The sequence below is a fragment of the Haliotis rufescens genome, unplaced genomic scaffold (assembly GCF_023055435.1).
Source record: "Haliotis rufescens isolate VD_foot unplaced genomic scaffold, xgHalRufe1.0.p SCAF_57, whole genome shotgun sequence".
Classification (NCBI taxonomy): domain Eukaryota; kingdom Metazoa; phylum Mollusca; class Gastropoda; order Lepetellida; family Haliotidae; genus Haliotis; species Haliotis rufescens.
This window is the reverse complement of record NW_025964301.1, coordinates 570,500-714,678: the sequence shown is the minus strand read 5'-3', so window position 1 is coordinate 714,678 and position 144,179 is coordinate 570,500. Positions and strand designations below refer to the sequence as shown.

At 40.8% G+C, this 144,179-nt stretch overlaps 6 protein-coding genes and 1 long non-coding RNA gene across 8 annotated transcripts in view; 5 read left to right on the top strand and 2 right to left on the bottom strand.

Annotated features, from left to right (window-relative positions):
• Nucleotides 1-25,410: 25,410 nt before the first annotated feature.
• Nucleotides 25,411-27,603, top strand: LOC124137828 (A disintegrin and metalloproteinase with thrombospondin motifs 20-like). The gene has a single exon (XM_046504296.2). It carries the CDS (start codon nt 25,469-25,471, stop codon nt 26,717-26,719), a length of 1,251 nt encoding a protein of 416 aa, XP_046360252.1. The 5' UTR covers nt 25,411-25,468; the 3' UTR covers nt 26,720-27,603.
• Nucleotides 27,604-42,345: 14,742 nt separating this feature from the next.
• Nucleotides 42,346-60,273, bottom strand: LOC124137869 (required for meiotic nuclear division protein 1 homolog). Its single transcript, XM_048385298.1, has 12 exons — nt 60,152-60,273; nt 58,453-58,832; nt 57,527-57,638; nt 56,985-57,057; nt 54,291-54,330; nt 53,399-53,499; nt 53,063-53,172; nt 50,497-50,561; nt 48,827-48,903; nt 47,995-48,115; nt 44,056-44,172; nt 42,346-42,538 (listed from the first exon to the last, which is right to left on the bottom strand). The coding sequence occupies exons 2-12, from the start codon at nt 58,813-58,815 to the stop codon at nt 42,440-42,442; spliced, it is 1,278 nt and encodes a 425-aa protein (XP_048241255.1). The 5' UTR covers nt 58,816-58,832; nt 60,152-60,273; the 3' UTR covers nt 42,346-42,439.
• Nucleotides 60,274-60,900: 627 nt separating this feature from the next.
• On the top strand, nt 60,901-69,199 carry LOC124137829 (E3 ubiquitin-protein ligase RNF185-like). Its single transcript, XM_046504297.2, has 5 exons — nt 60,901-61,155; nt 61,500-61,631; nt 62,754-62,808; nt 66,556-66,673; nt 68,060-69,199. Exons 1-5 carry the CDS (start codon nt 60,998-61,000, stop codon nt 68,155-68,157), a joined length of 561 nt encoding a protein of 186 aa, XP_046360253.1. The 5' UTR covers nt 60,901-60,997; the 3' UTR covers nt 68,158-69,199.
• A 7,424-nt stretch (nt 69,200-76,623) lies between these two features.
• On the bottom strand, nt 76,624-94,628 carry LOC124137830 (amyloid protein-binding protein 2-like). 2 transcript variants are annotated; one of them, XM_046504298.2, is made up of 13 exons: nt 94,472-94,628; nt 93,940-94,028; nt 92,259-92,410; nt 91,105-91,228; nt 90,137-90,305; nt 89,611-89,667; nt 85,582-85,682; nt 85,311-85,416; nt 83,747-83,871; nt 83,539-83,639; nt 81,880-82,070; nt 80,670-80,835; nt 76,624-79,014 (listed from the first exon to the last, which is right to left on the bottom strand). In XM_046504298.2, exons 1-13 carry the CDS (start codon nt 94,610-94,612, stop codon nt 78,794-78,796), a joined length of 1,743 nt encoding a protein of 580 aa, XP_046360254.1. In that variant the 5' UTR covers nt 94,613-94,628; the 3' UTR covers nt 76,624-78,793. The 2 variants fall into 2 exon arrangements, with proteins under 2 accessions (XP_046360254.1, XP_046360255.1); XM_046504299.2 differs by having other exon boundaries at nt 83,539-83,624.
• Nucleotides 94,629-99,481: 4,853 nt separating this feature from the next.
• On the top strand, nt 99,482-106,082 carry LOC124137831 (neuferricin-like). Its single transcript, XM_046504300.2, has 4 exons — nt 99,482-99,966; nt 102,130-102,270; nt 103,116-103,302; nt 105,685-106,082. Exons 1-4 carry the CDS (start codon nt 99,627-99,629, stop codon nt 105,896-105,898), a joined length of 882 nt encoding a protein of 293 aa, XP_046360256.1. The 5' UTR covers nt 99,482-99,626; the 3' UTR covers nt 105,899-106,082.
• Nucleotides 106,083-110,751: 4,669 nt separating this feature from the next.
• On the top strand, nt 110,752-112,039 carry LOC125374446. Its single transcript, XR_007218596.1, has 2 exons — nt 110,752-111,430; nt 111,511-112,039. It is a non-coding gene; the product is annotated as an uncharacterized LOC125374446 (long non-coding RNA).
• Nucleotides 112,040-144,038: 31,999 nt separating this feature from the next.
• LOC125374419 (extensin-3-like) overlaps nt 144,039-144,179 on the top strand; it is a 2,250-nt gene continuing 2,109 nt past the window's right edge. Inside the window, exon 1 of the mRNA XM_048385297.1 lies at nt 144,039-144,179. This exon is cut by the window's right edge and continues 2,109 nt beyond it. Coding sequence (XP_048241254.1) covers nt 144,039-144,179 — 141 coding nt within the window.

Sequence of the window (144,179 nt, the reverse complement as noted above, 5' to 3'; positions counted from 1 at the left end):
ATGAGGAAAAGGTTCTCAATGGCCACCTGGGGAAGACGGCAGCTTTCTGGATGTCATTTATCAGACACTGTCACCTAATCTTCATGCTCCTCCACTCCGTGAAGACTAACAACATCCAGCTGTTTCACAAGTGTAATGGTGAGATGGCGGCACTCTTCTTTGCATTCGATGGGCAAAACTATTCCAGGTTTGTAGAACTTTGATATGAATCTCCATAACCTTATGTTCTTATCTAATGATTGCTGATATCTTGAATACTTTTATCGACAGATATCTAACCTGGCTGGAGGTCTACCTAACAAACATTGAGAAGACGCATCCGGGGGCCAAGGACCTGCTCACGAAAGGCGCTATCGCTGTGGCCCGCTCAATGATATCACATGTCTTAGACACATCTGATCACTTCAACAATAGTTTATAATGCTCTTGGACCCTCAAAACATGGGTTTAGACACCTTAAGTATTGAGCTATCTGCACTATGGGCTGAGATATGACGAAACATACATTTTCCAGTAATGGCGACTAATTTGCATAAAAATGGTACGTGGGACATTTTGACAACTTTTTAACATAGCAAATCGTTTTCTATGACATTTTTCCAGTTTAGAAACACCAATTAGAAATTGATTTCCGGGGGGTGCACAATACCCCCTTCTTCCTACCCTATCAGTGGTCATCCTTGGTGACTGGGTAGATCACCTTCAACACATGGGTGGATCGGGTGGTCAGGCTCGGTGACTGGGTAGATTATCTTCCCCACTGGGGTGGATCGGGTGGTCAGGCTTGGTGACTGGGTAGATTATCTTCCCCATTGGGGTGGATCGGGTGGTAAGGCTTGGTGACTGGGTAGATTATCTTCCCCACTGGGGTGGATCGGATGGTAAGGCTTGGTGACTGGGTAGATTATGTTTCTCATTTGGGTGGATCGGGTGGTAAGGCTTGGTGACTGGGTAGATTATGTTCCTCAATGGGTTGGATCAGGTGGTCAGGCTCTGTGACTGGGTGGATTATCTTCCTCAATGGGGTGGATCGGGTGGTAAGGCTTGGTGACTGGGTAGATTATGTTCCTCAATGGGGTGGATCAGGTGGTCAGGCTCTGTGACTGGGTGGATTATCTTCCCCACTGGGGTGGATCGGGTGGTATAAGGCTTGGTGACTGGGTAGATTATGTTCCTCAATGGGGTGGATCGGGTGGTCAGGCTTGGTGACTGGGTGGATTATCTTCCCCAATTGGGTGGATCGGGTGGTAAGGCTTGGTGACTGGGGAGATTATCTTCCTCAATGGGGTGGATCGGGTGGTAAGGCTTGGTGACTGGGTAGATTATGTTCCTCAATGGGGTGGATCAGGTGGTCAGGCTTGGTGACTGGGTGGATTATCTTCCTCAATGGGGTGGATCGGGTGGTAAGGCTTGGTGACTGGGTAGATTATGTTCCTCAATGGGGTGGATCAGGTGGTCAGGCTCTGTGACTGGGTGGATTATCTTCCCCACTGGGGTGGATCGGGTGGTAAGGCTTGGTGTCTGGGTAGATTATCTTCCTCACTGAGGTCGCAGTGGTGAAAACATGTTGCCATTTATAACCGGCCTGCTTGTACTGTTTACAAATGTGGAAAAAGACCAAATTCTCATGAACAGGTGAGGTGAGGTGAAATTGGGTTTAACGTCGCGTCCAAGATTATTGCACTTATATAGCGACGTGCATGTACGAGTATGTGTTTGTGTGGCTGCTTGTACTAGTCCGGACTGATGCCGATTTATAGTGCTAGCTCACTGAGATACCATGCCGCAGTTTAACATGAATACCCCACTCAGACACAGTATACTGACTCCGAGCCGACCAGTCCTTGTTTTAGCCCCTTAATGCCGAGAGCCAGACAGGGTAACAACAAGTACCATCTTTTAACGTCTTTTGGTATGACGCGGCCGGGGATCGAACCCCGGACCTTCCGCTCTCCGGGCGGACGCTCTACCACAGGACCACGGAGGCGGTCTCTCATGAACAATTACAGCTGGCATGTATGTGAGTCGATACATGAAACTCTTGGTAAATATATCAAATACATATACTCATGCTTAATGACCCACATGAAGATGTCGGATTCGGGAAAGTATCCAGCAACACACGCTTGTCATAAATGGGCGACAAAAATGATCGGGTGATCTGGCCAGATGACTTTGTTAATTTCATATCATCGCTTCTCAACGGCTTGGAGTTCGGTCATAGTATGAATCAGTTGTTTGACCGTAGCAGACCTTATCATTTACCATTTGCGGTCATAAGGCTCGAACATAATGTTTATCGACCCATAAATCAACAAGGTTGTGTGAGCATCATCATAACAAATAATTAGCTCAGTTAGTTCATGTCAGTAAACTGCATATTGATTCTTAGCAATTATGCGTTTTCCCCTTATTTCAGAATAATTGATCTATGTGTACTTAGCAACAACCATTGTCCATCGATATGTGACATGCTAAAATTAAATTAGTGTTAATGTACATCTCATTAATGTTATCGGGATTTGGTTTGATTGTGCGCTGGGCGCTGCCTTATCAACACTTCGTTTTTCAAAGACGATACTGATTAACACAATAATTACTTACAATTTGAGTAATGGTAGAGCGTCCGTCCGGAGAGCGGAAGGTCCGGGGTTCGATCCCCGGCCGCGTCATACCAAACGACGTTAAAAGATGGTACTTGTTGTTACCCTGTCTGGCGCTCGGCATTAAGGGGCTAAAACAAGGACTGGTCGGCTCGGAGTCGGTATACTGTGTCTGAGTGGGGTATTCATGTTAAACTGCGGCATGGTATCTCAGTAAGCTAGCACTTTAAATCGGCATCAGTCCGGACTAGTACAAGCAGCCACACAAACACACACACGTACATGCACGTCGCTATATAAGTGCAATAATCTTGGTCGCGACGTTAAACCCAATTTCACCTCACCTCACCTATTTAAGTGATACTAACAATCGTTAACGCGACCTCGAACCGCATTTCATCTCACCTCAGCTTCTGATGTCCATCACTTCAAAAAATGGATAATATTAATTTAAGTAATTTACAGGAGTCCTTTAAATAAAATCGACAAAATTCATTGTGTAATCAATAACTACAATCTTAACTTCAATTATTAATACGATCTAACGTCAGATACCTCTATTTATTACGAATAATTTGGGAGTGAAGGGACGAAAAGGTGCCAAGTACCACATTTTTGGCAAAGTGAGTGAGTGAGTGAGTTTGGTTATACGCCGCATTTAGCAATATTCCAGCAATATCACGGCGGGGGACACCAGAAATGGGCTTCACACATTGTAGCCATGTCGTGAATCGAACCTGGGTCTTCGGCGTGATGATCGAACGCTTTAACCACTAGGCTACCCGACCCATGTTTGACAAAAGATCCAGCCGCACAGGATCGGGTGGTCCGACTTGGGACTTGGAGTATATTACCTTCCCTAATCGGGGGTTCGTTACTAATGCTTCCAATTTGCCAAGTCCAGACTCGATTGTTAACAGGTCGCCATGATATATCTGGAATACAGTTGAGTGCGATGTTGATTTCAGTCCACTCATCCTATTTGTTGTCACTATTTTTCAGGCCTGGTGACACTGCCCAATGACATGACCCACATAAAGAATTCGGATTAGAATGGGTACCCGGCAACTAATGCGTCTGAGGCGACGAAAAGGATCGGGTGGTCAGGCTAAGTGACTTTGTTAATTGTATATCATCGTTTCTCCATGGTGTGAAGCTGCTCATAACATAAATCACTGGTTTGTCTGGTCGAAACTAGCAATCTTGAGCACCTTCTGTTTGTTTGTTTGTTGTTTAACGCCGCTGTTTAAAAATAATTAATTTCTACCAATGAAAGTAATCAATCGGGGTTGTAAATTTAACAATAATTATATTGTCCCAGTCTTGTCTGTCCACACCAAGCTTGGCGTGCGTCGAGGTAGGGGGCAAGTTGGGCGTATCGCTGGATGTCAAGCCAGGCGCTGTGCTCGCTCAACCGGTTACGTACCGTACTGTCCCTTATTGGCGTCAAGCCACAAATTGTCCGTGTTGTTAATGTGGCACTTTGGTATCGATTCAATAGATGCACCAACCGGATACGGTTGTCTTGTTGACGTGAAGCCACACGGTGACGACCGGCCCGTGGCAACTCATGAGTGTTTCCTGCTGTAGATAACGTCTCCAAAGAGATGATGTTGATTTTTCAAAACTTCGTTCCTGTTTTGAGCACATCCACGGTGGGTAGATGTTGATTTTCAACAAACCGTGAGATTGCGTAAGTGTTTAATGAGCACTCGAAAGCTAAACAATAGTTGTATGCTGTTCACACTAACATATCATGCCATGAAAGTCATGCTCCCAAATAAAACACCAAAACCATAGCAACCATAATAATCAGGGACAGAAACATGAGCATGACGTTTGCATTATTGATAATATGGTAACACATGCAATGTAACTACATAGGTTGGCTGTTCTGTAGGCAAAGCGAAATGTTATTGTCTAGTATGTAACCGTGTTACAAAACAACTCCCAGTCAGGTCCTGTGTATCTGAAACCTTATGTCAAATCATGTCCTATTATTTAAAACAAATATCTTTCCATCGGTAAGTCTAAACACAAGTCACACAACACACAGTTAATGTTTTGTTCGTTTGTTGTTTAACGCCACACTCAGCAATATTCCACGGCGGTCTGTTAATAATCTAGTCTGGACCAGACAGTCCAGCGTATGACATCATGAGCATCCACGCAATTGAGATCGATGACATGCATGAACCAAGTCAGCGAGCCTTGGCCTATTCTAACCCGGATGTTCGCGGGTGTACCTTCCGCAATGATGGGATCATGGATTATGCCTTCAGTCATTGATTTTCTTCATCCAGACTTGATTATTGACAGGTTGCCATGACATATACTGACATAGAAACAGATGTATATAACAAACCAATCTCATTTAAATTACGGGCTTAACGACTGAATCCAAGTTACGGGCTTAACGACTGAATCCATACAATCTAGACCATCTATTAGCCATTCCAGAATGCTTTTATGTTCAGGTTTCATTTTTTTATGGAGCATTTGTCATGATGTGTTTCGAAGCGTAGTCGCCAATTTGAAATTAGTGCCATAAAGCACGAGAAAGCTGCCTTCTGACTGGCTAATGTGGACTTCCTGTCAGTCATTTCATTGGTCGGTCAAAGTTCGTGCAAGCTCGGTCTGAAGTGACCGCTTATGGGATGTCCTCAGATCTTTGTTTAGTGGTAGCGAGAACTAAGATCTGATTTTAAAGAGATTGATTACAAACCAACCGGTTACAAACAAAACCTCATTACAATCCCTGTCCATCCCGTCACACAGAAATCAATGTCCCTTACACATTAGCATGTAGAATCTGTGCCGAAGTATCTAATTCAGATCGAGCACAATGTAGACTCAGAGAACTGAGGGATTTACTACTAGAAAGAAACTACCCTAGAAAAATGGTAGAATGCGCAATAAACAATGCTAAATCACAAACCGTTGTGATCTTGTAGAACCTAAAGATATACCTAACGAGAGTGTTCTCCCTTTTGTTACAGGCTTTAATCCCCCAAACCCGGAAATATTTGGAAATGTTCAGGAGATACTCTAAATGAGTGTAAAGAACGTACACAAAAAATGTCAGAAAATAAACTTATTAAAAAGAAAAGACACAGCCGTAATTTTGACAGATTCATTCTAGGGCTTCTTTCTCTCAAGGAAATTGAGAATGTAAAACAGTACAAAAGTGTGACAGACCTTATTGTGGTACTTGTCCTCATGTTTTTCAATGTTGTTCTTGTACATTCAATGACGGGAAAAAAATTTCTATGTCCGTGAAAATATGATTTGTGCTTCCAAAAACTTGATTTATGTCATACAATGTGCTTGCTGGATGCAAAGCCAAACAGACTGGACAGACAGGAGATACCCTAAGAGCGAGAGTGCGAATCCACCGACAACTACGAAAAAAGAAAGGGACCCCTCTTGCCGGTATATCCTACACGGTCAACACATTGATCAATGTTTCGGAACTAAAGCACCAAATTGTGTGATATTCCCGTTTTACAAATGTGAAAATGTTCTCACTTGGTGCTAATAATGTTGATTGTTTGTTGCATACAGACAATCTATGTTGAAATGTTTTCACTGCTCATCTTTTGACAAATCATGGTCATCAAAAGTAAGGTATACTCGGATATATATACTTACATTTTCCAAAATTGTGAGAGATATTAGTTTCTGGTAATAGTGGTATGATAGAAATGAACTTATTGGGACTACATTACAACCGGTAGTGAAGAATGACAGAAGTTTGGACCACAAACGAACTTGAAGGACAGTAGGAGTAAGATTGGAAATTTCAATGTTTTTGTCTGTAGTGGTAACACCGCCACGATTTGTAAAACATTCATTCACTCGATGTGGAATACTGCATATGAGTCTCCAAATGGGGATTTGTAGGTGTCTGTTCCGCCCATGTTGTCGTTCCTTGCCAAGTTCAGCCAACGTGGTCGGCGGCCTATGACGTTGATGTACAAGTCTCCCGATCATGTACCAGACGTGTTCACTGGGGAAAATGCCTGCGCTCACTGCTAGCTATGGCATTCCATGGATGTTGAGCTGCTTGAGGTGAGCACTGGCGATCCGTGCACGGTGATCTCGGGCGTTGTCATCATGAAAGACGAATGGCAATACTGGTTGTCAGTATGTTGTCTCTTTTGGCCCTCTAAATGCCTGTTGGCCGAACCAAAGTAATGACGCACATCATGGACATTTTTAGGGGATGGGACTTGTGTGACTGTATCTAATTTCGAATGATCAACATGGATGCCATCTATGCTAAATACTACCGAAGTAGGTGACTTGTTTTGTCACGAAATTACATTTGATTGGTTTTTTAGTGAGTCCTGCTTCTTTGATCTTTTAGAATACTGCTTTGAGATAATTCAAATGTTCCAAAAACGTTATGATGTCATCCACATATATTAGTATGTAACGCAAATTCCTTTCTGTAAGTGCTTCTAAAACGGTTTGCTCAAATGAGCATTTTTGAGTTCGAAAGGGAGGAGATTCCATTCAAAAACACCATCAGATGTAATGAAGGCCGACTTGTGTTTTGTGTCTTGATGGAGAGTATTTGACAAAAGCCACAAGCACACTAAAGGACATTAACATTTGTGGGATGGCTGTCGCCTACAGCATCAACGACATCTTCAAAATGTGGTAGAGGGAAAACTTTTGGCTTGGTAACTGTATTATGGTGTCTATAATCTACGTCAAATCGGTAAGAGGTATCACCTTTTTTAACTGTGACAACTGGAGAGTGCCATTCAGAAGAACAGGGCAGAATGATATTGGCATCTTGCACCTGTCTGGAACATCTTTTCTAATGGATAGATAAAAGGGAGTCTAATGGATCTGGCGTTAATTGTTTCTATTTTGTGATGATGTTAGTGAGTGACTGAATTCTTGCCAATCTGTGGAATTGGAGAAAAGCATTTTACTGTATAATTGTACTTTCAATACTTTTAAAATGTTTATAGGGACAAAAGCTCCACGACGTTTAGGGGTATTGGTATGGTGCAAACCACTTCAAAGGGTTTCTTTAGAACTTTATTTATCACAAATACCTGGTTTAGTCAGTCCAGACTGAAACAAAAAGGTGACCACAGAAACCGGTTCGTAGAGGACTAAATTGTGAAATCAGTAAATGAACACACAAGATCAAGGTATAATCCACAAACTGCACTCAAAACCACAGTTTTAGGATAACAATCACAAAAGACAATACAATTTGTCAATTGTGTGGCAGCAGCAGTAACTAACAAGCTCTTGAATAAATGAACTTGTATGTGCACTCAAGAATGTACATACTTTGTCACTGTCAATTGTCATGAAACAGGCCTGTCAACGTTCTTGAAGCTGACAAGTATTCAATGTTTATAACCAGGTATCCACTCTGCATTTGGCATGTAGATGAAATCTTTTGTTTTGTCAGGTCTGACGATTAGCCAGTTCAAACCGGGAATCATTGGGGTCATTGAAGGTACAGCTGCTGGGTAATGCTTTCTATGGAGCATCGGTGACGTCCACGTCATGGTGTCGCCATGGCAATTGGCTCTCAAGACAATGAAAGAAGAAATATACGACGATTATTTACACACTGAAAGTGTATGCATGCAGTTTACAAGATTACATCCATTGAGCAATGCATCAATAATTAAATATGCGCACTTATGCATTTGCAAGGCTGAACTTAAATTTATTGACTGTATTGGCTGGCTTAACTATTTACCAGGCATATCCAGCCTTTCCATTCGGGTGTAGTAGGTGCTTTTAACATTTGCTCACATGTGTATAAATATCGTGTATTTGAAGGACCATTTATACTTACCTGGTCGGTTCTGAATTTTCCGGAGTAGACATGAGGAATCAAACGAGCAATTATGTCTGGGCAGTTGGCCTTGTTGTATTGCACGGGCTTAACCTCTTGGACCTTACAGTAGCTGCAGAGAAAATGTGCACTGAGAATGTACCCTCTGTGAAAAGAGGAGTTAAATTGGTCAATGCTCAAATCCTGTCCACTAACGCCAGTGGACTGATGGTCTGTGCACGCTACTGTCTTGGGAAAAAGTATTGTGAGTCATTCAACTATAATGAAGGACAAGATCAGTGTGATCTGAACTATAAGTCATCTGACAGCACAGACGCAAACATGGAAAGTATATCAAGCTTTCTCTTCTCTGACATTCAACACTGGCCACAGCGACTTGCTGCAATGTGTACCAACCATGTGTGCCCTCTCAATACCATTTGCATTCCAGCAGGAGAACCAGTTTGTGAGGTGTCTGGTTGTTTAACGTCTCATCTCGATGCCATTCCCAATGCCGTCTTGAACACCACGGTTTCTGCTCGTAAACTTCCTATAGGAACTACTGTCAAGTATGTGTGTGAATCAGATTTCTACCCGGAAGCCAGTGCATCATGTGGACTGAGTGGTAATTGGTCATTCACAGATTGCCGTTTAGCCGTACCATCCTCATGTCGTGAGGTGAAGCAGTGTGAGCCGACCAGTGGAGATGGGGAATACTGGATTAGGTTTCCTAACTTCGACTTCTACAGAACTCGCGTCTACTGCCACAATATGAGTAGCGGGAACCCAAAGGAGTATCTTACACTCACATATAAAAATTATGGTATTTTTCCTAATAAGAGTAACAAATTTTGCCAAGGAGAAACAAATCTGTATCACAACTGTAAAGGGCGTGATGGAGAAGTATGGTACTCGAAAATAAGAGTTCATCCAGTCACAATGCATGTGATTGTTGACGACACCACGTATGCAAACATTTCACAAACTCCTCTGAGGTATGGCTATGCAAAAGATTGTTATGCTGTACATGAAGATTTCAATGTGAGATCATGTGGGACTAAAGGAGAATTCACCATCAATCTGCGAGGAACAGGATGGATTGTTTCACCCGAGCAACAATGGAAACTGACAGGCTACAAATCAGCCATAGAGACTTTGTCAAGGAGTGCTGAGGGGGCTGTTATTCATATCAAATGCGGCGGGTTTGCAGGAGGTTGTGTGCCCAATGGTACATTGTCGTTGGTACCGAATGTGTTGGACAATATAACAGAAAGTTCTGCTGACAGGTACCAGTGCAACTGACGAATTCTGATACTGTAAACATTCTAATTTAAATTAATCTAAATTACCCAAAACCAGCCCTGTAAAACTGACAAAATTCATAGACTCTTTTAAGGAAATACAAATTTCGAATTATGCCCCTACCCTTCATCCATTAAGTTAATATTCAGATGTTATTTGGTGGATATTTCATTCATCTTGATCCCTGTGACATTCGGTTTTGCCAGTCACTGGATCATGGTTACAAGTACAGTGTCAATCGTAAAAGTGACCGTATTCCATTTTAGTTCAGTTAGTTTTTGAATTTATACTATTCTTTCAGTCGCCCGTGAACAAAAGTTGAAAATGGTATTTAATCAAACTTATATGGTTAATGTGCTCAATCACGTAGCACTTGTGTGTCTTGTTGTGACGTGACTCAGTGAGTGAGTTGGTTTTAATGATGTCTCCTGTGTGTTTCGGGTCAGAGCATGCCTAGAGGACATTTTAAATTTAAATTTTTGCATTGACATTTCAGATAGGAATTATGATTTTAAGAGCCCTATGATTTTAAGTGGTTAAAACATGTTAGCATTTACAAGCGACATGTTTTAGCATTTTCAGAGATACAAAGCAAAAGGTTTTTTCAATGTCAGAAGCTTAAAAGCTTCTCTGCAGCAACTTGAATTTGCATGTGAGATGACACGTGAATATCTTGGTAAATATATCAATCTTAGATTTGAAAGTGACTGATACAACAAGTGAAAATTCACACATAACTTTGGTCACAAATTCATATTTCTTTTCCTTTGGGGAAAATTTTATATCTACCAGTATCTACATACATACAGTGTATTGGACATCGAAAACGTACGCGTCTGAACTTTTCAAAGGTTAGCATCCAGAAAACAATTATACAGAATATTAAACAATCAACCTCAAAGTAAATGGAGATAAAGATGTGGATATTTCGTTGGAATATTAATTGTTTATCCTTGTTTAAAAGACTTAACAAATACCTCTGGGTATTTGATCTGTTGCTCTAACCATACATATCTATTCCACTTTTATCTAACAAATTTATAACCTTCATATCCCAGTTATTCATTCAACTGCTGTCATATTATAACATCATCTTGCAGCTTTTATTCTTTATGCAGCTTTTATTCTTTATGCAAATTGTGTGAGTGGCGGGTGCTACTGGTAGGGCAGGACATGCTTTGCCTTTCCGCGAGACCTGCTGTTTTCACTTATTTTCAGTGATCCATTCACATAATTTGCACCGCTGTTTCGCCTTTGGAATCTGTTGTTCTCTGATGTTGATGTTTTATACTGTTAACTAATAATATTTCAGTGTTAGTGTACTGAATGTTTTATGCCTCTTCATAATGTTTATAGTATGTCCTGTCCATTTGTCTCATTCAATAGTGATCACAGACAAAACCTCGTCAGGTGACCGATTTGTGTTGTCAATGAAACAATATCATAGTCTCCCCATCCACAAACGGAAACGTTGCACTGGAGCACGATTATCTTAATATTTACACACAAGGTTGTATATACATTTTCCGTGTCCAGGAAGCATTTAACAAATAGTAAACTGGGCGGCAAAAGAAAGTACAGGTCGGGTTCCATGATCGATAAAAAATAACAAGAGGCTTTGTTGTGAATTATAATATAATCTAGGGAGGGGTAACAAATGATTGATCAACCACAGTTTGAATGAAATTGTGCAATCACAGGTAATGTAAGCTCAAGGTAAACAATGGTGGGGTAAGAAATTTCACTTTCAAAAAATTGTCAGACACACTACACAGTTGCCTTCAATAGCGTGTATGACCTCCAGCTGCCTCAATTCATGTTGTGATACGCCGCCTCATCGATGACACCAGTCTTCTGATGACATGGACTGGTTGTCTGTTGCCACTCGTCTCTCAGGGCCTGTCTGTTGACGGGAGACTGATGGCGTGCTCTAATCTGTCTGTCAAGATGGTCCCACAGATGTTCAATAGGATTAATATCGGGTGAGTGGGCAGGCCAGGGCGAACCGTCAATGTTCTGCTGGTTTAGAAAGTTCCGAGTCAGTCTTGCAGTATGGGGCCTGACATTGACGTGTTGAAACAATGTCCCCTGCTGTTGGTTTTGTAAGAACGGAAGCACAACTGGCTGCAACACTTGGTCTCTGTACTGCAAAGCGTTCAGGTTTCCCTGTATAATCACCAAATCAGTCTTCTGATCTCCACAAATACCGGCCCACACCATGACACCTCCCCCGCCGAATGGATGGACCTCTCGAATACACGCCGGAGCCAAACGTTCCCCTCTGCATTGATAAACTCGTTCTCTGCTGTAATTTCGAAACAAGTTAAACCGAATTTCATCAGTAAACAGCACTTGACGCCAATTTCTTACTTGCCAGCGTCGAACCTGCCTCGCCCATCGCAGTCTCAGGCGTCGATGTTGAGCAGTCAGTACCATTCCTCGGAAAGGACGATACGCTCGGGTTCCAGCAGCACGAAGTCGTCGTAGTACTGTACGTTGGCTGATGGAATGTTCCAACGCTTTTGCTGCTGTCGCCGTCGTCATTACGAATCTGTTTCGCAGGTGAATGAGCCGCATCTGACCGTCTTCCAGTGGTGTTGTCACTCGGGGTCGTCCGGTTCTATCAGCCTGACTACTGTCAATTGTGTACAACCAAACCTTCTGGCAATTTGAACCTGTGTTGCCCCCATTTCGGCCATACCGATGGTTCTCTCTCTCTGCTCCTGTGACAGGCGTGGCATTTCTTTTGTGTGCTTTCATCACGTGTGGTTATACCCTTCAGACGAACGCATTTATACAGCTAACGTGCAGTTTATGCCATAGGCGGGAAACCTGTTTCCCCATATTTTGCCACCGCACTAGCGCCGTCAAAGGTAGCTCGTTCGGGTGAGGTGTTTTTTGGTACCTGTTCCTGGGCAGTCATATTCCCAATACCAACTTTCCACTTGTTATCGCTGTTTTTAGGAAAATTACAAATTGACAACCTATACCTTCTTTTGCCGCTTAGTTTAGTTCTCTATTTAAGTGTTTGATACAGCGCATTAAAGAAATCCACACACGTAGATCATATTAACAATAGGTATATTACGTTCATTCTATACCCACATTCGGCACTCGTGAAGAGCAACCTCCTTGTGGTGAGTGCTGGGTAGCGCTAATAGCTCTTCCCCCGTGTGGAACCGGGGTAGAATATTTCCACAGCACCCCATTGCTGGTCGTAAGAGGCGACCAAAGTGGGCAGCCCGTTTGCCGTGGGTTGCGTCCCTGTGTCGGCGGAGGACGGGAGTCTGGTAGTTGAGGGCACTGGTTCCTGGAACTGTGTTCCTTTGCCCAACACACTACTTCGACCCTTACTTCGCCTAGACGGGTGGTAAGATGGGCCCGGTCTTATCAATCGGCTGGTCATGCCAGGCCCTGTGCGTAATATTGTATATGCACTCCTGTGTTGTATTATAATGTATATTTTGGACTTGGCCAAGCATACTTTGTATGAATTACCAATTTTTGATGGAATAAATTGCCTAGAGTCTTACGCCAGAAGGCGGTGGCTCATGGGCCAATCTGGTGATGTTGACCTCTGTATTCTGTATGTCTCCAGTTTCTTGTCATGGACTGAACCTTCCTGGCACTACATCTGGTAGATAAATATAGCTATTCAAGTCATATTTGCTGGAGTATAGCATCCCTGTATCCCTGGTGTTTGCATCCTGGATATCCGGTGCAATATAACACTGTCCTTGTTGACACTCGATGGCGGGTGGGGAACAGGGGTGCTGAATCATATTCTTTCATCATGGCTCAACAACAATCTGGTTCATCTCGCAATGAAAAAAAGAGACGAATAGAAGACATTGATATTTCGTCTGGAAGTATTTCTCAAAATATTGATACCTGGGCTAGGTTCCTGGTTATTGAGGCTGCTGATAACCTGCCTATCAAATTAAATCCTTTTGCCATTTCTAAGGCTGTGTCCGGTATTTGTGGTGAGGTCAAGAACGTCACCCGTCTCCGTAGTGGTTCGCTTCTGGTGGAGTGTGCACGGAGACAGCAATCTCTCAATCTGTTGTCTATATCTACATTTGCCAATATTGAGGTTGCTGTGTCTGTGCACAGAACTTTAAACTCTTGTCGAGGCATTGTTCGTGACAGGGCTCGTTGTCTGTCCGACATGTCTGAGGATGAAATTGCTACTGAATTGGAAGACCAAGCTGTAACCGCTGTAAAACGTTTCACGATTAAGAAAGACGGTGTCATCACGAACACCAATACCTATCTCATGACGTTTGCCCAAACTTCCCTTCCACAGTCAATAAAAGCAGGTTATATGAACATCGGAGTGGATGTGTATGTCCCCAATCCGCTCCGATGCTACAAGTGCCAACATTTCGGTCATGGTTCAAAATCCTGTCATAACTCTGTGGTATGTCATCGTTGTGGTGACAGCCATGAGAGCATTGACTGTAATCATGATCTGAAGTGTGCAAATTGTTCAGGCCCACATGTTGCTTCATCAAAATCTTGCCCTGTGTGGCAAATGGAATCCAAAATAATGAAAATCAAATGTGGAAAAAACATATCCTATCTGGATGCAAAAAAACTATTCAAAATTCAGACCACTACCCCCTCAACTATGTCCTACTCCGCTGCAGTCTCCCGCTCTGTTACAACATCTACTATTTCGTGTCAGACTGACTTGACATGGGTCACGTCAGATCAACCAGTTGATACTATTCCAATCACTCAGCCTATTCCTACCATCAGTGTATCCAGTTCAGGATCTCAGACTGAGATTCAGTCTGAGAAACCTTCACACACGTCAGTCAAACAACCAGTCGTTGTTCATTTGTCGACTAAAGAAAAAAAGAAATTGAAGAAAAAACAACTGCCAATCGTCCCTTCACCTTCAGAGGTTCCTTTACAGAACTCCTTTGGGCCTCTGGACATGGAGGTTACTCTGTCCTCACAGGACAGGCGGGGGAGTAGTTCCTCCTCACATTCACGCGAGCGATCTCCAATTGAGCCACCATGACTCAATTGTCTAATATAATGCAATGGAATTGCAGAGGACTTAGGCATAATTTTCATGAACTACAGTTATTAACAAGTGATTTAAATCCATCAGCAATTTGTTTACAAGAGACGTACCTTAAAAATACAGATAAGTTTGATTTAAAGCAATATAGTTCGTATCATTCCTTCTCTCCTCCAGGAGATAAAGCTACTGGAGGTGCTTCTATTTTAGTGCGGCGGGGCGTTGTTCACAGTCCTGTTCCGCTTGACTCGACTCTGCAAGCAGTTGCAGTTAGACTAACACTGCATATTGCCTTCACACTTTGCTCCTTATACATTCCTCCTTCTTCAAATCTTCAGCGAAATGATCTACAAAAACTATACGACCAACTCCCAAAGCCCTGTGTCATCATGGGTGATCTAAATGGGCATAATCCTCTATGGGGAAGTTCAACCATTAATCAAAAGGGAAAAGTAATCGAGGATTTTGTTTCCGATAACGATCTTTGCATTTTTAATGATGACTCCGACACTTACTAGCACCCTGCTACTGGTACCTATTCATCTTTAGATCTGTCTTTGACGGATTCAGTTTTGTTGAATGAATTCTCCTGGTCTGTCCATGATGACCTATGTGGGAGTGACCATTTCCCCACGGTGCTTAAACCAATTAATCCCGCTGATGATCCACCTTCACCTCGATGGAATTTTGTGAAGGCTCATTGGCTTTTATTTCAATCTTTATGCAAAGATAAATTACTACCTACGTCTTTTCAAAATGTTACTGACCCGATTCAGTTGTTCTCAGATCTACTGAATGAAATTGCTGATGAATCAATACCTAAGTCCTCTATCAACCCACGTGTTCGTAAACCGTGGTTTGATGACACTTGCAAACAAGCTAAGAAATGTCGTAAGAAGGCGGAGAAGTACTTCCGTAAACATCCCACTGTCCATAATTTAAATATTTAAAAATTTCAAATGCCAAGGCAAGACGTCTATTTAAGCAAAATAAACGTCAATCCTGGCGGACCTATGTCTCCAAAATTAACTCTCGTACCCCTATGTCCAAGGTATGGAATATGATTAAAAAGATCAAAGGCAAGGGATCAAATTCTACAGTTAACCATCTGAAGGATGGCGATACTTTGTTAACTGATAAATCTGCCATTGCCAATAGCATTGGTGAAACTTTATCTCATCATTCTTCTTCATCTAATTACGCTCCTGAATTTCAAAAATATCAGCTTCAACAGGAAAAGAAAAAAGTAAATTTTACATCTGATAATGGTGAAGATTACAATGAGGTATTTTCACTACATGAGCTATATACTGCCTTAGGGCAAGCTCATGATACAGCAGCAGGCGCTGATAATATTCATTATCAGCTGCTGAAACACTTGCCCGAATCATGCCTTGAAACTATGTTAAATATATTCGATGATATTTGGACATCTGGGATGTTTCCAGCTTCATGGCATAAAGCCATTGTTATCCCCATTCCCAAACCTGGGCGGGATCATTCTGATCCATCAAATTACCGACCTATCTCTTTAACTAGCTGTGTTTGTAAAACGATGGAACGCATGGTAAATAGTCGATTAGTGTGGTACTTGGAAACAAATAATCTTCTTTCCAATATACAATGTGGTTTCCGGAAAAATAGAAGTACTATCGATCATTTAGTGCGTTTAGAATCGTTCATTAAAAATTCCATTGTAAATAGACAACATGCTGTATCGATCTTTTTCGATTTAGAAAAAGCTTACGATACAACATAGAAACATGGTATTTTAAAAGATCTTCATGATTTTGGATTAAGAGGCCGTCTGCCTCATTTTATATCCCAGTTTTTAACAGACAGGCAATTTCAAGTCCGAGTGGGTACAACCCTGTCTGATCATTATAATCAGGATCAGGGTGTCCCACAAGGCAGTATTTTGTCTGTCACTTTATTCAGTATAAAAATTAACAGTTTATCAAAAGTTTTAAATGATTCAGTTGATGGATCACTTTTTGTGGATGATTTTAATCTATCTTGTCGGGGTAAAAATATGCACACAATTGAAAGGAAATTACAATTATGTCTTAATAAAATTAACAAGTGGTGTCTAGAAAACGGGTTTAAATTTTCCAAATCAAAAACTAATTGCATACATTTCTGCCGAAAATATAAACCGCATAAGGACCCTGAACTATTTCTGAATGGCACTCCTATCAAAGTTGTTAAGGAAGCCAAGTTCTTGGGACTTATTTTTGATCATCACTTAACTTTTCTCCCACATATTAAATACCTCAAAGCTAAATGCCTGAAGGCACTCGATCTATTAAAAGTTGTTTCTAATTCAAAGTGGGGAGGGGATCAAACAACCCTCTTACACTTGTACAGGTCACTAATTCGTTCCAAACTTGATTATGGCTCCATCATCTATGGTGGAGCCTGCAAAAGTAATTTACAAAAATTAGATACGATACATCATCAGGGTCTGAGGCTTTGTCTTGGAGCCTTCAGAACGTCTCCCATTCACAGTCTCTATATAGAAGCAGATGAGCCTTCTCTTAAACAACGCCGACTAAAATTATCTCTACAATACATCACTAAATTATATTCTAATCCGTCAAATCCAGCTTTTGAATGTATATTCCATCCTCTCTACGAAGATCTTTACAATAAGAAATCGGCACTCCATCCACCACTCGGAATTAGAATAAAATCTGCAATATCAGCTTCAAATATTAAACTCCAAGATATAGCTCCTACTCAACTTTTCTCCTCTCCTCCTTGGCAAATGGTAAAGCCAGAGGTAGACCTGACATTAACCAAACTTAAGAAATCAGATACTAACCAATTAATATACCAACAAGAATACCACCAACTTAGAAACAATTATGACACTTATAAATCTATATTTACCGATGGATCCAAGGATGGTGGCACAGTTGCTAGTGCCACTGTCATTGGATCCAGAACAATCTCTTCCCGTTTACCTGATAACAGTTCAATATTCACTGCAGAAGCAAACGCCATTTTTACAGCACTTAAATATATCAGTAATCAATCTAAACATAAACAATTCATACTGTTTTCAGATTCTCTTTCATGTCTTCAGGCAATTAAAAATATGTCTTCAAAACATCCACTTTTAATCCAAATTCTTGAGTTATTTAATGATCTTGCTACTGGCCAATATGACATCGTCTTTTGTTGGTTACCAAGCCATGTTGGTATCAAAGGTAACACAATGGCCGATGCTGCTGCAAAAGCAGCCCTCAACAAATCTGTGACACCACTTCTGATCCCATACACTGATTTTAAACCCATGATTCGATCTTACATCCGAGATCTTATGCAACAGAAGTGGGACGCCCAAGTAGGTATCAATAAATTACATGAAATTAAACCAAATATCGGTTACACCTACTTCGGCTGTCAGTCCAGATTTGAAGAGGTCATTATGCGACGATGTCGTATTGGCCACAGCAGATATACGCATGAATATTTATTACAAGGTGAGGATCCTCCGTTTTGTATCCCTTGTGATGAAAGAATCACGGTCAAGCATGTCCTGCTTGACTGTGTTGATTTTTCCATCACAAGGGATAAATATTTCAATGTAAAAACAATTAAGGACCTTTTTAATGATGTTAATTCTCGTTTAATATTATGTTTTTTAAAGGAAATAGAGCTTTTTCATAAATTTTGATGTGTTCAATGTATTGTTTTACAAATTGGTAGTGCGAAATTCATAACTTAGATTGTTAGTGGCTGTACCCTTGAGGGGGGTTGAAGTAGCGTAAAATTATTGTCCCCCTAAGAGGGTATGTAAGTCCCAAATCATTCGAAGTATTTTTCTGCACACTAGGCTTTTAAACGTAGTATCTTCGTTATTTTAATCTAAGGCTTAACTGGTACACTGTCGCCAGTGACTGAAGGGATGATATAAATCCTGCCGGGGTCCATGCAGGAAGCAAAAGTACTGTAAGTCCCCATGGTCCCCAGTATGGTGATCTCCCTTCAGTTGCTGACGATTTCTAGCCCATTTTTAAATTGTGATGTTCATTAATGCTTACTGCCTTTTAATATTCTCAACTAGTTTTAAATCAAGTCTGTGATATTCTAGTTATTCTACTGTCCTTCGTTGACAGCTTTTTATTCAGTTTAAATATATGTATCATAAATGTATCATAAATGTAACTTCTCGTCACGATATGGCTGAAATATTGCCCATGTGACGTTAAATAATAACTCACTCACTCACTATACCCACATTCAGCTTGACAAATAAAATTAGTTGATGAGATTGAAAGGAACTGACAACATTTAGTGGCATGGCCTGTATAAAATTGAAGCCATTTGTGAATATCAAGCCTTGAGCATTCTTGAATGCTTCTGCTGATTGGTCGTTAGAGCTCGTAAGGAGGAATTTCACATCTGACTGTACCGCTGCATTTATCAGATAACATACATCGTTATGACATATGATGAAGATGGAAATGACCTTCAGCAACCCATACATGTCGTAAGAGGTGACTAACGTAATAGGGTGGTGAAGCGCACTGACTTGGTTAATACATGTGATTGTGTCTCCATTGTGTAGATCGATGTTCATGAAGTCAACTAGGTTGTCAGGTCTGTAATCGATTACTGAGGTGCTTAGTGGAGCGTTAACAGCAAACCAAGAAAGAAACGTTTTGATGTATGAGTATTTTGTTCTATAGACGTTAAAGTTTTGGAGGAGTATTTGTGTAACCATTGTCTTTTGAATTTTGGATCTTGATTATATGTATTGCTGTTTGTATTTGGGCACATACGTTTGAATAATATTTGAGTGTTTTGAGTTCATATGAATAGTCTTTGATGATAAGACAAGAGGTGTGTTTGCGTCGAGAGACAAACTTTACCTGGTTTACAACATTCAAACGAAAGTTCTTGTTATGAAGAGCATAGAGAAGTAGTTGATTAACCACCAGTGATAGCTTTCGGACATGATATCGATCGATGTATACAGAGCGAGAATTGGACTGTTTTTTCAACCTAAAGATACGAAGCAAATATCACTTTACAAACATGGCGTGAACTTGCCTGCAGTGTCGGGATCAGATACACACGTTAGACTCATGGTCTGCTGTGTGTTGCTTAGCCTACATGTTTATATGGCTTATACTCTTGTGGATATATTATAAGATGCATATTTCCAAGTGCGATTCATTTGTGCAGACCCGGTGCCCACTGGGGTGATCACCCACAGAATAATATGGTGGAAATGAACCCTGGACCGACTACCCAAGATGATTTTAAAGACTTAATTATAAATGATAAAGAAACCGTCATGAAGGAATTACATTGTGTTAAAACTGACCTCAGAGTCCAGATAAACACTGGTGATGATCGCAGCTTAAGTGAAAAAAATTCAGCCACCTCGAAATTAAATTCACAACTCTTCAGAATGATATGGATCTGTTTGCCACATCCAAGATGTTGTGCATGCAGATGTTGGTTTGTTATCTACGAAGATGGAGAAAGTACAGGGGAAAATGGAACAATTTAACAGCGAGATAGACAGACGTGAAGCATTCAGTAGACATGACGTGATACAGAAGTTATTCGCGCACACAGGTTTGGGGTTCACAAGGATGGTGCTACTAAACCAAGACCAAAAATAGCAAAGTTGAGGTTCTCAGATGACAAGATGGACATTCTTCTCTCGGGGATGGTGGCTACGGCGTTTCCAGTCATCATTCTACAACAACAACTGGACGTTAAAAACTGAGTACTAGTGGTCTACTTCAAGAACGGCAAACTGATGACGAAACCAAGACACGACCGGCCTTCACGTGCAAGAGTGAGTGAGGAGACAACTCACGGGTTACACACAACGAAATGGAAACACCTGTTTGTAGCAATCTGGCCAAGGCCCAGAACTTCTCACACAGGAGACAAATGACATTTTCACCAGTGACTGTCAGAACTACACCATATTGTCATAAAATATCAGTGGTTTGAAAAAGAGGTTTGGCGATTGTGACTTTATTGAATATTTACAGTGTTATGAAATTATATATCATACGTCAAGATTCAAACACCTCTGCAATACATTTATATGCTTTAGGTTGGTCTGAATGAGTTTAAAAGTGAATAGAGGAAGATATTTAAATATTCTTAGTGACTTGTCTCATTTAACATCAAGCCCAGACAGAACCTTGTCAGGGGACCTATTTATACAGACAATGGAGCAATATCATAGTTTGCCATACAGCAAACTGACAAGTGAGGTGAGGTGAGGTGAGGTGAAATGGGGTTTAACGTCGCGTCCAAGATTATGGCACTTATATAGCGACGTGCATGTATGTGTGTGTTTGTGTGGCTGCTTGTACTAGTCCGGACTGATGTAGATTTATAGTGCTAGCTCACTGAAATACCATGCTGCAGTTTAACATGAATACCCCACTCAGATACAGTATACTGACTCCGAGCCGACCAGTGCTTGTTTTAGCCCCTTTATGCCGAGCGCCTGACAGGGTAACAACAAGTACCATCTTTTATCGTCTTTTGGTATGACGCGGCCGGGTATCGAACCCTGGACCTTCCGCTCTCCGGGAGGACGCTCTACCACTAGACCACGGAGGCGGTAGGCAAACTGACAAGTAACAATGGAGCACGATGTTCTTAATATTTGCACACAAGGCTGTATTTACACTTGCCTTACCCAATAGGAGTGTTTTGTTCCATGGTTGAAGCACTAATTGTTTAATCTTTGTTCTTTGGATTTTGAATCTCGGTGTTGCTGTTTGTATCAGGGCACAAACATTTGTATGATATACTGAACCGCAAAAGAAACGTCACCCCAAGTAACATTGCATGAAAAGTTGTTATTTAAATATCTGGGTAATGTTTGTCAAAGTTTCTAAAATTTAGAATTACCTTGTCCGGAAAAATGAAATTTGATGATAAAAAAACAAAGCAGATGACAATAAAACCGATCGCCCAAAGGTATTACGCCAACCCAATGCACGTGAGTTCCGTGCAATTTGAAATGCACATGCGTTCCCCCATTTCTTGCCCTATAAAAATCCACCCAGATCGGATAACATTCATTGTTATTGAATTGCTATCACATGCCAAGATTGACAAGACATCAGCGACACCAACCCTTTGGACGATTGCAAGCTAGACAAACCGCCCGGTAAGTAGCCAATGCATTTCAAGTCCACGTATGGACCATATACAGGCTCAAGCAACGGTACCAGACCACTTGACGAGCAGACACCTCCGCTGTCACAGGCCACACCGAGGACCCATTCTGACACCACGTCATTGCCGGGACCGCCTTCAGTGGGCAACACAGCACCAGCATTGGCACCACCAGACGAGAGCCGTTATTGCAGAGAGAGAGAGAGAGAGAGAGAGAGAGAGAGAGAGAGAGAGAGAGAGAGAGAGGAATTGGTCTTGCACAGAGGGTCGGCCCTGTGGTCTTCCAGAACATCGGTCCAGGGAGAGGCGATGGTGTCACAACAGCTCGGTACATTGATCAAGTCTTCAGACCACACGCCATACCTCATTTGGCACGTCGCGTTGCGAGAGCAACAAGAGACTTCCTCCAGCAGAATGGCACCAGAACCATGCAGAGGCCTGCCCTCAGTCCCGATTTAAATCCCATTGGGTACCTGTGGGACGAGATTCAAAGACGGCCGAATGACGTCCGACATAGCCGGCAACTGCAGCTGAACTGAGTCAGGCGTTCCTTAGAGTTTGGGCTCAAGTGCCTATGGCCTTCATCAACCGACTCATCCATTCCATGTATCGATGTTGCACGGCAGTCATCAATTCACATGGCGGACACACGAGATACTGACTTGTGATGCAATTTTCCCAGAGACTAGTGTTGTGTTTCACTTTAAGAACATTTGACACTTTAACTTCAACCTTGATGATCAGTTTTGCCAAGTTTCATCTTTTTAATATGTCTCAAAGTATGTTTACAGTGTTTGGACAAATAGGGTCTCTCATATATCTGTCCATGGTGACGTCTCTTTTGCGTTTCAGTACATATGCATATTTTGAGTGTATATGATATCATTGCAGTTTTGAATTATTTATGCAGAACTGTTTTGAGCCTGTATCGTATTCGTTGCCACTTATATTTGATATTGAATGTATTTGACATTTGACTTCTATAGACGTTTCATTTTGCCATCACAAGGGATAACTATTTCAAAGTTTCATTCTTCAAGCATCTTTTTGATCTTAGTTCTCATTTAATCATCGGTTTTTTAAAGGAAATTGAATTGTTACATACATTTTGAATAATATCTTCTGTATATATAATTCGTGTTTTTTAAAAATTGGTTGAATAAAATTAATTACTGAGACTGTTGGTGGCTGTATCCTCAAAGAGGGTTGAAGTAGTGTAAAATTATTGTCCCCTTGAGAGGGTATGTAAGACCACGTCTTTCAAAGTATATTTATTTGTACCACACTTTTAATCGTAGCATATTTGTTATTTTAATGTTAGCCAACTTTATCAATAATCGCCAACAGCTGAAGGGATGATGTAAATCCGGCTTGGGTCCATGCAGGTAGCAAAAGTACTGTAAGTCCCCATGGACCCTAGCATGGTGATCTCTCTTCAGTGGCTGGCGGTCAATATCTCATTTATATCTTGTATTGTTTCGTATGATGTTATATTTTTATTGTTATCTACTAGTTATAAATAAATTCTGTGATAAATCTAGTTATTTTACTGTCCATCGTGGACAGGTTTTTATTCAATCTAAACAGAAGTATTATAAATGTACTTCTCGTCACGATATGGCTGAAATACTGCCGATGTGACGTTAAATATTAACTCACTCACTAACTCACTATAGACGTTTCCGTGTTTGCAGTACCGTTTTTATCTTTTATCCTTGAATTGTTGAACTTAATAAACTCGTTGCTATGTTAGACATACCGCTCTAACTGTTTTACTGTGTCCTTAGAATAGCACAAGGTTGTATGGCTATGATACAAAATAAAATTCTAAACACATCTTTAGGATTGAATTTTATTTTATTTTCAGTTTTATCAGGGCTTGTCAGACACGTATAAGCGGGTGGCTTAGTGCGAGTTAGTGAGTTGAGAGTAACTTTCAGTCTTTCCTTTTTATATCACGGCGTTTCAGACACGTATAGACAGGTGACATTGTGGGAGTTCCTTAGGTACTTGGGTTCAACGCTATGTGAACTTTCTTTCAGTCTTTCAGTTGTATAAGGGCGTGTCAGCTCAACATGGGAAGAGAGCCCAAGTGACGCAGCTCCTGGAAACCCATTTGCACGGGTATGGTTCAAACTCTAGGATTCGTACCATCTATGATAGGATTCTGACGTGACAAGGTATCCAACTTGCCATATCTTAGATGACTGGTCAAGGACCATGCGTGATTAGAGAGACCCGTGAAGATCCCGTGTAGAATAGGTCTTCAGCAACCCATGCTTCCCGTTAAAGGCGACTATGCTTGTCGTAAAAGTGACTGACGGGATCGGGTGGTCAGGCTGACTGACTTGGTTGATGCATGTCATCGATCCCAATTGCGTGGATCGATGTTCATGATGTCAATCACTGGATTGTCTGGTCCACACTCGATTATTTACAGACCGCCGTCATTTTGCTGGAATATTGCTGAGTGCGCCGTTAAACAACAAACCAAACCAAACCAAACATCATGACACACTCAATCTGTATGGCCAGGTTCATCCGTGAACAAGTAGGCAAACTCTTGAATTAACTCTAATCCTAACACTCTTACATTTGAGAATTTTGGTCTTTTAGAATAGCAGAATGCGGCGTAAAATAACCAACCAACCAACATGATTAGAGAAAGTCAGTTTTTATTTTAAAACTGTGACATGGATGTTTAATGCTATGAAGTAATTGTCCCATGGCACAATGAGAGTAGTCTTATCCAACAAATGTGATAAACGCCTAGAACCTGCCTCACTTTGGGCTTTCCTCCAACGTTAACTGACATATTGTGATAGAACTGAAATATTATTCAAATGGGTTGCATTAAACCAAAGTAACTCTCTGAAAAATATGAAAGCATATCGATTTAAAGTATGTACTTCAATGTTGTTGTTACTAAATGTGTAATAACAATGATAGTTAGAATCTCGAAATGCCTGATATTTCATTTGGAATATCGATTGGGCAGTCTCCAATCATATTCCTTTTGAAATCTTTTGTTTTGTCGGCTGTGACGACTAGCCAGTTCTAACCTGAAATCCTCTCGGGGGTCATTGCGAATACAGCTGCTGGGTATTACTTTCTATGGGGCACCGGTGACGTCCCCGTTATGGTGTCGCCATGGCAATTGCTTCTCAAGACAATGAAAGAAAAAATATATGACGATTATTTACACACTGAAAGTGTATGCATGAGATGAACAAGATTACATCCTTTGAGCAATGCATCAATAATAACATGTATGTACGTATGAATTTGTAAGGCTGAACTTAAATTTATTGACTGTATTGGCTGGCCTAACAATTTATCTAAGCTTCGGTAATGAAGGTATGAATATGAAAGGTTAAATTGCATTTTATCGATTGTATTGGCTGGCTTAACTATTAACAGGCCTATCCAGCCTTTCAGGTCGGGTGTAGTAGGTGCTTTTAACATTTGCTCACATGTGTTTAAATATCGTGTATTTGAAGGACCATTTATACTTACCTGGTCGGTTCTGAAATTTCCGGAGTAGACATGAGGAATCAAACGGGCAATTATGTCTGGGCAGTTTGCCTTGTTGTATTGCACGGGCTTAACCTCTTGGACCTTACAGTAGCTGCAGAGAAAATGTGCACTGACAATGTACCCTCTGTGAAAAGAGGAGTTAAATTGGTCAATGCTCAAATCCTCTCCACTAACGCCAGTGGACTGATGGTCTGTGCACGCTACTGTCTTGGGAAAAAGTATTGTGAGTCATTCAACTATAATGAGGGACAAAATCAGTGTGATCTGAACTATAAGTCATCTGACAGCACAGACGCAAACATGGAAAGTATATCAAGCTTTCTCTTCTCTGACATTCAACACTGGCCACAGCGACTTGCTGCAATGTGTACCAACCATGTGTGCCCTCTCAATACCATTTGCATTCCAGCAGGAGAACCAGTTTGTGAGGTGTCTGGTTGTTTAACGTCTCATCTCCATGCCATTCCCAATGCCGTCTTGAACACCACAGTTTCTGCTCGTGAACTTCCAATAGGAACTACTGTCAAGTATGTGTGTGAATCAGATTTCTACCCAGAAGCCAGTGCATCATGTGGACTGAGTGGTAATTGGTCATTCACAGATTGCCGTTTAGCCGTACCATCCTCATGTCGTGAGGTGAAGCAGTGTGCGCCGACCAGTGGAGATGGGGAATACTGGATTAGGTTGCCTAACTTCGACTTCTACAGAACTCGCGTCTACTGCAACAATATGAGTAGCGGGAACCCAAAGGAGTATCTTACACTTAAATATAAAAATTATGGTATTTTTCCTAATAAGACTAACAAAGTTTGCCAAGGAGAAACAAATCTGTATCCCACCTGTGAAGGGCGTGATGGAGAAGTATGGTACTCGAAAATAAGAGTTCATCCAGTCACAATGCATGTGATTGTTGACGACACCACGTATGCAAACATTTCACAAACTCCTCCGAGGTATGGCTATGCAAAAGATTGTTATGCTAAACATGAAGATTTCAATGTGAGTTCTTGTGGGGCTAAAGGAGAATTCACCATCGATCTGCGAGGAACAGGATGGATTGTTTCACCCGAGCAACAATGGAAACTGACAGGCTACAAATCAGCCTTAGAGACTTTGTCAAGGAGTGCTGAGGGGGCTGTTATTCATATCAAATGCGGCGGGTTTGGAGGAGGTTGTGTACCCAATGGTACATTGTCGTTGGTACCGAATGTGTTAGACAATATAACAGAAAGTTCTGCTGACAGGTACCAGTGCAACTGACGAATTCTGATACTGTAAACGCTCTAATTAATTCTGTGAACTGTAAATTAATCTAAACTACTCCAAACAAGCACCGTAAAACTGACAAAATTCATAGACTCTTTTAAGGAAATACAAATTTCGAATAATGCCCTACCCTTCGTCCATTAAGTTAACAATCAGATGTTATTTGGTAGATATTTCATTCATCTTGATCCCTGTGACATTCGGTTTTGCCAGTCACTGGATCATGGTACAAGTACAGTGTCAATCGTAAAAGTGACCGTATTCCATTTCAGTTCAGTTAGGTTTTGAATTTATACTATTCTTTCAGTCGCCCGTGAACAAAAGTTGAAAATGGTATTTAATCAAACTTATATGGTTAATGTGCTCAATCACGTAGCATTTGTGTGTCGTGTCGTGACTGAGTGAGTGAGTTGGTTTTAATGATGTCTTCTGTGTGTGTTTCTAGTCAGAGCATGCCAAGAGGACATTTTGAATTTAGCTGATTAAAAATGAATGCATTGACATTTCAGATAGGAATTATGATTTTAAGATCCCTATGATTTTAAGTGGTTAAGACAAGTTGGCATTTACAAGCAGCATGCTTTTAGCGTTTTCAAAGATACAAAGCAAAAGCTTCTCTGTTGCAACTTGAACTTGTATGTGAGATGACACGCGAATTTCTTGGTAAATATATAAATCTTAGATTTCAAAGCTACTGATAAAACAAGTGAAAGTTCACACATAACATTGGTCACTAATTCATTATTCTTTTCTTTAGGGGAAAATTTTATATCTACCAGTGTCTACATACATACAGTGTATTGGACATCGAAAACGTCAATGAACTTTCAAGGATTAGCATCCAGAAACAAATTTTACAGAATATTAAACAATCAAACTCAAAGTAAACGGAGATAAAGATGTGGATATTTCGTAAGAATATTAATCGTTTATCCTTGTTTAAAAGACTTAACAAATACCTCTGGGTATTTGATCTGTTGCTCTAACCATCATATCTATTCCACTTTTATCTAACAAATTTATAACCTTCATATCCCAGTTATTCATTCAACTGCTGTCATATTATAACAGCATGTTGCAGCATTTATTCTTTATGCAAATTGTGTGAGTGGCGGGTGCTACTGGTAGGGCAGGACATGCTTTGCCTTTCCGCGAGACCTGCTGTTTTCACTTATTTTCAGTGATCCATTCACATAATTTGCATCGCTGTTTCGCCTTTGGAATCTGTTGTTCTCTAATGGTGATGTTTTATGCTGTTAACTAATAATATTTCAGTGTTAGTGTACTGAATGTTTTATGTCTCTTCATAATGTTTATAGTATGTCCTGTCCATTTGTCTCATTCAATAGTGATCACAGACAAAACCTCGTCAGGTGACCGATTTGTGTTGTCAATGAAACAATATCATAGTCTCCCCATCCACAAACGGAAACGTTGCTCTGGAGCACAATTATCTTAATATTTACACACAAGGTTGTATATACATTTTCCGTGTCTAGGAAGCATTTAACAAATCGTAGTCCTCTATTTAAGTGTTTGATACAACACATTAAAGAAATCCACACACGTAGATCATATTAACATTGTGGTATATTATGTTCATTCGATACCCACAATCAACTTGACAAATGGAATTAGTTGATGAGATTGAAGGGAACTGACAACATTTAGTGGCATGGCCTGCATAAAATCGAAGCCATTTGTGAATATCAAGCCTTAAGCGTTCTCGAATGCTTGGTCGTTAGAGCTCGTAAGGAAGAATTTCACATCAGACTGTACTGCTGCATTTATCAGATAACATACATCGTTATGACATATAACCTGATGAAGATCTGGGTTAGAAATGACCTTCAGCCACCCATACTTGTCGTAAGAGGTGACTAACGGAATAGGGTGGTGAGGCGCACTGACTTGGTTAATGCATGTGATCGTGTCCCAATTGTGTAGATCGATGTTCATGGAGTCAACTAGGTTGTCTGGTCCATAATCGATTACTGAGATGCTTAGTGGAGCATTAAACAGCAAACCGAGAAACAAACCTTTTGATGTATGAGTATATTTTTCTATAGACGTTAAAGTTTTGGAGGAGTATTGTGTAATCATTGTCTTTTGAATTTTGTATCTTGATTATATGTATTGCTGTTTGTATTTGGGCACATACGTTTGCATAATATTTGATTGTTTTGAGTTAATAGAATAGTCTTTGATGATAAGACAAGAGGTGTGTTGGCATCGAGAGACAAACTTTACCTGGTTTACAACATTCAAACGGGAGTTATTGTTATGAAGACCAAGAGAAGTGGTTGACGCCGTGGGGAACGTTATTCGGATGCTTGTGATGTTGAGAGAGACTCATGGGGTGGTCTGAGCATAATGGTGTGGGGTGGAATTGGTCTTGCACCGAGGGTCGGCCCTGTGGTCTTCCAGAACATCAGTCCAGGGAGAGGCGATGGTGTCACAACAGCTCGGTACATTGATCAAGTCTTCAGACCACACGCCATACCTCATTTGGCACGTCGCGTTGCGAGAGCAACAAGAGACTTCCTCCAGCAAAATGGCATCAGAACCATGCAGAGGCCTGCCCTCAGTCCCGATTTAAATCCCATTGGGCACGTGTAGTACGAGATTCAAAGATGGACGAATGACGTCCGACCAAGGCCGACAACTGCAGCTGAACTGCGTCAGGCGTTCCTTAGAGTTTGGGCTCAAGTGCCTATGGCCTTCATCAACCGACTCATTCATTCCATGTATCGATTTTGCACGGCAGTCATCAGTGCACATGGCGGACACACGAGATACTGACTTGTGATGCCATTTTCTCAGAGACTCGTGTTGTGTTTCACTTTAAGAACATTTGACACTTTAATTTCAACCTTGATGATCAGTTTTGCCAAGTTTCATCTTTATAATATTCCTCAAAGTATGTTTACAGTGTTTGGACAAATAGGGTTTCTCATATATCTATCCATGATGACGTTTCTTTTGCGTTTCAGTACATATGCATATTTTGAGAGTAAATGATATCATTACAGTTTATAATTATTTATGCAGAACTGTTTGAGCGTGTATCATATTCGTTGCCACTTATATTTGATATAGAATGTATTTGACATTTGACTTCTATAGACGTTTCCGTGTTTGCAGTACCGTTTTTATCATTTATCCTTGAATTGTTGAACTTAATAAACTCGTTGCTATGTTAGACATACCGCTCTAACTGTTTTACTGTGTCCTTTAGAATTGCACAACGTTGTATGGCTATGATACCAAATAAAATTCTAAACACATCTTTAGGATTGAATTGTTTTCATTTTCAGTTATATCAGGGCTTGTCAGACACGTATAAGCGCGTGGCTTAGTGCGAGTTAGTGAGTTGAGAGTACCTTTCAGTCTTTCCTTTTTGTATCACGGCGTTTCAGACACGTATAGACAGGTGACTTGGTGACAGGTGGGAGTTTGTTAGGTACTTGGGTTCAACGCTACGTAAACTTTCAGTCTTTCAGTTGTATCAGGGCGTGTCAGCTCAACATGGGAAGAGAGCCCAAGTGATGCAGCTCCTGGAAACCCATTTGCACGGGTATGGTGCAAACTCTGGGATTCGCACCATCTATGAAAGGATTCTGACGTGACAAGGTATCCATCTTGTCGTATCTTAGACGACTGGTCAAGGACCATTTAGAGAGACCCGTGAAGATCCGGTGTAGAATAGGTCTTCAGCAACCCATGCTTCCCGTTAAAGGCGACTATGCTTGTCGTAAAAAATCAACTAACGGGATCGGGTGGTCAGGCTTGCTAACTTGGTTGATGCATGTCATCGATCCAAATTGCGTGGATCGATGTTCATGATGTCAATCATTGGATTGTCTGGTCCAGCCTCGATTATTTACAGACCGCCGTCATTTTGCTGGAATATTGATGAGAGCGGCGTAAAACAGCCAACCAACCAAAGTGATTAGAGAAAGTAGATTTTATTTGAAAACTGTGTCATGGATGTTTAATGCTATGAAGTAATTGTCCCATGGCACAATGAGAGTAGTCTTATCCCACAAATGTGGTAAACGCCTAGAACCTGCATCACTTTGGGCTCTCCTCTAACGTTAACGGACATATTGTGATAGAACTGAAATACAGTAAACTACGGTTATTACGAACTCAAACTTATTTCAGTTCGTTATAACCGTAGTTCGTTATAAGCATATATACAGAATATATACAACAAATGTCCGGGACTAAAAAGTAAGTTCGTTATATCAGTCAGTTCGTTATAAGCGTGTTCGTCATAACCGTAGTTTACTGTATTATTCAAATCGGTGGCATAACACCAAAGAAACGCTCTGAAAAATATGAAGGCATGTCGATTTAAGGTATGTTATTCAATGTTGTTGCTCCTCCTTTCCCGAATGTGTAATACCAACGAGAGTTAGAAGCTCATGTCTGACGCTTCATGTTTCATTTAGAATAGCGATTGGGCAATCCTGTAGAAAACGTTCTACATTAACTTCGTCACTGGTTTACACTTCCTCCGTTTTATGTCATTCATCCACCGTGTATTGCGTGTTCAGAACATTCATTAAAGCACGTAATTAGGTAAGCGAGAGTCTTTAGAGGCAAGGACATAATATTTACTACAGTTGCAAACAGTCATAAACGGTACCATGTGCCCCAACATACCGTTTTCATTAGCTTTCAGAATAGATGCATTAATATGTTTAACTAAAGCAGCTGTTTCAGCTGTAACTTGAATAAATAAACAATGTAGTTAAACCTCACATAACTCTTGTAACGAGCTCTCAGGGATTAGGATCGTACTAAAGATGATCGGTTGGTTTGTCTCAGTGGCTTGGTAGATCACCTTCCCAGACAGGGTGGCTTTGGCGGTTAGGCTCAATGGGTTGGTAGATCACCTTCCCCACTGGGGTGGATTGGGTGGTCAGGCTTGGTGACTGGGTAGATTACTTTACCCACTGGGGTGGATCGGGTGGTCAGGCTTGGTGACTGGGTAGATTATCTTCCCCACTGGGGTGGATCGGGTGGTCAGGCTCGATTACTGGGTAGATTACCTTCACCACTGAGATGGATTGGGTGGTCAGGCTCGGTGACTGAGTAGATCACCTTCCCCACTGTGGTGGATCGGGTGGTGAGGCTTGATGACTGGGTAGATTACCTTCCCCACTGGGGTGGATCGGGTCGTGAGGCTTGGTGACTGGGTAGATTACCTTCCCCACTGGGTTGGATCGGGTGGTCAGGCTCGATTACTGGGTAGATTACCTTCCCCACTGACATGGATTGGGTGGTCAGACTTGGTGACTGGGTAGATTACCTTTCCCACTGGGGTGGATTGGGTGGTGAGGCTCGTGACTGGGTAGCTTATCTTTCCCAATTGGGTGGATCGGGTGGTGAGGCTTGGTGACTGGGTAGATTATCTTCCCCACTGGGGTGGTAAGGCTTGGTGACTGGGTAGCTCATCTTCCCCACTGGCGTGGTGAGGCTTAGTGACTGGGTAGATTACCTTCCCCACTGGGGTTGATCGGGTCGTGAGGCTTGGTAACTAGGTAGATTATCTTCCCCACTGGGGTGGATCGGGTGGTGAGGCTTGGTGACTGGGTAGATTATCTTCCCCACTGGGTTTCATCGGGTGGTCAGGCTTGGTGACTGGGTAGATCACCTTCCCCACTGGGGTCGATACGGTGGTAAGGCTTGGTGACTGGGTAGATTATCTTCCCCACTGGGGTGGATCGGGTGGTCAGGCTTGGTGACTGGTTAGATTATCTTCCCCACTGGGGTGGTGAGGCTTGGTGACTGGGTCGATTATCGTCCCCACTGGGGTTGATTGGGTGGTGAGGCTTGGTGACTGGGTAGATTATCTTCCCCACTGGGGTGGATCGGCTGGTGAGGCTTGGTGACTGCGTAGATTACCTTACCCACTGGGGTGGATCGGGTGGTGAGGGTTGGTGACTGGGTAGATTATCTTCCCCACTGGGGTGGATCAGGTGGTCAGGCTCGGTGATTGGGTAGATTATCTTCCCCACTGGGGTGGATCGGATGGTCAGGCTTGGTGACTGGTTAGATTATCTTCCCCACTGGGGTGGGTCGGGTGGTCAGGCTTGGTGACTGGGTAGATCACCTTCCCCACTGGGGTGGATATGGTGGTAAGGCTTAGATTAAGGGTAAGGGTAGATTATGTTCCTCAATGGGGTGGATCAGGTGGTCAGGCTCGGTGACTGGGTGGATTATCTTTCCCAATGGGGTGGATCAGGTGGTCAGGCTCGGTGACTGGGTGGATTATCTTTCCCAATGGGGTGGATCGGGTGGTGAAACTCGTTGACTGGGCAGCTTATCTTTCCAAATGGGGCGGTGAGGCTTGGTGACTTGGTAGATTATCTTCCCCACTGGGGTGGGTCGGGTGGGCAGGCTTGGTGACTGGGTAGATCACCTTCCTCACTGGGTTTGATCGGGTGGTCAGGCTTGGTGACTGGGGAGATCACCTTCCCCACTGGGTTTCATCGGGTGGTCAGGCTTGGTGACTGGGTAGATCACCTTCCCCACTGGGGTGAATCGGGTGGTAAGGCTTGGTGACTGGGTAGATTATCTTCCCCACTGGGGTGGATCGGGTGGTAAGGCTCGGTGACTGGGTAGATTACCTTCACCACTGGGGTGGATCGGGTGGTAAGGCTCGGTGACTGGGTAGATTATCTTCCCCACTGGGGTGGATCGGGTGGTAAGGCTCGGTGACTGGGTAGATTATCTTCACCACTGGGGTGGATCGGGTGGTAAGGCTTGGTGACTGGGTAGATTTTCTTCCCCACTGGGGTGGATCGGGTGGTCAGGCTCGGTGACTGGGTAGATTATCTTCCCCACTGTTGTGGTGAGGTTTGGTGACTGGGTCGATTATCTTCCCCACTGGGGTTGATCGGGTGGTGAGGCTTGGTGACTGGGTAGATTATTTTCCCCACTGGGGTGGATCGGGTGTTGAGGCTTGGTGACTGGGTAGATTATTTTCCCCACTGGGGTGGTGAGGCTTGGTGACTGGGTAGATTATAATACCCACTGGGGTGGTGAGGCTTGATGACCGGTTAGATTATCTTCCCCACTGTGGTGGTGAGGCTTGGTGACTGGATCGATTATCTTCCCCACTGGGGTGGATCGGGTGTTGAGGCTTTGTGACTGGGTAGATTATCTTCCCCACTGGGGTGGATCGGACGGTCAAGCTTGGTGACTGGATCGATTATCTTCCCCACTGGGGTGGTTCGGGTGGTGAGGCTTGGTGACTGGGTAGATTATCTTCCCCACTGGGGTGGATCGGGTGGTGAGGCTCGGTGACTGGGTAGATTATCTTCCCCACTGTTGTGGTGAGGTTTGGTGACTGGGTCGATTATCTTCCCCACTGGGGTTGATCGGGTGGTGAGGCTTGGTGACTGGGTAGATTATTTTCCCCACTGGGGTGGATCGGGTGTTGAGGCTTGGTGACTGGGTAGATTATTTTCCCCACTGGGGTGGTGAGGCTTGGTGACTGGGTAGATTATAATACCCACTGGGGTGGTGAGGCTTGATGACTGGTTAGATTATCTTCCCCACTGTGGTGGTGAGGCTTGGTGACTGGATCGATTATCTTCCCCACTGGGGTGGATCGGGTGGTGAGGCTTTGTGACTGGGTAGATTATCTTCCCCACTGGGGTGGATCGGACGGTCACGCTTGGTGACTGGATCGATTATCTTCCCCACTGGGGTGGTTCGGGTGGTGAGGCTTGGTGACTGGGTAGATTATCTTCCCCACTGGGGTGGTCAGGCTTGGTGACTGGGTAGATCAACGCCACTGTTTAGAAATAAATAATTTCTAGAGTGACCAATGAAAGTAATCAAACGGGATGGTAAATTCAACAATTATCATACTTTCCCAGTCCTGTCTGTCCACACCAAGTTTGGCGTGCCTTGAGGTAGTGGGCAAGTTGGGCGTATCGCTGGATGTCAAGCCAGGCGATGTGCTCGCTCAACTGGTTGCGTACGGTGCTGTCACTAATTGGTGTCAAGCCAGGCGATGTGCTCGCTCAACTGGTTGCGTACGGTGCTGTCACTAATTGGTGTCAAGCCAGGCGATGTGCTCGCTCAACCGGTTGCGTACGGTACTGTCCCTTATTGGTGTCAAGCCAGGCGATGTGCTCGCTCAACCGGTTGCGTACGGAACTGTCCCTTATTGGTGTCAAGCCAGGCGATGTGCTCGCTCAACTGGTTGCGTACGGTACTGTCCCTTATTGGTGTCAAGCCAGGCGATGTGCTCGCTCAACTGGTTGCGTACGGTACTGTCCCTTATTGGTGTCAAGCCAGGCGATGTGCTCGCTCAACCGGTTGCGTACGGAACTGTCCCTTATTGGTGTCAAGCCAGGCGATGTGCTCGCTCAACCGGTTGCGTACGGTACTGTCCCTTATTGGTGTCAAGCCAGGCGATGTGCTCGCTCAACCGGTTGCGTACGGAACTGTCCCTTATTGGTGTCAAGCCAGGCGATGTGCTCGCTCAACCGGTTGCGTACGGTACTGTCCCTTATTGGTGTCAAGCCAGGCGATGTGCTCGCTCAACCGGTTGCGTACGGTGCTGTCCCTTATTGGTGTCAAGCCAGGCGATGTGCTCGCTCAACCGGTTGCGTACGGTGCTGTCCCTTATTGGTGTCAAGCCACAAATTGTCCGTGTTGTGAATGTGGCACCTTGGTATCGATTCAATAGATGCACCAACCGGATATGGTTGTCTTGTTGACGAGAAGTCACGCGGGGACGACCGGCCCGTGGCAACTCATGAGTGTTTCCTGCTGTAGATAACGTCTCCAAAGAGATGATGTTGATTTTTCAAAACTTCGTCTAATGTTTGCAGCATATCCACGGTGCGTAGATGTTGATGTTCAGCAAACCGTGAGTTTGCGTAAATGTTTAATGAGAACTCGAAAGCTAAACAATAGTTGTATGCTGTTCACATATCATGCGCATGAAAGTCATGCTCCCAAAAAACACGTAAACCATAGCAACAAAGTAATCAGGGACAGAAACATGAGCATGACGTTTGCAGTATTGATAATATGGTAACGCATGCAATGTAGCAACAAAGGGTTGACTGTTCTGTAGGCAAAGCGAAATGTTATTGTCTAGTATGTAACCTTGCTACAAAACAACTCCCAGTCATGTTTTGTGTATCTGAAAATTTATGTCAAATCATGTCCTGTTATTTAAAACAAATATCTTTCCATCGGTAAGTCTAAACACAAGTCACACAACACACATTTCATGTTTTGTTTGTTTGTTGTTTAACGCCACACTCAGCAATATTCAGCCATATGACGGCGGTCTGTTAATAATCTAGTCTGGACCAGACAGTCCAGCGCAATTAGGATCGATGACATGCATGAACCAAGTCAACGAGCCTGACCACCCGATCCTTTGACGGCAAGCATGGGTTGCTGAAGGCATATTCTAACCCGGATGTTGACGGGTGTAACTTCAGCAATGATGGGACCATGGATTATGCATTCAGTCATTGCTTTGCCTTGTCCAGACTCGATTATTTACAGGTTGCCATGACATATACTCAACAACAAAAGTTCCTGTGACACCAACATTTTAGTGTATTTTTAAACAAGAAAAGTTTGGTTTTCAGTATTGTAGTACATGTATGGAATCAAGTCACAAAAACGCAACTGCTACAGAAAAGCATGCATTCCATGCAAAAGTTTACTTTTATGCAAGCCCCATGCATTTCACTACCCAAGAATAGGTATAAAAACATATGCGTTAACGGGATTCCATATGCATTGTTTATCATCGTGCTGACAACAGCCACTCAGAAAAACAACAAAATAACGTATTTATTCAACATTACGAAATGCCACGTCTGTCCGAAAATGAGCGTCTGCGAGCCATTGGTATGCTTGAAGCAGGATCGAGTCAACGTGATGTTGCAAGACAATTTAACGTCCACAAAAACACCATTTGGTGTTTATGGCAACGTTGGCAACAGATGAATGCAGTCAGAGACCATCCTTGGAGTGGCAGGCCATGCGTAACCAATAATCGACAAGACAACTGGATTCGAACAACACACCTACGAAAACGATTCTAGCCAGCAACAGTGACTGCAAGAGGCACCTCTGGCCTTCGACGAATATCTTCACAAACCGTACGTCGTCGCCTCAGATGTGCATGGATTGTCGCCAGAAGACCCGCCAGACGTTCCATTTTGACAGGAAACCACCATCAAGCACGTCTACAGTGGTGCAGACAGCATCTACGCTGGACGGCCATGCAGTGGGTACAAGTTCTATTCACTGACGAGTCTCGTTTTCACCTCAGCCACAGCGATGGACGGATTCGAGTGTACTGACGTCGAGGTGAACGTTACGTCAATCATTGTGTCATGGAAGAAGATCGGTTCAGGGGGCGGTAGCGTTATGGTATGGGGTGGGATTACAGCAAGACAGAGGACCCGTTTGATAGTGGTAGAGGGAAATCTCAATGGACAGCGCTACCGCGACGAGATTATCGGCCCTGTTGTTCTACCGTTTTTGCATCGTCATGGCCAAAGCATAACCTTTCAACATGACGTCACAGGAACTTTTGTTGTTCAGTATATAATAACATAGAAACAGATGTATATTACAAACCAACGGGTTACAAACAAAACCTCATTACAATCCCTGTCCATCCTGTCATTAAAAAACAATGTCCCTTACACATTAGCACGTAGAACCTGCGCCGAAGTATCTAATTCAGATTGAGCACAATGTAGTCTCAAAGAACTGAGGGATTTACTACTAGAAAGAAACTACCCTAGAAAAATAATAGAATGCGCAATAAACAATGCTAAATCAGAGAGAGAGAGAGTTTTACTAAATTTACTAAAAAACGGTTTCACGAAGTGATTTTCTGGAGTTCATTTTATTTATACCGTTATGCTATTTTGACGTCACAATGCACTCTGACATATATATCATGTTTTCTTACTGCTTATCCACAAGGTAAGAGAGTAACAAATGTTGAATACAAAACCAAAAAAAATGCTCCTCTATGTTAACTTGTTCTTTAAACGAATACAAACTGCAATAACATCCTTCCGTTCTCACTTGGTGCTAATATTGTTGATTGCTTGTTGCATACAGACAATCTATGTTGAAATGTTTTCACTGCTCATCTTTTGACAAATCATGGTCATCAAAAGTAAGGTATACTCGGAATAACTTACATTTTCCAAAATTGTGAGAGATATTAGTTTCTGGTAATAGTGGTATGATAAAAATGAACTTATTGGGACTACATTACAACTGGTAGTGAAGTATGACAGATTTTTGGACCACCAACGATCTTGAAAGACAGTAGGAGTAACATTGGACATTTCAATGTTTTTGTCTGTAGTGTGTAACACGGCCACAATTTGTCAAACATTCATTCACTCGATGAGGAATACTGCATATGAGTCTCCAAATGGGGATTTGTAGGTGTCTGTTCCGCCCATGTTGTCGTTCCTTGCCAAGTTCAGCCAACGTGGTCGGCGGCCTATGACGTTGAGGTACAAGTCTCCCATCATGTACCAGACATGTTCACTGGGGAAAATGCCTGTGCTCACAGCTAGCTATGGCATTCCATGGCATGGAGGTGAGCACTGACGACCCTGCATGGTGAGCTCGGGCGTTGTTGTCATAATAGACAAATGGTAATACAGGTTGTCAGTATGTTGTCTCTTTTAGCCTTTCGAATGCCTGTTGGCAATTGTTGGACCAATCAAAAGACGCGTCCTTTTTCAGAAGGTTGTATAGAGGGAGGGCAATGCCAGAAAAGTTTGCTGCAAATTAAAAATAAAAACGAGGCCAACCCAAAGTAATGACACAGATCACGGACATTTTAAGGGGGTGGGACCTGTGTGACTGAATCTAATTTTGAAGGATCGACATGAATGCCATCTTTGCTAAATACATGCCTGAAGTAGGTGACTTGTTTTGTCGCGAAATTACATTTGATTGGTATTTTTCAGTGAGTCCTGCTTCTTTGATCTTTTGGAATACTGCTTTGAGATAATTCAAATGTTCCGAAAATGCCATGATGTCATCTACATATATTAGTATGTAACGCAAATTCCTTGCTGTTAGTGCTTCTAAAATGGTTGCTGAAGAGAACATTTTTCAGTTCGAAAGGGGGGCGATTCCATTACCATCGGATGTAATGAAGGCCGACTTGTGTTTTGTGTCTTTATGGAGATGTATTTACCAAAACTAAAGGACACTGACATTTGTAGAATGGCTGTCGCCTACAGCATCAAATCGGTAAGTGTTTATCACGATTTTTAACTGTGACATCTGGAGAGTGCCATTCAGAAGAACAAGGCAGAATGATATTGACATCTTTGCACCTGTCTGGAACATCTTTTCTAACGGACAGATAAAAGGGAGTCGGCGTTAATTGTTTCTATTTTGTGATGATGTAAGTGAGTGTCTGAATTCTGACCAATCTGAGACAAAAAACTTATCTTTGTGATTGGAGAAATGCATTTTACTGTATACTTGTACTTTCAATAACTTTAAAACGTTTTTAAGGACAAAAGCTCCACGACGTTCAGGGTTATTGTTATGGTGCAAACCACTTCAAAAGGTTTCTTTAAAACTTCATTTAACCAAAATACCTGGTTTAGTCAGTCCAGATTGAAACAAAGGGGTTAACACAGAAACCGGTTCAGGACTAAATTGTGAAATCAGTAAATGACCACACAAGATCAAGGTATAATCCACAAATTGCACTCAAAACCACAGTTTTTAGGATTACAATCACAAAAGACAATACCATTTGTCAATTGTGTGGCAGCAGCAGTAACTAACAAGCTCTAGAATAAATGTACTTGTATGTGCACTCAAGAATGTAAACACTTTGTCACTGTCGATTGTCATGAAACAGGCATGTCGCCGTTCTTGGTTGGTTGGTTTGTTGTTTAACGCCGCACTCAGCAATATTCCAGCTATATGGCGGCGGTCTGTAAATAATCGAGTCTGGACCAGACAATCCAGTGATTAATATAATGAGCATGGATCCACGCAATTGGGATCGATGACATGCATCAACCAAGTCAGCGAGCCTGACCACCCGATCCCGTTAGTCGCCTTTCACGCCAAGCATAGTCGCCTTTTACGGCAAGCATGGGTTGCTGAAGACCTATTCTACCCCGGATCATATCACCACTGCGATGGCTTGTTAATTGTTAACTGAGGTAGTCATACCTATATACTTACATTAACACTATATGTCACTTGTTAAGTATTATTGTTGCAGGAGCTATTATTAGAAAGTCAATGCCATTCTCTCCATCATTTGGAGTGATCGTCAATTCAATTCAATTCGGTTTATTTCGTAAGTGTAGGCCATCGGCCCATAGTTACCTTTGTATTACAATGGACGTGATATACACAGCTGTTATTGTTGTGACAATAATGTACTACGAAGTGACATCGCTTGATAGATATAGATAGCTAGACGTTCAATTAATTTACAATCAGTTGTAGACATAATGATGTTAAATTTTTGTATGGTCGGATATTCATAAAAAAAGTTTGTGTTAAGTGATCCATGCGTAGCTTGTTATAACCGGAGCAAACTAACAAAAAATGATACTCATCCTCCACATACCCAGCATTACAAACACAACATAGTGAAGAGTGATCGTCCATTCTTCCCGTCTCATATTGTGCGTTTTATATGGTCTCAGAACCATCGTACTGTGAAGATCCGGGGTAGAATAGATCTACAGCAACCCATGCTTGCCGTAAAAGGCGACTATGCTTGTCGTAAGACGCGACTTACGGGATCGGGTGGTCAGACTCGCTGACTTGGTTGATGCATGTCATCGATCCCAATTGCGGGGATCGATGCTCATGATGTCAAACACTGGAGTGTCTGGTCCAGATTCGATTTTTTACAGACCACCGTCATACAGCTGGAATATTACTGAGTGTGGCGTTAAACAACAAACAAACAAACCATGAAATATGTGTTTTGGGACTTGTGTTTAAACTTACCGATGGAAAGATGTTTTTTAAGAGGACATGATTTGACATAAATTTTCAGATACACAGAACATGACTGGGAGTTGTTTTGTAACATGGTTACATACTAGACAATAGAGTTAAACAACAAACAAACTAACAAACTCAGAACCATCAGTCCCTCAGTCAGTGTGCCACGTTGGTGTTATGAGGATGGGCCAACCTGGAGGAGATACAGTATCTTGGATTAATCAATACTGAAATGAATGCTTCACTAAGTTCCATGTTGACGTTGCTTCTTGTATACTCATGTCAATACTGTAACCGTTGCAGCTGTACTTAGCAATGACTTCTGAAAATATTCGTTTTGATGTCGTATCTTTCTGTCTTACCAGATAAATTAGAATGTTGACGATTATAGTATATTACTCATATACCACAGCATTCTATTGCAGGATATATCTGGCGACTATGATGGATCTTGTGGTCAGTCTCAGTGACGTAGCTCATATTACCTACAAGAGATTTGGTGTAATCTGGCTGGAATATTGGGGACTACCGCGTTAAACAACATTCACGTACTACCATTATTCAATAGCCCTTGATTAATCATGATCACAGCTAACTTGTCAGTGCCACTTTCAAACCTTGAGCTGTGTATAGCTGGTGCTTGTTGTACTTTATGTATGAAGTATCTGGAAGAGTGAGAATAAGCTGCTTCTTATTCAGGTGTGATTCATAAGATGCAATGAGCTTCAGGATGTGTCCAGTCCCCGTGATTACCTGTACATAATTCCACAGGTAGTCATTTAATATCAGTTTCTTAAAATTATTGTGAAGAGCCTGTGATTAAAGCTGTGTGTGTTTTTACTATAAGCTTCTCCTAATAGTGCCCAATAAACAGAATGTCAGATATATACGTCATATAAATTGGTCTGAATTTACGTAACGTTGTTCCTGGTTTGTGATTAAAATAAATACATTGACGGATGAAAGAAGCAATTTTAATTTCTTTTCAAAATTGAAGGGTTGAATAAATTACACAAGGTAGAATGTAAATCCAGACATTCCTCTTCTGCATTTCAATCTTACTGTTTGAATTTGCATTAATTAGTATATCTATAGAAATTCGCCACTTCATAAAGAAACATATTGCAAAAATATTGCAAAAATATTGCAAAAATATTGCACCAATATACAGCAGCCATCACTTCTATCTCAGGGCACAAACAGTGGTATGTCCATTTACAAGTATAGAGACATCAGTAGCAAAGTGTGTAAAAAGTCTGTTTGATTTGGGACATCACAGGGAAAGAGGGGGATCGCCAAAATATGTCCCAACTATATAACTATAACGTGGGGACTTGAAAAAATGACACTTTCTATTTTTTCAAATAACAAAGTCATGTATTTGAACAATATTAAGTGACTGGTAATTTATTAATTATTCAAGGACAAATGTTACTGTTTTGGGAGAAGAGCATGAACGTATTACTTAAAATAGGAGGTCAGCAAAATCTCCTCCCAAATGAAATGACCAGTCCTTTACCAAACAGCTCTTTCACAAAATCATGCCCTTCTTTAAGAGTGGGTTATAAAAACAAAATACATCACATAAATATATCATCATCGCATGTAATATATCAATGTATATGTTTATTATTTTCTATGGTATAGGTATACAAGGAAACATAATCAAGATAATAACACGGCTCATGAAGATTGTTGGCCTTCTTGTACAGCCATGTCCTGTTGGTATTGCTGGTCAGCAGACAAGTAACGCTCTATGTAGTGCACGATCTCAAACACAACCTACAACAGAGACGCATTACTACAGATCTGTAAAAGTAGTGCTCTACGTGGTGCACGATCTCAAACACAACCTACAACAGAGACGCATTACTACAGATCTGTAAAGGTAGTGCTCTACGTGGTGCACGATCTCAAACACAACCTACAACAGATATGCATTACTACAGATCTGTAAAGGTAGTGCTCTACGTGGTGCACGATCTCAAACACAACCTACAACAGAGACGCATTACTACAGATCTGTAAAGGTAGTGCTCTACGTAGTGCACGATCTTAAACACAACCTACAACAGAGACGCATAACTACAGATCTGTAAAGGTAGTGCTCTACATAGTGCACGATCTTAAACACAACCTACAACAGAGACGCATTACTACAGATCTGTAAAGGTAGTGCTCTACATAGTGCACGATCTTAAGCACAACCTACAACAGAGACGCATTACTACAGATCTATGAAGGTAACTCTACATATACTCTGCCAAAAACAAAAAAATGCAAGTGATTTTTTATGCATATTTTATATATAATATAAATAACCAACAGATGTTAATCGATTGTTCAAAATTGGCACACATTACTGTCATTGACCAAGGTTCCATATGTCATTATAGCCACTGGTGGCACTACGATCGAGCCCAGAAATTCCAGCCCAGTTCAGCAAGGGTGAAAACTGTACTCGCGAAGATGTTTCTACCCTAGAATCCACAGTGAATAAGGAAAGGGACAAATAGAAAGTTGTGACTTTTGTAGACAGAACATAAAATTCATAAAATATGACATAGGTCCTTTAAAATAGTACGATAATAGTGTCAGATAGATTGTGTTGAAAAATATCTATCTCAAACAAAATCAAATACTTTCATATAACTTTCATACATGAAAATTTTACATCCATGTTTAGAAAAAGAAAAATCTCAGACACTTTTCCCGATGAGCTTGTGCATTCATCACTGATTAACAACATTTGTCATTTGAAAAAATTTGATCACAGCCAAATGGTCCAATGCTCAATTTCTAGTTGGTTAAGATTTAAGGAGCAACCAATTAGTCCCTCTTGATTCTCACTTGTCTCAGACTAACACACTAGTGTCTAACCTTGTTCATATTTTGGAGGTGTAAGATCAAATAATTCAGTAAAAATCGAGCTATATAATGGTGGCCTATAAATAAAAAAAAATAGAGACTGGACTCGACAATCCAGTGACTGATATTATGAGCAACGATCCATACACTCAATCAACCAAGTCACTGAGGCTGACCACTTGATCTATTAAGTCGCCTCTCACAACAAGCATAGGTGTGAGTGAGTAAGTGAGTTTGATTTTACGCCGCTTTTAGCAATATTCCCACAATATCACGGCGGGGGACACCAGAAATGGGCTTCACACATTGAACCCATGTCGGGAATCGAACCCGGGTCTTAGGTGTGACGAGCGAACGCTTTAACCACTAGGCTAGTGACATATTCAGATGGGGTCGATCCTATAGAGTTGTAATGACTGGGACGGCCTTACCTCCACCAGGATGAGGATGATGATCATCCACTCCAACCGTGTGTGGTGCGTGTCATTCAGGTGAGTACTCAGCAGCTCCATCAGCTCACACAAATGGCTCAGTCTCTCGTTCATCACCTTAAAACATACAGTGTCAGTGAGTGAGTTGGGTTTAACGCCTCTTTTAAGTGCATTCCAGTTATATCACGGCGTGTCAGCTTAATGGTTAGTTGGTTGGTTGGTTTGTTGTTTAACGCCGCACTCAGCAATATTTCAGCTATATGACGGCGGTCTGTAAATAATCGAGTCTGGACCAGACAATGATTGATATCATGAGCATCGATCCACGCAATTGGGATCGATGACATGTATCAACCAAATCAGCGAGCCTGACCGCCCAATCCTGTTAGTCGCCTTTTACGACAAGCATAGTCACCTTTTACGGCAAGCATGGGTTGCTGAAGACCTATTATACCCCTCAATCTTCACGGGTCATTAGCTTAACCAGCTTAATGTGGGAGGAAAGCCCGAAATGATGCAGGTCTCAGACGCTTACCACTTCGGTAAAACCCACGAGCACAGGTATGGTGCTGACAAACCTAGAAACATAATCAGGGTGAACCGGGATTCGAACCCACAATCATAGGTTTCTGGCGTGCCCAAGGGACGCAGGTCTGCACAGCGAATCGCGGCGCCTTAGACGACTGGGCCACTCGTAACCCCTTTAAAACATACAGAGGGTGAGTACAGTTTTACGCCGCTTGTAGCAATATTCCTGCATATATCAGGAGGTACCAGACGTGGGCTAAACACATTGAACCATATGAGGAATCAAATCTGGCTAAAAAATGCTATTACCACTAGACTGCCCCATCACCCCTAAAACATATACAACAAGTATTTGTCACAGAGTGACGAAATATCCCCCGCCTGTACACCAAAGTACCAAATATGAAGACAATCCAGCGATTAGTTCTTGAGATATTGTGGCAACACCGTTTTCCAACTCCAAAAACAGATTTGCCTGCTGTGACCTTGAAAATGGGGTCAAGGTCACCAAATCTGACAGGTGTATGCGGTGTCTGTATATACACTATAGTTCCAAATATGAAGACAATCCAGCAATTAGTTCTTGAGATATCGCGGCAACACCGTTTTCTAACTCCAAAAGCAGATTTGCCTGCTGTGACCTTGACAATGGGGTCAAGGTCACCAAAACTGACTGGTGTCTGCGGTGTCTGTATATACACCATAGTTCCAAATATGAAGACAATCCAGTGTTTAGTTCTTGAGATATCGCGGCAACACCGTTTTCCAACTCCAAAAGCAGATTTGTCTGCTGTGACCTTGAAAATGGGATCAAGGTCACCAAAACCGACTGGTGTCTGCGGAGTCTGTATATACACCATAGTTCCAAATATGAAGACAATCCAGTGTTTAGTTCTTGAGATATCGCGGCAACACCGTTTTCCAACTCTAAAAGCAGATTTGTCTGCTGTGACCTTGAAAATGGGATCAAGGTCACCAAAACTGACTGGTGTCTGCGGAGTCTGTATATACACCATAGTTCCAAATATGAAGACAATCCAGTGTTTAGTTCTTGAGATATCGCGGCAACATCGTTTTCCAACTCTAAAAGCAGATTTGTCTGCTGTGACCTTGAAAATGGGATCAAGGTCACCAAAACCGACTGGTGTCTGCGGAGTCTGTATATACACCATAGTTCCAAATATGAAGACAATCCAGTGTTTAGTTCTTGAGATATCGCGGCAACACCGTTTTCCAACTCTAAAAGCAGATTTGTCTGCTGTGACCTTGAAAATGGGATCAAGGTCACCAAAACCGACTGGTGTCTGCGGAGTCTGTATATACACCATAGTTCCAAATATGAAGACAATCCAGTGTTTAGTTCTTGAGATAGCGCGGCAACACCGTTTTCCAACTCCAAAAGCAGATATGCCTGCTGTGACCTTGAAAATGGGGTCAAGGTCACCAAAACCGACTGGTGTCTGCGGAGTCTGTATATACACCATAGTTCCAAATATGAAGACAATCCAGTGTTTAGTTCTTGAGATATCGCGGCAACACCGTTTTCCAACTCTAAAAGCAGATTTGTCTGCTGTGACCTTGAAAATGGGATCAAGGTCACCAAAACCGACTGGTGTCTGCGGAGTCTGTATATACACCATAGTTCCAAATATGAAGACAATCCAGTGTTTAGTTCTTGAGATAGCGCGGCAACACCGTTTTCCAACTCCAAAAGCAGATATGCCTGCTGTGACCTTGAAAATGGGGTCAAGGTCACCAAAACCGACTGGTGTCTGCGGAGTCTGTATATACACCATAGTTCCAAATATGAAGACAATCCAGTGTTTAGTTCTTGAGATATCGCGGCAACAAACAGGTGGGACGTACGGACGGACGGACGGACGTACGGACGTACGTACGGACGGTCGTGAATACTATATCCCCCGCTTCGCGCTTTCGCGCGGCGGGGGATAACAAGACAGACTTACTGGACAGCAGCCTGTACCAATAACTACTTTATCAAGTAGCCAGAACTTGTCAAACTTTACAGTAGAGTTTAAAACATAATATGGACAATTATTAGCTGATCTCACTAGACTAAATGTGTTGTTACCAGACTTGGGCTTCAAACTTGGGCTTTGGACTAGTGGCTAAAGTCACAGACTGTGATTGTAAAGCTTCAACTAAGGGAAATATGACATAAGAGTGAGTATTTTAACAGTATTCCAGTTACCGGGTATATCACAGTGTGTCAGCTTAATGTGGGAGGAAAGCCCAAAGTGATAAGGGTCTCAGGTGTTTACCACTTACAAAAAACTCACGAGCATGGGTATTGTGAGGACAAACCTTGAAACATAATCGGGGCGCACCTGGATTCAAATCCACAATTATAGGTACCTGGCATGTCCAAAGGGACGCAACTCTAAACAGCAAATTGCGACGCCTTAGACAACTGGGCCATTGTTTGTTTGTTGTTTTACGCTGCACTCAGCAATATTCCAGCTATATGACAGCAGTCTGTAAATAATCGAGTCTGGACCAGGCAATCCAGTAATTGATGTCATATGGGATTGATGACATACTTCAACCAAGTGAGCGAGCCTGACCAAACTATCCTGTTAGTTGCCTCCTACAACAAGCATAGTCGCCTTTTATGGCAAGCATGGGTTGCTGAAGACCTATTGATGACATACATTACAATAAACCCAACTGGCTCACTCACTTGAACTAAATATTTTCAATAGGTTGATACTCATATATTCCAGTGAATACAAGATCTTATACAGCCAAACCAGCATTTTGGGGGGTGTACAGCAAGATGGGAAAATGCAATTTGAATACATAATGATCCACTGGCCAGGGTGATATTTTCATGTGCTTGAGAATCAAATGCCCTCTGTGGTGTTTCTGGTATGAGTGAATATTTCAATCTTGTGTGTCAGATTAATGAAGGGGAAAGTCCACAATGATGCAGGTTGTAGATGTTTACTACTTACATGAGACGGAGTATGATGCTGACAACCCAAGAATCATAATCAGAGCCAAACTAAGACTACAAAATTGTGCTGAGGACAAGTAGAAATCTAATGATGGTAGTCCTTATTGACTAGGGCGATCGGGTAGCCTAGTGGTAAAATAAAGCCTTTGCTCGTCATGCCGAAGACCCGTGTTAGATTCCAGACATGGGTACAATGTGTGAAGCCCATTTCTGGTGTCCCCCGCCATCATATTGCTGGAATATTGCTAAAAGCGGCGTAAAACCATACTCAGTGGGGCTGGGAGCGGGGCTGGGAGTGGGGTTGCTGCCTACCAGGGTCCTCCTGCTGATGTTGAGGTGGTTGCAGTGCCTGAGGTGACTGGACCAGAATGGGGCTGGGAGCGGGGCTGGGAGCGGGGCTGGGAGTGAGGCTGGGGAGTGGGGCTGCTGCCTACCCGGGTCCTCCTGCTGATGTTGAGGTGGTTGCAGGCCTTCTGGTACAGCGGTTCCAGCATGCCTCGGTCCCAGTAGAAGTCGGGTGTGTCCAGCAGGTCAGAACTCAGATTTATCACATGCCTGGACAAACATTAACAATTGGTATAAAATAAATGGAGTGTCTGGTTGGTTGAAAGACATTGTTAAATGGATTTGAAGCCAAGGCATATTCTGGACTTTTTACTTTGGTCTTGTTGGTTTGTTTGTTTTGTTTAATGCCACACTCAGCAATATTCCAGCTATTTGATGGCAGTCTGTAAATTATGCAGTCTGGATCAGACAATCCAGTGACTGAAATCATGAGCTTTGATCTACGCAATTCGAATACGATAACATGCATCAACCAAATCAGTGAGTCTGACCACCCGATTCCGTTCGTAACTTTTTATGACTAACATGGGTTGCAGAAGGCGAATTCTAACCTGGATCTTCATGGGGATTTTACTGTGTATGAATACTTATAATACAAAATATTAATAGACATGGCATTTGATTCTAATGTTTCACTTTCAACATTAGGTTCTTGGCAAGAACCCCTTGTCTGTCATACTTAATTTGTCATGGCAACATGGATGTGGCATACATTATGTAATGTGTCACATGATGATGATGATGATGATGATGATTATTATTATATGGCAGTGAATGGTGCTGGGTATTTATTGGTATGGAATATCAAACACTGGATCACCAAGGATGGTGTGTCAACCACAGCACCATCTCGCAATTTGGTTCAACAAAAAGTAACTTGAAAAAATACACCTTTACAAATGCAACAAAAATATTGGTTACCGTAAAGAAAACAGCTCTCCTGTCCTTCGCAGGACCTCACGTCGTGACATGCGTATCTTTTTTCCATCTCGCAAGTCCTAAGATGCAAATGATACACTCATTGACTCATTGGTAGTTAAGTCACTACTCCTCATAACAATAGGAAAACCTTAGCAATTTGTACTAGCCCTGTTGACGCCTAAACAGTTGACATTTTTTGCTTCAGGACTCATTGTAAAACCAGCAGCTATAAAGACTGTCCACTGTATGAAAGACCTCCTCAATACCTCACGATCATGTATTCACTACATTTCTCCATCAGCCATGTCTACATATTGCCGCCATGCTGTTTAATAGAGATGTCTGATACTGAAGCAGTGAGTAGAGCAGACGGCCACAAGGTTATGGCACATATTGCACTCAGGATTCATTTGAGTTTTTATTCGAAGGTTTCTATTTTAATTGGGTTATTCCGTTTTTCATTGGGTAATCAATATTTTTTCACCTAGCTACTCATCATTCTATTGGGTTTTTCCCCAAATGAGCTAACATTTTGAGATTTAAAAATAAATAAACAAGTGTATAGTTGACAAAGTCATCTATATCCCCCGCCCATTTTAACACGTTATGGTCCCAAACCAGGTAAATGACCCAACATTTCTCTTAGCCCATGTCAAAATAGCTGCAATGGAAATTCTAAAATAAACATTTCTGAAACTCCTTAATATCAAATGGCACTTGTTCAGTATGCGCTTTATATACAGACATGCAATGTTTGGCAAGGAAATATTTAACAGTTTATTTGTTATACTCCTTAAGTAAACCAATCCTATATTAAAACTTAAATCCAACTTGTTGCCATGGAAACGTAAAACATAAAAATTTATAAAACTCCTAAATAGCAAAAGGCACCAGTTCAGTATGTGCCTAGTACACATGCAAAGTTATGTAAGAAATTATTTAACGTTTTTTTAGTTACGCTCCAGAAACGAACAGCACCCTTATAGAACCTAAGTCCAACTTGTTGCCATGGAAACGTAAAAAATATAAATTTATAAAATTCCTAAATAGCAAAAGGCACCAGTTCAGCATGAGTCTGATAGACATGCAAAGTTTGGTAGAGAAATATTTAACGGTTTCTGGGTTATGCTCCGGAAACGATTTGGGGACGCACACACACACACAGACAGACAGACAGACAGACACACAGACACACAGACACACACACACACACACACACACACACACACACACACACGGACGGAACCCATTTCTATATCCCCCGCCAACTTCGTTGGGGCATGGGATAATAATGTTTTGTAAAGATGTATGTAAGGGTTCTAACTATAGGCTTGACTCAGAAACTAATTAGCTTGTAATTGTGTTTCGGAAATTAGCTCCATTGTACGCATGCTGAAAGCTTCATTGGATATTTACGCATGCTGTTTTTATATATTTGAGTTGTCCATTTAATCATGCGTTTCTGTACGCAAGGTAATTGAGAGTAATTGGGTTTTGAATATTTTTTTGGGTGGGGGTATTTGTGCAAATACGCAGCTTATCTGTAGCTCTGCCTTCTATGGTGGGGCAGTCAGATCGTCAAGTACAGGTATCAGGGAGAAAAAGTAAAAGATCTGATAGCAATGAGATTGGATATCGATCCGAAATGTCCAGTCAGCAACAAAACTTACTTCTGTGACTGGCTCTACGAGGTCCACAAGCTTCTCCAGAGATGCCTCCCACACTCCCAGGTTCACTGGAGGAACATAACATGGCATCATATCACTCTGACAAACTCAGCAACAGGTATTGCTAACTTGCCAAAACTCTTTTATCTTGCTTATAAAGTGTAGCTAATAGTCACTGATTCATGATTTGATTGCCCACAAGGTGAGGTGAAATGGGGTTCAACATCACGTCAAGTCACTTGCATGCACATGTGTGTGTTTTTAGCTGCTTGTACTAGTCCAGACAAATGCTGATTTTATAGTGTTAACCCACTGAGATACCATGCTGCAGTTTATCATGAATACCCCACTCAGACACAGTATACTTACTCCGAGCCGACCGGTCATTGTTTTAGCCCCTTAATGCCAAGTGCCACACAGGGTAAAAACAAGTACAATCTTTAAACATCTTTTGCTAAGACACAGCCGGGGATCGAACCCTTCACCTTCCACTCACCGGACAGACACTCTACCACTAGACCACGGAGGCGGACTGATTGGCCACAAACCAAGTTATGGTCTTACTAGCCAAATGTACTGATGACTCATTTCATATGCTGGGCTGTGAGTCTTTATTTGCCTCACAACATCTGAACTGAACATCACTGCTGTTTATGAATACAGTCACAACATAACAGGACTCTAAAATTCAGTTTATTATGGCTAGAGTTCATTATTCACCACATTGATAGGAAGTAGGTTGATAAAGGCAGACTACCCTGGAGTATGGAGTAAATATCACAGTATTACTATTACAAGTACCTATATTTCTGGTATCCATCTTTCATAGAGGTAGCCAACTTTAAACTACATGTAATGGGCTAGGTGTCATTAATCTCAGGACTAGACTCACTAATGCTTAGTTATACATTATTTCATTGAATTTACTGTAAAATTACTTCTGAATTAAAGAAAATAATAACAAATAAAAACATTGCAAATATTTTCCAAATTTTCCTGCCAAAGGTGCCTTATACAGAAATTCCAACTAAGTCCCTGTGTTGGGTGAGTGAGTTGGGTTTAAACCCTGCATAAAACAGTATTCCAGTTGTATCAGTGCGTCAACTTAATGTGTGTGGGGGAAGCCCAATGTGATGTACTGTAGGTCTAGGATGTTTACCACATTGGTGACACCCATGAGCATAGGTATGGTGCTGACAAACCAAAGAATATAATCACTGCAAAGCAGCATTTGAACCCACATTCATAGCTTACTGGCATGCCCAAGGACGCCACTCTGCATAGTGAATTGCAGACCATCCATGCCCCCCTGTGTTGGAGAAGGTGTCCTAGCTGTGATATGATTGATTCCCTCTTACCAGCCTGAGACAGGGCGTTGAAGAAGGTGTACCAGCTGTGATATGACTGATTCCCTCTCACCAGCCTGAGACAGGGCGTTGGAGAAGGTGTACTAGCTGTGATATGACTGATTCCCTCTTACCAGCCTAAGACAGGGCGTTGGAGAAGGTGTACTAGCTGTGATATGATTGATTCCCTCTTACCAGCCTGAGACAGGGCGTTGGAGAAGGTGTACTAGCTGTGATATGATTGATTCCCTCTTACCAGCCTGAGACAGGGCGTTGGAGAAGGTGTACTAGCTGTGATATGATTGATTCCCTCTTACCAGCCTGAGACAGGGCGTTGGAGAAGGTGTACTAGCTATGATATGATTGATTCCCTCTTACCAGCCTGAGACAGGGCGTTGGAAAAGGTGTACTAGCTGTGATATGATTGATTCCCTCTTACCAGCCTGAGACAGGGCGTTGGAGAAGGTGTACTAGCTGTGATATGATTGATTCCCTCTTACCAGTCTGAGACAGGGCGTTGGAGAAGGTGTACTAGCTGTGATATGATTGATTCCCTCTTACCAGCCAAAGACAGGGCGTTGGAGAAAGTGTACTAGCTGTGATATGATTGATTCCCTCTTACCAGCCTGAGACAGGGCGTTGGAGAAGGTGTACTAGCTGTGATATGACTGATTCCCTCTTACCAGCCTGAGACAGGGCGTTGGAGAAGGTGTACTAGCTGTGATATGATTGATTCCCTCTTACCAGCCTGAGACAGGGCATTGGAGGTGTACTAGCTGTGATATGACTGATTCCCTCTTACCAGTCTGAGACAGGGCGTTGGAGAAGGTGTACTAGCTGTGATATGATTGATTCCCTCTTACCAGTCTGAGACAGGGCGTTGGAGAAGGTGTACTCGCTGTGATATGATTGATTCCCTCTTACCAGCCTGAGACAGGGCATTGGAGGTGTACTAGCTGTGATATGATTGATTCCCTCTTACCAGCCTGAGACAGGGCGTTGGAGAAGGTGTACTAGTTGTGATATGTTTGATTCCCTCTTACCAGCCTGAGACAGGGCATTGGAGAAGGTGTACTAGCTGTGATATGATTGATTCCCGCTTACCAGCCTGAGACAGGGCGTTGGAGATGGTGTACTAGCTGTGATATGATTGATTCCCTCTTACCAGCCTGAGACAGGGCATTGGAGGTGTACTAGCTGTGATATGATTGATTCCCTCTTACCAGCCTGAGACAGGGCGTTGGAGAAGGTGTACTTCTCCAGAATCTGGTGGCCCTCCTCTTCCTCTTTCTCATGTATCTGGATCAACTCACCCACCAGGTTTGTCGGCTCACTGACAAAATATTTATTAAATATTTCACCATGTGTTTGGAAAATACTCAATTCTGATTGCTCAACAAGACGTTTCGAATAGAAACACCCTCTCATTGCAACACCTGACTCCAAGAGAAATTTAAAGACTGATAAGTATAACTTAAAGTCTGATAAGTATGATGCTTAAAGATATAAACTTAGTCATAACGAAACATAAACAACTGCATGACTATTCCGCTACATACTTTGTCATAATAAAGGGCATGTCTTCCATCTCATGCATGACGATACTCCTGTCATAGGGAGCCTCACAGTGCCTCCTGAGAAACTTCAGCACTTCACTTCTCTGCAAACATGTACAATAGAATCTTAGCAATGCTACCATGGCAATCGCCATGTTATAATGATCAGGGAACATCAATGTTCACAATAAACATTAAAGCCAAGATAGCCATAGCCTGATCTAAAAACTTCCAATAATTAGATGGTCCCTAGATTACAATACCACAGAAGAAAATGTCCAGGACCACAGGAGCCCCCCTAACTTTAAATGTCCTACAGCTCCTACCCCCTGTATTTAGTAGATTGGTTGGTTTGTTGTTTAACGCTGCACTCAGCAATATTCCAGCTATATGACGGCGGTCTGTAAATAATCAAGTCTGGACCAGACAATCCAGTGACTAATATCATGAGCATAGATCCACACAATTGGGATCGATGACATGCATCAACCAAATCAGCGAGCCTGACCACCCGATCCCGTTAGTTGCCTTTTACGACAAGCAGAGTCACCTTTTACGGCAAGCATGGGTTGCTGAAGACCTATTCTACCCCGGAATCTTCACGGGTCGTATTTAGTAGAAGTGTAACTATACACTTTGTTGAACAGCATATGTACCTTGATAGTATGGAAACATTGTGATACATTAAAAACTCTGTCATGTTTTTAGTAGATACATTCCAGAATGACATTGAATGACCATCCAGAACATATTCAGTATATTCAAGTCCATTAAAATAAATATTGTCCATACCATTTTAAATTTCCTCATTACAAATCCTTGTCATGTGTTGCATGACCTCACAATAGGTAGTTCAGAGGAACATGGTATTGTGATTAAGCTAACAAGTACATACCTCAACTTCTGGAGTATTCCAAAAGACCACAGAACCTATCCTAAAGAAAACATAAATTTTTATTTATTACATTTAATATTCTTAATCCATATGTGTTCGATTCCCCACATCGGTACAATGTGTGAAGCCCATTTCTGGTGTCCCCCACCGTGATATTGCTGAAATATTGCTAAAAGCAGTGTACAACCATTCTAAGTCATTCACTCAATCCATAAGAGATTCAGATGTGCAACAATAGAACTTTTGAAGCATATTTTGGACAATCCCTTCAACAATGTTCAAGTTTTGAAATAGCAGATTCTCCATAATTGATATTTTTGCTTACGTTGTTTTATAATCAATACTATTATAGTGCTCACATGAGAATATTTATTCAAAATGCATAATGATAGTGGTGTGTGTGTGTGTTTTTGTTTAGAACAATGAAGCACTTAGTAATATTCCTATATGATACGATGGCAGCCTGTAAATTATCAAGTCTGGACCACACAATCCAATAGTGATAACATGAGCAACAATTCATGCTGTCAATCTACGATAACGCAATCAACAGTCCCAAACCCAGACCACCCAATCAGTTCAGTTGCCTCTTACAACAAGCAAAGGTCACTGGCATCTATATATGCATTAGCTCACCCTGTATCTGTGCATGGACTGATACAGTCTGCCCAGGGTGCGACCACCTCCGTGGTCTAGTGGTAGATGTTTCGCCCAGAGAGAGGAAGGTCAGGGGATCGATCCCCAGCTGCGTCATACCAAAAGACGTTTAAGGATGGTACTTGTTGTAACCCAGTCCAGCACTCTGCTTTAAGGGGCTAAAACAAGGACTCGTTGGCTCAGAGTCAGTAACTGAGTGGGGTATTCATGTTAAAACTGCGACATGGAATCTCAGTGGGCTAGCACTATATAATTGGCATTAGTCCAGACTAGCGTGCACTCGTAATAACCACTGGTGGCGCTTCGATTGAGCCCAGGAATTCCAAGGGTGGAAACTGGACTTTTACAGTCAGTTAACTCTCTTGCCTAGGGAAGATGCTCACCTCCTAGGTTGGGTATTCATGTTAAAACTGCGGCATGGAATCTCAGTGGGCTAGCAATATAAAATCGGCATTAGTCCATACTAGCGCGCACTCACGCACGAAAGCACGCACAAAAGCACGCAAAAAAACACTCACAAAAGTATGAAAGCATGAACGCATGACACTATAAAGGTGCAATAGTCTTGGACACGACGTTATACCTCATTTCATCTCACCTCACCTCCTAGGTTGCTATATTGTCAATACTGTACACAATACTCATTGTGCCCCTGGTTATTCCCCTCCAGCCATGATCTGAATAATAACATTCTATTGTTGACCTTCTATTGTCCAGACACCTTTAATTAAGTGCCACATATTTTCATTGAATGTTTATTATCCATGTTTCAACCAATAACATTTTAACAACACATATATATATTATTGCCCATGAAAACCATATAATGGGTGAACCGCATTCACAGATGCCATCCCATTAACAAAAAATTAGGAATATCTGGCATTTATCAAAAAAACTTTCAAAGAAAAATGATTAATAAATATTATATCGGCATGTCTGTCGTAATAAGAAATGTTTGGCATTATTTTTTAAGCACCCTAACTCTTCAAAGCCTTACCCAACAAAAGGTAAAACAAGTGACAATTAATTGGTTCATTGGTTGTTTATTTGACAATGAATGTAGTTAGTTCAAGATCTGGATTAAATTAAGTGTAAGATATTTCACTTGATCAGACTGCTGAAATTTGGTTCAAATTATCATAATGATTCTGCCAAAATCATAATGGTTGGTATTTCTGTATAATTGAAACACTATTTTATAAAGAGGAAGAGAAAGTTTTGAAAAGGGCTTCAACAGAGAAACCACTGTATGTAGAGTGAGTGATTGAGTGAGTAAGGATTTAATGTCGCTTTTAGCAATATTCCAGCAATATCATGGTGGGGGACACCAAAAAATTGGCTTTGCACATCAAACCTAAGTTATCAGTATGAAGTGCAAACATTTTAACCACTAGGCTAGGCTTGTAGAGACAATCCTGGCTGTTGGCCCTGGTGCTGCTTGAGTGTACACTGTGAGGATTCGGGGTTAAAATAAGTCCCCAGCCACCCAGGCCGTAGGAACCAACTATGCTTGTCGTAAGACGCGACTAACAGACTCGCTGACTGGTTAATAGCATGTCGTCTTAACCCTAACAGCAAGGCATTGTTGTTCATAGGAATGACTGGGTTGTCTGGTCCAGATTTGATCATATACAGTCCACCATCGTTATCTCGAACATTGCTGACTGTGATGTTGGACAACTGTGTATGGATATACTTGTACTTATATACATAAGTTCTGTGGACTTCATCATCTCATCCAGTGATGACTGATGATATCCCAATGGAAGAAGTAAACATTTGGACAATTCTGCCCTGAGGAAACGTACACAAATAAATTCACTTTCACAATGAATTCACATTCACTTCACTCGTAATCTGACATTCATTTATACAGATACAATTTAACATAATTGTCACGGACTTTCAAATGCTGTTAAAATTATCCATGGACTGAAGAAATATATCCCTTTATTCCAGAGGGTTTGTAAGTTACTGTTTAATTAAGTTTATTATTTTTGTCATTGAACAGCTGATGGGGAAATAGATACTTACTTGAAAAAAAACATTTCTCTAAGTTCTTTATCCACCTTGTACTTGGCCTTTGCATATAGGCCTCCGGTCACATCTGAGAATAAGAAGAAATAGCTCATGATCAGAATTAGAGATAGGCAGTGAAGATAGTGGAAAATAACACCAAGAGATTGTACCGGTATAAATTGTCCCTTTGAAGAGTCATAATTCTCCAGACTTCAGTGAATCTTTAGCAACCCTTAGAAATGAAAACCTGAGCTGACAGAGTGAGTATATTTTACTCATTAGAGTCATTTAGAGTGATGACTGGGACAGATATATGGGGCAGTCACTGTCATAAATACTCAGTACTTGAAAAGGTAAATCTCCCTCTCCCATTTATATCAATGTAATATACAGACTGTACTGTCAAAGGGCCTTAGGGACCAAACCACCCATTGTCATTATCATGATTACCTGTGACAGACAAATATAGGGCTAGGGGGCCATATTGCTCATAGATGGGGAGTCATTTGCTTATTTCAAGGTCCCTTAGCAATCTGAATCACTGAAAGTGTAATCACCGACTGGCAGTTCATGTATGACATACAGTCCCTGGGCTTCTAGTGCCTTCCTCAGCTGAGAGATGTTTAACTCCTCAGCCATAGCATATGCTGTCACCATCATCTTGCCATCCTATAACAAATATGACCACATTCGGGCAATTGGATTATCATGGAGATCAGAAGTGTTATTAACTGTGTTCACTTAACAAATATCTATCAGTCAGTGAACAATTATCTTTTCATAAAACAACACTCAGTAACAGTATATGGAGTTTGAATCCCAGAATAGTTCTGAGTATAATCCTTATTATCCTAGACTAACGCTTAGTCTCTGAAAATATATAACTTTGATAGAAACAAGAAACTACATTTAAATTGAAAAGGAGCCCCATTGTGATGGGAGATTCAGAAGCTGAACCTGTGAAAAATCTAGGCTTGCTTCATTTAGGGCTACAGCATTACAGTAAGGGAAAAACATGACAAGATTTGATACAACTGAAATACTGTTGCATACACTGACTTGACAGGCAATGCATATCAGTAGGAAAGTAATTTGGCTCCCATGACATGATGATACAGTTCAAGTAAAAAATAAAATTGGGTCTAATGTAAAAAGGGGGCATGGGTGGCCCAGTCGTCTAAGGCGCTGCGATTCGCTGTGCAGAGTTGCGTCCCCTGGACACGCCAGAAACCTATGATTGTGGGTTCGAATCCCAGTTCGCCCTGATTATGTTTCTAGCTTTATCAGCACCATACCTGTGCTCGTGGGTTTCACCGAAGTGGTAAACGTCTGAGACCTTCATCACTTCGGGCTTTCCTCCCACATTAAGCTGACACGCCGTGATATAACTGAAATGCTGTTAAAAGCGGCGTTAAACCCAACTCACTCAATCTAATGTGAAAAAATAAAACCTTAATAAAGCAAGACCAAAAAAAACTTTTACCTGGGCTTCTTTAGAAGGTATAACTTTTTTTCTCGCTGGTCTCTTGGCAACTAGGCCAGTCACAGTTTTCTGAATGCCTGCACTTGTGACGTAAGAACGAGTCAGGCCAGCTGACAGACTTATGGGTAATAAGCCAAAGGAAAAATTAGGATGTGAAGTTCTTCTTAAAAGGCTTGTCCTTGAAGAAACATGGATCACTTGTATTTGGTGAATGGATTTCTGAGGATAAAACTTGTTAGAGGCTGAATTGCTGAAGTATCTAATGAAAGATATACTCTTCCAAGACTCTCTCAAACACCTTGGGCACATCCTTCCCAAGGCATATACTTGAGTCCCTTTTCCAAAAACTGTTGATAACATCATATGTCCAATGTTTTACACTGAAAAAAATGAAGAGATGTTGGCAGTTTCCAAAGGATATCACACATAATATGTAGGCAAGCCGCATATGGAAATATATTAATTTGTAATTACAATCTGTTATATGTTGTTAATCGCTTATATTGATCTGTTTTAAAAGAAATGATGTTTTTATTTACAAAAGCATTGGAATCACAATTAGTTTGGACATAGGACCGGTAATAGACAATGTTTCTGTTAATCATGTTAGTAAACTTGTCTCAAGAGTTAAGTAACTATTTAGGTCAAGTTCTTGTCTATTGATCTTGTATGTGCCATTGTGGCATGCATAGAGCTGAGAGTTTCTAACATTCTGTAATTCAGAAATCACGAGAATCTGTATATTCCAGACTTCAGGGCTCATTGAATCTAGTTACAGAATCAACAGATTCTCATGATTTCTCTGACTTAAACCATGTTCTGGTTGATATATAACTTCTCTATAATTTTGCATAATGATCTATAGTTGCACCAGTTTTACTTGTTAAAAATAAATGCACATTCAGAATGGCTATTGAATTTCTGGCTCTGAGTATCAACAGCAACAACAATAGCGTGACTTTATCATAATATTTAACTTTAGATTAGGTTGTCAAAAGTATCATCAGAATGGCAGGTCTTTGCATCCATCTGAACTAGACCATGCCTTTTCCCAACATGACACTGACAACTCAGCTACTAAAAGTGAATAAAAAGTTGGCATTCTCAAAAAAGATGGTTGGCCTATTAGTCATGAACTTATGCACTGAACTTATTATGTATCAATATTATTCTTTTCATATTTGCCCTGAGTATATTCGTATTGAGCGTGCTAGTGTTTTTAATCATTTTAGTCCAACCACACTGTCTGTCATTAAAATCTAAAATAACAGAAACATGTAAAATGGAGACTATGCTCCGTGTTGCCCTTTTCAAGGCTTTATGTTGAACTCAGTGACTGTTGCGAAATTCTTACATTATATCGGTTTAGTTAGAATAATGTTAAACCACAAGATTTTTATGCAACATAAGCTTGAGTTGGTTGACCAATAAAGAGTGTTCTATGAATCACAATTGCAGTGACTGCCATTTCACCCGAGCACATTGGCTCCCTTTACGAACATGTCAAATAAGCGAAAGTACACTGGTATTTCTTCATGGTAATTTCAAACCGATGGTTCAAACAACTGACAGTGAAGGTACCACAGTGACATTGGTTAGTTGATGATAGGGGTCGTTGAAAATTTGCAAAATTTGTCGGCTCAGTGGTTAAGATCTACATATTGTAAGAGCAAATAAACGCAAATACGGTAATTCTCACACAGATAAACAACAACCTTCCAATTGAATTCGTCCACGTGGAGCCCAACGCTCGGGAAGCTGGTGGAAACTGCAAGAAAAGATGTTGCAATCACAACACGCGTCGTCTGCTGTAAGCTGACATCTTGGTTTATCAAATTACAGAAATGTAAAACAAACGAAAAGGGGTTTAGTTTTCTTTGTAAAACTGCTATTTGTTAAGACACCAAAATCTTCAGGAAACTCAATTGGTTTAATCAAACGTAAGATCATAATTTTCCCACATGAGTCGATCAAGTTTCAAAAGGGATATTTAATTATGTTTCACAACAGAATTAATCAGGAATTGTGTATGATACAAGATACTAAGAATATTCATGTGCTATGTTCCCCGATGGTACTTTCTTGTTATAAAAAGCTCTAAAGTAAAGTTTAAACCTGTTCAATGTGCAAAGAGGTGCATGCTGTGTGGAAAGAAGTGCGACCTCAATATAAATAGAGGTAATTTAAATTAAGACATGTAGTTGGTCAGTTATTCAGGTAAAGACTTATCACGCGAAAGTGTAATGTATCAATTATTTACAAACTAGGGTGCCGTTGTACAAAACAACCTACGACTGACGTAAGTCCACGTTAATGTATATGAGTTACGATCACCTCAGCGCTAAGATCGCTTTGTACACCGAACCCAGTACGTATCAACTTTACATGTTTAAATGGTTTCGTTTCTGCTGCTGAATACATATTTTGTACAAACTATTCGGCGCATGCGTAAGACACTGCATTAATTCCGCTTCCTGCAGAAGAAGCCGTGTCAAATATTGTTGACGATGTTGTTGTAGATTATTTTAGAATTCAGCGGTTAACAATGAGTACAGGTAGCACAACTGAAGCACCAAACTCAGGAGGAGGTGGCGCAGGCTCCTCTGATCAAAATGAAGATAATGACGGTTCTGTTTACGAATGCAACATATGCCTGGACACTGCCCACGACCCAGTTGTCAGTATGTGCGGGCATTTATTTTGGTACGTAAATTTTAAATTCAATCAAAACGAGCCCAAGGTCTGTCTTGATATATCCAGTTACTAACATATGGATAACGTACGCGCAAGACCGTACAATGTTCATTTTGTTATCGGATGCTATATAGTGTAACTCTATTAAAACCAGTCTCCAAATCTCAGTTTTCATTATTGGTAAATTAAAACACAACGTGTAGATCTACATTCAGACTTCATAGATTTTATGATCATTCATATAATGTGATATATTGTTTGTTATGACCATGTTTATCCAATGGGTGTCTCAATATATCTTTGAGGAATCTAAGTAATGTTCATGATATAATTATCACTTATTGATCTTTCAGTTGGGCGTGTCTTCACCAGTGGATAGAAACAAGACCGAATCGGCAGACCTGTCCTGTTTGTAAGGCTGGAATAAGCAAAGACAAAGTTATTCCTATATATGGAAGAGGTAACCCCAATCCACAGGATCCCAGGTATGAAGCATGTCTGAGAATGGTTACATATAACCATGTTAATTAAACAAGATCATTATTTTATGGAAATGGATACAACGTGTGCAAGACTTACGTTTTCATGACACAGCTATATTATGTATATGCTAACACCACTTAAGTATATATGACTCTAATTGGCTCCAGCTGTGGTTTATGCTTCTCTGATCTCATCAACCTCATCATTCAGTCCTCATCATGCTTAAAGTTAAAGGTATGGTTAGTTGTGTTAGGATAGGTCCCTTTTCGGATCAATCCCCCCTTCACGATCATTAGGGATAGATACCGCTTTCAAACCTTAGGGTTAGTTGCGAGTTATGGTTAGCGTTCTTGCCTCTTTTAGATATGTTTCCAAATGTGTTCTGAAAGCATCTCCAAATTTTCATCAAAAACATTTGGTGTTTCCCGTTGAAACATTTACATTTGTTTATACACACATGCATTATCACCATGATCACTGGTTAACAGAACAATAATTACACTAGTGATATTGCCCTTGGTCCTGTAGTAAAGCAAAGCTGGCAACATGACATCAATCATGCAGTTATGTCACTATGCCGCTAATTGTAATCTAAAAATGTGCACCCATTTAAAGTGCACATGGTACAGCACCCTCGAAATGGATCGTGAGGGGAATTATTTGGTTAGACATGGGATAGGAAAGTGTCAATTGACTGATAGTAAATAAAATATCCTGAAGATTTTTATCAAAATTGGTGATAATATGTAGAAAAATGTCCTATCAAAAGTTGATACAATCTTGAAAATGTCCTTTTGTCTCCCACAAAATCAAAGATTATTATTTTTAATTCACCAATATTTGTAATATCGTTGTTGTAATATTAGTATGAATTTTGTTTTCATTTTTCGTCATGTTCATATCCTTCATTGTTTGAAATCAAGCATAAAAGTATAGGGGTCCTTGCCATGGAGCTAATGTTAAAGAATATGACAGGGTCCCTAGATAATATATGAAAGCCCTAAGGACCCAAGGGACGTCCCTTAATTATGAACACTGCTTTATTTTCAGCATCCTGATCTACAGTATTGTTTAATGTATAATACTATATATATATCATTTTTTTAAACTATGTATATCTACAGGGAGAAACTTCCACCACGTCCACCTGGTCAGAGGTCAGAACCAGAAGGATCAGGGGTAGGTGGTTTTAATTTATAATCATCAAGGATATACCTGGCTCAATTAATTTTGGGGTCCAGGGAACTCAGAGGCCTTTAATTGTGTGGGTCCCAAGCTACAAAATGGGGTCCCAGAGAAATGTAAAACATTTGATGTGGTACTCCTATATGATTGAAGTAATATCGTGCGTGCTCAGAGACCTGGATGTGGAGTTCCCAAATTGAAGTGGTTCTGCAAGAGCTGCAATCTCATTAAAATCAGATCTTAGTTTTTGCTACCGCTAAACAAAGATTGGGGGACATCCCATTATGGGTCACGTCAGAACGACCTTTCACAAATTTTGACCGACCAATGAAATGACTGATAAGAAATCGACATTAGCCAATCAGAAGGCAGCTTTCTCAAGCTTTACGACACTAGTTTCAAACTGGCGACTACTCTTCGAAATATAATTTGGCGTATTCTCGATAAAAAAAAATAAAACTGATAAGAAGAACATTCTGGAACGGCTTATATATGGCCTAGATTGTATGGATATAATCATAAAACCCGTTACTGTCGTTCAGAATACCCTGTGTTAAATATTTTGTGGTTGCATGATTAGAAAACACATTCCGACTGTCATTTTCATGATCTGGTAAGCGACGCTCTGATTGGTTGGATGAAAGGCCGTTCTGACGTGACCCTTAATGGGATGTCCTCAGGTCTTTGTTTAGCAATAGCGAGATCTAAGATCAGATTTTAATGAGATTGCAAGAGCTGGTGCATGAAGCATTTGATTGTGGATTGTATTTTTTGAATGATTACCAATTTACCATAATTACTTAACATTGTTCAGGAAATTAATTCTACTTGGTACCAAATTATGAAGTAGCAGCATTCAGCAGTGAATTCACTCTGTATTTCTTTTGCACAGTGTTAGAAACTAAGACTTTTTCGTCCACTATTCCTTATAATGATAACACATAGCAAAACCCTTAGAAAGGGCAAATTACTACTAGTCCTTAGGATAACTTAACTATTGGGCAGTTTTGCAAGGACTAGTGCCAATTTCTAATGCTGTAATGCATCTGTTTTCAATGTTCTGCAAATAGAATGTAGGATTTGATTGATCCTGTTATGATTACAGTACAGAAATGTTTGATCACTGACTGTGGTGAGCATTCATTCGTCATCAGATGAGTTTGTCTAATGTTAAGATTCTGTTGGAAGCCACTTTGTTAGATGATACTTTCATTTGAACAAAGTAAAGAAGAGTTTCATGAAGTTTTGTTTATATATATGTATATACAATGGTCCTAAGAATATTTGCTCGACAGCTACGAAAGTACATTTGAAGCTATTTAAGTATAAATATTATCACAAGAAGACTGTAATTAATCAGCCGTTTTAAGCTACTCAAGATTTGGCATCGAATGAGTTGAATTCTGCCATGGCATTGATGAATGCTTGATTCTGATTGGTTAAAAAGAGGTTTCCTTTTTGCTACGGAAACCCCTTTCAAATATATTAAGCTTTTTCACAAAAAAACATGCGTATGAATACATAGATAGCCTACATACCGATTCATAAAAAATTGCTCCCAATCAATCACCCCCATATGAACTGTAAAACGTATCTATATTTCCTCTGATACACGCTGGGTCTCTAATACCAGCCGACCGCCTCCGTGGTCTAGTGGTAGAGCGTCCATCCGGAGAGCGGAAGGTCTGGGGTTCGATCCCCGACCGCGTCATACCAAAAGACGTTAAAAGATGGTACTTGTTGTGACCCTGTCTGGCGCTCGGCATTAAGGGGCTAAAGCAAGGACTGGTCGGTTCGGAGTCAGTATACTGTGTCTGAGTGGGGTATTCATGTTAAACTGCGGCATGGTATCTCAGTGAGCTAGCACTATAAATCGGCATCAGTCCGGACTAGTACAAGCAGCCACACAAACACACACACGTACATGCACGTCGCTATATAAGTGCAATAATCTTGGACGCGACGTTAAACCCAATTTCACTTCACCTCTAATACCAGCCAGGTCTCTAATACACGCTGAGTCAAGGGCTCAATTTCCTCATTGAAACAACCATCAATGAAAGTATAACATAACATTATAAAAATTGTTTGAAAAAACTTTATTCATGACAACATGTTGTTTACAAACCTTTTTGTGATCGATATTCATTGCCGTCTCCGTCAACCAACATCATAAGGATTTGGCAGAAGAGAATTTGAAAGTCAGAAAACACTCGTCCATTCGAAAATCCACGAAAACAATGTCCCGACATCAATGAAGTCAAACTTGATGAAATTCATTTCAGAACACGCACAATTAAGAAAATCATACACGACCCACTATTTCTGGGCCACGGATGTCTCATTTAATTCACACTCTAGCTTTGAATCCATGAAATCTTGAAATTGACAGGCACACAATGCAGATAGGCCCTACGTCATGACAAAATGTTTGGGTCGTCTGCAGGCTAAAAAGTGGCTGTTCAGTCATACTCAGTTTCATTGGTGTCATATTGTACCAGCAGGCTCGATCATTCCCAGTAAATCTACAGGTTAATGTTGAACCACATCATTGATTGGGGTTGTCATCCTGCTTCATTTAACTAGTTACAGAGAATGTAAACACAAGATTGTCAGCCATTGACAGCTGCCAGGTGTGAGTAACCGTGATGTAGGTCAAGTTATGCCACATCCAAGTTCGGGGTGGAGAGGCATTTGATTTTGATGGTACATGTATTATTGTTTACTAGGGGTAAACTAACTAATAACACTTGCACATGTTAAATGTATAAGTGAATGTTAATTCATAAAGTTTGTTGTAGAAATATATTTATTTAGCACTTTAAGACCTTTTTGAACAACCTACGTCACCCCTACGATGGAAATGGCATGTTCGATTTCCAAGAAATGACCTCTCTCGTATAATTCCAAGAAATGACAAAGCCAGTCCAAACAGTGCAGGATGGGATGGTAGAAATTATAACATCTGTCTTTGGACTAAGTTTGGAGTGTTTTTTGTCAACCCTTTTGAAAAACTATGTGTTTTGAACACTTATTTTGAACTACTCAAGATTATGGTGTTTTTGATCTTGAACTTAAGTTATAACTACCTGTGACCACTTTTCGGAATGTTCTAAGATTGTGTACCTGTGTTGTTGCGCGTTGCAAGAGAGCACAGTTTTCAAACCGCTGTTGTCGTCATGGTAGAATGGAGATAAACCTACTGTGTTTTGAAATTTGATGTAGTCCCACTGGGTAGAGTAGATACCTCTTTATTTTAGTTAAAGCGCTTGGCTCCAAATTAAAATATAGAGGTATATGCTATTAACCAAGTTACCAAGTCTGACCACTCAATCCATTAAGTTGCCTCTTATGACCAATGAACCAGCAATATGTTGGGGATGAATGCTTATCCAGGATCCCCACATGGGTATTCTTTCTAAGGAAACAAGGGACAGACAATATTTTGCCATGGAGAAATATATTGTATTGATGCTGCTTCTGTCTTTGTACAGGCGGTTGGGTAGCCTAGTGGTTAAAACGTTCGCTCGTCACGCCGAAGACCCGGGTTCGATTCCCAACATGGGTACAATGTGTGAAGCCCATTTCTGGTGTCCCCCGCGGTGATATTGCTGGAATATTGCTAAAAGCGGCATAAAACATCACTCACTCACTTTGTCTTTGTACACATCATGTCCCATTTGCATGTAATACATTGTTCCACTTCTCAATCATATTTTCTCCTGGTTTTATTTGTTTCAGGGATTTGGTGGTTTTGGCCTCGGTGATGGAGGATTTCAGTTCTCATTCGGTATTGGTGCCTTTCCCTTTGGTATTTTTGCCTCAACCTTTAACTTCAATGATGGCCGACCTGGTCCACGTAAGTATTACCTTCAAATATGAAACATTCAGAAATTTGTCAGCCTGTGTCAGAGATGTTTGTCTTTATTCATATAACTAAGGCCACTGGTTTTTCCTTTTTTGAAATCGCCAGCCAAACTTCCTTTGAAAGTGAAATAGAATATGTATATGTATTTGCTTTTTGTTCTTAAATTCACAAGAACAAACATGATTGTTCACAAAAACTCGCTCTTGAAACCACGTCTTTGTACTTTATGTTTCTACTGTAAGCACATCTGTGATTTTATAATCATATTTAAAGACCTTTGATATGTAAGGGGGGGCATGAAGTTCACACTGATCTAAAGTGCTGCACTTTGTCATGTTGATTTAGGCCCCTAGGCACCATTGGTCACAAGGTCGTCTTGGATATGACCCTTGGTTCCTTGCTCATGTTTGCAGTGGTGTGCAAAATAGCCATCTGCCCACTAGCCCGGGACAAGCAAACATTTGGTTGGATTTATGATTCTGAAATTTCTCTAGCCTGACTGGCTATTGAAACTTTAACATTGATGTTTGTATGCACACCTCTTCGTTGATCATAATAAAATAAAATTCTTCCGTTTCGGTTGGTCAGTTTATCCATAAAAAATTGATAATCGAATCAAGGTTGCAAGATCAGACTTACCCTCCTTCATAATATTTGACTCATAATTTGCAATTTACTGGATTGATACCTTTGCAGTATCAAATCTTTGGATAAATAAACTGTCACATATTTAATTAGTGAAAATTTAACTGGCCAGTAACATTAAGGCCAGCGAGGATGGCAACATGTAGAGGCAATTTCACATACTGGCTAGCAGGTTGCTCATAGTGGTATCTCACATGTTAATGTCTGCGACCTCCATATCTTTGAGCTCCTCCAAAATCAAATCGGTATTCTGTGATATAGCTCAAATACTTTTTAAAACATGTTAAACCAACCCGGTGAGTATTTCAGGTTAGTATTGGTCTCAAATCATGTTTGTTTGGCATCCCATGGTTGATGGCGAGTTATCCCACCCCAGTACTGTGGATTGCTGTTACAATAACAATCACTAGTTTGTCTGGTAAAGAGTCTATTATTTACATGCCACCTTCCTTGCTGGAAAGGGCAGTCAGGTAGCCTAGTGGTTAAAGCGTTCGCTCGTCACGCCGAAGACCCAGGTTCGATTCCCGACATGGGTACAATGTGAAGCCCATTTCTGGTGTCCCCCACCATGATATTGCAGGAATATTGCTGAGTGCAGCGTTAAACAACAAACAGACAACCCAACCCGTGATGATATGAAACATGGAAAAAAAATCAATAAAGTATCTGCAGAAATAGAATATGAATTAGTCCCAAATTAATGTCCTCATCAGCTGTATGTGTTTGTTTCAGCAACAGTCAACTCCCCACAGCATGCAGAAGAACAGTTCCTGTCAAGAGTATTCCTGTGGGTGGCCATTGTTTTCATTGTGTGGCTCTTACTGGCTTGATTTTGATGCTGCACACACAAAACTGCATGTAAAATAATATCTTCAACCCTTCAAGGCATAGCAACCCTTTCAACGACATTGATAAATGGCCCTTCAAATTGTCAGGCATTTTAATAAATGACAGATTTGCTGTTGTTAGATCTGCAGGGATGTCTTGGTCAATATTTGAAGAGCAAAGGTTGCAGTTGCACAATAAACATTGTTTTGTGACAGTTATGAATCTGATGATGCAACCTTTAACAGTTTCTATATTTACATGTACCGGTATATAAACACACACACACACACACATTGCAGGATTAAATTTTAATCAACAACAAAATCATGCATTTTTGTGAAAGGAGTAACCATTTGATTTTCAAGGGGTAGGAGTGGTGGAATTTTGGTTTGAGGTCAGAATTTTTTAATGGTTAGGAGCTCAACATAAACAGGTGCTCAATAATGAACTTTGAACACTTGTCTGCAAAAAAAGGCACATTGCTTTTTCCTACAATGCAAAGCATATGTAATTAATGACACCCCACCCCCACTTCAAATGGTTACTACCCATAAAGTCTGTTGATAAACAATCACATTGGCTTTTGTGCATAATCTAGAACCATTCATGGATGTTTGTATGACTGAGTATTTGTGCAAGGAATGTGTGTGTGTATATTGGATTGATTGAGAGAAATACTATGTACAAAATGTTTTCAGTATATAACAGACATTTTTTCCGATTTATGGGATAAATTGATGATTGTTTTCATATTCTATTGTGAGCTGTATATAGGTACTGGTAACTTATATTCTCTGCAAATTCACCCAATTTGTGTTGCTGTAATTAGTGTTCATTACTTTTGTTGTCTTATCGTTGTTTATTTAGCACTGCAATAATTGGATGGTGTTGTATTGTTTTCTGTTAAAGCTTTGATGCTTGAGTCCATGATCACATTTCCAAAGACAATGAGCACAAATAAGTATACTGCTCAACTATTGATAAGGAAACAGATAATGTTTCTGTTTTGATATAATGGGTAGGTTCCTTGGCAGGATAAGTGGATAAAAAATGTATCCACTGGGGTTATTTTCTGATAACTATGCAATATTTGTCAGGTACTACTTTTAGTGTTTACAAGCAAACATTGTGCCTAGGGCTGGGACGGGTTACTCGGGTCAGGTGGGTACTGAGAAGGACCCGGGTACCCACAGGAGTACCTGGACCCGTGGTTAGTCACATGATATATTTTTTAATGACAAAAATTATCTAGAACTCCATGGTTACACTACAAGTCACTTATGTTCGATTTTTTTTCTGACTACGCACGCATTCCTTTCATATGTTTGAATATAGCTAAAGCTTCAGTTAACTTCAAAGTATGTATTCACTATTCGTAGGACAAGATTTTGAAGTCATGAGACACATCTGCAGTAATTGAATATTCCTAACAAAAAGTTGAGCAGTAAATACTGAAACAGGGCCTCATGATATTTTTTAGTGGATTTCCGTGACCATTTTTTTTACGACTGTTTTACAATAAGGTGAAATGAAAAAAACACACATAATTTTATCACAGTGGTTGGTAAGAAATGGTGAATTGTTTTGACCTCCATTGAAATTTAGACATTTTTGTAAGCCAAATAAAAAGGGGAAAAACGTCCATGTCAGTTGTGGTCAATAGGACTGTGTGGACAAGGGTATCAATATTGTTACTTTGTGCTGTGAACATTACCCATACAATGTAAATTATATGTCACTGTGAACTATAACCATTACATGCAATTGTATGTATTTAAACGAACTAAGATACAAGGAATAGCAGATTTTCTCTACCTGTGAAATACATAATGAATTAATAGCACATTAATTCATGAGTGGGAGATAATCTTAATTTTGAGCTGTCTTTGTGATTTTACCCAAGATGAAGTGTAATCTGTTTTGTAAATAAAATTCTAACCCATGAAAAGTCTAATTCTTGACGCCTTGCTTTAACACACCATGAATGAGTTTTGAACAGTACTCCAGTTGTATACTACTCAAAAGAAGTTAAGGATCACCCGATATTCTTTCATATTTCATGCCATGGCATGAGAGATTAACTATAGTAATATGAAAGAATCAGGTGATCCTTAACTTCTTTTGAGTAGTATATCACAGTGTGTCAGCTTAACGAAACGAATGATTTAATATCAACAGAACACAATGTAATTCCAGGACTGTTTTATTACAGAAAGGGCAACAGTCAACATTCCACTTCTGTAACTTGTTACATACATTGGCATTTCACTAATATCAATGCTAAGTCAAGTAGAACAAAAAGATCTTAGCACTGGCAGAGAGCATGCCTGTCAGCAACAGGGGATCAAGCTCAGAGTTAACTGACTCGGTCTTGCCTGTCTATTGTGTGAGTGAGTTGGGTTTAACGCCGCTTTCAAAATTATTCCAGTTTTATCACGGCGTGTCAGCTTAATGTGGGAGAAAAGCTCGAAGTGATGCAGGTCTCAGACATTTACCACTTCGGTGAAACCCACGAGCACGGGTATGGTGCTGACAAACCTAGAAACATAATCGGGGTGAACCGGGATTCGAACCCGCAATCATAGGTTTCTGGTGTGTCCAGGGGACGCAACTCTGCACAGCGAATCGCAGCGCCTTAGACGACTGGGCCACCCGTGCCCCCACTCTGTTGTAGAAGACAATCAGACAAACCATGTGTCTGCAGCCCATGGGAAGTCATGAGAACTGACACGCCTAAGGGATGCAACTCTGCATGCCAAATTCTGGCACCTTAGACAACTGGGGCCCCCCCAGTGGCCCCAAAAAAGACTGAGGGAATGGTACAATTTTGGGCTGTTCAAAAACCATGTCAGTTCTGCATGTCTTGCTGGATATTTGTTGTGAGTGTGAATAGCTGTTTAATACCACAATGAACAATATATACAGCTATATTACAGTGGGAATTTCTCCATAATATGTGACCAGTTTTATTCCAAGCTTTAGCAATTTAGCAATACAATTTGCAGGTTTCTTTTCTCTTGTCCCACTTTTAACCATAATTCAAGGTTACTGTTCATTATAGGGATACACACAGGTTGTCTTTATTGACAACACATGGCAACTACCTGCAACACGTCCAGGGTGCCTTCACTCTCGTGGCAAGCACCTGTAACATCCGACAACAGGTGTGTCTGAACACACTCAGGTTGCCTTTACACTCATGGCAAGCACCTGTAACATCCGACAACAGGTGTGTCTGAACACTGACGGCAAGCACCTGTAACATCCGACAACAGGTGTGTCTGAACACACTCAGGTTGCCTTTACACTCATGGCAAGCACCTGTAACATCCGACTACAGATGTGTCTGAACACACCCAGGTGTCTGAAGACTGACGGCAAGCACATGTCACATCTGTTGTGTCTGAACACATCAACAAGGGCTGTAACACTTCACTTAAGTATCAGCACAAAGCAATTCTTGTGCAATGATATGCTAACTGTATGGTGAGGTCCATCTTCCAGAGGCAGGGGAGTTAACTGACTATAAAATTCCAGTTTCCACCCTTGCCAAACTAGACTGGAATTTCTGGGCTTGGTCGTAGCCCCACCAGTGGTTATTAAGAGTTGTGTCCCTTCTATGCCTCTCCTATTGGCCAATCAGATTCCACCTCTTGTATCACTTGCATTTGCTTCAAACAAAATGACGGCACCCAGGCAAGACAATCTGATGAATAATCAAGATCTATATTGTGACAAAATCAGTCTTACATTGCAAAGTGCATCAAATCACTTGAGCACCTTGATTAAAAACATGAAAACATTTGGAAAATATCTGCTGCAAATCTTGCAGTCAACCGAAATCTGCACAACAGTTTACAAACTGGAGTTCCATTTCGTTACAAGATTTTGATTGGACTTTGCATAGACTCGTTCGTCAGGCAAAAAATGTAACTCCATAATACCAGCCTAGTTCGGCAAGGGTGGAAACTGGGCTCTTAAAGTCAGTTAACTCACTTGTCTCGGGAAGATGGATGAGGTCATGTATTCTAACAAATCAGAACAGATTTGGTGGGCATTGTACAAGGAAAACTACATGTTTTCTGACAGTATGTACAATAATTTTCAAGGCAAAATTTGTCCAATTTACACAGTTTATAACATATGTTCTAGTAGGATCTTATTCCTTTTGATGCTTGAACACAGCTCTTTCATATGACAAGTGTCAAGTTACATACTCCGTATCATGTATTGTGAAAACATCTGATAATATGGCAATAAAGTGTACCATTACAGCCCTATTCAACAATATATGCAACAACTGCAGTTCCACAGGATCATGAAACTAGTAAGGACTGATTATAATATCTGATACCAAAGGGCGGTGGCTAGTTGCCTTTAAATCCTAGCAGCACTCAGTTACACATCACAAAAAAAGCGACTATGCTTGTCGTAAAAGGCGACTAACGGGATCGGGTGGTCAGGCTCGCTGACTTGGTTGATGCATGTGTGGATCGATGCTCATGATATTAATCACTGGACTGTCTGGTCCAGACACGATTATTTACAGACCGCCGTCATATAGCTGGAATATTGCTGAGTGTGGCGTTAAAAAACAAACAAACAAAAAAACAAATCACATAAGAACACACACAACTAGTTCAAGGTGGAAAATCAAGCAAATCTAACTGAAACCACAACATATTACATAAGTAACACTGGAATAAGTTCTTGGTTTTTTAAATGCAATCAAATATTTTATAATTGGACTTGCCATGAGTAATTGATGTGATTGTTTTAAAATTTATCACAAGCAGATTTTTGTGAATCAAAGATGATAAAAAATAATACCAAAGCACCAACATTTAACCTTTAGTGACTGGGGAGCACTGCAACATTACAAGATGCTGTACTGGAAGCTGAAGACACAGACACTTGTTGTTGAACATGCTCATTAATTCCTTCAGATGATATGTCAGTTCTTGCCCTGAGATGATATTCCACTTTACAACCATTAGCTCACAGAAAGAAGAAACAGAATTCGTTTCACTCTCCTCTGACAAAAATTATCTTAATATGTACAATCAATTTTGTGAAACTGGTGACACAACAAGTTCATTGCAATCCCTGTTGAAATTCTGGTTAAGTCTAAGAACAATGAACTATTGTTTGGAACAAAACTTCATTCAGGATATGTTGGCAGATATGTGGAGGCTGTCAATATCCCAGTACCAAAGAGGTCTGGGTCTGGTGCTGCTGCTCCTAATGCTGCCCGAAGTGATGCAGGTCTCAGACGTGTACCACTTCGGTGAAACCCATGAGCACGGGTATGGTGCTGACAAACCTAGAAACATAATCGGGGCGAACCAGGATTCGAACCCACAATCATAGGTTTCTGGCATGCCCAAGGAACGCATCTCTGCACAGCAAATCACGGTGCCTTAGACGACTGGGCCACCCGTGCCCCCGGACTTGACTGAACCTATTAAACAGGATGAGTGACTAGTTTGCCTTTGTGAACTCTCAGTTTTGTTGCATGGTATTTATTCAAGTCTTCGAAGTTTGAAAATCAAGAGGGCTTTGTCATAATCCATCCTCTATATCTCCAGGACTCACTTTTCTATAAACCTGCACCAATCCCTGAATCCATTCCCATGGTTCTGGGGATCTCCAATTACCTGCCCTTGATTTTCATTGGACATTTTAATGTGCCTCACTACTCAGTCTAATGGTTACAAACCAGTCTCAATGTTGGGTTGGCGGCATCAGCCATATGGTGGCCAGTCCCATTGACCACGAAAGAGTCGACGAGGAATTCAACATTGAACAACTGACATGCGAAACAAAGCCCTCAAAACCCTATTGATGGAAAGGATGTCTTCATGTTCATTAATACTGGCGGAGGCAGTCCCTTTCCAATTTCCTTATCTCGCCGTTTGATTAGTCGGTAAAAATGTCATTGAAATCAAGGGTGGGTAATTAGAGATCGCAAGAACCATGGGAAAGGGTCCAGGGGCTAGTGTAGGTTTAACCAAATGCAAGCCCCGAGCTATAGAGGATGTGTCATAATCCTAAAGCAGAGCTCCAGATAAGCTGCGTATCTGCGTAAAATATGCATCAGAAATGCAGAAATACGCAGTTAAATCAAATCCAAGCGTATCAAATACGCAACGAACATTACAGATACGCTACAAAAATAAAACTTGTGCGTATCATCAAAATATTGTGAAGTAACCCTGTGTATTGGATTAGGAAATCAGCAACTTATTTTGAAATTATAAACAGGCATTCCGTCAACCTTGCCAAACTCCACGATGACAGTTACATCACGATCATTTGCCATCACACTTTCTTGTGGAAGTATCGTGGTATTTTTGAGTCCTATAAAGCTCTCGAACCCACACGACACCAATTTGCAGGGACTAGATGAATAGTGTTTTTAAATATTTAATTTAAATACCCATCTGTGTAAAAACTAATGGGTAACAGAAATTTGAATACCCAGATAGAATTACTGATACCCAATGATTTTAAAATGCATGGGTAAAATACCCACAACACCAAAAGCTTATCTGGAGCTCTGATAAAGTGACTGTTCTAGATTGAGAGGTCCCTACATTCAAATACCATAGCAGCAAACCTTAAGGACCCTAGGTTCCCCAACCACTCTTAATTTTGAACACTGAAATCTCATTTCATACTCAGTAGTTATATTGATATGAACTTTGTATTCATCTTTCTGTAGCAAATGGTGAAGTTAGCCATGTAGTCAACTAACATGGAGTGGTGTACAATAACACATTTTACACATCAAGTCAGATCTATCGTTTGTTTCAAAGACAACACATCAATTCATGATAATATATTTAGTTTGAGGGACGAGAAGTCAACTAGTTACATAAACAATGTACAATGCAACAACCAAGGTGACTTGACACATTCTGGTTCATGCAGTATGTGTATTAGCATCACTATCTGTGAGTGAGTGAGTTGGGGTTAACGCCGCTTTTAACAGTATTCCAGTTATATCATGGCATGTCAGCTTAATGTGGGAGGAAAGCCCGAAGTGATGCAGGTCTCAGACGTTTACCACTTCGGTGAAACCCACGAGCACGGGTATGGTGCTGACAAACCTAGAAACATAATTGGGGCAAACCAGGATTCGAATCACAACCATAGGTTTCTGGCGTGTCCAAGGGACAACTCTGCAGAGCGAATCGTCGCACCTTAGACGATTGAGCCACCCGTGCCCCCTAACCCCCCATCACTATCTGTACTGAAGATGTATTGATGTATATGACATCATCCTCGTCAATACTTCATAGATTTGTATGCATACACTACTTGCCTCCATCACTAGTGAACCGTTATACACCGACATGCAGTGTAGCGTGGACACATGTCTATTGTAAGTCAAGCAGTGAAATGAGGTTGTGTATACCACATAGAAGTCAAATGAGTTCTACTCAGTGCACAAATATTGTGCGTACCCTAAATTTGCCAGATATAGAAGCATTGTGTGGAGTAGATGGCCTAAAGGCTGTGGAAGATGGTGCAAGAGAAACGTGCCACTTGTGAGAGGTTTGATTACTTGTTTTCTCTCGCTGGAACCAGATCATGGCCTTCTTCATTGGTCAAAACAAGAGAGTGATGGAGGAATATAGCGTACACAAACCCAGGAAGTACTGATGAGGGAGAAAGACAAGTTCTATGGATGAACAACTTCTTTATTACAATTAGTGCAACGTTTCGGTGTAGATCCTAACACCTTTATCAAGCAAGTGATGTTAGGATCTACACCAAAACGGTGTTAGAATCTACACAGAAACGTCGCACTAATTGTAATAAAGAAGTTGTTCATCCATAGAACTTGTCTTTCTTCATCACACCAACTTCTAAATGCCACTGAAAGAAGTTACTGATGAGGGGACAACAAACATTGTAACTCATACATTCTTGTGTTATGACCATGTTTTTGTTTGATAGGTAATGCACAAGGTTCATACAGGCTTGAAAAGGCCTTGAATTTTAAGGTCCTTGAAAAGCCTCCATTTTTAATGCCATCTTGAAAAGCCTTGAAAATCACCAAAATAGCTAAAAAACCATAGAATTTGTACAATATAACACATACTTGTTAACATAAGTATTAAGACTGCTCATACTGACTTGTATTCCTTATGACTAATATAGTATGTTGGATTTAAAAAAAATACTGACCAAAGCTAATTACCCAATTAAAAAAGCCTTGAAAATGACAGTTGAAAGCCTTGAACTTTAGTGATCTATACTTTGACACTTTCAATATTTTCAATAAATATGGTTCAATAGATCCTGTGTCAAATGTTGTCATTCTGATTCAGATCCAAACAAAATCCATGGCTTTTGTGATGAGACAATATTAGTGAATGAATAGAAATTCTCATCATGAAATTGTTACCAAAAGGATGCCAAAGGCTTCCATTTGGATAATAAGCATAACATAAGAAGTATAACTGCATGATTTGGGGACACCTTTATTTCCGCGTGTTGTTTCAACAAACAATATCTTGCTTTAACTTGTAACATTCCCAGGACCAACAAAACATACATCATAAGGTAGCAGACTTGATTAGGTTTCAGTCTGTAAAACAAACAAGGTTTTATTCTTGTGTGTGTACATTTATAACAGGGATCCCACAGACACTCTCAGGAATAACTGGAAGCCCTTGGCATATACATAGAATCCTATTCCCAAGTAGCCAATGGGCTTAATTTTGGTGGGCTGAACAGCTCAGAGAGTGAGTAGAATTTTACCCCTCTTTGAGCAATAGTCGAGCAATAGTCGAGCAATATCACTGCAGGAGAGACCAGAAAATGGGCTTCACACATTGTACCCATGTGGAATTGAACCCAAGCCTTCAGCATGACAAGTGAACGCTTTAACCACTAGGCTACCCCACTTCCCCTGAACAGCTCAGTCAGACATGTTCTAAACATGTTTTCAGAAAAACACTGGCATGAGTGAGTGGGTTTCATTTTTATCACTGCGAGTCAGGTTTATCCAGGACAAAGTCTGAAGTCATCATGGTGATGTAGGTCTTGAGACAGTCACCATGGTTACCAATCTTGTGAAACTCACAAGCATGGGTATTGTACTGACAAACCTAGGATCATTACCAGGGCGAAACTGTGATTCGAACCCATGACCATAGGATACGAATTGCAATGCCATTAACGACTACTGCTCCAGCATGTCCGGCGCATCCAAAAGGTTCCAAATTCCTCAGTACTTATCAAGAAAAAGGTCATCAAAATCTGATGTATGTACTATCCAAATAATTGACTTATCATTGCTTATCCAGTTCCTGTTTGTAACCCTTCTGCCAGTTTAATCAATGCCGATGTGATTCAAAAGTAACATACTTGCAGTCCGGGCAACCAAATCATACAAGAATATGACAATGATGAGTGAAAGTGTTGACTCAGCAAGATGATTACTGTGTCTGAACATTATGGTATAAACATTGAAAATAAAATTATTAACAAAATCTACAGCACTACAAAGCATACGTGGCCTGCTGCCAACCTGTACACCCAAATTCCTGACTTTCTACTCAGCTTTGATGTCATCAAAACATCAGCACAAAACACTAGGCGAGGTGTCAAATGTATGCTAAATCATAAGTAAAATAAAACAAAGAATAAATTATAAATATAAAGAACAGATGAGAGAAATATGGTGAACATTACATTAATATAATGTACGAAGCAACATCATGCAGTCCCTTCATTGGCAATTAGATTATTTGTGATCGTAATGTACATGATTCAAGTAAACATGTTCTAATACATTTCGTAACTCATTTCCTTTGAACATGATTAATATATTATGAGTTTTTATTCATCGTCCATGCTTGTCAACCATTAGAAAAAATAGCTGTAATATGCTCAGAATCTGAACATTGTCCTTCTAACAGCTTTGACACACAAACACACATAGCTGCAAGTTCAGTGTGAAATGGAACATAGATCAATGCCCTAGTCATTTTGACATATACTTCAGATAAGGTTCTCTCCAACTTCCATAACTCGGTTGTAATGAGTTATCTCCCCTTGAGCTTCATCTTCATCACTTCTGTGATCATATATAACATGGAACACTACAATCAATAAATACATGTGTCATATCACAAGGTATGTTCCAAGTAACACTCAGATAGTTCTAGATGCTGTCATTCCAGCAGTGTCAACATTGTGTTGTTACCCTCATGACTTCCATTCGTTGTACCTAGAATCAAGGTTCATGAGCTCTCCAACACGCAGCATTACTGACGACTTGATAAAGGGGCACCTGCCACCTGGTATCACTGAAGAATAGCAGCTGTCACCATCACAGCCCATCGTCACCAATACAGTAGGCTTAGCTACAGTGATCCCTTCATTATCCACCAATTTCCATCGGACATACTGCAAAGAAATCCCTCTACAGACATCTGATCCTGTTGTCTATCACAAGGTCATCACATCTCCCACTGAGCTGTGAGCTTCAGAGACAAATCTCCATCTTGTGGCACACCATCCTGTCTATCACAGAAACATGCTGCCAGCTCAATGTATCCTTTCACTAACATCGTCCGAGTCCTGGCAGTGACTGACAGAAAACATCAACTACACATTACATCAGAAGTAGGCATCAATAATCTGGTGTATAGACTGTGTGACAGTGTAGTCCAAAGGTTTCACTTCCTCCATGTTGTGTGAGTCCCGTATGTGGTTCCACCGCTGTAGGATGTTACTATAGTGTAAAGCCAGCTGTTGTTTACCTACATTGTGGTACAGACGCAGCAGTCCACGGTAGTCATATTCCAGACCGCTGTAGCCCTCGCCAAATAATTTCTGACCTACAAGCAGACAAAACATTCAATTGGTTGAAAGAAACTTAACCCGTCCAACTATAGAACACAGACATCCCGATTAGGTATCATAACCCAGGAATATTTCACTTCACAAGTCAAATGCCTAAAACAAATCATAATACCGTATTCGACGTAATAAGCGCCCCGCTCAAATAAGCGCCCATGGCGATATTTGTTAATATATTGGCTAGTGAACAATCCCAATTAGCACCTCTTCCGATTGATCAATGTACACAAGACATACTCGTCTGTTATATATGCACCCTTAATTAAATCAAATTCTGGAAAAATATAACTGTCCTATACAAACATTTTCAGGCTGCCAGCATAAACCACGAAAATGATCTTTCAACTGTTTTTTCTCTCACCAAAATACCATTCTAATAAGAGCCCCCTATTTCTAATTTTGAGAGCGCCCTTGGCGCGTATTACGTTGAATACGGTAACCAAATTCCAATTAATTATTATTAGCCTGTCTGCTTTATTTTTTTACTCAAATAGATAACTATAGTACAACAGTACCACTCGAGAAAATACCAATGACTATATTGATAAAAGTGTACCACATCCTGATCAAAACATTTCAAAAGTACAAATCCCTCACAGTGACTTGAGTTTAACAACAGTATAAGCTAGTTTTCAGTTGTCCTACCAGTGAGAAACGGAACAAACCTTGTAACTTTTGTTTGATGTTAAATGCCGCACTCAGCAATATTCCAGCTATATGACAGCGGTCTGTAAATAATCGAGTCTGGATCACACAATCCAGTGATTGACATCATGAGCATCGATCTACGCGATTGGGATACAATGACACGCATCTACCAAGTCAGCAAGCCTGACCAGCTGATCCCGTTAGTCGCCTCTTACGACAAGCATAGTTGGTTATTACAGCTTTGCAAACCATTGTGACATCAATGACAATTAAATGACATCACTAATCTCTCTGCCATTGGGGCTGATTAGCTGTACCTTTTACATTCAAATCACTGCTTATTTAGTGATCAGAAACTGAAAATGTTGGATAATGATTTTGGATGACAAATGAAATCCTATCCTTGTAACATCTGATATCAAACACTCGTGCTGTATATCAAACACTCTTGATACAATTACCAATAAATACTTAAACATTTGTTGACTTGTGTTGACATATATCATAAGACACTTGCGTGAGATTCTCGATGATATAGCGATGTGTATGTGTGTGGGGCTCCTTGTACTCATCCGGACTAATGCCGATTTTATAGTGCTAGCCCACTGAGATACCATGCCACAGTTTAACATGAATACCCCACTCAGACACAATATGCTGACTCCCAAGCCGACCAGTCCTTGTTTTAGCCCCTTAATGCCAAGCGCCAAGCAGGGTAACAAGTACCATCTTTTCACGTCTATTGGTATGACGGGGACAGGGACAGGGGCGTGGGCGTGGGCGTGGGCGGGGACAGGGATCTAAACCCCAACCTTCCGCTCTCCAGGTAGACGCTCTACCACTAGACCACAGAGGCGGACCCTTAATTGTGACATAACTTACACAGTTTGAATGAAGAAATCCATATTACCTTCAAAATTGACAGTTATTACCATGGTGGATAATCATATACAGTTCTGACTGAGTTCTATCAAACAATGCCTACCTATTGCTATTGAACGTAGATAGAGTTTTTCTGCCTCATCAAATTTCTCCATATCGTAGTTGTACAATGAGGCAAGATGTCCAACAGACAGTGCCACCTCATAGTCCTCTGGCCCCAGCAGCCGTTCTTTGATCTCTATAGCCTTCAGGTGCATCTCCTCCGCTTCCTGCAACACAGCAACATCAACACATATTAAACACCACCTTTTCTCCATTCAGTACATTCTGACCCTGCAATATTGGAGGTGAGGTGAGGTGAAATGGGGTTTAATGTCGCGTCCAAGATTATTGCACTTATATAGCGACGTGCATGCACAAGTATGTGTGTGTGTGTGGCTGCTTGTACTAGTCCGGACTGATGCCGAATTATAGTGCTAGCACACTGAGATACCATGCCGCAGTTTAACATGAATACCCTACTCAGACCCAGTATACTGACTCCGAGGCGGCCAGTCCTTGTTTAGCCCCTTAATGCTGAGCGCCAGACAGGGTAACAACAAGTACCATTTTTTAACGTCTTTTGGTATGACGCGGCTGGGGATCGAACCCCGGACCTTCCGCTCTCCTGGCGGACGCTCTACCATTACGGAGGCGGTCCCTGAAAGATTGGAAGGATTATCGACAATGATAAGAGCCATGAATGGCTTCATAGCAAGTTGTATGCTTTCAGAATCAGCACTCCTATTTCCTTATCAAAGAAGGAACCAGATTCCAAATGTTTAGTCATTTTCTGTTACCAGGCAGTAATTGTGGTAATGCTAGAGCTGGTAGAACCATCTCTCCAGCAATAAAAACTTAAAAACCGAACTTGACGACTAGTCTAGCAATTACTTTTTAAGCCATCACCTAAATGCAGAAAGGAGATTAGTTTTTATGGGACAAGCCAAGGAGTGAGTTTAGATTCATAGTCACATCGGCATTATTCCAGCCATATGGTGACGACAGGCCAAGGAGGTTTCTCTGATAACACAATTAACCAAATATTGTAACCACACAATCCTCATTCAGTCGACACTATGTTTATAATAAACACAATAATTAACAAACTGACGGATATAACGAACTGGGTTTCTTGTCCCGGTCATTTGCTGTGAATATGATGTATATATGTTTATAACAAACAACTTTTATAACCAACTAAAATAAGTGGTGCATTAGAGTTCGTTATAACCGTAGTTTACTGTATTCTGCCACTGAATCCTTATGCTTACCTTGTATCTGTGCATGGACTGATACAATCTGCCTAGGTTGCCATAGTGTTTGGCTGTCTGGACATTGTTTTCCCCGAAGGCCTTCTTGGCCAGTTCTAGAGACTGTAGGTGAAGGTCCTGGGCCTCATGCAGGAGCTGGTCCTCCATCTTCTTGTTATGGCTGTCAATGGCAATCTCCTCCAGGATCAGAGCTGCCAACAAACATATCTGGCTCAAACATCTATACTAGACTACAATAAACCCATAGCCACACCCTGTCTGCTCCTTCCCTAGCCTATAAGTAACATACAGAAACCAGCTGTATTCATTTACAAAGACAGCTCCACCCATTCCACCATACAGTTCATTCTGTCCCTGCAGGATCGGACGGCTTATCGACAATGACAAGAGCTTGGAATGGCATTTCTGCAAGCTGCATGTATTCAGAACTAACACTGTTTAAACTAGGAACCAGATTCCAAATTTTTAGTCATTTTCTGTTACTAACATACTGTTATCATGGTAATGCCAGAGCTGGAACAAGTTTCTCTCCAGCAATTCTCTATAGTTTCACGTAACTTAAAGTGTTTACTGTTTCAGGAAAATATGTTGTTTGTTGTTTAACCCCGCACTCAGCAATATTCCAGTTTTACGATGGCGGGCTGTATATAATCGAGTCTGTTCCAGACAATCCAGTGATTGACATCATGAGCATTGATCCACGCAATTGGGATACGATGACATGAATCAACCAAGTCAGTGAGCCTGAGCACCTGATCCTGCTAGTCGCCTCTTACGACAGAATACCAGTATTTGTCTTTTACGTCAAGCATGGGTTGCTGAAGACTTTTTCTTAACCGCATCACCACAGGTGGAAAATATGTATTGATATAGCCATTTGGTATCATATTCTCTTACTTCCAAATATGATATTACACAATTATGTTTTGTGGACATTTAACACAAAAGAACACACAGCAGCTTGCACCTATTTGAGGTGAGGTGAAGACAAGAAGACAATGATAACCTTTAACTATGGACACTTCACGAGATTAATTAAGTTTTTAAATCCACAAATCCAAAGTAGAATTGGTCTTCAGCAACTGATACTTGCTGTAAAAGGCGACTATGCTGGTCGTAAAAGGCAACTAACGGGATCGGGTGGTCAGGCTCGCTGACTTGGTTGATGCATGTCATCAATCCCAATTGCTTGGATCGATGCTCATGATATTAATCACTGGATTGTCTGGTCCAGACTCAATTATTTAGACCGCCGTCATATAGCTGGAATATTGCTGAGTGCGGCGTTCAACAACAAACCAACAACAACACAAATCCAAATCGGTATCAACGTGTGTACGACTTATGCTAGTTTTATTGTGTAACATAGATATCCACACAGACTTTATACTGACATTATAGCCGTCCAGTCATTGTTTTATCCTCTTAATGATGAGAGCAAGGCAGGGCAACAACAGGTACCAGAGGAACAACTGGGGATCAAACCACCATCCTTCTGCTCTCTAGACAAATGCTATATCCACTACACCACAGAGGCGATCTTGAAGGGGGACAGGCCAATATCAGACATTGATGCAAGAATTGGGCACTTTATCCTATCACATTACAGACCTTGTTTTGACTGTCCTGAGGAAATAATACTGATCTCAAAATACTCACCTTTGACTCTTTTTGAAGAGGAAAGTAATAAATGATCTATTGGAAGAATATTGCACAAAATCTCAATCGCCTTTTCAGCATGATCTCTGCAAAAAAGAAAACTGCAAAATTACAGTTGCCACAGAACACACTCAAGAAGGTTTTTGCAAAAGACATATTTTTTTATTCATGGCATAAACAGTAAATACACATCACAGCTGATACTCACTTTGCCTTCTGGAACCTGCCCGAACTGTACTGCTCGACATAGGACGCATACGCAAGGTCTTCATGGGCAATGGCCACATACAGGTTGTTACCACCAAACACAGCCTGTCGGATGTCTAGAGCAATCTAGCCAGAAAAATAAATCAAATGTCATAAACCTGTTCGAGGAGATAAAGTTGTCAGGTAATATTGCAGCTGCTGATACTGCATTGATCAGAGAGGTAAAGTTTACCTGATGGTCATGCCAACAAGTACCAGAGCTATAGATAAGCGTTTGGTTATTTGGGTATTTGGTTGGTTGGTGTGTTGTTTAACGCCGCACTCAGCAATATTCCAGCTATATGACGGCGGTCTGTAAATAATCGAGTCTGGACCAGACAAACCAGTGATTGATATCATGAGCATCGATCCATGCAATTGGGACCGATGACATGCATCAACCAAGTCAGCGAGCCTGACCACCCGATCCCGTTAGTCGCCTTTTACGACAAGCATAGTCGCCTTTTACGGCAAGCATGGGTTGCTGAAGACCTATTCTACCCCGCATCTTCACAGGTCTATTTGGGTATTTAACCCAGGGGGTTGATTTTGATTGGGTATTCAAAAAAATTTTACCCACCTGTTTCTTCACATTTGGGTATTTAACTTAAAACATGTTTTGTAACAAACCCTGTAAATCATTTAAAACTATGTGAATAGCAGTATACCAGTCTGCATCTGCTTGCGGCTTCCTCTCGGGAAGCCATTTCTTGTTAATTTGTTTATTTCTTTAATCACCAATCGGCGACTGTTTAAGATACAACATGTACATTGACTATGCACGATGTGCTTTTCAATTGACATCTATTGTTGAGTATGTTTGTCGCAGAAGCTTTTCTGAACGTAACTGTTGGTAAGTGAATTTGGCGATCAGTTGATACACAATAATTTTATCTAATAGTTGTAACATACGCAATTGTTTTAACTTATAGTTATAATATACATATTTATTTTTTCCAATATCATATTAATGGTTCTTGTTGCTTGTTTGATATGCTAGGATTTTATTTTATTTTAAGCATATTTTATGCAAATACGCAGCAAATCTTGAGCTCTGAAGTATCATGACCTCATAGGGGTCCTGGGTGGGAATAGTGAGTGAGTGAGTTGGGTTTAACGCCGCTTTTGACACTATTCCAGTTATATCACGGCGTGTCAGCTTAATGTGGGAGGAAAGCCCAATGATGCAGGTCTCGGACGTTTACCACTTCGGTGAAACCCATGAGCACGGGTATGGTGCTGACAAACCTCGAAACATAATCGAGGTGTACAAGGATTCGAACCCACGATCATAGGCCCCCTGGTGGGAATAGGTCCCCTACAACCTATGCTGGTCGTAATAGGCGACTTAATGAATTGGTACATGTTTAATATTGAGGTTTTCTTTTCCTTGCTTTTGACATGTGCTTTCATTACAACAAATTACAGTAAACCTTAACAGAGATATACAAAGGAAAGATGTGTGTCATGTGTGTCTGATTTTGATTGACTCTGGTCACAAGTTCAATACAACAAACAGCACTTACCTGGTACACACAAACAGACCCAGGTATTGAATCTACATTGAGTAGATAGAAACCATAGTCAAGAAGAGCATCAGAATACTTGGGGTGATGGCTTCCAAAATGCTCCCTGGGATATGAAAAGAAAAGTTTTCATAATAAGCAAGAATTTAGGAAACGCAATGCTGAATTTGGCATACTGCAGAAGACTACTGGACATATATCACATTATCAGATTCTATGACAGGTACACTGTGAGGGGACACTCCAATCTTTGTAAAAAGCACAAAATTACCTTGCATATGCAACTGCTTGTTTGATAAGAACTTCTGCCTTTTCAAACTCTCTCTTTACTACACATGCCTTGGAACACTGCCGCAACACATCCACCACAGCCTGATACACAAACAAGTAAACAAACATTTATATTCAAATATAAGATGGCTATGCTATGAATCACAAAAAACAATGAAGAACGAAGCGTGATTTATTTCACGATAAAACATTGTTCTATCATAACGTAATTTCTGGAGATTCAAACATGTGATTGCAACATGATGACGTCGTAAATTGGACAACAATATTTTTTAGAGGGAGGTGTCTAATGAGTTGTTCCTCGTAGATGCAGCTGGGCAACGTAGATAAACACAAAGGCCGAATGATAGCATCCATAAAATGGACTTGTGCAACATTACTGAGGTTGGATTCTATGCAGGGAGTCATCATTATTTAAATACGGGCAAACATTTAAAATCTTGTACATATTATTAACATCCTTAAAGAGGTTGAATATAATATTGATATCTCATATAAATAAACAGCTCATGGTCATTGTTTATTGTACAATAAAACACTGCAGGGAGAATCATAGTTTATTCTTCCTGCAGTGTTTTTTTAAAAAGATAAACAACTCCCACTCATCGTTTATTTCTTTATGAATCACAATATTAAATATCTGTTGTTAACTGTTAACAGGATTTACACAAGTCAGAAATGTGCTTCCAGGATTCACAAACTGGATGCAGAAAACAAATACATCACATCCTGAGTGACGCACATTAACATTCATTGTACCAAATTCTTGACAGGAAATACAAAGCTCCTGTAATTGAATCAAATCCCCAAGTACAGTACACTACACCATTTCCTTACTTTCAGAACCTTCATATTTCCTGTAAGGACCCTTGAAATTAATTATTGGGGATCTCCTTGACCCCTAGTTTTGTAGGTCAAGGTAAAACTCTGGACTTAGTTGTCACGTTATATTTACTGGACTTATTTGTCAACTTGTAATGTATGGAACTAAGCTGATATGACATTGCTATGACAGTGCGGACAGAGTCAAAATGATTATATCATTGTTCAAACTTCAGGGGCGGTGGGGCAGTCTGGTGGTTAAAGTGATTGCTCGTAACGTTGAGGACCCAGGTTTGATTCCCCATGTGGGTGTAATGTTCAAAGCCCATTTCTGGTGTTCCTGCTGGGACACTGCTGGAACATTGCTAAAAACGATAAACTGTACCCACTCACCTACTCAAATCTTCAGGGTTTGAAATTAACATAAGTCTGCTCATCTGAGACTACAAAAATTCAGGAAGGACTTATGACATTTGCTTGTGGACTACCACCCTTGACATTATGTAGATGTCAACTCTGTAGCAGATCATATTTGTCGACAATGAACAATGATGAAGGTTTTATGATAAAAATTCATTAATGCTTATCCTGACTCATACTAATTTGCCTATCTCTTTCTTCTTCCTGAAATGTAGATGGTTGATGTGAAAGAACTTCCACAGCCCTGAGTCGAGATGGGCACCAAATCCTTGGAGTGAGGCGCCTACAAATAGATGCTGATTGTATTTCGAAGTGTGTGGAAGTGTTTAAGTTCTTGTTGATCGAGGAACAGCATCAGGGTAAGGGGATGCCAGACTGCCCCACTAAACACGCAGATTGCTTCCCTCACTAATTATGCACTCCGAGGAACGGTTTGAGGAATCTTTGGATACTGTCAAGGCTTGGGATGAAGGCAGTAGACCTAAAGTCACTTGCCACTGGTTGACCGATATTCATTTGTGACTGCTGCTGGAAGATGTCTTTGGATCCTTATCCAACGATCTTCTGGAACTTGAATATGGTTTCGCCCCGTCAGGAACCTGATGCCCAAGAACTTGAGATAGTGTTAGTAATTTCACAGTGAAATTTGGTTGAAGTCTGAGTAGCTCTGCATGGTGATGAGCTTGAATCCTGTCATCCAAATAAAAAGCGCAACGGAGATCCACTTGTTGTGCTGAAAGGCCACGACTGGTTTGGTCACCAAAATAACCACAGAACCATTGAAATTCCAAAGGGCAGGACTGTCCATTGGTAATGTTGAACCTTGTACAGGAAACTCAGATAGTTCCTGGAGGCTAGATGGATTGGGATGTGAAGGTTGGCATCTTGGAGATCGATGCTTGCCAAGTAATCATCCTGCTTTATCGTTTGTTTTAGTTGTGGTGGGTGGATCATCATGAATTTGTCGGGCTTTGGGAGATACTTGAATTCTTTCATTTGTAGATTAAATGAGTTTTGGGGGGGACTAAGACGATTGGTGAGTAGAAACCTGGAGTTATGGGATTGGTTTGTACTATCTCCAATAGTACACTCTGGTCTGAGAGTCGGACATCAATGTATAGTCCTCATCAATCTCCGGGGCCCAGAGGAAGGCGGCCATCCCATGTAAAGGAAACACCTTGACATTGAAGTTTGGCATCGTCAAACTCTGGGACTGGGTAGCTTTAAGAAAAGAGGCATGAAGGTTCTTGGCTATCTGTGAAATAGCCTTAATCGGTGGAATGGTCAAGGTGTTGATATCATCTGCCTTTATGAAATAGGACTTGCTACTAGGAGTATCCCTGGAGGGTGACGAATTAGGTAGGCTATCGGCGACCCATGCCAACATCTTGTGATCCTCATTGACAAATGGAAATTCTTCTGACTGGCATGACATCCTCATCTTGGAGTAGGTAGGAAGCATTTGTGTTAGAGGCTGTGGAAGAATGAAGTGACGGCTGAGAAACCCCTTCAGAAGAAACCATCGACGTAGTAGACTGCACGCAGGGTATGCTCAAAGCCGCTGCTGCTGCATGGCTAGAAGAACAAGCGACCAAGTCTGTGTTCAACGAAGGAGGTGCAGAGATTGCGGGAAAAAGACCGTGCAAACATTGACGGTTGCATGAAGGCAGACGGTTGCGCAAAGGTCTAATGTTGCACAAATGTCTGTGGCTGTATGAAGGTTGGGGGCTGGACAAACGATGAAGCTGTGTGGAGGTGGAAGGCAGCGCGCCAATGTCTTCATTTCCTGAGGTAAAAGCCGAGGAAGGCTTCATGGAGGATGATCACTTCGACATTGTGGAGGTGTGATCCTTCATGAAGGTCTGCGCCATCGTGAAATACGACGTCTTTGAGGAGGACAGAGAGGATTTCATCTTCGCCAACGACTGGAGATTATTACGAGGGTCGAAAACGTCACAGGAGACTTCTTCTTCAACTTGGTATCAAAGTCGCTCTTCATAGGAGAGAGTCAACACTTCTACTGCTGACGGATGAAGTCTGGGCGGTCTCTGTAGATGAAGTGAAGCGTGAAGAATCTCTCCTCTTCCTGTCTATCTTCTTCCTCTCAACAGCGTAGATGTATTTAGCAAATTCTTCTTCAGTCAAGGGGGAGCAGAAGTTGCAGTTATCGTCGTCTGTAGTACAGTTTTGTTTCGGTATAAGTTAAACAAATTGGGTGTGGATCACGACTGGAGATACTCAGACGACACATTGTACACATTTTCATTTGGAAAACAAGATGAAACTTAACGATCCAAAAAGAGGAAAATCCTTTGCCGAATCAAAAAAATAATTGTTGAGTATGAAGAAGGAATGTTTAATAAAGGTAATCAAATCCAAATTAGTAATAGGAAATAGCAAAATGATTAGGATGGCTTGCATTATAACTGCACAAGAAAGAGTGACGAGTCAGACTGGTTGGTCACGTGTTTCCGGTGCACTTGGACATGAGAGGGGCAAGATGTTTTCTGTTCATTGGGAACACTACACAAGAGTTTCCAATACGTTTCGGGAAGAAGAAAGAGGTAAGCAAATTAGTATGAGTCAAGATCAGGTAAAATTACAAACTTAATCCTAACCCTAAACTTAGATCTCTTTTCAATCATAGTTCATCTCTAAAGTTTAATAGCATGAGCTAAATTGGGACAAGCACTGCGAAAACAGCACCTGGATAAAATATTTCAAATATGTCTCTAATAGTCAATGCTGAATTCATTTGCATTCTTACCTTATGAGACAAAGAGGGAGCCAGTTCATGTAGAGCCAGTGTACAATACTTGTAAGCCTGTGAAAGAAATATGCAATCAAAATACAAGGCCGATATATTCATGGAAACATTGACAAGGAGTATAGTAAGCCTCATAAGCTATGATCAGCTGATAATAAAGTAACACTGAAACAAAAACACTGTTCCAGTATTTTGTCCAAATCAGAGGAATATGTCACACAGATACAACAAACAAAAATGTCTGAACAAAGATGTGGTCTCTGAAACCAAATTGTTTTATCTTCACACATGTATTCTACAAATTAAAGAACTGTTGGTACATTCTCAGGTTCAGCAAGGGGTGGTAGGGTAACCTTTTGGTCAAAGGGTTCACTCATCATGCTGAATGCCCTGGTTCAATTCCCAATATAGGTACAATGAATGCAACCCATTTCTGGTGTCCCATGCTATGATTTTTCTGGAAGTGCAATGTGGCAGAAAGCAACATAAAGCACACTCACTCACTCAACACATAACAATCACTGACCTCATCGTACTGACTTTCAGCAAACAGCAAAGCACAGCATTCTGTGTAGAGAGCTGACTTGCTGACTGTTATCCCATGCTGCGCCAGAATCTCCATCAGGCGGAATGCTTCCCTGCAGGTCTGGTCGGCCTCTCTATACTTACAGTTGGCATTCTGTACATGCAGTAATCTGGAAGACCCCGAAAAAATGACGTAACAAGACATCACAGACTTGACAATATTCACAACAGGAGTTCTACACAAATACGACACTGATGTTCTCTCTGGTACTCTGCAGCATATCGGGATGTAACGATTCAAGAAACTTTTAATTCACGTTTGGAACTTTACACTGCATGTTAGCCTGAGCAGACACAAATTTAACACAAGCTAATAAAAAACACAAAATGTACTAGTCCATGCACGTGAGCAATTTTTATTTTTCTCAAATTTCATCATGGTCATAGTTTTCCATTTATCTAAATGCATACATAATTATATCTTCCACTAGCCTATATCAAAGACTTACCCTTGCCACATCAAGGCATTTTTTCTTGGCTCGACCCTGGGGCCACCTCGCGTATACCACGAGGTGCCCCATGTCATACAAAATGCAATATCCAATCAGATAGCTGTACTTATCTCATATTGTTTCACAAAGATGGCGACTACCATAGGCAACGACCTAGTCAATCAGATTATGAAAACAATCGCGATTTCGTCCCTGACACAAAAACATAGGCAATCGTTGTGGGGTTTAAAAGATGAACAAGACATATTCGTGTCAACAAAGACAGGCAGCGTTAAATCAATTCTTCCGAAGGTGTACCAGTCCTAGATGATGATTTTGTGAAACGTGGGATAATCTAATCATATATAGCCCAGGAAAGCGGGGTCGATGTGGCAAGGGTGGAAACAAGACTGATAAAAAAGGCTAGTGGACGCTCTTGCCTCGGGAAGATGACATAATTCAAGGACTGGCAACATACCTGACACTGCATTCTAAAGCTCTACACAAACTGCCAGTATCTGTCTCCGCCTGACACACTTCCGCACATGCCTTGTACACACGCTCACTGTCTTGAAACCAGCCTGCATCACTGAGAAAGCCACCTGGAAGCAAAATGACATCTTTTGACAAACGAGACAGATTAGAAACATAGGGTAACAGAGAGATGATCATGACATGTTTGTTATCTTACTGTGACAAGACATTGTATAAAGTTTTAACACCACTTTGAACATTGTTTAGTAACATCATGCTATGTTAGTTTGATGTGGGAGGAAAGATTGAAGGGAGGCCGGTATCAAAACATTTACCACTTCAGTGAAATCAACAAGCATGTGTACGGTGCCAACAACCCTAGGAACATAACTATGGTTAACCAGGAGATCCAACACGCGATTACCGTATTCGACGTAATAAGCGCCCAGAGCGCTCTCAAAATTAGAAATAGGGGGCTCTTATTAGAATATTTTTTTGGTAAAAAAAACAGAGTTGAAAGATAAATTTCATGGTTAATGCTGACAGCCTGAAATGTTTATGTAGGACAGATATATTTTTCCAGAATTTAATTGCCAATAATATAGGGTGCACACGAGTGCGTATTATATGCGAATAGGGGAAGGAAGTGGTGCATATTACATGCGAATAGGGGTCTGAAGGGGTGCTAATTGGGATTGTTCACTAGCCAATTTATTAGCAAATCTCGACAGGGGCGCTTATTAGAGTGGGGCGCTTATTACGTCAAATACGGTATAGGTTTGTGGCACTATATGGTATTCCTGAGGGGAACGCAACTCTGGATTGTGAATTTCTGCGTCTTAGACGACTGGGCTACCCATGACCACTGATCATGTAAACAGTCAGCCTGATACCATGGTGAAGCTCTTTTGCAGCAATTGTCCTTAAATATTTACGAAATGATGGTCTTAATTGGTACAGATACAAACATTTTCTGGAATAAATATTTGAATTGCCATTTTTGTGTTTCTACAATAATTAACCGACTGTGAACATTGTGGCTTTCAACTTGTAGCGCCAACGCCTTTCTTTGGCACTGAACCAGCCTGTTATCATTCCATATTGGGCTGGGTGTGTCAAACCCTCACCATGTGTGCACATGTACAGTAGGAAACCTACCTAAATTAAATCCAAGCTGCAGATATCTGATTTTTGTGTACTGATCTTTCTTCATTATTTCTGACAAACGAACAACAAAAGAATCAGCCAAGATTCCCGATGCCCGTAACCCATGATCCATCAATGCTTGAAAACAGTGGTGTAGAAGGTGTCTGCAAAGCAAGATGTAAACATATAGTAAACAGGCACATTAACGTCTCTCACTTTCACTCATACATACAGCAGGTTCATAGGGGGAACCTTTTGCAGATCTTTGAGGTCCATGATAAGGACACCTTCAATTTAACCCTTAATCAATATTAAAAATTCCTTTTGTTTAGCAGACAGGCTGGCCTTTTGAAAATGTGGATTTTCAATTCCGACTACGAAACCCATTACGTGTACTTGGGCAAAGTCACTTAAACATACAGAATTTGAAATACGCTGTGTACTGGTGCCACAGCTCCGTAAGCACAGGACCAATTCCCAGACCTTTATTGCTAGGTGTGACTATTGGGCCATTTACACTATTGCGATTGTATTGCAGTCGTAGCCCACACTATTGCAATAGTACTGCGATATTTGTCAACTATTGCAGTAGTATTGCTATAGTAGTAAACTCACTTTAAGGCTTGATAATCATAGTCATCAACGTAATAGAAATGAATAAAGTATTGCTTACAATCTCAAACATCTCTCCCTGTCACTGATCAAACCAAAGGGAAGTACATCTAATCTGATGTTGCCGTAATCCTTGCTAACCAACACAGAGGCAGGCATACTATTGACGATAATATTGGCATTATTAATTCCTATCTATATTATAGTTGGACCACCACAATGTGAAATTCATTTCTTAATAACAATTTCTATAGCATTAAACGTCATATATATGAGTGTATAACCCCACTAAAAAGGACCTTTTTTTTAATTCCCGTACAATCAGGGTTTTTTTCATTTGTCTAATTTTGACTTCTTTGCCTCCTGCAGCTTTGAAATAGTCAAAAAATTATCCAGGTTACCCAAATTGGCATGGTCATCACCGGAAGGAAGGGTTGTGATACACTACTGCTGATTGGCTGCATAATTTCCAGGATATATTTGATCCAGTCAGAAAGCTTGTCTTTACTATTGGACCCAGTTACTAGGCATGAGACATTTTTCAATCGGAAAATCAAACTAAGACATAATAGGAGACATTATAAGAATATAATACATCTTTGGCATAATGAAACCAAATGCACGGAGTAAGCAGTTGTTGTGTCGTTACAAGGGTCAGAACTTCAACCAGCAAGTCGGGCTAACTGCTTTCAAATACTATTAGCCAGACGTATAATTCACTAACCACACTGTAGGGCTAACAGTTATTTTGATCTTTGATTTACCTCAGATTGGATTACCTTTGGAAGCATTCGTGAAGGGTGAGATAGCTTGCCCTAATACAAACTCAAAAGTAACCCTCAGATCAAAAAGGGGTTCTTAGCCCTAAGTATCGAAAGGTGTGCTTGCTTACAAAGGGGTGTTTGATGCCTAACCAAAATGATCATATTGGAGAGCAAAAAACAGAAAGGGGCCCCAAGGATAGTGTTGGATCGAAGAGCATGCAAAATAAGTGATTTACCAAATATTGTACCCAATCCCAAAGCTATCACAACTGGACTGAAGTATAGATTATACAAATTGGACAAATATCAATACAAACCTTTTGTCATTGACTTTTAAGACTTTGGCAAATGTATCTAAATCACTAAATTCCATTCCCAACTGACAGAGTCTTCCCTTACTGTAGAGCTGAAAAAAGAAAGATTTTAAAATCATGATTTTGTAAAACCAAACATGCGAAGACTAAGGATGACACATATGTTTTAATAAAATCTAATCATAACTATATTTCGTAATAATGTATCTGTTGGCGTCAGAACAATAGTCTTAATTGTATTCATTTCTTCACTAATATACCATCATAAGTAAACTCAAGTTCCAGTGCCCCTCAGTCACTGGCGATCTCTCCCAAAGTGCGCTATTGTGAAGGTCTTGTGACTGACTCTGCGTTAGCGAGACATAATGTTAATCGTGAATGCATCTGACAATTGTTTAAATTATCATTTTACAAATTGGCAGGTAGTCAACGAACATAATTGACATTTACTGACAGCTGATACCAGGAAATTCAGGTACGAAACCGAATGTGGGCTGCCATTTTTTATTTCTTATTTTTCAAAAATGTGACTTACCTTATAATATATATCAAACTGCACATTTTCTGGTAGAACCTTTAAATCCCTTCTGCCCCTTGGATATGAAGCTACGATAGCTGAAACGGCTGTATTATACAACGAATCAGGTACCCAATGCAACGCACAGGCAGACGCCATGATGGATACCTTGACCAGTGACGTCACTCTAAGGGAGGCAACTCATGTTCCAAATACCGCTATGTCGCCCCAGGCACCTACTCTAACTTTGAAAGTTGGATTACTTTTTTTCTTCGCGGATTCAAAATTTGCTTATTATGAACTATAATCTCGACTGGTATGATTTGTGTTCAGCGCTAATTACCATCTGGCGTCTCCGCTGGCTAATTAAAGCGACACCGGCGAGACGACTGAGAGTTGGTGTATTGACTTTAATCTTGGAGTTGTTTCACCAAATATCATTCTCCCGATGAATTAGTTTTTCAAATGTTCATTAAAAACGAAAATCCGTATTTTTTTTAAATTGTAAGAATTATTAAAACCAGTGCAACTCTTTCTTCACTTGTATTTTCATATATGATCGTGAATATGTGAGTGGGTTGGGTTTAACGCCGCTTTGAACAATATTCCAGCTACATCATGATGTGTCAGCTTATTGCAGGAGGAAAGCCCGAATAGATGGGGGCCTCAGACGTTTACCACTTTGGTGAAACCCACGAGCACGGGTATATGGTGCTGACAAACTTTGTATCATAATCGGGACGAACCGGAATTCGAACCCACGACCACTGGTTTCTCAAATGAAGGGATGCCCATGTATTAGTATATTAGAGAGGGAAAAAACAAACAGATATAATGTTATCCATTCATTGGTCATGTTTACAATGCACAAAACTCACGGCAAAAATAGGAATCACGCCTAACTATGATGATAAAATATGAATAGACTCTCTCTGCATTAGACTCTCAAGTTGAATTCTAAATCATCCAAATATTTAGATATTGACATGATTGACAAATTGACTTAAGTACGACATTAATTATTTTTTTCAATTTATTCTATATTTGTCCCCAGAACATATTTTAAGTGGAAGCCATTCAATATTAATGCTCTGTTGTCAAAGGCAACTATATGTACTCGAACTGTTGACTGTCGTGATTCACAAGCCTTTAGCCAACACGGACACGCTGTTGTAGGTGTGAGGTGAAATGGGGTTTAAGGTCGCGTCCAAGATTATTGCACTTATATAGCGTCGTGCATGCACGTGTGCGTGCGTGCATGTGTGTGTGTTTTTTTGCTCCTTGTACCATGCCGACCAATGCTTGTTTTATCCCCTTAATGCCGAGCGCCAGGCAGGATAACAACAAGTACCATCTTTTACCGTCTTTTGCTATGACGCGGCCGGGGATCGAACCCCGGACGTTCCGCTCTACCACTAGACCACGGAGGCGGTTACACGCTGTTGGAATGGCAACAGGACTGGTGTATTAAAACTACCTGAATATTCAATTTAACCATTATAAACTAAATATCAATAACATATATGTGCGTTACATCAATAAAATGAACATATAATGTTGCAATTAAGATGATATTTCCCAACACGCCAACATGCAGAGAGGCGCAAACATATCCCCGTCAGCTACAAAAAATATTACTTGATGCATTTAGATATCCCGAGTGTGTTTCCGTATTGTAGGGGGGGTTACACAAAGTACGTGGTCTAGGCTACCAGTTGTCGGACTTTCATTGGAAGCCTCGGTGGCTGAATGAGTTAGATCGCTGACTCTGTGTGCTTGCGATCAGGTGTCTCACTCTGGCAGCATGGGTTCGAGAGTCTGTACTAGAATCTGTACTTTATTAAGAAAGTGTTTGAGTGAACCGCATCGTTTGTCATACAGAGCCAATGATTTGAAGCCATGTTTGTCTGAAGAAACACCTCTGGAAAATCCTTTCTAAACTTATTGGGAACGCCAGACAATTATTTACTGAATAAGCAGACATTGCATCTATGTATGGGGCATGGAAGTAGGCCTTGCTAGCCATGTGACTACATTTGCATATTTACCGGATGGTGATACTAACTTTAGGCTGTCTGCAATCTAATTAAAATCATATCTTAGTTCTCGCTACTTTGTTTAGACTGACATGTAGTCCCAGAAATAAAGTTATCTTATATAAAAATATACACACACAAAATAGAATCCAAATGGAGCTAACAACGTGTGTGGTCTCGCGTTGATTAATGAATAATTTGCATACTCGTATATGCGAGGGGCCGACGTGTGGTTCTCAGTAGGAAGTGACAACTTGGTGACGATGGCTTGCGGTATATACAGTTTTACTTTATACATGTAGATATATACATACAAAACACACTATGTGCCAGGTCAGCACATAGTGGTAGTGGTTGTTGTCTAGGTGCCCCGGGGCACCCAGCCTAACCCTAGCTAGGCACACGGACCCTCAATCTCTCTGGACCAAGGCTTATATAGCCAAGGTCACCTGACATTTAGTAAGAAATAAATATAAATGTAAACAGTAATTCATCAGTGACATACTTGCTCATCTCGTTCGGCAGACAGTCGATGTACACAAAAATGGGGATTAACAAATAGGATAAGCATCTTATAAATAACAGCAATCAAGTGTTTCAAGGCATATATATATGTCATGGCTCCAGGGTAATGAGCTTTTGCAATTAAATGTTCTTCAGACAATGGGTGTCGTAAATCAGTCGCTATGACAGAGCCAAGAACAATCCTTAATTTCAGGTAGCGTTAGCGAGAACGAAGATGTGATTTTAATTAGATTGGGCTGTCCGTATATGTTTCTGTGTTTCCCATCTCCCACCGGCCCTGAGTTTCTATTCTGACAAGAAATAATAAGTCAATTCCAATCTCAATTTTCCCCGCCACTGTAAAAATTTGCGCCCCAATGTGATAAAAAAAAGATACTCCTGCCATTGCACATTCTGAAAAAAACAGGTAACCATGATCTTTCCTCAACTATATTTATTAAAAAATCGTTTCCAAAGCACGTCGACTCGGTCAACGTCACAAATTAATTACAAGACTGGTAACATGTGTTCTTAAGTTTATAATGTCATAAAATATGTTACACATTTAGCGAAAACCAGTTCTTGTAATTTATTTTATTTTATTTTAATTATATATATATATATATATATATATATACTGCCTTTATTAGTCAGTTAACTCCCTTGCCTCGGAAGATGATTTCACGACTTTTATTTATTGTCAGTTAACTCCCTTGCCTCGGGAAGATGATATTACGACTTTTATTGTCAGTTAACTCCCTTGCCTCGGGAAGATGATATCACGACTTTTATTGTCAGTTAACTCCCTTGCCTCGGGAAGATGATATCACGACTTGTATAGTCAGTTAACTCCCTTGCCTCGGGAAGATGATATCACGACTTTTATTGTCAGTTAACTCCCTTGCCTCTGGAAGATGATATTACGACTTTTATTGTCAGTTAACTCCCTTGCCTCGGGAAGATGATATCACGACTTTTATTGTCAGTTATCTCCCTTGCCTCGGGAAGATGATATCACGACTTTTATAGTCAGTTAACTCCCTTGCCTCGGGAAGATGATATCACGACTTTTATTGTCAGTTAACTCCCTTGCCTCGGGAAGATGATATCACGACTTGTATAGTCAGTTAACTCCCTTGCCTCGGGAAGATGATATCACGACTTTTATTGTCAGTTAACTCCCTTGCCTCTGGAAGATGATATTACGACTTTTATTGTCAGTTAACTCCCTTGCCTCGGGAAGATGATATCACGACTTTTATTGTCAGTTATCTCCCTTGCCTCGGGAAGATGATATCACGACTTTTATAGTCAGTTAACTCCCTTGCCTCGGGAAGATGATATCACGACTTTTATTGTCAGTTAACTCCCTTGCCTCGGGAAGATGATATTACGACTTTTATAGTCAGTTAACTCCCTTGCCTCGGGAAGATGATATCACGACTTTTATAGTCAGTTAACTCCCTTGCCTCGGGAAGATGATATCACGACTTTTATTGTCAGTTAACTCCCTTGCCTCGGGAAGATGATATTACGACTTTTATAGTCAGTTAACTCCCTTGCCTCTGGAAGATGATATTACGACTTTTATAGTCAGTAAACTCCCTTGCCTCTGGAAGATGATTTCACGACTTTTATAGTCAGATTATTTAGACAGGCCGCAAATAGCTGAAATATTGCCATCTTTCCGAGGCAAGGGAGTTACCCGATTATAGATAACACCCCTGCCTTGGGAAAATGAAATATTGCTGAATGTGGCGTTAACAACAAAAACAATCCCAAAACATAACAACTGTTCTGAGTTTGTATGGCGGAGAATCATCGTCACGAGAATGTCAGTTTGTTCTTATCGTTATACTGCAAGGAAACAAATATAGACAGTCGTCACTTTTCTGACTGCAACACATCAATGTGAAATTGAATGGCATACATTCGCACATTCGTAAAAAACTGTACATGTCCATTGCACATATATCACTATTTACAGTACAGTAAAGTACGGTTATAACGAACTCAAAGGGACTACTAATTTTAGTTCGTTTTAACCGTAGTTCGTTATAAGCATATATACAGCATAACTACAGCAAATAGTCGGGACCAAACAAGTAGTTCGTTATATCCTTCAGTTCGTTATAAGCGTGTTCGTTATAACCGTAGTTTACTGTATATAATAAACAGGAACGGATCCAGGATTTTCAAAAGGGGGTGTTCCACTTGGGATATTTGTGTATTTGTAACTTCCGTTGGGGGCCAATGCGCATAAGACGTAAAAAAGGGAGGATGACCCGGGTTCGATTACCGACATGGGTACCATGTGTGAAGCCCATTTCTGGTGTCCCCCGCCGTGATATTGCTGGAATATTGCTAAAAGCGGCGTAAAATCCAACTCACTCACTCACTCAAAAGAATTCCGCATTCGTTTTTAGGTTTCACTTGTTTCGTATTAACCTGAATATCGGAAGTTACAATTTTACATTTTCATCATGGCGGCCTCTATCAACTTTATGCTTTAGTCTTATCTGAGAACCAGGATAAATCATTTTGTGGGAATTAGTTGCGCGTACACACCTGTATGAGCTGTATGCGTGTTTCTTCCAATTAATCGTGAATTGCTGACGACCTGTTGAGACAAAATGGGGAAATGTTTATTCATATTCTCAATATTGACGTGTTGTTTCAGTGTATTTTTGATGGTGGAAGTTGAACAGCTGACGCCGTACCAAGAATTAGTAAAATCATACATTCCCAAATATGCAAGAAATGTGTTAGAAACTGGTATATCCTTTGCGAGGTCAAAACTTTTCTCCAGCGGAAAATCAAAAACGTCTGAGAGAATATTTTCAAAATCGGAATTGACTCAATACGTTGGAAAAGACGGAAGCGATATTTACCTGGCTGTTTTGGGAAAAGTATACGATGTGACAAAAGGAAGGAAACATTATGGCCCAGATGGGGGCTATCATGGATTTGCTGGTAATCATTCAGCCTAGTTGTCAAATCGTGAATTTGCACAATACTAGATATATAAAAAATATTCTTATGTTTCCCAAATCCATGGGAAAGACCCTCTTGTCAATGTTGTCTATCTTAAATTCTGTGACACTATTGCCGAGAGTACTGCACCTTACCGGGTGCACTTTGTTTAATTTCAATTGGTGCCATGCAGAGGATCGAATTTGTGCTGCCAGCTTGAAGCTAAGACATCATATTGAGTTGATCTGAAAGGTCAATCCTGGTGCAATGACAAATAATTAGGGCCCGTACCCAGTGATCATGGTGACCAGCACCCGGTTGTTTACCTTGATGCTCATGTTCATTAGCCATTTTTCTTACTGAAAGTTGATAAAAATTGTACAGATGTTCCTCAAATGAGATTAATTTTTTAAAAGAGGTGAGAAAGCTAACCCATACCTAACTCAGAACTGACCCTCATGATTGTAAGGCTAAGTGGTGGCATGTGGTCCTGTGCACAGTGCACAGGTGACAAATCAGAATAAACATTGGTTGTGGAGAGTAGTTGGATGGGTGACTGCATTTGGCAGCTTGACTCCTGAGAATTTCTAGGCCTTCAGTCCTGCCCCACAATGACAAAATGTGGTGTCTCCTTAGGCAATAGACTTTTTTTAAATATGCCTCACCTACCCGTAACAAAGGGTTGCGACTGTTAACCTTCTAGCGCTTGACTAGGCAGCTTGGGTTGTATACTCCTCAGGGAGCTGAGAATGAACATCTGATCCACTAACTTGGGTAATAATGTTAGCGATTTGAGCATACACCGAGTGTATGGAGGCTAGTGTCATATAAGTACATACATTAGGAAACCTGAGGATCATGAACATGATGAAGGGGTGTTTGATCAGTGAGGGATCCAAGGGATAAGGATAGAGTTAGGGGTAACCTGCCCTTACACAACTAGCCCAAGGATCGAAGAGGCATGTGAGATCATTGCAGCAAGTGCCAGTTACCCTTTAAGCTGCGCCCGATACACTGCAGTCTTGCCTTATTCGACTACTTTGTTTGTCTGCAGATTATTATGTAAACATATCATGATAATAACGTGTCACTGAACATGTTAAACTGTTTGTTAAAATTTTAAAATAATAAGAATCAAATAGATACATATTGTCATCAATGTCACCATCAGAGAAATGAAATATCATCTATATGATTATGACAGATTGAAATGCTATAGTTAACATAATTTCCTACCACAAATTTATCAATGTGTATGAAGTTTCTGATCAATAGTAGGGTGCATGGGTGGCCCAGTCATCTAAGGCGCCGTGATTTGCTGTGCAGAGTTGCGGCCCTTGGGCACACCAGAAACTTATGATTGTGGGTTCGGATCCCGGTTCGCCTCGTTTGTGTTTCTAAATTTGTCAGCACCATACCCATGCTTGTGGGTTTCACCGAAGTGGTAAACGTCTGAGACCTGCATCACTTCGGGCTTTCCTCCCACATTAAGCTGACATGCCGCGATTTAACTGACATACTGTTAAAAGCGGCGTTAAACCCAACTCACTCACTCACTGATCAATAGTATTAAAATAATGCTGTATACATCTGACTCTTGTCAGCTCACATCTGTAAGTAAACCAGCTTAGAGTTGGACACAATTAATGGATAACAACTTCTGTACCATGTTCATCATTCAGTCTTGCTTGACAACGGTATAAGGATCTATACCGAAACGTTGCCTTTGCAGTAATTAAAGAAGTTGTTATCCATAAATTGTGTCTACTTTGTCATCCATCAACTTCTAAGTAATGCCTATCAAACAATGCAGAATTGGTCTTCAGCAACCCATGCTTGTCGTAAGAGGCAACTAACAGGATCGGGTCGTCATGCTCGCTGACTTGGTTGATGCATGTCATTGTATCCCAATTGCGTGGATCGATGCCCATGATGTCAATCCCTGGATTGTCTGGTACAGATTAGATTATTCACAGACTGCTGTCATATAGCTGGAATATTGGTGCATTAAACAGCAAACAAACAACACATATGTAAATACTTATATTTACATCTTGATGTTGCCAACATAACATCAAGCTCCAGGCAGCCACTGTATCCACTAGATCATGTTAACATGGTGAGGAAGGAAAAGGAAATGCATCTGTTATATTTTTTACACAGGTCGTGATGGAACAAGAGCATTCATTACAGGAGAATTCAATGAAGAAGGACTAGTTGAAAGCATCCAAGGTCTCAAACTTCCTGATTTGCTCGGGCTTGATGGATGGCAGACCTTCTATGGAAAAGATTACAAATGTATAGGTGAGAATTTCACTCCATTTGTTGAATTAATTCTTTTGGGTTATAAGTCAAGGTGACCTCTTGTTTATGCGTCTTTTCGATGGGTCAATATCCATAACACTGTGTTGGACATTAGTTAGAGCATTTCAGATCTGTTTGTAAACAGTTATGCCCTTTTTGGTATCATGTAAGTGCAAACTCACCTTTAGAAAGGCATAAATAGTTAATTATATTCATGGTAATTGTATTTATTTCATTTTGAAAAACAACAGCTAGGAATCTGTAAAGCCCTCATTGATCATTGACACCAATACACAGGGCATGCAAAAACATTTGGTATGCATTTCGTTGACCATGTTTGAAACAATAACTGGTTTTGTAGTTGGAATTGAAAATTATCATTTTCAAGAGGCCACCCAGACTGGCTATTTGGGTATTTGATTAATTCATTTTTATCTTTAAATAAAGATATAGCGGTAACCATCCAGTCCAACTGTTTGCCACCGCCTCTGTGGTCTAATTGTTAAGCATCTGCCTGGAGAGCGGAAGGTCCAAGGTTTTGATTCCCGGCTGCATCGTACCAAAATATGTTAAAAGATGGTACTTATTGTTACCCTGTCTGGTGCTCGACATTAAGGGGCTAAAAGAAGGACCGGTCGGCTCGGAGTCAGTATACTGGGTCTGAGTGGGGTATTCATGTTAAACTGCGGCATGGTATATCAGTGGGCTGGCACTATTAATCGGCATCAGTCCGGACTAGTACAAGCAGCCACATACACAATAAGTGCATGCATGTGGCTATATAAGTGCAATAATCTTGGATGTGATGTTAAACCCCATTTCACCTCACCTTCAACTGTTTGCAGGGAAGTTACAAGGAGAGTTCTATGACTGGAATGGCCAACCTACAGAGAACCTGAAGTATTATCAGGAACAGCTGCGCTTAGCAAAAGAGAGCCAGCTTAAAGCAGAGGCAGAGACCAAACGCTTCCCACCATGCAATTCCCAGTGGTCCCAGGATACAGGGACAGTGCTGTGGTGCACCAATCAGAGGTATGTAGCTCTCCGTGTCATGTGCAGGAGTGAGTGGGTTTTACGCAGATTTTAACAGTATTCCAGTTATATCACGGCGTCTCAGCCTAATGTGGGAGGAAAGCCTGAAGTGATGCTGGTCTCAGACGTTTACCACTTCAGTGAAACCCACGAGCACGGGTATGGTGCTGACAAACCTAGAAACATAATCGGGGCGAACCGGGATTCGAACTCACAATCATAGGTTTCTGGTGTGCCCAAGGGACGCACTCTGCATAGGGAATCGCGGCGCCTTAGATGACTGGGCCACCCGTGCCCCCTTTTTACATTAGACCCAATTTTATTTTTTACTTGAACTGTATCGTCATGTCATATTACTTTCCTACTGATATGCACTGCCTGTCAAGTCAGTGTATGCAACAGTATTTCAGTTGTATCAAAGCTTGTCATGTTTTTCCCTTGCACCCAGCCCTTACTGTAATGCTGTAGCCCTAAATGTAGCAAGCCTAGATTTTTCACAGGTTCAGCTTCTGAATCTCCCATCACAATAGGGCTCCTTTTCAATTTAAATGTAGTTTCTTGTTTCTATCAAAGTTATATATTTTCAGAGACTAAGCGTTAGTCTAGGATAATAAGGATTATACACAGAACTATTCAGGGATTGAAACCCCATATACTGTTACTGAGTGTTGTTTTATAAAAAGATAATTGTTCACTGACTGATATATATTTGTTAAATAAACCACTTTGGTGAAACCCACAAGCACAGGTATAGTGCTGACAAACCTAGAAATATAATCGGGGTGAACCGGGATTCGAACCCACAATCATAGGTTTCTGCACAGAGAATTGTGGTGCCTTAGACGACTGGGTCACTGGTGCCCCCTGATGAGCAGGAAAGGTACAGGACGTGGTAGGACAAGCATGACAAGAATGACAAGCATGACACAGGCCCATCGTGGCCAACTGGATATGTAAAATTAAACAGAAATCTTCAAGACTTTAGTATACAATTTATTAGACGTGTTCCAATGACGGACAACAAATTTTTGTGTGTCAAACACTGTGTTATGAGGTTATTTCCATATTGAAATGCAAAGGTTATTCCAGAATTTGATTTTAAGAGTGAGTACGGTTTTACGCCGCTTTTAGCAATATTCCAGCAATATCACGGCGGGGGAAACCAGAAATGGGCTTCACACATTGTACCCATGTCGGGAATCGAACCTGGGTCTTCGGCGTGAAGTGCGAACGCTTTAACCACTAGGCTACCCGACCTCCCCTGGTTTTAAGAACTTATTTGTGATATCAGGAAATGACCATACATGTCCAATGGGTAATGACTAAAATGTATGGAAACACATGGTTTTGGCTTTACAATCCAAACAGGCAATACAATTGGTCCAGTAACAGGCAGCAGCAGTAAGTGACAGGTACTCGAATTAATGTAAATGCACTCATGAAGGTTCAGAATTTGTCACTGTCTTGAAACAAGCCTGCTTCTTGAATCGAGAATAGCTTAGCAGGAAGTCTGTGATTTCAGATAGGGATCAACCTGTGAAGATCTGTGTTAGAATAGGTGTTCAGCAACCCATGCTTGCACTGAAAGGTGACTATGCTTGTCTTAAGAGGCGACTAACGGGATCGGATGGTCAGACTTGCTGACTTGCTTGATGCATGTCATTATGTGTCAAGGACTGGATTGTCTGGTCCAGTCTGGATTATTTACAGACCGGCCGTCATATTGCTGAATATTGCTGAGTGCGGCATTAAGCAAGAATAAATAAAACATTGTACAGCTATCACATCCACACTTGGCAAGTACATAAGATGCAAGTTATAGGCCTCAAACCACCATCATGCTGTCCTTGTACAGGCACAGCCAGCCTTCTAGAAACACAGACTATGATCAAGCCTGCCATGTTTGAGTTGTTTACACAGAGGCAGATAACTCTAACTTATTTGCTGCCACAGAGCGCTGCTAAAATCTGGCCCTTGATATTTTACTTGATATTTTACTTGATATTTTACTAATGCTTCAATCGTATATCTGCCGCTGACAATCACAATAGCTAGCGAAAGCCTGGTTGAAGGTGCATGCACTTTATCTTTTCTGTCATAAGAGGCGACTAACGGGATCGTGTGGTCAGGCTTGCTGACTTGGTTGATACATGTCATCGTATCCCATTTGCGTGGATCGATGCTCAGGATGTCAATCACTGGATTGTCTGGTCCAGACTCGATCATTTACAGACCGGCCGTCATATAGCTGGATTATTGCTGAGTACGACGTTAAACAACAAACTCACTCACTCACTGTTTGTATCTCCAATTCCTCAGTCCGATTCTTCAGCCTCCTCTGGCAATATCATGTTGTAACTAAAAACCTGTTGTACATTTCAGTGGCGGCATTGGAAGAGACTGGGTGGGCGTTCCACGAGAGTTTCACGAACCAGGACGACAACACATGAGATGTGCTTGTGTCCGGACAACAGGTCCTCCTTCCGATGACCCTGACCTTAAGGATCATAAAAACCGTGGCGACCTGGACAACCCTCGCTTCAAGGTTTATGCTGAGTGTGATCCGAATTCCCACACTTGTGCCATCGTCAGGTGATGGGTATGGACGGTGCTAGGGACCACAATTTCATATGTTTTATATTCGGATCTGGTTGGTTCATTCTGATACCATGGTTACAATCTGTTGCAACAAAGATATTTTTTGTTTTTTAAATGAAACCATCAAGCATTGTAAATAACAAATTGAAATCTTATTATTAAAATCATATTGTCTGCTGTATTTGGATAGTCAAAAAACTCATGCTTGAATATGTAAACTATGACCTTTGGCTTTGCTACTCAAAAGAAGTTAAAGTTACAATTTCTTCATATGACACACAGTCTTTCAATTGTGGGTGTTCTTTAACTTGTTTTAAGTAGTTTGTATTCATACCATTTTGGTCAGTTTTCAGTAAAACTAAACTTAGGCTTAAAAAAATAAAAGAATTGGTTCTCAGGCAATGTTTTTTGAAAAATAGTACGGGTGGGTGGTGTTTTTTTTTTTGGGTCATTCAAACTAGTATGTAACCAGTAAACAGTTATGTAATCAATAAACAATTGTGTACAATCAACCTGGGAAAGGGCCTTCCTACATAAATGTATTCCTTGATGAGTAAAATATTGGAATACAGTATTTGACTACCGTTGGGCTTGGAATATTCAACGATTTTTTGTATTGTTTTTAAAAATGGAAATAAAATTGAAATGTGCGGCGAACTTAATGATGATGCGGGCGGTGCCTGAGAACCAAGACGATTATTTTTTTTTAGCCTAAAAGAAAAATGAGACCTCATTTTTTTAATTTTTTTTCTCTGGCTTTAACAAGACTACTTTTAACCAACAAAACATAGGTCACAAGAAACAGTAAAGGTTTGGTTTTAAGGTAGGTCTTGAGTCAGTGTAACTGACTGGGTGACAATCACCCCAGACAATGTACTGAGGTCTTTGTCTTCATCAGTATCATGACTAAAGATTGATTGATTGAATGTTAGATTGACAACGATTATCCATGCAATACATAACTTACTATCATGATGCTGCAGATGAAATAGCTATTACTACCCATAGTCAGTGATTGTTTCAAACCTTGTTGGTGACTTAATAAGTTATTAAGTTAGTGTTTGCTCCCTGGTTTAGGATCTCTCAACCCATGAAGTTCTGGGTACAATAGGTCCTCAGCAACCCATGCTTGCTGTAAAAGGTGACTATGCTTGTTGTAAGAGGCTACTATTGGGATCAGGTGGTCAGGCTTGGTTGGTGCATGTCATCGTATCCCAATTGTGTGGATTGATGCTCATAATGTCAATCACTGGATTTTGTGGTCCAGACTTGATTATTTACAGACTGTCGTTATATAGATGTTTTTAATTTAAAATGTTGAAGAAATTAACATGATCCCTTTGCAAAACAGATATCTTAAGAAAGCCTGTGCTAAGCAATCATGGTTCAGAAATGCTTGATAGGCATTGTCTCAAAGTCTCTTTCCACTGTCTTCCAATCTGTGACGATCGGGGTTGGAATTGGTCATTAGCAACCCATGCTTGTCAGATTTGTTTGATGCTTGTCCTTGTATCCCAGTAATGTAGATTGATGCTCATGATTGTCTTTCCCAGACTTGTCGTCGAAGGCGCTGCGATTCGCTGTGCAGAGTTGCGCCCCTTGGGCACGCCAGAAACCTTTGATTGTAGGTTCGAATCCCGGTTCACCCGGGTTATGTTTCTAGGTTTGTCAGCACCATACCCGTGCTCGTGGGTTTCACCGAAGTGATAAACGTCCGAGACCAGCATCACTCCGGGCTTTCCTCCAACATTAAGCTGACACGCCTTAATATAATTGGAATAGTGTTAAAAGCGGCGTTAAACCCAACTCACTCACACTGACTTTCCCAGACTTGATTATTTACAGGGTGCTGTTATATAGCTGAGTGCAACGATAAACAACAAACAATGCAATCCAATCTAACCTTCCAATGGTAGCCAAGTCTGTTGTCACACTAAGTGCGTAAGCCAGCAAGTTGACACATTGACAACACAGTCGATATGCCTTTAATAGCGGACAGTGTCAGACAGCGGGTAGAAGTCTGTGTTGTATTGAGATATGTTGGTTTGTGGTTAGAAAAAGACCTGATATGATATGCTGTGATATGTTGTAAACCTTGAATGACTCTTCTTTCAAACAGTATGATAGCATATGGATTGTTAGAGATTGAATGTTCATCTAACGGAGGCAAGGGAGTCAACTGACTTTGAAAATCCAGTTTCCACTCTTGCCGAACTAGGCTGGAATTAAGGAATCATATTTTGCGTGGACTAATGTGTCTATTTATGGTCAAATCAAAATCATGTAACAAAATCAACATCCGACATGCATAAACAATATGGCAATAGCTGATTGATTGTTTGATTGCAGGATTTGCAGAGCATGTGTACCGTCAAGTGGTCATCGACAGATATTTTCTAAATCTTTCCATGCTTTTAATCAAGGTGCTCAAGTGATTTGATGCACTTCGCGCGGTAAAACGTGTTTTATTACAATAAAGATCTTTATTATCATGTGTACCATCAAGTGGTTGTCGACAGATATTTTAAAATCTTTTTATGCTTTGAATCAAGGTGCCCAAATGATTTGAGGCACTTCGCGAGGTAAAACCTGTTTTATTACAATCATGACAATAAAGATCTTTATTATCATGTATACCGTCAAGTGGTCGTCGACAGATATTTTCCAAATCATTTCATGCTTTAATCAAGGTGCTCAAGTGATTTGATGCACTTTGCGAGGTAAAACCCGTTTTATTACAATAAAGATCTTTATTATCAATTAAATGGTCTTGACTGGGCGCTGCCGTTATGTTTGAAGTGTGCAAGAGATATGTGAGGGATATGATTCGTCTGTCGGGGAGACATAGAAGGGACAAAACAAGTAATAGCCACTTGTGACACTACAATTGAGCCACAAAATTCCAGCCTAGTTCGGCAAGGGTGGAAACTGGTCATTTAAAGTCAGTTAACTGCCTTGCCTCAGGAAGATGTTGAATGTTATACCCAACGTGGTCAGGTGTTTCACATCAACATTCTGATCAGTTCCGTTCCCAAGTCTTTTTGAGTAATGAACCATGGGGCACAGAATTATCTCCCTTGGCTTGTATATGAAACCACAGCACATATACTTTGCATCTCAGGGAGTGATATGCAAGAAATGTAGCGGTGATTAGTTACCTCACCTCATATGTCATGCATATCATGGTCTATTCAAACAGGATAACATTGTTTGCTGTGATACTTCTTTTCTTGCTATGACACCTGTTGTAAGTATTTGGTTATCATGTCCTTGTTTTGGTGGTGGGCTCATACATATATACAAGTATGTAGGTCCATGAATACTGAACAGTTATTGACAGCCACAGGGAAATGAGTAGTTATCATATGATTGTCGACCCGTGAAGATTACGGGGTAGAATAGGTCTTCAGCAACCCATGCTTGCCGTAAGAGGCGACTAAGGGGATCGGGTGGTCAGGCTCGCTGACTTGGTTGATGCATGTCATTGATCCCAATGGCGTGGATCGATGCTCATGATATCAATCACTGGATTGTCTGGTCCAGACTCGATTACTTACAGACCGCCGTCATATAGCTGGAATATTGCTGAGTGCGGCGTTAAACAACAAACCAACCAAATCATATGATTGTCTAAATATCTGAATTTGTTCAAGATATTTTGATAGAGCTTGCATTATATGGTTCAAAGTTACATGTACCGATGTTGTTACATTAAAGCTGAGAGCAAAAAATGGTCTTGGATTTGGGCGCTGGAATATCTCATCACCTTCATTGGTGTAGATATTCACTGAGATGTTTTTTTTCAAATACTAAGATCTTTTGTAGAACCTTCTCAGCAGTTAGTACAAAGATCAAGTGTGGACATAATCTAAGCCAAATCATGATTCCCAGGAAGATCCGGGGTAGGATAGGTCTTCAGCAACCCATGCTTGCCATAGAAGGTGACTATGCTTGTTGTAAGAGACGATTAACGGATTCGGGTGGTCAGGCTCGCAGACTTGGTTGATGCATGTCATTGTATCCCAATTCCGTGGACCAATGCTCATGATGTCAATCACTGGAAAATCTGGTCCATACTCGATTATTTACAGACCGCCGTCATATCACTGGAATATTGCTGTGTGCGGTGTTAAACAACAAACAAACAAACAAAACCAAATCATGATCATGCAATTAGTGCTTTGCATAATAATTAATCAGTCATGTTTCTGATGTGCAACGATAAACAACAAACAATCCAATCCAATCTAACCTTCCAATGGTAGCCAAGTCTGTTGTCACACAAAGTGTGTAAGCCAGCAAGTTGACACGTTGACAACACAGTCGATATGCCTTTAATAGCGGGCAGTGTCAGACAGCGGGTAGAAGTCTGTGTTGTAATGAGATATGTTGGTTTGTGGTTAGAAATAGACCTAATGTTGTAAACCTTGAATTTCTCTTCTTTCAAACAGTATGATAGCATACAGATTGTCAGAGATTGAATGTTCATCTTCCCGAGTCAAGGGAGTCAACTGACTTTGAAAATCCAGTTTCCTCCCTTGCCGAGCTAGGCTTGAATAATGGAATTATATTTTGCGTGGACTAATGAGTCTAAGGAAGAGAATATATGGATGTTAACGTTTTTATTATGAGGAACACAACGTTTCAGAGTATGTGCATTCACCTGATGAAGGAGTAAGCATATACTCCGAAACCTTGTGTTCCTCATAATAAAGAGGGGCAGCCTTGTGGTTAAAGCGTTCGCTGGTCACGCCGAAGACCCGGGTTCGAATCCCGGCATGGGTACAATGTGTGAAGCCCATTTCTGGTGTCCCCTGCCGTGATATTGCTGGAATATTGCTAAAAGCGGCGTAAAACCAAACATCACTCACTCACTCACTCATAATAAAGAAGTTGACATCCATATATTCTCTTCCTTATATGTATCACTTCCAAATGCCTTTCAAAGACTAATGAGTCTATTTATCATGTTTATAGTCAAATCTAAATCCTGTAACAAAATTGACACATGTTTCTGATGTACTAACTACTGCTTTTGATATGTTGGATTAAATTGTCATTTAGACTTCAATATCAACATAAAATAATATTAATGTTGATTTATGCTCCAACTTCTCTTGCTCATTGCACAGTGTGTTTTATTAATATTTTATTGTTTTATTATCAAAACATAATATCATTGTTTTATGAAGCATGCTATTATTATGTTACTTTGTATATACTGATCATTCTGTTATCTGTGATCAAAACACCTTGTTTGCAGGGCTGTTCCCATGCAATGAAGGAATTTCAGATTACACTATTTTAAGACCACCTGAAATGTGAACTATTTTATGAGCGTTTGAAAGTGTTTGTGAATGGAGTTATGTCCCTTTAATAGGACAGCTGCACTTGCTCATTGTCCCAGGAGGTCCCAGTGATTGACTGGAGGTCCCAGTGATTGACTGGAGGTCCCAGTGATTGACAGGAGGTCCCAGTGATTGACTGGAGGTCCCAGTGATTGACAGGAGGTCCCAGCGATTGACTGGAGGTCCAAGCGATTGACTGGAGGTCCCAGTGATTGACTGGAGGTCCCAGTGATTGACTGGAGGTCCAAGTGATTGACAGGAGGTCCCAGTGATTGACTGGAGGTCCCAGTGATTGACAGGAGGTCCCAGTGATTGACTGGAAGTCTCAGCGATTGACAGGACTTCCACCAGAATGACGTCAGACTTTATGACTCCCAAGATCGACGTCTCAGTTATTGACTTTCAAGCCATAATTTTAACGTCCTTGACATCCCAGCGATTGATAATTGACTCCTCAGTGATTGACTGGACGCCCCCGGGATTGATTGGGTACCAACTGATTTGACTGGACATTCTGATGATTGACCGTACGTGCAGTATCTTGATGTCTTCCCGGAACCCACGTGCCCCCGACTATGGTGACCACAGTTTATGCCAGATGTCATGATTGATGACAGTGTTTTTCAATTACGTGATATGTAGTTGTGATGACAAATGATTGATTGTTTTATGGTATGTTTCGTGGCATAGATACAAGTACAATATTCTCATTCATAGTGTTATCCGTAACATTGCTTTTCTCCACAAACTTTACAAGGTCAAAGCCAAGGAAGATAAATAACAACAATATATCTGAACGTTTTTTTGTGTTTATTTCCACCTCACAGTTGTTATATATTCTTTTGTTTTTTGTTTGTTGTTAAACGCCCCACTCAGCAATATTCCAGCTATATGACGGCGGTCTATAAATAATCGAGTCTGGACCAGACAATCCAGTGATTGACATCATGAGCATCGATCCACGCAATTGGGATTCGATGACATGCATCAACCAAGTCAGCGAGCCTGACCGCCCGATCCCTTAGTCGCCTCTTACGACAAACATTGGTTGCTGAAGACCTATTCTACCCCGGATCTTCACGGGTCTCATATATGAAGACACAAGTTAAAGAAAACACACAATTGGAAGGGTGTGTGTTGCAATACGCACCAGCGACGACAGGTTAACTATAGTCATAAAATGAAATCCTCGTTTTTTGACTTAGTTTATATACAGATAAAACTTCGTTTATCCAGATGGTGGCCTTCCAAGTGACTTCCGGATTTAGCAAAATATTCAAGATTATCGTATCAAGGGATATTCTTTTGAATGTGTATTGACGTTATCAACCAGTTACTCTAAGTGACTTCCAGATTAACAAAATATTCAAGATATAGAGAATCTCACCCGAGTGTCTTTTGATATCAAATATATCAACACGAGTTGATAAAAGTGGAAAAATTCCGAGGCATGCAGAGGATTTTTGCCACTTTTATCAACGAGTGTTCGTTAAGATAAGCGTGTTCGTTATATACGTAGTTTACTGTACATCTATGTTTGTCCATAGGCCCTCAAGTAAGTGTTTGTTAGCCCTCTGAATAGTTTTTCGATTATCGGATCTCTGGCATCGCTTAATCCGATGTAACCGTTTACACTATGAAATTATTACATTACATTACATTACAGAAGTAAGTGAGTTTGATATCTGCTCATATTTAAGCGACTTACGACTGATAATACTCATGCGACCGATTTGAAAAGATACTTTGAACAACGACTGCCTTTGGAAAAGAGTATAACCGTAAAATTGACGTACGATCGGAGACATGAATGAGTACAATCAATTGCCTGTTGAAATAAAAGTACCATTTTCTTACAAATACTGCCTTGCTCATTGACAACTTAATGATGCCATACTTTCAACTTGAGTGAATGAGTTGGGTTTAATGCCTCTTTGAACGGTATTTCTGTTACATCATGGCGTGTTAGCTTGATGTGGGAGGAAAGTGATGCACGTGTAAGACGTTGACGACTATTGTGAAACCATGTCTTAGAAACGTCTTGCGTCTTAACGTCGGTGCCGCATTAAGCTAAGGTCGTTGTGTGAATCACAATATTACTCAAACTTTCTTTTGCGCTCAAATGAGCCTAAGAAATAGAGGATATGCTCTCATGCCGACCGCGACTTTCGTAAGAAGCGACTAACGGGAACGGGTGGTCCGACTCGCTGACGTGGTTGATGGATGTCATCGTATCCCAATTGTGTAGATCGATGCTCATGATGTCAATCACTGGATTGTGTGGTCCAAACACGATTATTTACAGCCCGCCATCATATCACTGGAATATTGCTGAGTGCGGCGTTAAACAACAAACAAACAAACAAACAAAACTGACCACTGACGGAGCATGTACATTGTTGGAAGAAGAAGCTAGTACTCTTGTATTATGAAACACAGTATCCAGTTGTGTTGTAAATATCGCGATACCATTAGGATGTCTCAAGTAACATTTAGAAGGTGTTAGAGTTATATCAATGAAGACAGGGATGGCTTATGAACCTTTCAATACATTTGCTAGTACCTTTTTCCCATGAAGATCCGGTTTGGAATTGGTCCTCAGCAACCCATGATTGTCGTAAGAGGCGACTAACTGGGTCGGGTGGTCAGGCTCGCTAACTTGGTTGATGCATGTCATCGTATCCCAATTGCGTAGTTTGATGCTCGTGATGTCAATCACTGGACTGATTGGTCCAGACTTGATTATGTTCAGACCACTGTCATGTAGCTGGAATATTGCTGAGTTGGCATTTACAACAAAAATCAATCAGCCGATGCTGGTACCTTTATCGACAAGTGATCAACAACATTACACATTTACAGGACCGCCTCCGTGGTCTAGTGGATAGAGTGTCAGCCCGGAGAGCGGAATGTCGTGGGTTCGATCCCTGGCCACGTCATACTTTAAGATATGGTACTTCTTGGGGGCCAAAACAAGGACTGGTCGGCTCGGAGTCGGTATACGGTGTCTGAGTGGGATATTCGTGTTAAACAGCAGCATGGTATCTCAGTTGCTAGCACTATAACATCGGCATTAGACCGGACTAGTACAAACACATGATTAACACACAACAACATTGGTAGAGACATGCTTGACACACAACTAATATGTAGACACATGCTTTACACACAACAACTAATATGTAGACACAGGATTGACACAACAACCAATAGGTAGACACATGATTTACAAATTGAATCCCACCAGTCTGCTCTGTTGAAGAACGTGAACATGGCAACTCAGGGTGTAAATTCCACTACTTGTGGCTGCCAAGACTCGTACTGCTACCACCCTGTTGGTCATATAATTGCAGGGGGGCACGGGTGGCCCAGTCGTCTAAGGCGCCGCGATTCGGTGTGCAGAATTGCGTCCCTTGGGCACGCCAGAAACCTGTGATTGTGGGTTCGCCCCGATTATGTTTCTAGGTTTGTCAGCACCATACCCGTGCTCGTGGGTTTCACCGAAGTGGTAAACGTCTGCGACCTGCATCACTTCGGGCTTTCCTCCCACATTAAGCTGACACGCCGTGATATGACTGGAATAATGTTAAAAGCGGCGTTAAACCCAACTCACTCACTCACTCACTCACTCATATAATTGCAGGTGACTTCCCTTTTGTTGACAATAACAACCTTTGTCAGTTTTTCAAATATGGGCCAAAATACCATTTGGGAATCCGTAAAGATCCGGGGTAGAAGAGGTCTTCAGCAACCCATGCTTGTCGTAAAAGGCGACTAACCGGATCGGGTGGTCAGGCTCGCTGACTTGGTTGATGCATGTCATCGTATCCCAATTGCGTGGATCGATGCTCATGATGTCAATCACTGGACTGTCTGGTCCAAACTCGATTATTTACAGACCGCTGTCATATAGCTGGAATATTACTGAGTGCGGCGTTAAACAAACAAACAAACAAACAAACAAACAAACAACCAGTTGGGATCACAACTTTAATTATTTTAACAAAGCGATAAAACCCTTTCCCATAATATTAGGAAATCTCTTCTGAAAGAAGATTAGTATGGGTGCTGTCGATGTGTATTCCAAAACATGGCCCAAAACAGAAGATGATCCTGAATGGATTGGTTGAATGAAAACAAGGGAACTTCAGCTTCAGGTATATCGATGATCTGATACCGTTCAATAATGGTTAAATTGCAAATTCCCTTCTACTGTTTTACCCACCTGAACTAGAATGTTAAGAGACCAATGAAACCGACTCACCTGTTTCATACTTAGATCTAGTGAGTGAGTGAGTGAGTGAGTGAGTGAGTATGGTTTTACGCCGCTTTTACCAATATTCCAGCAATATCACGACGGGGGACACCAGAAATGGGCTTCACACATTGTACCCGTGTCGGGAATCGAACCTCTTCGGCGTGACGAGCGAACGCTTTAACCACTAGGCTACCCGACCGCCCCACTTAGATCTAGACAACGAGGGATTTCCAGCGATTGTAAACCCTTACATGAGGTGACATACCGAGGGGGCCGTAACTTGTATAGGAGATGAAATATCGCCTGCAGTCGTGAACTCGGTTCAATGAAACCGGTGACCTCAGCATGTGGGTTTCGCAACGGTGCGAAATCTGCACGTGCGTCTCGCAATGACACGAAATCTGCACGTGCGTCTACGGCTGTTCGTAGCTTTTCGACAAGAGGACATCGACGTTCCGATATTCAACTTTCTCTTTATGTGGAGCAATATTCCTGCAGCCCCAGCTTTTCCACAAAGATTTTGAAGAATATCATACGACTCTTGATCAACAGTACTCTGGTAAGGTTACAGCATTCAAAGCCTTAGTAAGGCCTGTGACAGGTTAAAATGGTGATACAAGCAAAAATATTTTCATGGTCAGTCGTCTTGAGTAACTAAGAAAAAAATGTCAGACACCGAAAATGCATGATGGCCGTCAAATTTCCTCTCAAAATTCCATATTTTGCAAATGATAGCTATGCAGACCGTTTTAATGTACATATTTATGCTTATTATCATGGTGTGTCTGCTTATAGTATGTAATGCTCCTAATTATTCTGGAATCCCAACACAGTAGCCATTGTTCTTTCGAAAAAGCATTAAGTTCGTCTTAAGATCAATATTGTCATGTCATTTCCATGATATTCATTCCTGTAAATTTATCAGGGGTCATCTGGACAATATTTTCAGACATGTCCACGACGTTTAGCCTTGGTGTGGTATTCTCACGCAGGTTATGTTTCTCCAGATGGTCACAAGGACTGGGTTTTATCATATGACGCGGAGACACAGAATATGCAGTTGAAAGGGTGCTGAAATAACTATTGGCAAGGAACAGACTGGGTCTGGTCATATGATGCGGAGACACAGAAGATGCAGTTGAAAGGGTGCTGAAATAACTATTGGCAAGGAACAGACTGGGTCTTGTCATATGAAGCGGAGACACAGAAGATGCAGTTGAAAGGGTGCTGAAATAACTATTGGCAAGAATCAGACTGGGTCTGGTCATATGATGCGGAGACAGAAGATGCAGTTGAAAGGGTGCTGAAATAACTATTGGCAAGAATCAGACTGGGTCTTATCATATGATGCGGAGACACAGAAGATGCAGTTGAAAGGGTGCTGAAATAACTATTGCCAAGGAACAGACTGGGTTTTATCACATGATGCGGAGAGACAGAAGATGCAATTGAAAGGGTGCTGCAATAACTATTGGCAAGGAAAAGACTGGGTCTTGTCACATGATGCGGAGAGACAGAAGATGCAGTTGAAAGGGTGCTGCAATAACTATTGGCAAGGAAAAGACTGGGTTTTATCACATGATGCTGAGACACAGAAGATGCAGTTGAAAGGGTGCTGCAATAACTATTGGCAATGAAAAGACTGGGTTTTATCACATGATGCGGAGAGACAGAAGATGCAATTGAAAGGGTGCTGAAATAACTATTGGCAAGGAAAAGACTGGGTTTTATCACATGATGCGGAGAGACAGAAGATGCAATTGAAAGGGTGCTGCAATAACTATTGGCAAGGAAAAGACTGGGTTTTATCACATGATGCGGAGAGACAGAAGATGCAATTGAAAGGGTGCTGCAATAACTATTGGCAAGGAAAAGACTGGGTTTTATCACATGATGCGGAGAGACAGAAGATGCAGTTGAAAGGGTGCTGAAATAACTATTGGCAAGGAAAAGACTGGGTTTTATCACATGATGCGGAGAGACAGAAGATGCAATTGAAAGGGTGCTGCAATAACTATTGGCAAGGAACAGAGTGGGTCTTGTCATATGATGCGGAGACACAGAAGAAGCAGTTGAAAGGGTGCTGAAATAACAATTGGCAAGGAACAGACTGGGTCTTATCATTATCATCTAGGTGTCTGTATCTGAAATTGAGTATATCATATCATATCAGCACAACCTCGCGGCAATACGACCATGATGTTAATTTTGGAAGTTCTGTTATTGTTTTCTTATTTACCAGCTTATTTCTGTGAAGCCTACACCATTTATTTTTCATTTTACGGGAGCCTTAAGCGGGACCTAGTTTGACACGAGATCACTGTTAATTATGTAAATTACGTAGTATCACAGACCCGGTGCTACCCGGTATTATTATGGTAATGAAGCAAGCCGAGTTGACCCGAGTTGATCCGAGTAGTGGTTCTAAAGGAAGTGGGATAAGAGAAGAATGAATATACACGAATATCAGCACGAACGTTGCCGTAAATCGGTTGTGACAATCTGTAAACGGTTGTTTAAGTCAAAGGACACAAAAAAAGAAAAATACTAAGCTGAAAATAATTTTGTCATTTGTAGATGACGTCTAGTAAAGTGCATCTGCACTCTTTAACTGTCCACATATTGTAGAGAAAGTCGGTTACGTGGGAAGGACCACTCGTGAGACAAGCCACCAGGAAACGCAGACGACGAAAGTCACCACGCTAAGGAAGCTGGCGTTGTGATTTCTTTTAACATCACTGCTTTGTCAATATATATCAGATGCATCTACGTACATGACGGGCGGTCGGGTAGCCTAGAGCTTAAAGCGTTCGCTCGTCACGCCGAAGACCCGGGTTCGATTCCCGACATGGGTACAATGTGTGAAGCCTATTTCTGGTGTCCCCCGCCGTGATATTGCTGGAATATTGCTGAAAACATAATCACTCACTCACTCTACGTACATGATACTTTTATTTGCATATGTGATAATATAACCGTACGTTTCGCTACTCAGACAGTGATATTGTCTTCTGAAGCTGAGACTCTAGATGGATACTAGTTTATACATACATTGTATTATGCAAATATATTTTAAATAAATTTATTACTCAATAACTGTTGTTCAAATTTGTTCAAATGTTTGGGAGCATGTTGATCGTTTATACCATTTGGCCTTTTCTGTATTTTTATATACTGAGATCGGGGGCACGGGTGGCCCAGTCGTCTAAGGCGCCGCGATTCGCTGTGCAGAGTTGCGTCCCTTTGGCACGCCAGAAACCTATGATTGTGGGTTCGAATCCCGATTCGCCCCGATTATGTTTCTAGGTTTGTCAGCACCATACCCGTGCTCGTGGGTTTCACCGAAGTGGTAAACGTCTGAGACCTGCATCACTTCGGGATTTCCTCCCACATGAAGCTGACACGCCGTGAAATAACTGGAATACTGTTAAAAGCGGCGTCCAACTCACTCACTCACTCACATACTGAGATCATTTCAAATTGTCAAACTATCAACGCGAAAATACAAACTGCAGAATTGTACCTTCAGTGCTTCAAATGACGAGGACGAGTATTGGTTTGATATATAGGTTTATAGTTTGAGTGATTCTCACTCCTTCATATTCACGTTTTACCCCTTGAACCTAATTTCCGTAATGGAGAAATCCTGAGGATCAACATATTGTGATTTTCCGACTTGAATATTGTATATTGTATATTTATTATATTTGTGTAGTGACAATATGTGAATGAGTGAGATACTGGGATAGTCAAAACCATGTCTCCACCCCCAACCCCCCCAACAAACAAACAATCGCTTTCCTTTGGCTTTGTTTGCAGACTCACATATTTCTCAGATCCCTAATGTTTTTTTTTGTATTCAGTCAAGTCTGATTTAAATTAGATAACGATTAATACTTTGAAGTGCCAGAAAAAATGGATATGATATTTATCTGCACCGGCGATCATTTCAGATGTCAGAAACTACTATTGTAAACTGCCTATTATCAGATTGACTTGGTTTATTGTTTTAGTTATTGCTACACTGTAGTATCACCATTTAACTAAGGAATGTATTGCAACATGGGTCAAAATTGATAAGTTATAAGGTTAAACTGTGATATTTAAAGCGTAGCACAGCAATACTTCTGCCATAAGGTTAAACTGTGATAAGTGTCTGTCAATTAGATATGAAACGTTGCACAGCAATACTCCTGTCATACAATTAATTCCCGACCAGACAATCCAGTGACAGGATAATGCATTTACTGATTTTGTTGAAACTAATTTCTTATGAAACTGAGCTGATGATGAAAGTCATGAACTTTAGCCCAGAATGCCTTGTTATGTTGACTGGTGATATACATTCTTTAACAATTCCGACCAGTCTCACTTGTTGCGCAGCGTTATTAAATTGAACATATACCGTATTCGACGTAATAAGCACCCGGGGCGCTCTCAAAATTAGAAACAAGGGGCTCTTATTTGAATATAATTTTGGTGAGAAAAGAAAACAGAGTTGAAAGATTGTATATTTCGTAGTTTATGCCGACAGCCTGAAATGATACAAAGGAAAGTATGTGCGTATCATACACGACAGATATAGTTTCCAGAATTTAATTGCCCATAATTAAGGGTGCATATAACACACGAGTGCGTATTATACACGAATAAATAAGTCGTGTGTACATTGATCAATCGGAAGGGGTGCTAATTGGAATTGTTCACTAGCCAATATATTAGCAAATGTCGCCATGAGCGCTTATTAGAGCGGGGCGCTTATTACGTCGAATACGGTAATGTAAATTGAGCAAGGCAGTCCATCGATGGAACCCTACCCTGCCCTGCCCTGCCCTACCTGAAGGTTGAGCTACCGAACCCGTAGTAGGCAAGCGTGTTCACTAGCCAATTTAAAAGCTTTGTTTCTACCCTTGCCACATCAAGGCCACTTTTCTTGGCTCGACCCTGGCGCCACCTTGCGTACCTCACGAGTTATGCCCCTTGTAAGGAAAACGCGATATCCAATCAGATCGCTGTTCACAAAGATGGCGACTACCATAGGTCACGACCTTGTCGATCAGATTATGAAAACATTTGCGATTTCATCCCGGACACAAAAACATAGGCAATCGTTGGAGGTTTAAAAGATGAAAAAGACATATTCGCGTCAACAAAGACAGGCAGCGGTAAATCCCTTCATAAGAAGGTGTACCAGTCTTAGATTTTGTGAAACGTGCTCTGATTGGATTATCGATATGTGCCATAGTCCAATCATATTTAGAACAGGAAAGTGGGCATGATGTGGCGAGGTTTGAAACAAGACTTTGATAAAAAAGCTAGTGAACGCTCTTGCCTCGGGAAGATGGTGGAACTACGGGAGTTATAATGTTCACAGTTAAAAATATCCTGCTAAATGTTGAGGATAAACATCACCCAATGTCAACATGGCATGTTCGTGACGTTGGTGATTAAACATATCGATTATTGAAATAGCGGCTGCAGAAAGTGTCGGTTATAGTTAGATACACGATTCATGATTGTCTTCAGAGAAATTAAAAAGAGGATCTGTTGGTCACAATGGCTATCACGTATTGACAAATATCTAATTGATGAAAATCATCAATGACACACTTCCCCTTGATGTACCTTGCTGATTGTGTTTTCATATTGATATACCAATTATACAAAGATATTGAATCGTGGAGGGCTAGTATTGGCAATGTCTACCGTTCCCTTGGCGCCAGAAATTCGTTGAAGTGGCCGTCAGAGCCAGCGTGATGCTACCGGGTCATAGGTATATTTCTGTCCCTTCGCAGTGTTGTTAATCTCACTGTTGTGTTAATCAATACCTGAATGTCTATTATTATCTACAGATGTTAAATTAATCCCGGGTCCTCCGAAAGCTACTTGAGGTAGTGAATATGCATCGGTGAAGAATGACATTTCACAGGAACTGTAATTAATAAAGAATGACCTATGGAGAGAAGGTGAGGTGAAATTGGTCTTCTAAGAAATAATCATATAGACAAATTTGGGAGTTGTTCAACTTTGGGGATAGAACATTAAGACAAGCAGTATTTGGCTCAGATTGGCTCTAACAGTTCGTCGCTCCTATCTGATGTTGCTCTTGACATATGAGGTGAGGTGAAATTGGGTTTAACGTCGCGTCCAAGATTATTGCACTTATATAGCGTCATGAATGTACGTGTGTGTGTTTGTGTGGCTGCTTGTACTAGTCCGGACTTGCCGATTTATAGTGCTAGCTCACTGAGATACCATGCCGCAGTTTAACATGAATACCCTACCCAGACACAGTATACTGACTCCGAGCCGACCAGTCCTTGTTTTAGTCCCTTAATGCCGAGCGCCAGACAGGGTAACAACAAGTACCATCTTTTAACATCTTTAACGCGGTCGGGGATCGAACCCCGGACCTTCCGCACTCCGGGCGGACGCTCTACCACTAGACCACGGAGGCGGTCCCTATGGGGAGAAACTTGGGAATATGAACATTGGTATTTACTGAGAGTATTACTGATGTTGTGGACATGAAACAGCTCAATACCGTGTTGCGTCCAGATATTGATGCAATATCTTAGAGTTTGTATTATTTAGAGTCGATACTGGTCGAATCTGATAATTCTAGCACACTGCAAAAAATCCAGAATGTGGAAAAAACCGATTGTTTGTTTATTTGATGTTTAACGCCGCACTCAGTAATATTCCAGCTATATGACGACGGTCTGTAAATAATCGAGTCTGGACCAGACAATCCAGTGATTGACATCATGGGAATCGATCCACACAATTGGGATACAATGACATGCATCAACCAAGTCAGCGAGCCTGACCACCCGATCCCGATAGTCGCCTCTTACGTTGAGCATAGTCGCCTTTTACGGCAAGCATGGGTTGCCGAAGACCTATTCTACCCCGGACCTTCTCGGGTCGTAATCGTATCTGGGCATACGTCTTGACCACCCGATCCCGTTAGTCGCCACTAACGACAAGCATAGCCGCCTTTTACGATAAGCATGGGTTGCTGAAGACCTATTCTACATCGGATCTTCACGGGTCTATAATATAGTTTTTGTTTAAAAGTCTCTGAGCTTTTTCACGTCAAACCATTGTGTCAGAGGTGAACGTGTAAGATATCCATTGTAGATATCAGTATTTCAGCGATGTATTTCATATTAGCACAAGATTGTGAATTTGCCTGTATCTCGTTACCCTAAAAACATATATGATACGCTATATCTTGCCAATGGTAAATGTATCGGGGAATAAAAACATTAGTTACCTTTGTATATGTTTGGCTTTTGGTATATTTGGGATAGTAAGGGTGCCAATTTACATAAATTTGTAACACATAAGCTTTTGAACAAGAATGACATTCAGTAATTTTTGGTTGCTAAAAAAGATGCATCGTCATGCTATTTTAAAATCAAACTTCTGTGTTGAATACAATCCCATTAAAATCATATCTTAATTCTTGCTATCGCCAAACAAAGATCTGAGGACATCCATTTACGGGTCATGTCAGAACGACCTTTCATCCGACCAATCAGAGCGTCGCTTACCAGATCATGAAAGTGACAGTCGGAATGTGTTTTCTGATCACGCAACCTCGAAAACGTGGGATAAATATTTGAAAGGAGGAGGCGTTGCATAGTACGTGAGAAACACTGCCATACAATCAACCATATACTAGACATTCCGGAATGTTCGTTTGTTCAGTTTTCAAAATTTTAATCCATAACTGTGTCAACAGATTTTTTAAGCGTGGTCTGAAAGGAAAGTCGCCAGGTTGAAACGAGTGCCGTAAAGCTCGAGAAAGCTACTTTCTAATTGGCTGATGTCGACTTCTTGTTTGTCACTTCAGTGATCGGTCAAAGTTCACGAAAGGTCGTTCTGACGTGACCCTTAATTGGATATCCTCAGATCTTTGTTTAGCGGCAGCGAGAACAGCGAGAGCGAGATCTGATTTTAATGAGATTGGTGTTGATTATTGTTTTTGCTTGAAGTACTTGCAAAAGGTTCTCCGCAGCTGCAGCACGTGCACCATTCCCCATCCATCGCACGTCCCTGGACCCCCTGCTCCTACGGACATGTGTAGGCCTATTTAGATGACAATCAATTGTCCATTAAAGAAACATAACGCATTGTTCAAACAATAGAAAAAAAACATGCTCTTCTTGTTAGTGTTCATCTTCGTGATCTTTCACTTCTAAATAAAGCGACAAAACCCTTACCCCATCCAATAGAAATCTTTGCATAAAGCAGAGGCGGTTGTACAATGCCGACTCTATCATGGCCATGTGTTTATAATTCACTATCAAATTGTGATGATACAAAGTGTTTGCGATAAGGTGAGCGTATCCTGCCTCAGCCGTGGAACCTGTCACAAACACATGCAAAGGCGAGTCAATTGTTCTACTGGAAAAAAACCAACGGGAATATATGGTGCAAGTCACAATGGTACATCATGGCCTGCATCACTTTGGGGTTTCCCCCACACTAACAGAGGACGTGACGTGGACGCAAGACGTATGCCCAGATACGATTACGACCCGAGAAGGTCCGGGGTAGAATAGGTCTTCGGCAACCCATGCTTGCCGTAAAAGGCGACTATGCTCAACGTAAGAGGCGACTATCGGGATCGGGTGGTCAGGCTCGCTGACTTGGTTGATGCTTGTCATCGTATCCCAACTGCCTGGATCGATGCTCATGATTCACAGGATTGTCTGATCCAGACTCGATTATTTTACAGACCGCCGTCATATAGCTGGAAAATTGTTGAGCGTGGCGTTAAACAACAAACAAACAAACCCGATACGCTTACAAGCGACTACCTACAAGTGATTTCTGCCTGAATATCTAAAACGAACCTTCAAGTGTTATTTATTAAAAAAAAAATAAAGTGATATTTCAGATGAGTGATTTTAAGTTTTCAGATAAATATTATTTCATGTCTAAATACATCATATTTCCGACTACAAGATCATGGGATGAAGGTGTTATGTTCGTCTGTTGTTATACTTGTGAGAATAATGTCCTGTTGGTTTGCTGGTGTCTGTTTAAGTCGCCTTGATATGACAACACCCCCGCCCGGTCATGGCTCGACTGACCGCATCCGTGGCCTTGTAGTAGATCGTCCGCCAAGAGAGCAGAAGGTCAGGGGTTGGATCCCCGGCCGCATCATACCAAAAGACGTTAAAAGATGGTACTTGTTGTTATCCTATCTGGCGCTCGGCATTAGGGGGCTAAAACAAGGACTGGTCGGCTCGGAGTCAGTATACTGTGTCTGAGTGGGGTATTCATGTCAAACTGCGGCATGGCATCTCAGTGAGCTAGCACTATAAATAGGCATCAGTCCTGACTAGTACAAGCAGCCACACACACACATACACGTGCATGCACGTCGCTATATAAGTGCAATAATCTTGGACGCGACGTTAAACCCAATTTCACCTCACCTCACCATGGCTCGGCAAGGAATCACTGTTCACAGATCAGTATGCGGTCGTATGTTATTTGTACTGTAAACGACCATTGTCTAACAAAAGAATTTTGATTTGTTAGCAATCAACAGGCTGTATAAACAGGCAAAATCAAGAATCAACCTATATACATGATAAATTAGTTTCATTTGAAACTCTACTGTACGATCAATATTTTCCTATTGGAATAGTGTCCGTGCTGATTTACCTACACATCTTTCAAAGACGGGCCTAACTACATTATCATCAAAATAATTGACTGTAATGGGTATTATCGTCACGATGTACTATTTACATCTATAATTGAAGTTTGTTTCGTTGAATGCGACTCAGTGACAAAGCCTTTAATCAATCACGTCAAAGGGCAGGGAACTAGCGGAGCATCGGTGAGCGTGTAAAATGTATTTCTTATGATTATGATAAACTAACTCTGTGTTGTAAGTTGTAAACTAACTCTGTGTTGCAAGTTATAAACTCTTTGTGTTGCAAGTTATTAACTTTGTGTTGCAAGTTATTAACTCTTTGTGTTGCAAGTTATTAACTCTTTGTGTTGCAAGTTGTAAACTAACTCTGTGTTACAAGGTATAAACTATGTGTGATGCAAGATATAAACTAAATCTGTGTGTTACAAGTTATTAACTCTGTGTGATGCAAGATATAAACTAAATCTGTGTTTTGCAAGCTATGAACTCTATGTTTTGCAAGATATAAACTAAATCTGTGCGTTACAAGTTATTAACTCTGTGTGATGCAAGATATAAACTAAATCTGTGTGTTACAAGTTATTAACTCTATGTTTTGCAAGATATAAACTAAATCTGTGTGTTACAAGTTATTAACTCTGTGTGATGCAAGATATAAACTAAATCTGTGTGTTACAAGTTATTAACTCTATGTTTTGCAAGATATAAACTAAATCTGTGTGTTACAAGTTATTAACTCTTTGTGTTGCAAGTTATTAACTCTGTGTTACTCTTTGTGTTGCAAGTTATTAACTCTGTGTTGCAAGTTGTAAACTAACTCTGTGTTGGAAGGTATTAACGATATGTATTGCAAAGAATTAACTCTGTGTGATGCAAGTTATTAACTCTGTGTTGCAAGTTGTAAACTAACTCTGTGTTGCAAGGTATTAACGATATGTATTGCAAAGTATTAACTCTTTGTGTTGCAAGTTATTAACTCTGTGTTGCAAGTTGTAAGCTAACTCTGTGTTGCAAGGTATTAACGATATGTATTGCAAAGTATTAACTCTGTGTGATGCAAGATATAAACTAAATCTTTGTTTTGCAAGCTATGAACTCTATGTTTTGCAAGATATAAACTAAATCTGTGCGTTACAAGTTATTAACTCTGTGTGATGCAAGATATAAACTAAATCTGTGTGTTACAAGTTATTAACTCTATGTTTTGCAAGATATAAACTAAATCTGTGTGTTACAAGTTATTAACTCTTTGTGTTGCAAGTTATTAACTCTGTGTTACTCTTTGTGTTGCAAGTTATTAACTCTGTGTTGCAAGTTGTAAACTAACTCTGTGTTGCAAGGTATTAACGATATGTATTGCAAAGTATTAACTCTGTGTGATGCAAGTTATTAACTCTGTGTTGCAAGTTGTAAACTAACTCTGTGTTGCAAGGTATTAACGATATGTATTGCAAAGTATTAACTCTTTGTGTTGCAAGTTATTAACTCTGTGTTGCAAGTTGTAAGCTAACTCTGTGTTGCAAGGTATTAACGATATGTATTGCAAAGTATTAACTCTGTGTGATGCAAGATATAAACTAAATCTTTGTTTTGCAAGCTATGAACTCTATGTTTTGCAAAATATAAACTAAATCTGTGTGTTACAAGTTATTAACTATGTGTGATGCAAGATATAAACTAAATCTGTGTGTTACAAGTTATTAACTCTATGTTTTGCAAGATATAAACTAAATCTGTGTTTTACAAGTTATTAACTCTTTGTGTTGCAAGTTATTAACTCTGTGTTGCAAGTTGTAAACTAACTCTGTGTTGCAAGGTATTAACGATATGTATTGCAAAGTATTAACTCTTTGTGTTGCAAGTTATTAACTCTGTGCTGCAAGTTGTAAACTAACTCTGTGTTGCAAGGTATTAACGATATGTATTGCAAAGTATTAACTCTGTGTGATGCAAGTTATTAACTCTGTGTTGCAAGTTGTAAACTAACTCGGTGTTGCAAGGTATTAACGATATGTATTGCAAAGAATTAACTCTTTGTGTTGCAAGTTATTAACTCTGTGTTGCAAGTTGTAAACAAACTCACTGTGTTGCAAGGTATTAACGATATGTATTGCAAAGTATTAACTCTTTGTGTTGCAAGTTATTAACTCTGTGTTGCAAGTTGTAAACTAACTCTGTGTTGCAAGGTATTAACGATATGTATTGCAAAGTATAAACTCTGTGTGATGCAAGTTATTAACTCTGTGTTGCAAGTTGTATACTAACTCTGTGTTGCAAGGTATTAACGATATGTATTGCAAAGTATTAACTCTTTGTGTTGCAAGTTATTAACTCTGTGTTGCAAGTTGTAAACTAACTCTGTGTTGCAAGGTATTAACGATATGTATTGCAAAGTATTAACTCTTTGTGTTGCAAGTTATTAACTCTGTGTAGCAAGTTGTAAACTAACTCTGTGTTGCAAGGTATTAACGATATGTATTGCAAAGTATTAACTCTGTGTGATGCAAGTTATTAACTCTGTGTTGCAAGTTGTAAACTAACTCTGTGTTGCAAGGTATTAACGATATGTATTACAAAGTATTAACTCTTTGTGTTGCAAGTTATTAACTCTGTGCTGCAAGTTGTAAACTAACTCTGTGTTGCAAGGTATTAACGATATGTATTGCAAAGTATTAACTCTGTGTGATGCAAGATATAAACTAAATCTTTGTTTTGCAAGCTATGAACTCTATGTTTTGCAAAATATAAACTAAATCTGTGTGTTACAAGTTATTAACTATGTGTGATGCAAGATATAAACTAAATCTGTGTGTTACAAGTTATTAACTCTATGTTTTGCAAGATATAAACTAAATCTGTGTTTTACAAGTTATTAACTATGTGTGTTGCAAGTTATTAACTCTGTGTTGCAAGTTGTAAACTAACTCTGTGTTGCAAGGTATTAACGATATTTATTGCAAAGTATTAACTCTGTGTGATGCAAGTTATTAACTCTGTGTTGCAAGTTGTAAACTAACACTGTGTTGCAAGGTATTAACGATATGTATTGCAAAGTATTAACTCTTTGTGTTGCAAGTTATTAACTCTGTGTTGCAAGTTGTAAACTAACTCTGTGTTGCAAGGTATTAACGATATGTATTGCAAAGTATTAACTCTGTGTGATGCAAGATATAAACTAACTATGTGTGGTGCAAGTTATGAACTCTATGTTTTGCAAGATATAAACAAACTCACTGTGTTGGAAGTTATTAACTATGTGTTTTGCAAGTTATAACTGAATGTTATGAATAAACTGAGTTTTGAACTCAAGGCCAGTGTTCTTAATGTCGCAAGACAATCAACCTTAATAAACACAGCGACCCGACACTATTTTTTGTGGAGCACAAGAAAACGATCTTTACTCCTGGGATTTCCTTTTTATGAGTGACAGGAAAGCACAAGTTTGAACATATATACTGTAATGAACCATTTACGTAAGACAAAAAGAATGGCTAAAACACAAATCAACGAAGCATTATTCACAGAAGTTCGAGACGCCTCTGTCTGTAAGACATTGATTCAAGACATTATGAAGCAACAGCATTATATATCATCGAAATAATTGACTGTAATGGTTAAATATCGTCACGATGTACTATTTACATCTATAATTGAAGTTTGTTTTGTGGGATGCGACTCGGTGACACAGCCTTTGATCAATCACGTCAAGGGGCAGGGAACTAGCGTAGCATCGGTGAGCGTGTAAAATATATTTCTTATGATTATGATAAACTAAATCTGTGTTGTAAGTTGTAAACTAACTCTGTGTTGCAAGTTATTAACTCTTTGTGTTGCAAGTTGTAAACTCTTTGTGTTGCAAGTTATTAACTCTTTGTGTTGCAAGTTATTAACTCTTTGTGTTGCAAGTTTTTTAACTCTGTGTTGCAAGTTATTAACTCTTTGTGTTGCAAGTTATTAACTCTGTGTTGCAAGTTATTAACTCTTTGTGTTGCAAGTTATTAACTCTTTGTGTTGCAAGTTGTAAACTAACTCTGTGTTGCAAGGTATTAACGATGATTATTGCAAAGTATTAACTCTTTGTGTTGCAAGCTATAAACTAAATCTGTGTGTTGCAAGTTATGAACTCTATGTTTTGCAAGATATAAACAAACTCACTGTGTTGGAAGTTATTAACTATGTGTTTTGCAAGTTATAACTGAATGTTATGAATAAACTGAGTTTTGAACTCAAGGCCAGTGTTCGTAATGTCGCAAGACAATCAACCTTAATAAACACAGCGACCCGACACTATTTTTGTGGAGCGCAAGAAAACTATTTATTCCTGGGATTTCCTTTTTATGAGTGACAGGAAAGCACATGTTTGAACATATATACTGTAATGAACCATTTACGTAAGACAAAAAGAATGGCGAAAACACAAATCAACGAAGCATTATTCACAGAAGTTCGAGACGCCTCTGTCTGTAAGACATTGATTCAAGACATCATGAAGCAACAGCAATGGCAAATCTTTCATATTTGTGCAAGCCGACACAATGAAGACGATAATCATCCACTTGAACAAAATATCAAAATGGTCATTGGCTATGCACGCACTGGCCAACGTTCATAAATCAATTTATCTGTAAATTTGCTTGGTTGAAGCGCTGCTCAAATGTTAGTTAAAAATAAACGCATCAACGCACTGCGTTGCACAGCGCTGTCGCAGTACTGGTTTATTGTGGGGGAGAGATCTACAGTTGCCCCTAATGATCGGCGCCAGCAGTTTGTCTGGAACAGTTGCCTACCTGAATTCAACCCACACGTTTTCCTTGACATAGATCTGCATCAAACGTGTCTATATCGAGGCACGCATGTTGATAATCATCAGCTGGAAGTTGTGTGTCACAGTAACAAGACACCCAGCCGTGACATACTGGGAGATGAGAAGGTTTATTTATTTTTGGAGTCGTAAAACATTCAATTGAAATTTGAATCTTGATACTATTCTTTTGACTTACAGAAGGAATTGGCCGACGTTTGAAATCACATTGTGTGGGTTTGCGTGACAGAGCCTTGGTGACCAAGTGTGTGGTCAGGGGACAGAGACTGGGTGGCCAAGTGTGTGGTCAGGGGACAGAGACTGGGTGGCCAAGTGTGTGGTCAGGGGACAGAACCTAGGTGACCAAGTGTGTGGTCAGGGGCCAGAGACGTGGAGACCAAGTGTGTGGTCAGGGGACAGAGACATGGAGACCAAGTGTGTGGTCATGTGACAGAGACTGGGTGACCAAATGTGTGGTCAGGGGACAGAGACTGGGTGACCAAGTGTGTGGTCAGGGAACAGAGACTGGGTGACCAAGTGTGTGGTCAGGGGACAGAGACTGGGAGACCAAGTGTGTGGTCAGGGGACAGAGACTGGGTGACCAAGTGTGTGGTCAGGGAACAGAGACTGGGTGGCCAAGTGTGTGGTCAGGGGACAGAGACTGGGTGGCCAAGTGTGTGGTCAGGGGACAGAGTCTGGGTGACAAAGTGTGTGGTCAGGGAACAGAGACTGGGTGACCAAGTGTGTGGTCAGGGAACAGAGCCTGGGTGACCAAGTGTGTGGTCAGGGAACAGAGACTGGGTGGCCAAGTGTGTGGTCAGGGAACAGAGACTGGGTGACCAAGTGTGTGGTCAGGGGACAGAGACTGGGTGGCAAAGTGTATGGTCAGGGAACAGAGACTGGGTGACCAAGTGTGTGGTCAGGGGACAGAGTCTTGGTGGCCTTTTCGTGGGTGGGATTAGATGTTGTGGGGACGAATTAGACTTCCTTTCTGTGATTAAACGGGCTTCAAATGGGTTCAACGGTTTGCCGACAAGATAATTCAAAAGCCTGAGTTTGAAGGTTATGACTCAAGCAAAATGTGCACTTAATGCACTATTTAGAAGCCTGTAGAATTATAGTACTGATAAGAATGACAGAAGTGTACTGAAGAGCCGCGCAGTGTCTGAAAACTGTGTGTCCTCCTGACCTTTACATCGAACGGCTTGGCACAGCTTTGGCAGAATGTGATGCGCCTTGTAATTGAGCCCTTCACTTACAAAACGACTTTCGGAACAAACGGTCTGAGATCTCTGAATGTAAGACGGCCTTGAGCGTTATCGCAATAGTTCTTGATATTCTGAATATATATGTGCGTTTATGTAAAGTGTAGTCATAAAATTAAGAAATAGAGCAATAATGCTCATGGCATATTTAGCATCGGTGTTAACTGTGCGTACTCTGCACCATATAATTCATTCGTCACCACTCGCCCCTTTCCGTAACCTGCAAGAAGACTCGTCCCCCTATCCGCGAAAATACGACAAACCAGAATGCGCGTATGATTTCAAGTTCTTCGTCAAAGAATCCCTCAGAAATAATTTTTGATTTTTCATATGTCTTGCATCTAAAAATATACCAAAGGCACAGTTAAATGTGTTCAATCATAATGTATAATTCCGCACGTCCCGATGTGCTTTAAATTGCATCTGAAATATAAATACTATATGGGGAAAATGAGTGAACCATTACGCAACGAGCTCGAGTTGACAATTGTTTTAGGTATGCCCGTTTGCGCTAAGACGGAACCCGGTCGCAAAAAATGGCCACGAGAGGGGCACGAGTGGCTATTCGGCTTGTCCCGGAATAACACGAGTTGGTCACGAATGTATATAAATATTAAACGGATGAGGCGGTTCCACTGGTCTATTTTAATACTGGTTCAGGTGGGTACATCAGTGAAGGATATTGGTTATTTGACCATGATTGAGCGATATCAGATCATCGATACACTTGAAGCTAAACTTGCACTTCTTGGCCAACTTCCCTTTTTTTACAAATCCGAGCAGAAACTCTTATACATAAACTGACAGATCAGATGGAAGCACAGTTGCTGGTCATGGGGATGCCTGCTTTCTCCCCAATTTACTTTTATTCATTTCAGACTGATGTTACAGTTCTGTATGTTCAGCGTGTACATTATCACGTACATTGTCAGGGCAAGTGTGCAACTGTGTGATGCAGTCAGAACAAGTGCATATAATGTATCACATAGAATAATATTCAAAAGTCCTTATATTTAAACAAGGCATGTATATATGGCCGTGGCAAACGTTATAGAAACATGTGGAAAAATTCAGTGATGTTCAAGTGACACTGGACATGGTGTGGCACTGTGTGGAAAGTGCTGGAAGCTAGTTAGACTATATATGAAGAGCCTGTCTCATCTCACATTTTATCTGTCATTACATCAAGACTATCTCAGAAGCTTGACCAATGTTGCGGTGAGGTGATTATTCTTCTTGTCATTGTCATTTCCACTGCTCTTACATTTTACACTGCCATTGAATATTGTACTTGCACCCTATTGTGTTCTGTCATTATGATTGCTGTGTAATAATTTGCATTGATTTGTAAACCTAGTTAATCTTGTAAAACAATTGTTGATTGTAGACCATTTGTTGGTTGTTTGTTGGTTTCACATTAAATTCTTTTACGTACATATTTTTAGTTAACATACTGTTTCAATTTGAGAATCGACACGCAATAGCATATACATATATGTCTACACACACACACGCACGCACGCACGCACGCACGCACGCACCTAGAAACTATTTCTATGTCAGCAGTTACATTGCACATTTGTTCTCAAACTTTGCAGTCCAGCTTACTTTCTGACAACAAAATACTCCACAAACTTGTTAATAACACTTTTGGTTAAGAAAAAAAGGTTTTGAATTATTTAACCAACCAGCCAGTATACTTCAAATAAGGTGAAAATAATCACATATTCAATTTGTGTGGGTATTTGAGATTGTGTTGGAGCAATTGTACATGATTTTCATCTATTTTGCTGTACACTGTACATCTGACTGCTAGCCATTTACATACATATGAAAAACTAATACGTATTTATGCTCCGTCAGTGAGAAACGTCAAGGTAAAGCTAAAAGGAAAATGTACTAACTTGCTACAGCCTTACGCAATACCGTTTAATATTTGCAAAAACACAGTGACCTATTTGTCATGTCGCAAATTGCCATTTGAACGATCAATGGATAACGTTTCTGCCCAGATTGGATGTATCAAAATGATATGAACATGTTTTCTACTGCGCGCGAGATAGATTCTATTTCCCTGAAAACATCTCCTACAAATAAATGAAAGCGAAAAAAAACCTTTACGTAATCTCTGAAATCTGAGTTCTCTGAAATTCCAGAAATCTCTGCCAAAAGCAGAATTGATTGCTTCTGGAAACATAAAGACAAAGTAATTTCTTGGTTAGTAACTCAAATGCCAAGGAATCACTTCCCAATCTGTTTATTTGGACACAATTATATGAAGTTACTAGAAAAGTAAAAATTACGCTATTGCATATTTGACAGAAGCGTCAGCAGCTGGCTTCAACTTGCGATTTACCCTCTCCCCCCCACCCCCACCCCCCGTACTCCAGACACGGTGAGCTCAGTCTTACAGACTAAAACATGCTTACACCAATTCAAAACGCCAACGTCAACGAATATCCGTTTGATTGGCATTCTAGAAGTTGGTGAGTAAATAATAAAACATTTATGGATAACAACTTCTGGTTTATTGCACATAGCGACGTTTCCATGTTGAATCGTACACCGTTATGAAACTAGAGTGTTCCAGACTTGCGCCTTGATAACGGTGTACGAATCTACGTCAAAACGTCGCAACCTCAATGAAGCCATAGAGTACTCAGAATAGCCACTGGCTTCAAGTTGATAAGCGAGGTGTCATCTTTGGTACATTCCTCTGAATGACCAACCTTTGATGGTGAAACCTTGATTGAAGACCTTAGTTGTGAACATAACGTATCTGTCTGTGACATTTGAATAAAATGTACCTGCTTCACGGTACCTAAGTCATTGTGAAATGTAGACGCCATACGCTGGAGCTTAACAGATGGTATCTTGCTCGAGGTGAGGTGAGGTGAAATTGGGTTTAACGTCGTGTCCAAGATTATTGCACTTATATAGCGACGTGCATGTACGTGTGTGTGTGGCTGCTTGTACTAGTCCGAACTGATGCCGATTTATAGTGCTAGCTCACTGAGATACCATGCCGCAGTTTAACATGAATACCCCACTCAGACCCAGTATACTGACTCCGAGCCGACCAGTCCTTGTTTTAGCCCCTTAATGCCGAGCGCCAGACATGGTAACAACAAGTACCATCTTTTAACGTCTTTTGGTATGACGCGGTCGGGGATCGAACCCCGGACCTTCCGCTCTCCGGGCGGACGCTCTACCACTAGACCACGGAGGCGGTCTTTATCTTGCTCGACATGAAGGGGAAGTCACGGCTGAAAAGCCGAAATAGTCCCTCTTGTCATACAGCTTCTTGCAGAGGACTCCATCGTTTTTAATGTATGTGTTCAGGTTTTTCACTTGTTTCTTTGATTTCCAACAGTTTGCTAGATGACGTGAAGATATTCTTGGCATTGTTGAAAGAGATGCAGTAATCTTAATGTCAGAAACTTGGGTTGAAATTCTTGCCAATGTATCCATTCTTTGATTTAACTGAAGGAGTAAACTGTCCGATTCACATGTCAAGAGACCGCCTCCGTGGTCTAGTGGTAGAGCGTCCGCCCGAGGAGCGGAAGGTCTTGGGTTCGATCCCCGGCCGCGTCATGCCAAAAGACGTTAAAAGATGGTACTTGTTGTTACCCTGTCTGGCGCTCGGCATTAAGGGGCTAAAACAAGGACTGGTCGGCTCAGAGTCAGTATACTGTGTCTGAGTGGGGTATGCATGTTAAACTGCGGCATGGTATCTCAGTGGGCTAGCACTATAAATCGGCATTCATTCATTAAAGGTAACTAAAACATGGACATAAGCAAAAGAAATGTCTACTAAAAGCAGAGTTCTTTAAATGATTCCGACTTCCAGTATATCATGAGCATGTGTTTATGAATCATTGTCAAATAGGTATATGTGCTTATCCTGCTCCGCCAGTTGCATCCGTCAAACGAACATGCAAAGGCAAGTCAACTGTTCACCTAAAAAAGAACACGGGCACATATGGTACGACTCAAAATAGGGAATTGCTTTGGACATACGTTTTGTCTCTAATACGTCAAATTGGTCTTCCATAAATTTGTTTGAAAGCTTTACTGAAACCTTGACTATTGTCACCCTGATGAAGTAACGTTTGAGAAAGAGCCGTATGACACTCCTTCAAATCTTTGTATGAAGTGCTTGCTCGATCGTACATGAAACTTGAAATGAAAAACTAAATGCTGGAGCTGCTGGAATATTGCTCGAAATTGCAGGAATGTGGAAGTCATCACTGTTGTCATACAGTCTTTTTGATCGTCGTTTGTCCCTTTGAATCATTATGCATAGACCTAAATAGGAAACAGATGAGGCGCACTCACTCGTCTCTTTTAGTTCTTGTTCAGGTGGGTATATCAATGGAAGGGAAACTTCTTGGCCAAATTATCTTGTTTTGATATTGCCAATCCGAGCAGAAATTCCGATTCATATCCATCCATAAAAACAGATCTGCAAGAAGGGGAACACAATTGGTTCCCATTGAGACGTCTAATTATTGCGGGGTCGATGGAGGCCCAGTCGTCTAAGGCGCCGCGATTCGCTGTGCAGAGTTGCGTCCCTTGGACATGTCAGAAACCTATCATCGTAGGTTCGAATCCCTGTTCACCCCGATTATGTTTCTAGGTTTGTCAGCACCATACCCGTGCTCGTGGGTTTCATCGAAGTGGTAAACGTCTTAGACCTGCATCACATCGGGCTTTCCTCCCACATTAAGCTGACATGCCGTGATATAACTGGAATAATGTTAAAAGCGGCGTTAAACCCAACTCACTCACTCACTCACTAATTCTTGCCTTAATGTCTGCCCAATTGTACATAGATTGTATCAGTGAGGATGACCAGCAGTTCACATCTGGCTTGTTTTATTAATCTTCAGATGACACCTTTGACAAATTTTCCTGCAACTATATCTATGGTCACCACCATCTTTTCTGAGATTGCAACAATTCAAGCAAATCCTTTGATATTATTAGAATCCACGTGGTATTAATTCAAGTTAATGAAAAGTCATTCCGTGGTTGTATTGAGGTTTATGGTCAATCTGTGAGGCAAGAATGTCATGGTACATTTACTGGGCGAAGCAATACCTTCATCGTACGGATATGTATAGGCTTTAGAATCCAGTACAAATAGGATTTTAAGGTGTTAGTACCTATGCACGGTTTGGGCAGATTTCTTCCAAGTTAACATACTTGCCTTATATGAGGCATTATTTGATATATCGCTGACACCAAATTCTGTCCTCAAACAATTATTGTAGTGATGCTTACATACAATAGTTATTTCAAGGCATGGCTGTACATGCCATGTTACGTGTCAAGGCCTCCAACAGCTGCTTGAAATATACTGAGTCAAATTAAAAACTTCACATTTTTAAAAGTAATCCCATATATGATATACAACGGACAAATGTATCAGAGAAGGTAATTTTTAATCATTAATGTCCAAAGAAGGATTTTAATTAACAGTGGTAACCATAATTTGTTCCAAGCACCTACGGTATTCGGTAATTACATCAACAGTTTAAATCATAAGTCCAAAGCACGAGAATCTGTTGGCACACACGTTCAGTGGCGTGTATGGCCACCATGTGCGTTGACAACTGCCACACAACGCCTCCGCATGGACCTTGCGATGCTTGTGAACACATGATTGGGAAGATCTTGCAAATTCTGTGGTTGGTTCTGGAGAGTGCGCAGACTTCTGCCAAGAGCATCCAAGACGTGTTCGATGGGATTGAGGTCGGGAGACCTTGACGGCCAGTCCATGACGTTGACTCCCGCATTCTGAAGGAAATTCCTTGTCAAAATTGCTGTGTGGGGTCTGGCATTGTCGTGTTGGAAGATCAGACCGGGTCCATGTGCTGCCATAAAAGGCAGAAGTTTCTGGTGCCAGTACCTGGTCGCGGTAAGCAGCAGCGTTGAAGTTGCCACGGATGACAAGAAGCCTGGAACGTGCATTGCCACAGAAAGTACCCCACACCATGACACTTCCGCCTCGAAATCTGTCAACTTCCTGTACACAACACTGGGCGTAACGTTCATGACGGCGCCTCCACACTCTCGCCCTACCATCAGCAAATCGAAGATTAAATCGGGATTCACCACTGAAGACGACTTGATTCCAATTCCTCTGAGTCCATCGTAAGTGTCGCTGTGCCCACAATTGACGTTGACGCCTGTGTAATTGAGACAGAATCGGCCCGCAGTATGGCCGTCGTGCTTGAAGGTGAGCAATTCTCAGACGGTTTCGAACAGTTTGCCAACTAAGTCTACCCCTAAACCGTTCATTTCTGGTTCATGTAGCCGTCAAAAATTGGTTACGGAGGTGACGTAAGACAATCTGACGATCCTCTACATGTGACGTCACACGTGGTCGACCTGGCCGAGGGCAATCAGCGGTGGTACCCGTTTGCTGTAGACGCGTCTGTAAATTATAAACAGTCCGTCGACTACAACCCATCGTCCTTGCGACTTCAGCTACGGACGTTCCCGTCTGCAACATGCCGATGGCACGTTCACGTTGCACATTTGAAAGGCGCGGCATGACAAATGGCCGTAAAGACTTTTGTTTTCTTGTGTTTTTCTTTTTTTGTTAATGACTGCTAACAAGTATGGCTGAAAACACGTGCGGTATTATGGACACGTGACCAGCTGCACGTGAAAAAACACTTTTGCCACTATAGTGCTGTGCACATGATTTTGATCGATTCACCTGCACAAAAACGGGTGTTATCTGAAGACAATACGTGGCCATTACTGTTTAAATACACAATAAGGGCCCACAATGATAACTGGTCAAAATGTTAAAATTTAAGGATTGTGAAGTTTTTAATTTGGTTCAGTGTATATAGAGGAATTATAACCTTATTTTGTATACAAGAAGATTAAGTTTGTGTTTTACTAGTCTCGATCACCCCGCGAAACAGATTCCACTGGATGCTGCAGTAAAACATCGGTGAAACACCAGGTGTTCGCGAAAAGAGTAAACATGTCCAGCCCTAGTGGCAGCCACAGCTACTCACACAATTGACATACAAAAGTAATAAATAGTCAGTGTTTGTAATAAATAGTTAGCAATTTGATGCACAATTATCCACCTGGCGTACGACTGTTACAAATACCAGCCACAGATGAGTGAGTGAGATGGGTTTAACGCCGCTTTTTACAGTATTCCAGTTATATCACGGCGTGTCAGCTTAATGTTGGAGGAAAGCCCGAAGTGATGCGAGTCTCAGACGTTTACCACTTCGGTGAAACCCACGAGCACGGGTATGGTGCTGACAAACCTAGAAACATAATCGGGGCGAACCGGGATTCGAACCCACAACCTTAGACGACTGGGCCACCCGTGCCCCCAACCACGGATGAACTGATGTTCAATTACATCTTCATGTAGTATTACACTTGTATGCTTTCATTGTTATGTCTTCAGTGTTTCAGTATATAATTTATAACAGCAGTGTAAGCTATTGTCAACTATTTATACATCATCAGTGTACCTAGTGTATGTAATAGATGAATACGTGACGGTGCAACCATGAATATGTCCCCAATACCTGATGTTCCTGAATTTGGGACCGCCCCCGTGGTCTAGTGGTAGAGCGTCCGCCCGGAGAGCGGAAGGTCTGGGGTTCGATCCGCAGCCGCGTCATACCAAAAGACGTTAAAAGATGGTACTTGTTGTTACCCTATCTGGCGCTCGGCATTAAAACAAGGACTGGTCAGTATACTGTGTCTGAGTGGGGTATTCATGTTAAACTGTGGCATGGTATCTCAGTGAGCTAGCACTATAAATCGGCATCAGTCCGGACTAGTACAAGCAGCCACACAAACACACACACGTACATGCACGTCGCTATATAAGTGCAATAATCTTGGACGCGACGTTAAACCCCATTTAACCTCACCTCCTGAATTTGAAATTTGCAAACAAGAGACTTGATGCTTTTAACGTAAGTAACGTTCTCAGACAAAAATAAGCTTCCCTAAATGCCCAATATATCACATTTCAGGAACCAACAACAGTCCTCTTCTCCATGTTGTTTAATATAGGGACGTGTTGCAGAACGTGGAGTTGGCAGCTCAAGGTGTAAAATCCACTACTTCCCTATCCAAGATGGCTCCCAAGACTCATCAGGGCGGTGGGGTAGCCTCGTGGTTAAACCGTTGGCTCGTCACGACGAAGACCCGGGTTCGATTCCCCAAATGGGCACAATGTGTGAAGCCCATTTCTGGTGTCCACCACAGATATTAACTCTGTATGTTATAAAAAAGCTTTGTTAAAATTTAAATCATGTATGAATTTTCTTGGTATACAAAACTTCCGTAAAGATAAATGTGAGTTATATGATCCCGAAGTCTTGTGAAAAATCTCATGTATTATTTTATTGCCCGTGTTATGCAGTAGAACGTAATTTGTACTTGCAAGAATAAACAGCTAATTCTAATTCTATATTGGCTGCAGCAAACTTATGTACATCTTCAAATTCACAAAAATTGCTTAAGTTGCCAATTTTTTTTACAAAGTTATTTGTACCAAAGGAGAAATTAAGATGCATCTATAAATGTTAGATGTGTGTAATGTACTATGGGTCAGATGGCTTGGACTTCTGAATAAGGTGAATATGAATTTGAATTTGATAATGTGGAACTTTATTTGTTCACGTATTATGTTACTTGAAACAAATCAATACGATATACAGAGACACATATCAAGTAATCGTTGCCTCGGGATGATGTTCCTATTGTCTGACTGTTGCATCCTATACCATGTCTACAACAATCCGGCTATAAACTGTTGGCGAATGTGAATATGTGAAGGACTAATGGGGCAGCCACTCTGAGCAGCAGAGTGTCTCTGGTTGCGAGTTACTTGTACTATCTAATATCACTGACTAAGCAGAAAAGTTTTTTTCTGGCGAAATAGATATTAACACGTGTTCAAACTTATATTTGTGGATATTTTGCAAGGTCGTTAATTAAACAGGATTGCTGCGTGATACATCTGATTCTTCGAATTTTCCGCAATCATTTTAGCTAACATGGGTTTTACGTAAAATGTGGATACCGATTGCTTTGGTCATAAATACCAAGGAACTATTACAGTGAGTGCGAAGTAGAAATATTTCATAATTTTTGTTGACCTGACTAAAAGTCAAAAGAGCTAGTCCATTGGCCTATGTGTCAGTCGTGCGTGTCAGCGTGTCGTTAACATCTTCTCCTAAGAAACAACTGATCCAAAGAAATTGAACTTCACACACCTGTTCCCTGCATCCCATTTCGAATCCAATTTTAAATATGGCCGCCACAGCAACCATATTGAAAAACCTGTTTATGGACATAACACCGGGGCGGTCGGGTAGCCTCGTGGTTAAAGCGTTGGCTCGTCACGCCGAAGACCCGGGTTCGATTCCCCACACAATGTGTGAAACCCATTTTCCGGTGTCCCCCGCCGTGATATTGCTGGAATATTGCAAAAGGCGGCTTAAAACCATACTCACTCAATCACTCACGATAACTCAGCCATTTCTGTTCAAAATGTAATGTAATGAAGGTATCTACTGGCGACTTCTTCTTCATACCGCTTATCCACTTTCTGCCCACTGAAATGATGTCTTATTGTCCTGGAAGCGTCTTTGAGTACAGAATCATGCGTGCTGCTGATCAAGGGGGAAACGACGCTGTCAACTGAAGGTGACCTTGTTGATGTTCTTATATAGAAAAACGGTTGTCCTTAAATATAAAACGTCCATGTAAGGGAATACCCAGTCTCGGTTATCCGACTAGACAGATTCCATTAGGCTTAAAGGACACAATAACGATACAATTATATGAATGGATCACTGAAAATCGGTGATGACGCCAGGATTTTGCGAAATGGCAAATGAGTAATGAGATAGCAGTGAGCCTAATTTCATCATTTCTTCATGAACTGAAGAAGTGTTTTTAAATGTCGGAATAGTTGTATTTAAGAGTCCGATTGCTGTTTGGAGAAACAGCATAGTTCTTGATTATGTTCTGGTAAAAGCGTTATTGACAAAATAATGACAGCAATGTGGCAAAGACATAAAACCAAGTGCAAATAATTAGCTTGTTGGAGTACTTGTGAACATGGCAAAAACATAAAACCAAGTGCAAATAATTAGCTTGTTGGAGTACTTGTGAACATGGCAAAAACATAAAACCAAGTCCAAATAATTCGCTTGTTTGTAGTACTAGTGAATATGACAAAGCGATAAAAACCAATAAACATACTTTGCTTGTTTATAGTGCTAGACAATGACAGGAAACCAAGAGCATATGATTCTCTGTTTGTAATTCTTGAAATATTCTTAATATTTCCCACATTTATTGTGAATTGAATTAAAAAAACGGCGATGGTTGATGTCCCTTGATAATGTTATTGGAATTTTTAAACCCAGATCTTATATTGTATACTGCCAGGACCTGCTATTCTATTCTATTTAAACGTAGGAAAACTTAAAATAGGTAACTGTTTTGTAATGTATTTTAATTTGTTTTAGAACATTTTAGCATATTGTTTTCAGTTTAATTTATTGTGATATTTTTGTATGTACGTTTGCATTTATATGCGCCAGATTCCATTCACCAAGTGGATGCTCATAACGCTCAGTATTATTACCCCGGTTAATGGATCAGTGAGCACTTGATTTACATTCTCCGCTCCCTGGGGAGTATACAAGGTTAACAGCCACATTACCATCTCATCCTACCGGGTACCCACTCATGTGTGTATCTTCTGTCATAACCTTGTACCCGATATGTTTTGCCTTGCAACAACTGCAACATAATCTAAGGCATTCTTTGCCCGTTGGAAGAATGCCGTCCCTTTTTATACGTTTTTAAAGCGTTTTTGCCTCTGACATGAGAAACATGAGTGTATAGTATTAGTTTTAAATTATAATATCCGCTAACTGTTTGATTTGAATTACAGAAGTTGGCAAATGATTACGAAAAAACGTACAGCTTTTTCCTTATAATATCAGCTGATTATGCTGTTATTAAAGCTAATATATTCCCTGGCTATGGGCAAGGCCTCACGAAGGAGGAGTACATTCAGGAAACGTGTTGATGTCAAGTGTGGAATTAGTCCGAGTAAAACATTGATGTCAACTCCTTATAATTAAATTTCCGTTGTGTTTATGGAAATTCCTGCATTCTGATTAGCTGAATTGGTCACGTGTTTATTGCATTCATTTCCCAATGAATGTAAAAAATTAAGCCACGCCCACCGCGGCGCACTACTTTTATTATTGCGGAATGTCGGGGAATCCCAATATTACAGTCGAGGGAATTCCCTTTCTGCTCACGTGTATCGTCATGCACAGGACATTTAGCTACTTTCATGCATATTCATTGTCTAAACTACCCTTTGAAACCGAAGGCCGAGAATGAATGAAACAGCAAACGTGCAGGCTCGCTCGCCTGTATTTTTCCCGCTCGCCTCGGTTCAACTTACATGTCTTCGGGTTTCATTTCTAACTAGCATTTCTCCAACTGTGTTTTACCATAATCAGGGAAGTAATGTTTGAGGCACGCGGTAAATGACCATGTTATTTGAAACAGCCGCCTTCTCTCGGACATATTTCTTCCGGTTCGTTACAGTTTGACTGTTGCAGTTCTTTTCGCCTCTTGCCTTAATTGACAGGTCCAATGAACATTGTTTTAATCCCACTCTCCGTTGATTGGCTACTGACTGTGTAGGCGTGTCAAGTTATGTGCATAAATTAAACGATCACCTGATTCATGTCACACCACTGTATGTATTCCTACACCTGGAATGTTTATCAATGTCGTCATTTTTTTCTGTTTTGATATATGCAACTGTTTTTGGTTAAACTATTGTAGATAAAACATGGTTTACGTTGTCGAATTTAATTATAAGCATTGACTGTATATTTTTTTCGGTTCATTGAGGTATGAATCGAAAAGCCGATGTGCAAACTGTATGAATCCGCGTACCGGATTCTTACAAAAGTTTGCACGTCGGTTTTTCGATTCATACCTCAATGAACCGACAAAAATACACAGTCAATCCTTAAGTGAAGTATATATCACGTATACCATGCAAGATCATAATCGGGCGTTATAAAGTTCATGATATTCATGCACTCTGGTGCTGGCTAAGACGGCACTGAGCCAAAACGGACCGATGGTTGTGAACATCGACCCCCAAAATGGCGAAAACGGCCCTTTTCGTTTACAGTTTTTATTAATGATCTGCAAAAGTCGAAAGAAGAAGTTTATTAGTCTGAAATATTTACTTCCCTTCCATGGGATGGAGTTTTCGTGGTTTACTAGGACATGAACAACAAACATAATCCGATAAGAGGTCTATCTGTCCACGCCCGTATAAACATACGGGCAAGTCTACAGTTTCGGACAAGATGGCGTCCACCACGTAAATATATTAAAATGGAATTGTTCAAAAATATGTTTGCACATTCATGCCTGATGTTCACCTTGAGGGGCTGTGGACCATTACCAGGGATGGCAGAAAATGGCAGATGGCGAAGACGACAAGATCCTGATGAGCAGCCAGCTGAGGTTTCTTGCTGAAGCTGATATGGTCTACATGGAAGGTACGTGTTGCCAGTGTCAACAAACGTCTTCAACATCTGCATCCCAACCTGTACAAAATTGTGGACTTGCTTCAAGGCATTGAGAAGTCGGAAGGTGCCAAGCTGAAACAGGTAGACTTTGATGCTGCTCCCCCACCCAGGAAGAAAGTCTACAGGGGGTCAAAATGAAGGCTGATGCGTCTCAAAGAGAAGCTGGTCAGTTCACACATCATCAGCACCCCGACCGTCAATACACATCATCAGCACCTCGCCCGTCAATACACATCATCAGCACCTCGCCCGTCAGTACACATCATCAGCACCTC

What these genes read in the sequence shown, in the direction of transcription:
- LOC124137828 (XM_046504296.2), top strand. Translation starts at nt 25,469, where the DNA reads ATGAGGAATCAAACGGGCAATTATGTCTGGGCAGTTTGCCTTGTTGTA.
- LOC124137831 (XM_046504300.2), top strand. Translation starts at nt 99,627, where the DNA reads ATGGGGAAATGTTTATTCATATTCTCAATATTGACGTGTTGTTTCAGT. An exon ending in GGGCTATCATGGATTTGCTG is followed by an intron (nt 99,967 to 102,129) that starts GTAATCATTCAG and finishes TTTTTTACACAG; the next exon opens with GTCGTGATGGAACAAGAGCA. An exon ending in CTGTGGTGCACCAATCAGAG is followed by an intron (nt 103,303 to 105,684) that starts GTATGTAGCTCT and finishes TGTACATTTCAG; the next exon opens with TGGCGGCATTGGAAGAGACT.
- LOC124137830 (XM_046504298.2), bottom strand. Translation starts at nt 94,612, where the DNA reads ATGGCGTCTGCCTGTGCGTTGCATTGGGTACCTGATTCGTTGTATAAT. An exon ending in CTCCCTCTTTGTCTCATAAG is followed by an intron (nt 85,683 to 89,610) that starts GTAAGAATGCAA and finishes TTTGTGTATCAG; the next exon opens with GCTGTGGTGGATGTGTTGCG. An exon ending in GGCAGGTTCCAGAAGGCAAA is followed by an intron (nt 83,640 to 83,746) that starts GTGAGTATCAGC and finishes GTAATTTTGCAG; the next exon opens with TTTTCTTTTTTGCAGAGATC.
- LOC124137869 (XM_048385298.1), bottom strand. Translation starts at nt 58,815, where the DNA reads ATGATGTTATCAACAGTTTTTGGAAAAGGGACTCAAGTATATGCCTTG. An exon ending in TACCTTCTAAAGAAGCCCAG is followed by an intron (nt 57,639 to 58,452) that starts GTAAAAGTTTTT and finishes TATTTGTTATAG; the next exon opens with GATGGCAAGATGATGGTGAC. An exon ending in ATGCCCTTTATTATGACAAA is followed by an intron (nt 53,173 to 53,398) that starts GTATGTAGCGGA and finishes ATATTTTGTCAG; the next exon opens with TGAGCCGACAAACCTGGTGG.
- LOC124137829 (XM_046504297.2), top strand. Translation starts at nt 60,998, where the DNA reads ATGAGTACAGGTAGCACAACTGAAGCACCAAACTCAGGAGGAGGTGGC. An exon ending in ATGTGCGGGCATTTATTTTG is followed by an intron (nt 61,156 to 61,499) that starts GTACGTAAATTT and finishes TTGATCTTTCAG; the next exon opens with TTGGGCGTGTCTTCACCAGT. An exon ending in CCCAATCCACAGGATCCCAG is followed by an intron (nt 61,632 to 62,753) that starts GTATGAAGCATG and finishes GTATATCTACAG; the next exon opens with GGAGAAACTTCCACCACGTC.